We start from the raw sequence: 144,179 nt of genomic DNA, 5'->3' as shown, positions 1-144,179 counted from the left end.
AAGGTAATTGAATAGTGCTAGTATTGTTTGGATTACTGTGCTCCATAACATGAAGTTCAAGGTGCAAGTTGAGGACACAAGTCAGAATGACTAGAATAGAATTGAATAGGATTGGAAGCATTGTATGGTCTCCAGCTTGAACTATAAAATGATATAAATGAGTTTACACTCATACACTCACAAATCAAGAAAATGTAGCCCTCGGGAAGAATTTAAAAGCCAGGAAAGGTGACAATAACATTTCAGAAAGTTATTTTAATAGATTTGAGGATACACATTTCAATAATATAATCAGTGAGTCAAAAAGACTTATTTATCCATACCTAGAATTCCTTACTTAATCATACTTAACCGTAATCCTTCCACAGGTATACCCAATTTGCTAGGGGTTTTTTCCTAGATCTATTGATTTTATGTAACTATCAATGCAATACATAGGCTCCTCAATTGTATGATCAGCTTTTGTTAAAACCATGTATATAATCACATAAATAATGTAATATTCAATTTTCTAAGCTTAGATGATTTATGATCTCTATTTGGCCTTCTTATAGAGTAAATATTTGATACTTTTGAATGAATTTGCTTATTTCCTTGATGACTTCAGTTCAGCATGTAATTGTGCATACATTCTAGGTTATTATAATTAATCATTAGTAATCTTTTAGTGTTGTGATTTAAACTTGTTCATTAACAATTTTGTTGATTTAATTTTATACCTTATTTATGGCAACTTTGGCTAAAATGTTATCAATTTATGAAATCTTTTTGAACAATGAGTTTATAGCATTATTACTTCTATAACCTTTGCTTTCCAGTTTATCGGTTTATCCTTTAATTTTTCATATATCCTTTTTTTTTTTGTTTTATTTTATATTTTTTCCAGGCTTTTTTAAAATGCAAATTCATATTTAATAATACTCTTCTTTTAAAATTATAAATAAGACTCTTAGATTTTACTAGCTACACCTCAGACATTTGTATAAATAATTTCATCATTATAATTTCCTGTCAAATTCTATGATTTTTTTGGAACTATTCATTATGTATGATTTAATTGTCTTAACAACTCCATTAACCTCCATTAGGGTGTATGTCTTTTGTTTATGTTCCTTAAATGAGTAGATATGTTTACTGCATTATGCTTTATGTATAAAAAGTCCTGATATTTTACTTTTATGTGAACTATCTCTGTGCCCTAATGTTGTTAATGCTTGCAAAACTTCCATTTTGTGCTGGGAAATACATATAATCTTTTGTACTTGTTTTGTAAACTGTTTGATGATTGTTTTAAATCTCTAGTTTTTGTAGTTACTTGTTTAATTTTGTATCCCTTTTACTGTAATTTCTTTTTGACATGCCCATAAATAAACAGAGGCCATGAATAATAGACAACTTTAATACTTCATTATGTTTTCTTATCATTCAGACAATATTTTTCTTTATGGATGTTTATGCTAAGTTATTTGTAGTACATAAGGTTAAGATTGATATTTGTTGTCTATAGGTTCTTTTATCATAATGAAATTTCCTCCATTACCTTTTAAAGCAATACATTTTTCTTTTTGCTTTGTATGATAATATGATTGAGAATTTTTCTTTTTTAATTTCAAATTATGCATTGTATTTCAATGTATTTAATAGCTAATGAAGGGGGTGGGGGAAAGAGGGGGAAATTTGGAACAAAAGGTTTTGCAAGGGTCAATGTTTGAAAAATTAACTATGCATATTTTTGTAAATAAATAAAATTAATTAATTAAACAATTTAAATTATGTATATCAAATTTTATTTTGCTCACTCCTTCTTATGACTTCCTATCCATTGATATGACAAATAAAATTTTCCATGATCATGTAGTTTACTTATGATATCACACTTTCTGTCAAAATCACATACCCATTTTTCTTTATCTAGGTATAAAGTGAAATGCTGTTCTATACCTAGATTCTGGAAAATTCTTTCCAGTTTTTTAAAAGAATTTTCATCAAATAATGCATTCTTGTCCAAAAACCTTGGATTGTTAAGTATATTATATTACTATAGCTATAAAAAATCTATATTGTGTAGCTAATCTATTCCACTGATCCATAGCTTTCTTTCTTTCTTTTTTTTTTTTTTTTTTTAACCACTACCAGATTGTTTTCATGATTCCACTTTCTAAGATAGTTGGAAATCTGATACAGCTTGCCTACTTTCCTTTACATTTCTTTTCATCCATTCCCTTAACCTTTTGTTTTTCCTGATTACATTTTTATTATTTTTTCTAGCTCTATAAAATATTATTTTAATTTGGTATACACTGAATAAGTAAATTAATTTAGGTAGAATTATTATTTTGTTATATTGGCTTCACCTACCCATGAGCAAGTAGTATTTCTTCAACTTTTTATATTTGTTTTTCTATGTGTAAAAAAATATTCTGCAATTTTGTTCTTAAAAAAGTCTGGGTTTGACTTAGCATATAGACTCTCAAGTATTTTATATTGACTGTAGTTTTTTTTTTTTAAATTAAATTTCTATTTCTATCTCTTCCTCTTGGACTGTTAGCAAAATATAAAAATACAAAAGAATTTGCTTATTGTTTTATCTAGTTATCTAGTTGATTCATTAGGATTCTCTAATTATATCCTCATATCTTCTGAAAAGTTATAGTTTCATATTTAAATAGCCTATTCTTATTTCTTCTCTTAGTGCTGAAATTAGTATTTCTCATGCAAAATTGAAAAATAGAGGTAATAAGGCGCAATAAAAATGCTTCATTTCATATTGGAAAAGTGTCTTGATTTTCTTTTTAAATAAAATTTGTTGATCATTTCACTTAGATATTTGTTATTTTAAGGAAAATCCCACTTATTCCTATGCTTTCTTGTGTTTTTAATAGCAATGACTGTTGTCTTCTGTCAAAAACTTTTTCTGTCTTTATTGATATGATCTTATTTTGTTTCTTTTCTTTAATTTTTATCATTGAATTATCAATTTTGCTAATAGTTTTTCCAATATTGAATCAGCCATGCATTGGCTAGTATAACTTCAGTCTGGTTATGAGGTATGATCTATGGGATACAATCTTGTAATCTCATTACTATCATCTCGTTTAAAATGTATGCATTAGTATTGATTAGGAAAATTGGTCCGTGTTTTTGGTGTCTTTTTGTTCTAACTCTCCATGGTTTAAATATTGAAATGGTATTTGTATCATAAGCAGAATTTTTAAAAGACTCTTACTTTGTCTATTTTTAAAAGCAGTTTATATAGGTTTGGAATGAATAATTCGTTAGTTTTAGGTAGAATTCAAGTGTGAATGCATCTGATCCAGGAAATTTTTTTCTTAGGGATCTCAATTTATTGTTCTAGAAGAGGTTCATGTAAATATACTATTTTCTTGTCTCTTTATTTTTAGCAATTTATAACTTTTTTTTCTAAATATTTATCCATTGTCACTTTTACTGTCAATTTTGTTGTCATACTATTGAACAAAATAGCTCCTAAAACTGTTTTAATTTAATTTTCATTAGTAGTTAGTTCATTCCTCCCCGCCCCATTTTTGATAGTGGTAATTTGGTTTTATTCTTTCTTTTAAAAATTAAATTGGCCAATGGTTTTCCATTTTATTTTTTTAAAATAAAATCAACTGCTATTTTTTATTTAATAGTTTACTTCTTTACATACTTTCAATGTTAATCTTTCCTTTCATTTTTAGAATTTCCATTTTGGTCTTTAATTAGGGTTAATTTGTTCTTTCTTCTAGTTTTTATTTTTTTTAATTGCAAACCAAATTCATTGATCTATTATTTCTCTTTTTAAAATTTCCCATAAATACTTTTTTTTTTTTTTTTTTTTTTTTGGTTACACTCCATGAATTTTTGGCATGTTGTCTCATTTTTGTCATTCTCTCTCTCTCTCTCTCTCTCTCTCTCTCTCTCTCTCTCTCTCTCTCTCTCTCTCTGTCTCTTTGTTAATTGGAGTTAAGTACCTTGCCCAAGGTCACACAATTAGAAAGTGTTAAGCATCAGAAACCACATTTGAACTCAGGTCCTCCTGAATTCAGGGTTGATGCTCTATCTACTATACCACCTAGTTGACCCATCATTCTCTTTTAACAAAATTGTTGAATTATATCTGAAAAGGATGCATTTCATATGTTTGATTTTTTGCATTTTGTTGTGAGTTTTTTGTGTCCTAGTTCATGATCAAGTTTTGTGAAGTTTTCATGTGGTGTGACCAGCACAACACAAATGGGCTAATGGTGATTGAAAAAAAGGAGATGGGGTTGCTTATAATTCAACAAATCTGTTTATTGAAAGAAATCTTATTGTTTATATATCTTAAAACAATATGTTACTATGAAATACATTGTTCTGTAACCAACCCTGGTTTCTGTTTTCTATGATCTAATTCTCTGAAATATGTTGTTAGTTTCTAGAAACTCAATCGTATTTAAATTTCACAAAGCCCCAGGAATTATTACTGAGCTTTTTGTTTTCCCATGATTTCAAACTTCCATCCACCCTTGATTAATCTTAAGAGGATAGAAACATCTCAGTTACCAAAGTTTCTACCTTCTAGGATTTCTCTATATGTCTCCTTTTTTGGTTATTGAGGTGCTCTCAAGTATTAAAGTCTGAGATCCTACCTTCAGATGTTCTCCGCAATCCTTTTTAATTATGGTCAGAAAACAGTCTACCAAAGTAGGTCCATAGATACAGATACATATAAGTAAAATTATAGCAAATGCTATGAGTATAATTTCATGCCCAATGGCACTGAATGTTCATTGTGCTCTCAATTCAAACAGCAATTGGTTGGACATTCTAGATTTTTATGTGATTCTTTATCTAACATATCAGCAATCTTTTCAAGATCTTCAGTATCCAATGTAATATGTGAATTGCCCCATAAGCCATTAAGGTGATTTATAATTTTAATCCCATTCCCACTTTGACTCATTGTATTCCTTATTAATTATACAGAAACCAGGGTATCTAATCACACACCAATCTTTTTCAAATTCTCAATATTTCTACTTGTTTCCAGGACATTCTCCCTTAATGAATTTATAGCTTCATAAAGCTACTTATTAATTTTGTTCTATATATCAAACCCTTTAGAGCTGTCCAGAGTAAGTTGAAGGAAATAATTAACTTGAACAACTAGATTTTGAACAGTAGTTATAGACAGCAATTGAGGCATTGGAAGCTAAAATACAAATTAAGGCAGTTATATGAACAACACATGAAATACACAGTCTCTGTATTAACTGGAGCTGGACTCTGGTAGAATATGACATTGTAGAAGACAAAGGAGCTAGAGTTGCAGCCCAGAAAAACCTACACAGCAAACCTGAGTATAATCCTTTGAGAGGAAATGTTATTTAATAAAATAGAGGACACTGAAGCCTTCCTGATAAAAAAGATGAGAGAGTTGAATAGACATTTGACTTTCAAATAAAAGACCCATAAGAAGTATGAAAAGGTAAATATAAATGAGAAATCCTAAGAATTCAATAAAGATAAACTCCTTACATCTCTACACAAAAGGATAATATTTATACCATAGAAGTGTTTAACTCATTTATAATTATTAGGGTAGTTAGAATGAGTATAGAGAGACAAAGAACATGAATGTGAGTTGACTATTTTGGGATGATCACAAAAATAAAATCAAAGAATAAGAAAGAGGGATTCACTGGGAGAAGAGGGAATTAAGAGGAAAATGTGGGAACTTATTTCATATAAAAGAGATATGAAAAGAAGAGCTTTTAAAGTAGAGGGAAACTCATGGAGGTGATTAAGATCCAAATGGAAGATATGCTTTGCGATCTTCGTTTATTAATCTGAGAGCCAGGGTTTAAATACTCTTTAACCTAGAATTACATTAAGAGCAGCTACCTCCAGATGATGCTGTATACATTCTAGGATTAATGCATAGACCATACTTTGAAATTTTATATTTGACAACTAGCAATATCAAGATGTCTATCATAACAGAATTGATAAGAACAGTAACTATTAATAACAAGGTATTTGTCAAAACAGGATTGCAAATAGTAGAAACTATCAAAACAGGAACAAAGCTTTTTTTTTTTTTTTTCTTGTCACATGTGTTCTCCATCAAGATTATCCTAAATTTATATCAAGTATATCTTTCATTCATTATTAAAGGAGGTGTTGAACCAATGCTTTGAATTATTCACTGTTACAGAGAGCAAGTTTCGAGTAGTACCTGAACTGTACTCTTCCTGTACAAGGGCTTATTCAATACTGATCCTCCAATACATGCTTATCAAACTGTCAACATTGAAGCTGAAGCTAATAACTCTCGTGGGATCCTGTGTCTCCCAGATATTTGAATTATTTCTTTCTGCCTGTAATATTTTCTCCTTTAACAATAAAGTCTGAAATTTGGATACACTATTGTTATGAATTTTTATTTGGGGATATCATTTGTGAAGTGATCAGTGAATTATTTCTACATTGTTTATGGGTTTTAGGATATCATGATAGTTTTCCTTCATAATTGCTTGATTTACATGAACTGATGTTGAGTGAAATGAGCAGAACCAGGAGATTAGTATACCCAGCAAAAGCAAGATTATATGACGATCAGTTGAAATGACATGCTCTCTTCAATAGTGATATCATTCATAACAGTTCCTTTGATTTTGTGATGAAGAGAGCCACCTACACCCAGAGAGAGTACTATGGGAACTAAGTGTGGTTTATATCATAGCATTTGCACTCTTTTTTTTTTTTTTTTGTTATGTAGTTGCATTTTATTTTCTTTCTCATTTTTTTCTTTTTTGATTTGATTATATTTTTCTTGTGCAGTAAGATAATTGTATAAATATGTGTATATATATATACACACATATATTGGATTTAACATCTATTTCTATCATGTTTAACAATATTTGACTACTTGCCATCTAGAAGAGGGTATGGAGAAAGTGGGGGGAAATGGAATACAAGGTTTTGCAAGTGTTAATGTTGAAAAATTATCCATACATATGTTTTGAAAGTAAAAAAAAAAGCTTTAATAAAAATATTATATTAATGTTGGACTTTCTTCCCCTGGTGCAGAATAATTGTTAAATACTTCAGGTTCTTAGTTGCTATTTTCAGTAGGTCTGTACATTTTCAGTGCTTCCAAGTTGGTATGATCTCAATAGAGATGTTGTCATTGTTCTGGCTTGTACTCTAATCTTTACCCAAGATTGAAACTTCCTACCTATACTTATGCTCCGTTTGTCCTCAGATTTGTCACTAGGTTCCCAGCTCATTAGTAGCTGTAAGTACTTTATGCTTTAACTAAAATGAAGGTCCCAGTTTCCTTGTCATTGAACAAAATTTCTCTTCTCTAAAACTGTGACGAAGTCCCCTTCTCTCCTGCAGGAGCAACATTTACTACTCTTCTTTGTATTCTAAATGAAAGCTATTACTGTCTGTAGGCCATGTAACAAGATCCTGAACCTACTACCAGCAAAGAATCCTATGTAATTTCTTTCTGAACTATATTTCAGTCTCCTTATTGATTATTGAGTAAGACCTTCAAAGTTGCTGCTGCCTTTGCTGCTGTTGGAGGTATCTAAGCCTGATGCCAGGAAAGTCAATGCTTCTTTCAATACCTACTACCACCCTATATGAAGTCTTTTCCTGAAGACTTCTTAAATTATCTTGGATGGAAAAAGTCTGACCCTGACCTTTTCTTGCCTCTGCCACTGCAGAACGATCGGACACATTATTTTAAAATTGTTTGGAGGGGAATGTTAGCAAAATTCATGTGAGTTCCTGCCTCTACTCCATCATTTGGCTCTCTATAATTGATTCTTAAAAATATCAATTCCTGCAAAAGATAAAAATATTGTGCTAATATATTTAACATAAATTGGATTACTGGCTTAGGAGGGCATTGGGAAAAGGGAAAGGAAAAAGAAATTGGAACACAAGGTTTTGCAAGGGTGAATGTTGAAAATTATATGTGCATATGTTTTGAAAATAAAAAAGATTTAATAAGAAAACAAAAAAGTTAACATTTGTTTAAAGATGTTTATAATAATTGATAGTATCACACTATTCTTCAAATACAGTATTGCCTGCTTTCTTCCTTTTACTCAATTCTGGGCCTATTCACTTGCTTATTTCCAGAATCTGTTCAACTTCTATGCAATGATAAACTGAATCTATAGACCACCATCCAAATACATTTTATGTTCTAGACAATTGTGTTTATCATTTTTCATATGTAGATAATTAGACTTAACTTTTGAATGATGCTAACTATTATTTAGAAAGCAACATAATGTTCTGAGGATGGGTATAATCAACCTAATGTTAGCCAAAAATAATAACATCTTAAATCTCTTAAGAGTTGAACTCTAAAATTTATCCTCCACTTTGGTGGGAAACTCCTTCAGCAAGCCTAAGTTATGTTTTTCATTTAATATTGCTTTTTTTTTTAACTTTTTTTATTAATTTTATAATTATAAATTTTTTGATAGTATATATGCATGAGTAATGTTTTTATAACATTATCCCTTGTATTCATTTATCCAAAATTTCCCCTCCCTCCCTCTACTTCCTCCCTAGATGACAGGCAATCACATACATTTTACATGTGTTACAGTACAACCTAGATAAAATATATGTGTGTAAATCCAATTTTCTTGTTGCATATTAAGTATTGGATTCCGAAGGTATAAGTAACCTGGGTAAATATACAGTAGTGCTAATATTTTACATTCAATTCCCAGTGTTCCTTCTCTGGATGTAGTTGTTTCTGTCCATCATTGATCAGCTGGGAGTTGAATCTTCTTTATGTTGAAGATATCCACTTCCATCAGAATACATCCTCATACAGTATTGTTGTTGAAGTGTATAGTGATATCCTGGTTCTGCTCATTTCACTCAGCTTAGTTCATGCAAGTGTTTCCAAGATTTTCTGAATTCATCCTGCGGGTCATTTCTTACAGAGCAATAATATACCATAACCTTCATATACCATAATTTTCCCAACCATTCTCCAATTGATGGACATCCATTCATCTTCCAGTTTCTAGCCAATACAAAAAGAGCTGCTACAAACATTTTGGCACACACAGGTCCCTTTCCCCTCTTTAGTATTTCTTTGGGATATAAGCCCAGTTGTAGCACTGCTGGATCAAAGGGTATGCACAGTTTGATAACTTTTTGGGAATAGTTCCAAATTGCTCTCCAGAATGGCCGGATTCTTTCACAACTCCACCAACAATGCATTAGTGTCCCAGTTTTCCCACATCCCTTCCAACATTCATCGTTATTTGTTCCTGTCATCTTAGCCAGTCTGACAGGTGTGGAGTGATATCTGAGAGTTGTCTTAATTTGCATTTCTCTGATCAGTAGTGATTTGGAACACTCTTTCATATGAGTGGATATAGTTTCAATTTCATTATCTGAGAATTGTCTGTTCATATCCTTTGACCATTTATCTTTTGGAGAATGATTTGATTTCTTATAAATTAGGATCAATTCTCTATATATTTTGGAAATGGGACCTTTATCAGAACCTTTAACTGTAAAAATGTTTTCCCAATTTGTTACGTCTCTTCTAATCTTGTTTGCATTAGTATTGTTTCTACAGAAACTTTTTAGTTTGATGTAATTGTAATTTTCTATTTTGTGATCAATAACTTCTCTAGTCATAAATGCTTTCCTCCTCCACAAGTCTGAGAGGTAGACTATTCTCTGTTTCTCTAATCTATTTATGATCTCATTCTTTATGCCTAAATCATGGACCCATTTTGATCTTATATTGGTATATGGTGTTAAGTGTGGATCCATATTTAATTTCTGGCATACTAATTTACAGTTTTCCCAACAGCTTTTTTTCTTTTTTTTTTAAATTTTTTATTATATATATATTTTTATAATATTATCCCTTGTATTCATTTTTCCAAATTATCCCCCCCTCCCTCTATTCCCTCCCCCCGATGACAGGCAATCCCATACATTTTACATGTGTTACAATATAGTCTAGGTACAATATATGTGTGTGAATATCATTTTCTTGTTGCACAATAAACATTAGAATCAGAAGGTACATGCAACCTGGGCAGACAGATATTAGTGCTAACAATTTACATTCACTTCCAAGTGTTTCTTCTCTGGGTGTAGCTACCTCTGTCCATCATTGATCAACTGGAAGGGAGTTGGATCTTCTTTATGTTGAAGATTTCCATCTCCATCAGAATACATCCTCATACAGTATTGTTGTTGAAGTGTACAGTGATCTTCTGGTTCTGCTCATTTCACTCAGCATCAGTTGATTTAAGTCTCTCCAAGCCTCTCTGTATTCCTCCTGCTGGTCATTTCTTACAGAGCAATAACATTCCATAACCTTCATATACCACAATTTACCCAACCATTCTCCAACTGATGGACATCCATTCATCTTCCAGTTTCTAGCTACAACAAAAAGAGCTGCCACAAACATTTTGGCACATATATGTCTCTTTCCGCTCTTTAGTATTTCTTTGGGATATAATCCCAGTAGTAGCGCTGCTGGGTCAAAGGGTATGCACAGTTTGATAACTTTTTGGGCATAATTCCAGATTGCTCTCCAGAATGGCTGGATTCTTTCGCAACTCCACCAGCAATGTATTAGTGTCCCAGTTTCCCCACATCCCCTCCAACATTCATCATTATCTGTTCCTGTCATCTTAGCCAATCTGACAGGTGTGTAGTGGTATCTCAGAGTGGTCTTAATTTGCATTTCTCTGATCAGTAGTGATTTAGAACACTCTTTCATGTGAGTGGATATAGTTTCAATTTCTTCCTCTGAGAATTGTCTGTTCATATCCTTTGACCATTTATCAATTGGAGAATGGTTCAGTTTCTTATAAATTAGGGTCAGTTCTCTATATATTTTGGAAATGCGACCTTTGTCAGAACCTTTGTTTTTAAAAATATTTTCCCAATTTGTTACTTCCCTTCTAATCTTGTTTGTATTAGTATTATTTGTACAGAAACTTTTTAGTTTGATGTAATCAAAATCTTCTATTTTGTGATCAATAATGATCTCTAGTTCTTCTCTGGTCATAAATTCCTTCCTCCTCCACAAGTCTGAGAGGTAGATTATCCTCTGTTCCTCTAATCTATTTATTATCTCCCTCTTTATGCCTAAATCATGGACCCATTTTGATCTTATCTTGGTATATGGTGTTAAGTGTGGATCCATATCTAATTTCTGCCATACTAATTTCCAGTTTTCCCAACAGTTTTTTCCGAATAATGAATTTTTATCCCTAATGTTGGTATCTTTGGGTTTGTCAAAGATCAGGTTGCTATATATGTATCCTTTCTTGTCCTTTGTATCTAATCTGTTCCACTGATCTAACTATTTCTTAGCCAATACCAAATGGTTTTGGTGACTGCTGCTATATAATATAGCTTAAGATCAGGTACACTTAGACCACCTTCCTCTGACTTTTTTTTCATTAGTTCCCTTGCAATTCTCGACCTTTTATTCTTCCATATGAATTTTGTTGTTATTTTTTCTAGGTCATTGAAATAGTTTCTTGGGAGTCTGATTGGTATAGCACTAAAGAAATAGATTAGTTTGGGGAGTATTGTCATCTTTATTATATTCGCTCGGCCTATCCAAGAGCACTGAATGTCTTTCCAATTATTTAAATCTGATTTTATTTTTGTGGCAAGTGTTTTGTAATTTTTCTCATATAATTCCTGACTTTTCTTTGGTAGATGGATTCCCAAATACTTTATACTCTCAACATTTGTTTGGAATGGAATTTCTCTTTGTATCTCTTGCTGTTGCATTTTGTTAGTGATATATAAAAATGCCGAGGATTTATGTGGATTTATTTTGTATCCTGCCACTTTGCTGAAATTTTGAATTATTTCTAGTAGCTTTTTAGCAGAGTCTTTGGGGTTCTCTAAGTATACCATCATGTCATCTGCAAAAAGTGACAGTTTAATTTCCTCATTTCCTACTCTAATTCCTTGAATCTCTTTCTCGGCTCTTATTGCCCAGGCTAGCATTTCTAGTACTATATTAAATAGTAATGGTGATAGTGGGCAACCTTGTTTCACTCCTGATCTTACTGGGAAAGGTTGCAGTTTATTTCTATTGCATATTATGCTTACTGAAGGTCTTAAATATATGCTCCTGATTATTCTAAGGAATAGTCTATTTATTCCTATACTCTCAAGAGTTTTTAGTAGGAATGGATGTTGGATTTTGTCAAATGCTTTTTCTGCATCTATTGAGATAATCATATGGTTCTTATTAATTTGATTATTAATATGGTCAATTATATTAATAGTTTTCCTAATATTAAACCAGCCCTGCATTCCTGGAATAAATCCTACTTGATCATAGTGTATTATCCTGGAGATGATTTTCTGAAGTCTTTTTGCTAATATCTTGTTTAAGATTTTAGCATCAATATTCATTAAGGAGATTGGTCTATAATTTTCTTTCTCAGTTTTCGATCTACCTGGTTTAGGTATCAGTACCATGTCTGTGTCATAAAAGGAGTTTGGTAGGACTCCTTCATCCCCTATTTTTTCAAATAATTTATATAACATTGGGGCTAATTGTTCTTTAAATGTTTGGTAGAATTCACATGTAAGTTCATCTGGTCCTGGGGATTTATTCCTGGTGTGGTGATTTATAGCTTGTTCTATTTCTTTTTCTGAAATGGGACTATTTAAGCAATTTATCTCCTCCTCTGTTAATCTAGGAAGCCTATATTTTTCAGGGTAGTCATCCATTTCATTTAAGTTATCAAATTTATTGGCATAAAGTTGGGCAAAGTAACTCATTATTTCTCTAATTTCCTCTTCATTGGTAGAAAGATCCCCCTTTTCATTTGTAAGACTAATAATGTGATTTTCATCTTTCCTTTTTCTGATCAGAATTACCAATGGTTTATCTATTTTATTGGCTTTTTCATAAAACTAAATCTTAGTTTTATTTATTAATTCAATAGGTGTTTTTACTTTCAATATTATTGATTTCTCCTTTTAATTTTAGTATTTCAAGTTTAGTTTTTGGTTGGGGGTTTTTAATTTGGCCTTTTTCTAGCTTTTTAAGTTGCAGGCCCAATTCATTAAACTTCTCTTTCTCTATTTTGTTCAAATAAGCATCTAAAGATATAAAATTTCCCCTTATTACCACTTTAGCTGCATCCCACAAATTTTGGTATGATGTCTCATCATTGTCATTATCTTGGGTGAAATTATCAATTGTTACTATAATTTGCTGTTTTACCCAGTCATTCTTTAAGATGATATTGTACACTTTCCAATTACTTTTTGGTCTATTTACTCCTAACTTCTTATTGAATGTAGTTTTTATTGCATTGTGATCTGAGAAGAAGGTATTTACTATTTCTGCCTTCCTGCATTTAATTTTGAGATCTTTATGTCCTAATATATGGTAAATTTTTGTATCGGTTCCATGAACTGCTGAGAAGAAAGTATACTCCTTTCTACCACCATTCAGTTTTCTCCCAAGGTCTATCATCCCTAGTTTTTCTAATGTTCTATGTACCTTTTTAATTTCTTTCTTATTTGTTTTGTGGTTTGATTTGTCTAAATCTGAGAGTGCAAGGTTGAGATTTCCCACTATTAGAGTTTCTTCTTGCAATTCTCTTAACTTTTCTTTTAGAAAGTTAGATGCTATACCACTTGGTGCATGTATGTTTAGTAGTGTTATAGCTTCATTGTTAATGCTACCTTTAAGCAGGATATAGTTTCCTTCCTTATCTCTTAATTAGATCAATTTTTGTTTTTGCTTGATCTGAGATAAGGATGTCAATCCCTCCTTTTTTGCCTTTACCTGAAGCATAATAGATTCTGCTCCAACATTTTACCTTTACTCTGTATGTATCTCCCTGCTTTAAGTGTGTTTCCAGAAAACAACATATTGTAGGGTTCTGACTTTTGATCCAGTCTGCTATCCGCCTCCATTTCATGAAAGAGTTCATCCCATTTACATTTACAATTAAAATTACTAATTCTGTATTTCCTGCCATCATATTATCCCCAGATTGTTTTTTCCCCCTTGACCCCCCTGAAACTCTTCCCCAATATTTAATTTATAGATCCCACTTGTGATGCACAGCCCTTCCTTTTTAGTATCCCTCCCCCCTCCTTTTAAGTCCCTTCCCTTTTCTTGTACCCTTCCCTTATTCCCCTTTTCCTTTTCCCTTTTCCTCTCCCCCCTTTTAATGAGATGAGAGAGGATTCTCTGAAAAACAAATATGTCAATTATTTACTCTTTGAACCTACTATGATGAGAGTAAGATTCACATAATATTTCTCCCCCTCTCTAAATTCCCTCAGATGTGGTAGATTTTCTATGCCTCTTCCTGGGATGTAGTTTCCCTCTTTTTATCTCTCCTTCCCCTTTTTCTGATAGTATTCCCTTCCCTTTACTACTTCCCTTTTTAAAAATATTATATCAGTAAAATCAAATTATCCATGCGGACTCTCTGTATATCTATAACAGATACAGTTCTCAAAATTTCTTTTTACCTTTTTCTGCTTCTCTTCAGTCTTGTGCATGTAGATCAAATTTTTTGTTTTAGTCTGGTTTTTTACTTAGAAACAAATGGAATTCCTCTGTTTCATTAAATGACCATCTTCTTCCATGGTTTTTTAAAAATTTTTATAATTATAACATTTTCTTTGACAGTACATATGCATAGGCAAATTTATTTATTTATTTTTTTACAACATTATCCCTTGTACTCTCTTCTGTTCCAAGTGTTTCCCCTTCTTTCCTCCACCCCTTGCCCTATATGGCAGGCATTCCCATACATATTAAATATCTTATAGTATATTCTAAGTACAAAATATATGTGCAGAACCGAATTTTGTGGTTGTTGTTTTTGCAAGGGAAGGATTGTATTCAGAAGGTAAAGATAATCTGGGAAGAGAAACAAAACAAAACAAAACAAACAAACAAACAAACAAAAAAAACAATACTCACAATTTACACTCATTTCCCACCCAGTGTTACTTTTCTGGATGTAGCTGATTCTGTCCATCATTGATCAATTGGAATTGGATTAGCTTTTCTCTATGTTGAAGATATCCACTTCTATCAGAATACATCCTCATACAGTATCATTGTTGAAGTGTATAATGATCGCCTAGTTCTGCTCATTTCACTCAGCATCAGTTGATGCAAGTCTCTCCAAGCTTCTCTGTATTCCACCTGTTGGTCATTTCTTACAGAACTATAATATATAGGTAAATAGGGTATGCATATTTTGATAACTTTTTGGGCATAATGCCAGATTGCTCTCCAGAATGGTTGGATTCTTTCACAACTCCACCAACAATGCATCAGTGTCCCAGTTTTCCCACATCCCCTCCAACATTCATTGTTATTTGTTCCTGTCATCTTAGCCAATCTGACAGGTATGTAATGATATCTCAGAGTTGTCTTAATTTGCATTTCTCTGATCAATAGTGATTTGGAACACTCTTTCATATGAGTGGAAATAGTTTTAATTTCATCATCTGAAAATTGTCTGTTCATATCCTTTGACCATTTATCAATTGGAGAATGGCTTGATTTCTTATAAATTAAAGTCAATTCTCTCTATATTTTGGAGATGAGGCCTTTATCAGAACCTTTAACTGTAAAAATGTTTTTCCAATTTGTTACTTCCCTTCTAATCTTATTTGCATTAGTTTTGTTTGTGCAGAAAGTTTTTAATTTGGTGTAATCAAAATTTTCTATTTTGTGATCAATAATGTTCTCTAATTCTCCCTTGGATGCATAATCCTTCTTCCTCCATAAGTTCAAGAGGTAAACCATCCCATGTTCCTCCAATTTATTTATGATTTCATTCTTTATGCCTAAATCTTGGACCCATTTTGATCTTAGTATGTGGTGTTAAATGTGTGTCCATGCCTAGTTTCTGCCATACTAATTTCCAGTTTTCCCAGCAGTTTTTGTTGAATAATGAATTCTTATCTCAAAAGTTGGGATCTTTGGGTTTGTGAAACACTAGATTGCTGTTTTTATTCACTATCTTGGCCTGTGAACCTAACCTATGCCACTGATCAACTAGTCTGTTTCTTAGCCAATACCAAATGGCTTTGGTGACTGTTGCTTTATAATATAAGTTCTAGATCAGGTAAAGCTAGACCACCTTCATTTAATTTTTTTTTTCATTACTTCCCTTGAAATTCTTGACCTTTTGTTGTTTCATATGAATTCTGTTGTTATTTTTTCTAGGTCATTAAAATAGTTTCTTGGGAGTCTGATTGAGGTAGCACTAAATAGATTAGTTTAAGGAGTATTGTCATCTTTATTATATTCGCTTGGCCTATCCAAGAGCACTGGATATCTTTCCAATTATTTAAATCTGACTTTGTTTTTGTGGCAAGTGTTTCATAATTTTGCTCATATAATTCCTGACTTTCCTTTGGTAGATATATTCCCAAATATTTTATACTATCGACCATTATTTTGAATGGAATTTCTCTTTGTATCTCTTGCTGTTGGATTGTCTTGGTAATGTATAAAAATGCTGAGGATTTATGTGGATTTATTTTGTATCCTGCAACTTTGCTAAAATTCTGAATTATTTCTAATTGCTTTTTAGCACCATCTTCTTCCATGGAAGAAAATGCTAAACTTAGCTGGGTAGTTTATTGTTGGTTGCAATCCTTGTTCTTTTGCCTTTCGGGATATCAGGTTCCATGCCCTTTGATCTTTTAATGAGGAGGCAGCCAGATCTTGTGTGACCCTTATTGTGGCCCCTTGATATTTGAATTTTTTTTTCCTTGCTGCTTGCAATATTTTTTCCATAGTATGGTAGTTCTGCAACTTAGCCACAATGTTCTGTGGAGTTCTTTTTTTAGGGTCTTTTTCAGAAGGTGTTTGATGAATTATTTCTACGCATATTTTCCCTTCTATTTCTATTATCTCTGGACAGTTCTCTCTGATGGTTTCCTGTAAAATAGAATCTAGGCTCTTTTTTTTTAATCACAGTTTTTGGGAAGTCCAATGATCCTCAGATTATCTCTCCTAGATCTATTTTCCAGGTCTATAGATGTTCCCAGTAAGTATTTGATGTTATTCTCCAGCTTTTCATTTTTTTTTTTTAATTTTTTTTTTTGGTTTTGTTTGACTGATTCTTGGTTTCTCAATGAATCATTCATTTCTATTTGTTCAGTCCTGATTTTTAATGAGTTTTTAAATTAATTATTTTGCTCTGTTTAATTTTTTTCCATTTCACTTTTTTTTGTGAGTTATTTTCTTTTTCCCATTCAGAAATCCTACTTTCTTGAGTCTTGTTTATCTTTTCCAAATCACAAATCCTACTTTCCTGTGATTTTTTAACCTTTTTTAATTTACAAATTTTGTTTCCCTGCACCTCCTGTGAATTCTTTATTTTTTCCAACTCAAATTTTAGAACATTTTTGTTTTGTATCATAGCTTCTCTTTCCTTTCCCCATTTTTCTTCAAACTCTCTTAATTTTTTAATAGCCTCTTCTAGGAGATAGTTATGTGATGGAAGGCAGGTATCATTCGCCTTTAGACTGTTATCTGCAGACTCTCTGTTGTTAGCTTCTTAGAGGTTGGATTCTCTGTGTAGAAAGTGTCAATCATTCCCTTCAGCTTCTTACTCATTGTTAAAAATCTGTTGGGTTTGCCCTTGGGGTAAGAAGTTTATTTATTTATTTACCAGCTTCCTTCCACACTGGGGGTGAGGGGGTAGAATGCAACAACCCTTTGTCTGAGGTAAGAGAGAGCTCTGGGATAGAGTTCCCCTCCCCACTCCCAGGAAAGACCTTTGCTGTTGAAATTCCAGATTCTCTTCAGCTGATAAGTTGTGCTTCTAATCCTTGTTGTTTTTATCAGTCCAGAGTTATTTTTGAGGCTGATTTAACTAATTGGTAATGAGGGAAGAAGGGAGCTTACAAATTTGCGTGTATCTTCTCCACCATCTTGGCTCTGCCCCCTAATATTGCTAATCAAAAGTTCATTTAACAATATCTGCTGTTACATAGACCAAAGCAACTTGGTCACTTAAAGACATTAGTGGCTCCTTTTTACAGATGTCTCTTTAAGGAGGATGAAGTGCTGCTTTGATTTGAATGATATTTTAAAGAAAACAAACAATAAGTCAAGTGTCTTAAATTTTATTCTCCATGTTTAGTAAGTTGTGTGACTCATAAATTCTGCTTTAAAGTTGTGTTTTTGAAGAGTCTGGTCAGTTTTTTGGTGGTTCTTAATCAAGAATATTTTTGATAAATATATAGATTGACTACTTTCATAAAGAAATATGGGAAATTTAAAATATAATTTTGTCAAAATTTATACTTTCCAAATTACCATTCCCCCTACCTCATAGAAATATATAGTCTTTCCTTTCAAGAATATGACATCCTTTTAGCTTAAACTTATTTTGAGGGCAATTTACTCAATGCTTCTTCTTCTTCTTCTTCTTCTTCTTCTTCTTCTTCTTCTTCTTCTTCTTTTCTCTTTTTTACTAAGTTTATTTATTTTTAATACACATTGTTTTATGATTTATGTTATAAAAGAAAAATTAGAACAAAAGGGAAAAACCAAGAGAGAGATTAAAAAAAAAAAAAAGAAAACAGAAAAGAGAAGTGAATATAGCGTGTATTGATTTATATTCACTTTCCTTAATTAGTTTTCTGGATGCAGATGGTATTTTCTTTCCAAAGTCTGTCAAGATTGCTTTGGATCACTGAACCACTGAGAAGAACCAACTTTTTTCATAGTTGATTGTCATATATTCTTTCTGTTATTGTGTACAATGTATTCCTGGTTCTTCTTGTTTTACTCAGCATCAGTTTATGTAAATCTTTCCAAGTCTTTCTAAAATCTGCTTCTTCATCATTTTCATAGAATAAAACTATCCCATTATCTTTATAATACACAACTTGTTCAGCCATTCCACAGTTGATGAGTATTTATTGAATTTGCAATTCTTTGTTATAACAAAAAGAATTGCTACAAATATTTTTGCATATGTGTGACACCTTTTCCCTCTTTTATGATTTCCTTGGGATATACACCCAGTAATGGCACTGTTGTGTCAAATGATATGCAGTTTTGTTGCCTTTTGGAAATAGTTTCAAATTGCTCTCCAAAATGGTTGTATCATTTCACAATTCCACAACAACACATTAGTGTCTCACTTTTTCTACAACCCCTCCAACATTTATTATTATCTTTTACTGTCATCTTAATCCATCTGAGAGGTGTGAGGTGATATCCAAGCATTGTTTTAATTTCCATTTCTGTTATCAAAAGTAAATTAGAGGATTTTTTTGTTTTTTGATTTTTTTTTGGAGATTTGGAAATGGATGGCTTTAATTTCAATATCTGAAGCTTGTCTATTAATATGCTTTGATTATTTATTAATTGAGGAATAACTTGTGTTCTTATAAATTTGACAAAAATATTTATATATTTTATAAGTGAAATCTTTGTCAGAAAAATTGGATGTAAAGATTTTTTTCCCCCCAGATTTGAACTTCCTGTGTAATCTTGTTTCAACTGGCTGTTTTTTTTTTTTTGTTTGTTTGTTTTGTTTTGTTTTGTTTTGTTTTGTTTTGTTTTGTTTTGTTTTGTTTTCTTTTTGCAAAATAATTTTTTTTTTTATTTTCATGTAGTCATAGCTGTCCATTTTACCTTTTAGAATGTTCTCTAGTTCTTTGTTAGTCATAAATTCCTCCTTTCTGATAAGGTATACTTAGCTCTCCTAATTTGCTTATGGTATCAACCTTTATGCCCAAATCATGTACCAATTTACAACTTATTTTGGTATGGAATGTGAGATGCAAGTTTCTGTCATGCTAATTTCCAGTTTTTCCAGCAATTGTCAGATAGTGAATTCTTATTCTAGAAGAGGGCATTTGGGGGTTTATCAAATACTAGATTACTATAGGCCTCGATTATTGAATCATGTGTACTTAACCTATTCCACTGATCACTCTATTTTATAGTCAGTACCAAATGATTTTGATAACTGCTGCTTTATAATATAGTTTTAGGTTTCATAATGCAAAGTCACCCTCCTTTATATTTTATCACTAATTCCCTTGCTAGATCTTTTGTTCTTCCAAAAGAATTTTGTTATTTATTTATTTTTTTTAGTTCCATAAAATCTTTTTGGCAATTTGATTGTTATGGCACTGAACAACTAGATCTATTTTGGTAGAATTGTCATTTGTATTATTCAGCTTAGCCTGCCCATGAGCAATTGATATTTTTCCATTTGTTTAGATCTGCTCTTTAACAAGAGTACTTTCCTTCCTTATTTCTTTTGATAAGATCTATTTTTATTTTCATCTTATTTGAGATCAGAATTTGTAGTGTGCTTTCTAAAGTCCTCAGATTGGGGTGCCAAAATATACCATTTACTCTAGCTCCATTTATTTTAGCTCTCTGGAGAACCTTGGGACCAGCCTTAGTCTTAGTGGAAGAGTGAAGAAGGCAAGAGACTCATGAGGATAGTCAAAGATAGAGTGTCTTTATTTCAAGTCCTCTCAGCCCTTAAATATCTTGATATGATTGCATCATTACAGCACACTGAGCATGTGCCAACTAGAGAACCATTATATCATCAGATCATATTGAGCAAGTGCTAACTATAGTAGCATTACATCCTCATAGCACACTGTGCAAGTGCTAACTATAAGTACCCTGCTATGTAAATGCTTCTTTTTGCTGTAAGTATTCCTTGCTTCAGGTAGAACACAGGTGGTCATACCCTTCCTGACTTCTCAAAAAATCTAAGAGCACCAAAAGGAGGTGGGGAGCCAAACCAGACATTGTCAGCAGGTTCCCTCTGGGCTTATAAATCTTATAACTTATCTAGAGTTCCCCGACTCTATGTGGCCCTCTACAAGAACTGCTAACCATGCCTTTTCTTACTTCAGTTGAAGTACAATAAATTGTGCTTCCAGCCTTTCGCTTTTACTCAGTATGTTTGTTTTTTGTTTTTTTTTTTGCTTGTTTTTTAATTCTGCTATTTGCTTCTGTTTTATGGGATAATTAGTCCCCTTCACATTCATAGTTTTGATTTCCAGCTCTGCATTTCCTTCATTCCTATTTTCTTCTTATACATACTTTTGTTCTCTTTCTACCCTGTCCTTCATAAGCTTTTTTTAATCACCCCACCCACTACTTTGTCTCCTATGACCTTTCCTCCTTCTTTTATTAGTGTTTTTTACCCATCCCATGTAGTACCTTTTTTCTATTAATTCTTCCCCCCTTCTGTTACCTTTTCCCTAGTGTTTCCATGCCCCCCTTCTATCCTGGCTCTCCCTTTTCTTTCCTCTTTCTTCCTCCACACCTGTATAGGTTTTGAAAATTTTCTATATCCAAGTTAATGATTAACCTTTTTTAGCCAAAACTGATGAAATCAAACTTCAGACAATGCTCATTCCCCTCTTTTCTTTGACTGAATTGCAATAGGTCTTTTGTGCCTCTTTATGTGAACTAATTGTCCCATTATACTTCCCCTTTCCTTTTTCCCATCCTTTAAAATCTTTTTCTTTGTTGTCATCACAATCAAAGTCCATTCCCAACCACACTTTCAGTTCTCAAGAGTTACAAATGTAATTTTCCTATCTAATGATGTAAACTGTTTAACCTTCAAAAAATATTACATTTTCCCTTATTTACCTTTCTATGTTTCTCTTGCATCCTGTTATTGTAGATTAAAATTTCTGTTTAGTTCTGATTTTTTTTCAGAAATGATTGAAAGTTTCTTACTTCATTAAAACTCCATCGCTTCTCCTGAAAGATGATGCTGAGTCTTGCTGGGTAGTCAATTCTTAGTTGTAAATCTAGGTCCTTTCCTACCAGAATATGGTATTTCAGGACCTCCAATTCTTTATTGTAGAAGCTGCCAGATTCTGGAAGACCTGACTGTTGCTCCTTGATATTTAGATTGTTTTTGTTCAGCAGCTTGTAGTATTTTTTTCCTTGAAATTTCCTTGAAAACTCCTTCTGGGGTTTGACAACAATGTTTCTTAGGGTTTTCCTTGTAAAATCTTTTTCTGAAGGTGATGGATAGATTCTTTTGATGAGTATTTCCCTCTCTGTTTCTAGAATATTAAGGTAGTTTTCCTCAATGATATCTTGAAGAATGCTATCTAGGCTCTGTTTTCAAAGCCTTCAGGCAAACCAATGATTTTTAAACTGTCTCTTTTAGATCTATTTTTCATGTTGGCTTTTTTTGCAATGAGGCATTTCACACATTCTTACATTTTTTTTTCATTCTTTTTAATTTGTTTGACTAATTTTTGCTGTTTCACAGAGTAATTAGCTTTCATTTGCTCTGTTCCAGTTTTTAATGTATAATTTTCTTCAGTTAGCTTTTGTATTTCTTTTTCCATTTGGCTAAATCTATTTGTTAGAGAGTTGCTTTCTTCAGACAATTTTTTTCCCTTCCTTTCCCAAGCTATTGACTCTCCTATGTATACTTCTCATTTCCTTTCTCATTTTTTCTTCTACCTCTCTTATTAGTCTTTTAAAATCTTTTATAAAGCACTTCCAAGAAGCCTCTTTGGGTTTGAGGCAAATTCACATCACTCTTTGAGATTTCCTCTATGGACATTTTGATCTCATCTGAGTTTGTGTTTTGGTCTGCCCTGTCACCATAATAGCTTTCTATGATCAATTTTCTTTTTCTTTTTTTTTTTTTTTTTTTGCTTTTAAGATTGAACTCTGCTTCTAGAGTAAAAGGGGCTCTGTCCCAAGCCTCCTATGCAGCTCTGAGCCTTGACTTTGAGCATCAGAGACCCTTGTGTTTATAATGGCTTTGTTGGATCTTTTCAGGAAATAGCCTGGTTTCCCAGAGTTTGCCTTCTGAAGTGGGATTGGAAGATGTCCCTTGGTCTTATCCTTTACTGAGCAACTGAGGGTCTTATAATTTGCTGTGATTAAGGTCCTTTTATCAGCTTTCCCAGAGTTTCTCTGAGCTGAGCTGGACACCCTTTTCACTATTGAGACTGATATTTCTTGAAGTATTTTCAATCTATCTTGAGCTGGAGAGAGGTTTCATTCCATCAAACTCAGTTCAGAGGCTTGATTTTAAGTGGTTTTCAATGGAAACTGGGAGAGCTCAAGCATTTTCCTGACTTTACTCTGCTATCTTGACTTTACCTCCTCAATGCTTTCTAAGATACTTCTTAGTGTCATCCACAGTTCAAATATCTTGTGTATAAAACTAGACTAGCCAAACAACTCTTATCTTTGTTTTATTTAATGTCATGTCTAACTTCCTTACATAAGATATTTTCCACTGTGATGTTATATGTAGATATGGTGGCTCTATGAACATTGATGGGAAATCGATTTGCTTCAAAATACTTAGTGAGGCATGATTTTAGCTAAGTTCTTCTTTAGGCCAAGGTGTGTTATTTTTGTTACCCTGCCTTTATTTTGTGCATGAACTGTATTCCAGCATACTTTAGTATAATACTAATTAGTATTTGTGTAATGAGAAAAAATTTTACAATTATCTTATTTTCCTCACAACTACTTGGTCAGGAAAGTACTATTATTTCCATTTAACTTTCAGAAACAGAGGATAAGTGACTTGTCTGAAGATGAATTTGAACTCGAGTCCTCTTGATGCCAGATCTAGTATTAGATTCAAAATTCTATTTGCTTGTCTCTATTTACTCATACAAAAATCTAAACGGATTATTTTAGCTTGCATTACATTCACATAAGATTTTTAAAATTATGAAATTTTGACACAAGTCTTAAAACATGTAAAATGCAATCCTCCTATCATTTCATATTTATACCTTTAAAATTATTATCTATCTTTTAACTAAGCATTTCAAAAGTATATTAGACTATTTAAGGGGCCTTATGTGCTGCCCACATATTGGTACATATTTTTGCTAAGATTCTTCCTATATAATTGATTCTCAAAAAAAAAATGTTGGTTACTCATTTAACAACTTGAAGGCCCTTATATTTCTTCTTAGAAGTGATTGTCTGTGAAGATGTGCTATGTAAAAGTAGTACTAGGGCCACATTTTTCACCAGTACTCATAAGCTTATTTCATCTTGACATTAAGTTAATGGCACCATTGCAGAATCTAATAAATTCTTTGGCATTAAATCTTTTTTCATTAAAAAAAAATCCATCATTGAAATTGAATGTTACTCTTGATGTGTCACTATTATCAATCGACTTGCAAAGCAACAAATCTTTGCTAACATAATTTTTAACAAATATATTGTACTTAGGTAATCAAATATACATTCTTACAAGATCTGATGTTTTTTTCATGTTTATTGTAAATCCGAAGATTTGAACAATTCAATTAAATTGTTCATACTGGTCTTCAGAAATACGAACAATGTTCCTGCTCATCGCATTACCTGCAAACAAACCTTTCTTAGCTATTTGGCATATAATTCACCAAAAATGATTTTGAACATAGATTGCTGCAAGTAGTTCCAATGTCTGTCCTATGAAATAAAGTATTATTTGCATGAACAATTCAGCAGTTGTATGTGAAGTCATAGTGCTTTGAAATCTGAATCATGATTATGGGGGGAAATGTCGGCTTATTAAAAACATCTAATTTTCCCTGGAAAAAAAATCTTGTTTTTTGCCAATACATTCTGCCTTATCCTTTCAAGATAATTGTGGTATTAGGTTTTGTTCTGTCTTTAAATATTTTTTTAAGAAAACTAACTATTGCATATGATCCCTAGTAATAAATATAGATGATTATATTTTCTAAATTTTCTCCCTTTATTTCTTCTCCAAAAGCTATCTCTGTTCAGCTGATCCAGTGGATTTATCTACAGATCAGTCATATATTTATTCATTACAAAATCTTGTTATTTTGTATTTTAAATAGATAAAATATAGGTACATTTAAATTTGATTGTTGAAAAATTTAAATTATTGACAACTAATCTAAGTCTTTTATGATGTGGAGGTATATGACAGACATCATAGCATTTTTATTTTCCAAACCCTGCAAAAATTGTTTAGTTTCAAGAGAACATGCTTTCAGTTTATGTGCAGCAAGGAATTTGACCATATAACTCATCTATGTTGTAAATTTAGGTGATTAATACTGATGGTGGCAGATCATGCCTGCATCAGATCATGCCTGCATGACTTTTTCCAGATGGAAGCTTAATTTTAAACTCACTTATTCATATGTATTAAATAATCAGTGTTCTGTATTCATTTGAAGTTGGATCATATTTTCCATGCTAGTACCTTTGCTTCTCTTAACTTTGAGCTATTTTTTTAAAAGTAGGTATATTTCCTTATGCAGGCATTATACACAACAAATCTGATAATTATGAATTTTGATTTTTGTCTTTACCTTGCCTAAGGGTGTTCAACATAACCCCTCTTCACACTGTAACACTGTACTTGATATATTCAAAGAAACAACTAAATACTTCCTTGATACTAAAATCTGATGACCTATTTGAAGAATGTTTACTTTGGAATATATTACACTGTTTACAATTTGTTAAATTAAAAAGTGAGGGTTCTATACATATGAGGTTTAGTTTTTTTGTTTGTTTGTGGTTTTTTTTTTTTTTTCCTAGAAGAAATTAAGGTAGAGAAGACAATATAAAAGATGAAGTGACCCTGGCAATCCATCTAGCTTCATTAAACACATACATAAACACATATGTAGAAATACATACACAGTTAGTTGTTTCTTTGAATCTATCAAGTACAGTTATATTATCTATAGATTTTCATCTTTAGTGGCACACTGTAATTGTCACCACAATATGTCTTCATTCTTGGTAAAGGGCAAGAAATTGCAGGCATACAATACTATCAAGTTTTATTACTGTATAACTACTCTGGAAATCCATGTAGCATCAAATATGGATACTAAAATGGTTTGAAATATTAAGAACATTGGAGACTAGAACATTATTTCAAGTCAATCCAAAAGGTTTGAGATTTTTTGGAAGAGATTACTATCTTAAAAATTCATTGAATTATTTATGTCTAGACCAGTGATTTCGTAGATATCACAAATTCTCATATGAAGAAACACCATCCACTAATAGAGGTTCATAGTTTTTCTTAAACTTAGTGTCTTAAGAGAGTTTCCTAGAACAATGAAAAGTGAGATGACTAGCTCAGAATTAATTGCACAATGAAATCTATCAGTCAAGATGTGAAAGAAAGAATAAAAATGATTGTTTAGAAGTCAAGACAACCCTAAATAGGAAACAGTCATTATTGATCAAGGAAGTAGTAATATATCCAGAAAATTCTATATGAGAAAGTTGCTTATTATAAACATGGTAAAAGAACTAAAATTTATGATATCACTGATTTAGACTTCAAAGGGACTTCTGAGATAGTCAGGAGAAACTCAAGAGAGGAAATTGTAGACCAAAGAGGTAAATTAAAAATCCTTTAAGAAAAGCAAACAAGGTGTTGGAGCCAAGATTGCGGAGAGGACACACTATATTTTTCTGACTTTCTCTGGTTGGGCAGAACCCACAAATATTGAGAGTGCAAAAAATTGTCAACAGAAGATAATTTCAAAGATCACCAGAAAAGGTCTGTTTCAATCAGGCATGGAGAGAAGGGGGCCAAGCACAAGCAGGCTGAGCACATATGCAAAAACAGACAGGAATGAGGGCTCCCCACTGGAGAATGTTTGGGGAGGAATCTACAGCAGTGTTGGCTACTCTGCCCTGGCTGAAAGCCAGTAGATCAGCAGAGAAGTTATAAATCATCCAACAAAAACACAAAAGGTAAATAGTGAACCCCAAACTTCCAGAATACCACTTAAAATAACTGTCAATATATAAAATATTTGTGAATCTATCTGCTAAGGGAAAGTCAGGAGCAAAATTTCAAAACACTTTCCACACAAATAAAGTCAGATCTAAACACTGGAAAAATATCAAGTGCTCTTGGATAGGTTGAATGAATATAATAAAGATGACAATACTCCCTAAACTAATCTATTTATTTAGGGATATACCAATCAAACTCCCAAGAAACTATTTCACTGACCTAGAAAAAAATAACAACAAAATTATTCTGGAAGAACAAAAGGTCAAGAATTTCAAGGGAATTAATGGAAAAAAAAATCAAATGATGGTGGCCTAGCTGTATCAGATATAAAATTATATTATAAAGCAGCAGTCACCAAAACCATTTGGTACTGGCTAAGAAATAGACTAGTCGATCAATGGAATATGTTAGGTTCACAGGGCAAGATAGTGAATAATTATAGAAATCTAGTTTGACAAACCCAAAGACCCCAGCTTTTGGGATAAGAACTCACTATTTGACAAAACCTGCTAGGAAAATAGGAAACTAGTATGGCAGAAAATAGGCATTGACCCATATTTAGCACCATATACCAAGATAAGGTCTAAATGGATTCATGCTCTAGACTTAAAGAATGATATTACAAACAAATTAGAAGAACGTAGGATAGTTTACCTCACAGATCTATGGAGGAGGAAGGAATTTGTGACCAAAGAAGAACTGAAGATCGTTATTGATCACAAAATAGATAATTTTGATTATATGATGTTAATTTTTTTTGACAAACAAAACTAAACTAATGCTGAAAAGATTAGAAAAAAGAATTAACTGGGAAAACATTTTTTTATGAAAAGGTGCTCTAAATCACTATAGATCAGAGAAATTCAAATAAAGACAATTCTAAGATACCGTTACACACTCTCAGATTGGCTAAGATGACAGGAAAAGATAATGATCATATGTTGGAGGGAATGTGGGAAGACTGGGACACTGATACATTATTGGTGGAATTGTGAATGGATCCAATTATTCTGGAGAGCAATTTAGAACTATGCTCAAAAATTTTTGAACCTGTGCATACCCTTTGATCCAAGTGTTTCTATTGGGCTTATATCCCAAAGAGATCTTAAAGAAGGGAAAGGAACCCAACATATACAAAAATATCTGTGGCAGTCCTTTTTATAGTGGCAAGAAACTGGAAAATAAATGGATGGATGCCCGTCAGTTGGAGAATGGCTGAATAAATTATGGTATATGAATGTTATGGGATATTATTGTTCTGTAAGAAATGACTGACAAGATGATTTCAGAGAGGCCTGGAGAGACTTATATGAATTGATGCTAAGTGAAATGAACAGAACCAGAAGATCATTCTACACAGTAATAACAAGATTATATGATGATCAATTCTGATGGACATGGTTCTTTCCATTAATGAAATGATTCAGGACAGTCTCAATTGTTTAGTGATGAAAAGATCCATCTATAGGTACAAAGGACAAAAAAGGGTATATCTATAGCAATATAGTGTTTGATAAACCCAAAGATACTAACATTAGAGATAAAAATTCATTATTTGAAAAAAACTGTTGGTAAAACTGAAAATTAGTATGGCAGAAATTAGATATGGATCCACACTTAACACCATATACCAATTTAGGGTTAGAGTCGGGAGTCGGGAGTCGGGAGGGTTAGGGTTAGGGTTAGGGTTAGGGTTAGGGTTAGGGTTAGGGTTATGGGTCCATTATTTAGGCATAAAGAATGAGATCATAAATAGATTAGAGAAACAGAGAATAGTCTACCTCTCAGACTTGTGGAGGAGGAAGGCATTTATGACTAGAGAAGAACTAGAGATCATTATTGATCACAAAATAGAAAATTACAATTACATCAAACTAAAAAGTTTCTGTAGAAACAATACTAATGCAAACAAGATTAGAAGAGACGTAACAAATTGGGAAAATATTTTTACAGTTAAAGGTTCTGATAAAGGCCTCATCCCCAAAATATATAGAGAACTGACCCTAATTTATAAGAAATCAAACTATTCTCCAGTTGATAAATAGTCAAAGGATATGAACAGACAATTCTCAGATAATGAAATTGAAATTATATCCACTCATATGAAAGAGTGTTCCAAATCACTACTGATCAGAGAAATGCAAATTAAGACAACTCGATATCACTATACACCTGTCACATAGGCTAAGATGACAGGAACAAATAATGATGAATGTTGGAGGGGATGTGGGAAAACTGGGACACTAATACATTGTCGGTGGAGCTGTGAAAGAATCCGGCAATTCTGGAGAGCAATTTGGAACTATGCCCAAAAAGTTATCAAAATGTGCATATCCTTTGATCCAGCAGTGCTGCTATAGGGCTTATATCCAAAAGAAATACTAAAGAGGAGAAAGTGACCTGTATGTGCCAAAATGTTTTGTGGCAGCCCTTTTCATAGTGGCTGGAAACTAGAAGATGAATGGATGTCCTCAATTGGAGAATGGGTGGGCAAATTATGGTATATAAAGGTTATGGTATATTATTGCTCTGTAAGAAATGACCAGTAAGATGAATTCAGAAAGGTTTGGAGAGAATTACATGAACTTATGCTGAGTGAAATGAACAGAGCCAGAAGATCGCTATATACTTCAACAACAATGCTGTATGAAGATGTATTCTGATGGAAGTGGATATCTTCAACATAAAGAAGATCCAAGTCACTTCCAGTTGATCAATGTTGGACAGAAACAACTATACCCAGAGGAGGAACACTGGGAAGTGAATGTAAATTGTTAACACTGCTGTCTTTATACCCAGGTTACTTATACCTTCGGAATCAAATTCTTAACGTAAAACAAGAAAATTGGATTTACACACATATATTGTATCTAAGTTATACTGTAATACATGTAATATGTATGGGATTGCCTGTCATCTAGGGGAAGGAATAGAGGGAAGGAGGGGAAAATTTGGAAAAATGAATACTAGGGATAATGTTATAAAAAAATACTCATGCGTATATACTGTCAAAAAATTTAATAATTATAAAATTTAAAAAAAAGAAAAAAAAAGAAAAAAAAAAAAAAAAGAAAACATCCATCTATACCCACAGAGGATTGTGGGAACTGGTGATTCGCATATAGCATTTTCACTCTTTTTATGTTGTTTGCCTTAATTTTATTTTGCTTCACTTTTTCTCTTGTGTGGCATGATAATTGTTTAAATATATATGCATATATTGGATTTAACATATATTTCGATCATGTTTAACATATACTGGATTACTTGCCATCTGGGGAGGGAGTGGGGAGAGGGGGGGTAAAATTGGAACAGGGTTTTAAAAGGGCTAATATTGAAGAATTATCCAGACATATGTTTTGAAAAATAAAAAGCTTTAATGAAAAAAAGATAAGAATAAAGATAAAAAATTCCCTAAAAAAAGCAAACAAAAGTTATTTTATAATATGGTCAAAATTATAAAATGACTTGTTAAAGTATTTAACACCAGTATTTTGAGTTAGAATTCAAATCCAACTATTTTGCCTTCCAATGCAGTCTTCCATTGACTCTATCATACTGCAACAATAAAAATGATAAGAAATTTTGATTTTTTTCAAAAGAGAAAACAAATTATTTAATCACTTATTCATGTTAATCCTAAAAAGAAAAATAAAGAATATTCTTTTACTAAAACCTGCACTTAAAATCAAGGGTTTGCATTATCTGCAATAAAAAACAAACAAACAAAAACAAAACAAAAAACAACAACAACAACAACAACAAAAAAACAACACACACACTAGTAACTTTTTTTTTTTTTTTTTTTTTTTTTTTTTTTTTTTTTTTTTTAGTGAACATTAGTAAAATAGGGAAGTTGTAGCTCACCTTTATTATTTGACATGATTCTTGACATATTTGATAAAGCAAAAAATGGGACACAATTTAAGGTCTACATATAAGACAAAAAGGTGACAAAATTTTCTCTATTTTGTTTATAGATGTGAAAATAGCTAACGTAAAACAAAACAAAACAAAACAAAAAAAACAGAATACAAGTATACCATACAATACAACTGCTATAGTACAAACAAAAATCAATAAGGACAGTGGAAAAAGTACTATCTTTGTAGTTAAAGAGCCTTAATTCAAAAATTCTCTCTGATTCTTAGTACCTATGAGATTTTATTTATACAGATCACTAATACCCCTCCCCCATCAAAATCTTAGTTTTCTTGTCTGGAAAGAAATGGGATCATATTAGATGTTCAGCTGAAATTCCTTTCAAATCTAGATACATGTGGAGATACATTCTAGATACATTCTCTTTGTGGAGAAAGAAGAGAAATTCCATTCCAATGAGTAAGAATAAGTAAACTATCTGAATTATGTAAATTTAAATAAATTGAATTATTTAAAAACTTGTATAATTTAAGGGAGACAAAATCAGGGATATATATACTCACTACTTAAGGTTAACTTGTGCCAATATAAAAACACATGTATTACTTTGAATATTTAGTGGTATACAGTTACCAAGATAATATTTTGTAGGACCAGGTTAAGCAAAAGTAAAATTTATTTGGGAGAACATAATGTCCAAGATCTCAAAGAAAATTAAAAAAAAACAATTAAGGGGAAATTATATTAGCAAATATCAAATTATGTTTTAAGACAATAGCTTTAAAACTATTTTATATTGGTAGGAAAATAAAATTATCTATGGGAAAAAACAGATAAGGAAGAGATAATGGATAGAAAACAGGTATCCAGTTTCTTTCTGAATAGTTACTCTAGAGGATTTTGTGAAATAGGGAATCACAAGAACCTCTAGAATAACCATTCAGAAAGAATTTTAGCAAACATTAGTTTATGGTCAATATCTTATACCATATACCACAATTAAATTGAAATTTGATAGTCTAAATAAAAACAGTAACATTATACACAAAATAGAATTTTTAACAAAAAATAGTTATAGATTTCTTTTTGAAGACAAAATAGACAATTTTAACCATATAACAGTTAAACGTTTCTAATGACTACTTTGACAAACAATATAAGACACTATAAGATTAGGATAAATATTTGCATTGAATTTTATTGTTAATGTATAATAAAAAACATACAGAAAAAGGTTATAAAAAAGATTATAGATCTCTTTCTAGGGACTATATGAGCCAACTCTGAATCTTTTATATGAAAAAAAAAAAAAAAAAAAAAAAAAAAAACAAGAGCAAGAAAAGGAAAGAGGATACTTGAAAAGGTAAGGATAATCTCAGAGAACAGATAATAAAATATACCTCCTTCCATGTTGTTATTGTTGTATTATTATTATTATTCCTCCTTCATTATGAAAAAAAGGACGTATACTTTTGGGAAGTTCATGCCTTATTGTCTATGAGCTAAGGTATGAGGTAAAGCTGTGTTTTATTCTCTCCTCCAGCCAAGAATGGTGCCATACAGTAGGTGATGAATGTTTGTTTGTTTTTTTTTTTTTTAATTAAGGTTTTATTGCTGCTATTGGGCTTATATTGCTGCTATTGGGCTTATATCCCAAAGAAATACTAAAGAGTGGAAAGGGACCTGAATGTGCCAAAATGTTTGTGGCAGCTCTTTTTGTTATAGCTAGAAACTGGAAGATGAATGGATGTCCATCAATTGGAGAATGGTTGGTTAAATTATGGTATATGAAGGTTATGGAATATTATTGCTCTGTAAGAAATGACCAGCAGGAGAAATACAGAGAGGCTTGGAGAGACTTACATCAACTGATGCTGAGTGAAATGAATAGAACCAGAAGATCACTGTACACTTCAATGCTGTATGAAGATGTATTCTGATGGAAGTGGATATCTTCAACATAAAGAAGATCCAACTCACTTCCAGTTGATCCATGATGGACAGAAATAACTACACCCAGAGAAGGAACACTGGGAAGTGAATGTAAATTGTTAGCACTACTGTCTATCTACCCAGGTTACTTCTATGCGCAACAAGAAAATGGTATTTGCACACATATATTGTATCTAGGTTATATTGTAACACATGTAAAATGTATGGGATTGCCTGTCATCGGGGGGAGGGAGTGGATGGAAGGGGGATAATTTGGAAAAATGAGTACAAGAGATAATATTATGAAAAAATTCTAAATAAAAAAAATAAAAATAAAAATTAAGGTTTTATAAATTAAGGCTATTAAGTATTGAGACAAATGATGGCACAATTTACCATTACAAAAATCACAATCTAGGAGAGGAGAACCCATAGAGTTTCTGGCCATCACAGAAAATAAATGCTATTTACATATATTCTAAGCCATAATAATCTTCCTTAAAATAGAAGTGAAGAAAGACTAAGGCAAATATATATACATATTCAAAATGATTACTATATTGTGTCTACAGTCTTTCTCTTTCTTTCTCTCCTCACCATCTCTCACTTGCATATCTATGCATGTGTGTGTCTGTGTCTCCCATCCTTGTCTTTCTCCCCTTTTTCTTTCTCTATATTTGTCTCTGTCTTTCTTACTCTCTACTCCATCTCTATCTCTGTCTCTGTATCTGTCTCTCTCTCTCTCTCTCATATACACACATAGGCACACACATGCATGCACACACACACACACAAATTCATACATCTGTGCATGCACTAAAGTCAAAGATTCTAATGAACTTTAATCCTGACACTTGTTCTTATCTGAATAAACTTGGAAATGTCTGCTAAAGCTTCTGAGTTCTCACTCTTTCCCTTTATAAATGAAGTGAATAGTTGTATCTGCCAAACAGCCTCAGGCAGTTGTTTTGAAAACTATATTTAATGGAATCTCATTTGAGTAAATGGTGACCTAACTAGAGTTGTTTGCAAACCATCTGTTAAAACTATTTGGATCTTTCTATAAATTATCTATAAAGTTTCCTAGTGCCCAGAAGGCTTTCTTTTGATTCTTTTAAAATGAAGATCACAGACACACACAGAGAGACACACACCCATATCCACACTGAGAAAGAGAGAGACAAAGACAGAGACAGAGACATAGAGAAAGAGACAGAGAGAGGGAGAGAAAAGAAAATTGCAAAATATAATTCAATGTATAGTAAAGTGAGGTAGTATTGCAATTGCAGGCAAGCTGTAAAGATTTGATTTTCTGCAACACACTGTGAATAATATACTTGGATTCCTGGTTTTATTTTGCATCATTCTTTTCCATCTCTCTGAGACTTCTCTTGTTTTTCTCTGCTGGCAAACTGTCCAGAAATAAACTCTTTTCCCCAGCCTCTTTGTAGAACCTGGATTCACAAAGTTTTCTAAAACCATAAAAAAATATGCTGAACAAATATGTTTACAATACCTTTCTGGGAAAGAATTTTATAGCTATCGAAATAAATTTACCACCTTATCTTTATTTAAAGAACTGATAGGGAAGATTGAACCTAGTCTAAAAAAAGAAAAATAAGTTACAAATGCATGTTTGGGAATATTAAAATTATTAGGTTGGTATTATTTATTTTGCTTGTAATGGTTGTCTAAAAAAAGAAAGAAAGAAAAAAAAATCTCTGAGTAATATTAACTTTAACAACTTATAAATCATTTGAATACATCTTCATTAGTAACCTTTTCCCAGCTTATTCTGCTAAGCAATGCCAGTACTGAAAATTGTGCCACTCACTAATTTATATGTGCTGTTTTAAGACAAGGTCTCCTTTTTCTGCTCCATTATAAAGTCCTAGGTAGATGACTGTCATCCATTTCATTATGATTTCTATTTTCTCACTTCCCAACATGTTGAGACTCAACCCTGGAGAAGAAAAGGCTGGAAATTATTTCTCCAATTTATTCCTGCATTTGTCTGGGGGCAATTTTCTGATTGAAATGACATTAAATCCTCTGGGATGCCAAGACAATGGACTTCATGATTATGGCTATATGCATCTGATCAAGTTTTTGACTCCATTACTTTGGCTGTCATGATAAACTGATTGAAATGAGAAAAGAAAAGTTTTCATTTTTAAACTTCTTGATGTATTCCTGTTACCCTACCAAAAATGTTTCCTATTATATATGAATAATTCAGAATGCATACGCAAAAATTCTGCATCATGCATACTCCATGTTCTCCCACTATACACATGTCAAAAGTGTCTTTTCATGTACTTATTTCCTCACATTTACATTCACATAAGCAGATCTCTTTTGGGCCCTATGCATAAAGTCAAATGAAATTCATATACTCACACTTGCTAGGTGATGTCAATTTTCCCCCACAATCTTATGCAGAATGTCAAAGTTGATATTTTAGTGTTTTTTTCCAACTCTCTCTGCATTTTTTCCATTATGGCCAAAAAAGATGCCTACCTACTTGCCATTTGAGAAACAAAGGAAAGGTACATTACCTTAACTCATTCAGAGACCTATCTCATCCTCAGGAATACCATTTTAATGAATGTTGGAGTAACCTTTAGATACTTACACAATTAAAAACAGACAAACAAACAATAGCTTTAATCCCTTAGATATGAAGAATAATTTATACATGGATAATGAGATGATCAAATCAATACAATATTTGTTTCATAGCTTGAAGGGAATTTAGAAACAGAGAGGTTAATTCAATAGGATGTGTGCTACATTTGGAATCAGGGTTTGAATTTTGACTCCCCTAATTATATTTCTATAATCTTAGAGATCAAGATTCTCTCTCAGCTTGCTCATATGCAAAATGAGACAATTATTCTATAGCTTCCTTATAGATTTCTTTCATTCCAAAATGATGATACTATGTATAAGGATTTGTAATTTGTATAGTCACTTCATTGTCTGTGTGATCTTGACAAAATTGTTACTCCTTTATGAACCTTAGCATTCTAAGCTACGTAATAGAGATTCCACATACACATATATACATACACATTTGCATATATAGTATAGCATGTATGCATATATATATATACATATATATGTTTCATCATGCATTAAATAATTTGAAATCTATTTAAAGGTGCAGTGGAAATAATATAAATAATCTATCTATCTATGAGAAAAGCTCATGGAGCAGGGATGGATTTTTCCTCTCCTGAAAATCACCTTAAAGGATGTGTGTACCCATACAAAATAACTATTCTCATGAGCACATTTTTTCCCCTGACATGGCTCTACTTCAGCCCACTTCCTACAAGTGAATGGGCTAGACTGATAATGTTTACAGAAATAATTTATTCTATTGATTTTGCCCTGGTGCTTGTTGAGTTTTCCTGAAATTTTACAGTCTTCTATTTGTTTCATTCAAAATAATTCATTTAAAAAAATAACAAATAAAATCCTATTGCCTTCTGCTCATTGTGAAATCATTAATACATTATAAACTTTCTAGTTTTCATTTTTCATAAAAATCACACACCCGTATCTCATAACTCTTCAGATTAACAATAGCATATTGTCCCTTTCTTGATGGATCAGGGAAGGCACTGGAGGGCTTTATTTACACTTTAATTTTAGTTAATAAAGGCAAAGGTACACAAAAAAGTCAATTACCAATCACTACTCAATGAAAATAAAATTATTTCTCTTCCTGTAATGAGAAAATTGGACAAAGACACATTTCATCATCATGAAAATATGCCAGTAATATCTTCTATAGTGTTCCATAAGCACTCATAAAGACATACCCAAGAAAACTGAAAAGCAATACACAAATGGGCATGCATGTACATGTGCACTTGTACTCTCTTCCCTCCCCCCCCCCCACATTACAGGAAAACATATAAACATAAGCACAGACCATCATGTAGGACCAGAAATTTGCCCCAGAGCTGTACTAAGCTATTCCAAAAAGATCTCTCCCAGCTTTCTTCTTCCTGTAGTCAACAGAAATAATTTCATGGTAACAGTGAACTGACCAATTTAGAGACATCAACTTAGAGAAATTGGATCTGTCTGATTTTTTAGTTTATTATAAATAGAGTGAGATCCTTAGAGTGAGACAAAAAGTTATTGAACTTCTCAATGTCTGATTGTGCAGCACAGCTTTCTCTCTCTCTCATAATGATAAAATCAGAGGATGAATAATTCCTTTTTTACATATACCTTTGTTTCCCACAGATGCATGTTCCAGGTCATTTTAAAATGCCACTGTTGGGATGATTCTGGGAAGAAGACAATACAGGTCAGTAATTTAAAGCTCTCCAGATTTGCCCTACAAAGAAAAAAAGTTTGTACCTCAAGGTGAACATAGACTGGTGAAAAACAAAGAAGACTTGGGGTGAACAGTAATACTCTTGGAACAGCTCAAGAATAGCCAAAGAAAGGCCCCAGGATGGGGAATAACTGGTGTGAAATGCAAACACTTCCAGTCTAGCTCTGCTGAAACAGTCAGCAGGGAGCCTTGGGCTTATTTGGATTCAGTTGGAACCTCAGCCCAAACACCAGAGAACAACATGAGAGTTGGGGTCTGATTCTGCGAGGTCCGAGTTTCTGCTAATTGGTAATACCAGGCCCAACAGTGCTGCTAAGATAAGATTCTTGTTGAAAAGGAACCAGCATACTGGGAGTGCAGAAATAGTGGGGCAGGGATGCTACTGACTGCAGAAGGGTGGAGTTTTGGTTTGGGGTTCTAGGTCACAGGGGAGACCTGAAGTGAAGCTAGAGGAACTATTCCCAATATCTCAGTATTAGAAGTATTAACACTAATACTTTTCAATTAAAACATATTGCCAAAGAAGAAAGAACCCAACTACTGAAACTTACTTTGGAAATAGGGAAGACCAGAATTCATCTTCAGAGGAGGACATTGAAGTAAAAAATGCCTATTCTACTCCAAAGAGCAATATAAAATGGTTACATATCCAAAGAGAATTTGTAGAAGAACTGAACAAAAATTAAAAATCAAATTAGAAGAGATTGAGGAAAAACTTAAAAAAAAAAAAAAAAAAAAAAAACTAAAACTAAAAATCATTCCAGAAAAACCATGATTATGACAAATATTAACAAATTGGAAAAAGGAGATACAGAATTTTAAAGAGAAAACATTAAAAAAATAAAATTGGACAAGGGAAGACAGTGAAAGTATAAGAGACCAAGAAATAACATATATATATATATATATATATATATATATATATATATATATATATGTAAAATGCAAGTAATAGAACAGAATGTGAAATATATTATAAAAAAAAAAAAACAAACCAGATCTGTAGAACAGATCAATAAGAGAAAATATAAAAATAATTGGAGTCCTTAAAAAATACAACCATAAAAGGAACCTTGACACAATAATGCAAGATATAATTCAATAACATTTTCCTGGACTGGTTAGAACATGAAGGGAAGGTAAAAACAGAAAAAAATTCACCAGTCATCACTGCAAAGAGATCCTTTGTGGGAAACACATAAGAATATGATCGCCAAATTTCAAAATTCCAACTTCAAAGAGAAATTTTACAAGAAACAAGAAAAAAATTTCAAATATGCTGGAGCTAAAATTCAAATTCTACAAATTCTACACACCAGCAATCAAAAGAACAACATGTGCACATCAGTCTCAAGTCATTTCTTGTCTAAAAGTGAATCAATGTTTTTTTTTTTTTATGTTTTGTGTGTATGTATGTATGTATGTATGTGTGTTCATGCATGTGTACTTAAAGTAAAACTCATAATGAAAAAATTTACTTATATGTATGATAAGACTATTAATTAGATTTTTTAGTTTCATTTTTAATTCCCAATTATATTTTTTCAATACATATATTGAATAAATTTTCCATTATTCTCACAGAAGTCATCAAATGTTATATAATATGATAACATGTCTAGAGGATCATGTAGTTTTTTTCACATAAATGTTTAATTCTTTTATTTAACTTATTTGATTTGATTTGTTTATGATTTAAATTTTAAAAATTATATATATATATATATATATGTATATATATATATATATATATATATATATATATATATATTTCAATTAATACCATGAAATTTTTGTTTTAATTGCCTTTAAGGTAATGATAAAACCATTCTCCCTATTGTTTTATTTGTCTCTCCTAGGAGAGACTGGGCCTTCTATATTTCATGAATTGACATATTCATCAAAGTAAGTATTTATTTGAAATTTTTCATATATTGTTAGTCTGCTGGGAGAGAGAGAGAGAGAGAGAGAGAGAGAGAGAGAGAGAGAGAGAGAGAGAGAGAGAGAGAGAGAGAGAGAGAGAGAGAAGGGTGTGGTGGTGGGGCAGATAGACAAGAAAATTACAGTAGCTTTTCCTCTCCCTTCAAAAATGTGGCAAATTTATTTAATGACTTCAAAGGAACATAATAAAGGAACATAAAAACTGTAACCATTTTCATCATGTTGAAATTTAAATTCATAGAGAACTTCTAAATTTACCTCTTTATACTATTATTTATTTATTTATTTATTTATTTACTTATTTTATTTATTTTTGATGAAGATGCACTGGCTCCAGCAGACAGGTTTTATAACCCATTGGAAGGGCAGTGTCACTCAGTGCAAGCAGCTCCACTATCTTTAGATAATCACCACTTGATGTGGAGAGATCCAGAGAGTGATAAATGGAAGGGAATAGACATACTAGCCACTTGGAGCAGAGGATCTGCTTGTGTCTAAACAGATGGATAAGGAAGCCAATAGGTGCCAATTAGCCATATCCATAGAAAAAAAGAAAACCCTCATAAAGAAGGAGAAGACCCAAGAAATATCGAGTGGTTCCATCTCTGACTGCATCCACCACTGAAAATGACGGGTAGTTAACCCTATGTATATGGCATTTGACACATGAACATCACCATGAACATCAAAAATAATCGTTAATGAGATTGATGCAGGACTTAAAAACCTGCAGGAATCCTTGGATTCCCTGACACATGAAGTGATGGACAATAGATTGGCTTTGGACCATGTCTTGGCTGCTGAAGGAAGTGTATGTGTGGTTGTGAATTAAGTTATTTTCTATACCTTCCTTCTGGGACACATGGAAGTCTTTTATAGTATCTTGTTTATTCATATTGTTTGGGTGATTCCTTGTATGGTGATGGATTTAATCACTGACATATAGCTACTTCAATTAAGACAAAAGAAAGGGAGCGATATAGAGGGCCACAGATAATAGGGGAACTTTGGTGAGGTATAAGACCTTTTAGCCCACAAAGAACCTGCTGCCAATGTCTAGCTTGGCTCCCCATCCCCCCTAAGGGCTTTCAGTCTTCCTGAGAAGTCAGGGATTGGATAATCTGTGAGTGATACTAAGTGGCAAAGAGTCATCTACACACAATAGCAAGTTGTTTATGTGGTCCCACATGCGCAGTCTATAAATAGCGCATGCACAGTGTTGCTTTGGTTATGTAAGCTTATTAGTATATATAACACTGAGAGAATTTGGAATAAACAGATTCCATGTTTGACCATCCACATGAGCCCTGCCTTATCACTCCTCTTCTAAAACCAAGGATTTGGGTTGGTACTGAGGTCCTCCAGAGAGCTAGTCTGGATACAACATATAGAATTCCTTTGAAGTCATGGAATATATTTGCCACTTCCTTGGCAAGATTGGTAGATAAAGAAAGAAGAAATTGCTAAAATTGCCTACTCTCAGTATAAACCTATAGATTGCATATACATATGAGTTTATATTAGCATCTTATTCATGTGTTACCTCTTCAATCCTCCTTTCCCAAGTTATCTAATTGATATTCCAAAACTATCTCTTACTCAAGGTCTTTACTGAACCCAGTTATTAGCACTCTCCTCTTCAAAGCACTATTCATACATTTGTATACTTACATGCATACATGCATAAATTATATGTATTTGTTTACTTATTTAGTAAACTTTATTAGTTTACTTATTTACCTAGTTATTGTGAGGCTCAAATAAATTAATGTATAAAAATAATTTGAAAAGTGTGAAAAAGGACTTACGGCCAAGATGGTGGCGTGGAGGCAGACAGCTGCTTGAGCTCCTCGTTTTCTCTCAGAACTTACTTCATGACAAGCCTCTGACTTAATGCTTGACCCAGAAAGAAATCCACAAATAATCTCCAAGAGAAGACATCCTTGAAAGTCGCCAGAAAAGGTCTGTGTTTGCTCGGGGGAGGGTTGAACAGACTGGGCACAGACTGAGGGCAGGCAGCCAGAGCAAGACAGGCAGCTCACACAGCTCAGACCAGAGTGGGAGGGGTGTGATCTCTGCCATTTCTGTGAAAGGGCTTTTGCCCCAGTGTGGATGCTCCATCTTGGCAGCAAGCCAGGAGCATTGGAGAGGGTGTAAACACCGGAGGTGAAGATTAAAACCCCAGAAAGCCAGCGTCTCTCAGAGACCGGCCACCCCCAACCCCCACCTGGACTGACTCAGTGGATATTTAATGAAATAAATTAATTACATCTATTTTTGATGAAAAAACCAGACCTACATAAAAGGTTTGATCTTCAAATACAGAACTCGAGATTTCTAAAAAGGTAAAAAGAAATCTTGAGAACTATACTTCTGTCAAAAAAATATGTAAAGAACATATGTACAATTTGTCTTAGAAGCTAGAGGTGGAAAGGAGATTATATCATAAAAAAGTATAAAGTGGTGGTACTACATCTCATGAAGAGGCAAAGGTAACCTATTATATCTGAGAGAAAGAAAGAAGGGAGATGAACATAGCGTGTATCAATAGACATATTCGATTTATGGTGAAACTTCTTCCACTTCATTGAAAAGTGAAAGGGAAGGAGTAAGCTAAGGGGAAGGGAATACAGTAATTTTGAGGAAAAGGGGTAAAATAAGGGGAGGATCTTTAAGGTGGGGGAGGGATCCTAAAAAGGGAGGGCTGTGAAAAGCAAGTGGTGTTCACCAGTTTAATACTGGATAGGAGGGTAAAGGGAAGGAAAGGGGAAAAGCATAAGCAGGGGTTAATAGGATGGCAAGCAATATAGAATTAGTCCTTCTAACCATAAATGTGAATGGGGCAAACTGCCTCATAAAGAGGAAGCAGTTAGCAGACTGGATTAAAAGTCAGAATCCTACTATATGTTGTTTACAGGAAACACACCTGAAACAGGGTGAGACATTCAAACTAAAAGTAAAAGGGTGGAGCAGAATCTATTATGCTTCAGGCAAAACCAAAAAAGCAGGAGTAGCCATCCTCATCTCAGATCAAGCAAAAACAAAAATTGATCTAATTAAAAGAGAAAAATTGATCTAATTAAACATATATGCACCAAGTGGTGCAGCATCTAAATTCTTAAAAGAGAAATTAAGAGAGCTGCAAGAGGAAATAGATAGCAAAACTATAATAGCGGGAGATCTCAACCTTGCACTATGAGAATTAGATAAATCAAACCACAAAATAAATAAGAAAGAAGTCAAAGAGGTAAATAGAATACTAGAAAAGTTTGATATGATAGATCTTTGGCGAAAGCTAAATGGAGACAGAAAGGAATATACTTTCTTCTCAGCAGTTCATGGAACCTATACAAAAATTGATCATGTACTAGGGCATAAAAACCTCAAAATCAAATGCAGTAAGGCAGAAATAGTAAATGCATCCTTTTCAGACCATAATGCAATCAAAATAACATTTAATAAAAAGCCAGGGGAAAATAGACCAAAAAATAATTGGAAACTAAATAATCTTATACTAAAGAATGATTGGGTAAAACAGCAAATCATAGACATAATTAATAACTTCACCCAAGAAAATGACAATAATGAGACATCATACCAAAATGTGTGGGATACAGCCAAAGCAGTAATAAGGGGAAGTTTTATATCTCTACAGGCCTACTTGCATAAAATAGAGAAAGAGAGGGCCAACGAATTGGACTTACAACTAAAATTGCTAGAAAAGGAACAAATTAAAAACCCCCAGACAAACACAAAACTTGAAATTCAAAAAATGAAAGGTGAGATTAATAAAATTGAAAGTGAAAAATCTATTGAATTAATTAATAAAACTAAGAGTTGGTTTTATGAAAAAACCAACAAAATAGACAAACCCTTAGTAAACCTGATTAAAAAAAGGAAAGAGAAAAAGCAAATTGTTAGTCTTGAAAATGAAAAGGGTGAACTCACCACTAATGAAGAGGAAATTAGAACAATAGTTAGGAGCTACTTTGCTCAACTTTATGCCGATAAATTCGATAACTTAAATGAAATGGAAGAATACCTTCAAAAATATAGCTTGCCCAGATTAACAGAGGAAGAAGTAAGTAGTCTAAATAGTCCCATCTCAGAAAAAGAAATAGACCAAGCTATTAACCAAATCTCTAAGAAAAAATTGCCAGGACCAGATGGATTTACAGGTGAATTCTACCAAACATTTAAAGAACAACTAACTCCAATGCTATGTAAACTATTTGAAAAAATAGGGATTGAAGGAGTCCTACCAAATTCCTTCTATGACACAGAATGGTACTGATACCTAAACCAGGTAGATCAAAAACTGAGAAAGAAAACTATAGACCAATTTCCTTAATGAATATTGATGCTAAAATCTTAAATAAGATATTAGCAAATAGACTTCAGAAAATCATCCCCAGGATAATACACTATGACCAAGTGGGATTTTTACCAGGAATGCAGGGCTGGTTTAATATTAGGAAAACTATTAGTATAATTGACCATATTAATAATCAAATTAATAAAAACCATATGATCATCTCAATAGATGCAGAAAAAGCATTTGATAAAATCCAACATCCATTCCTACTAAAAACGCTTGAGAGTATAGGAATAAATGGACTATTCCTTAAAATAATAAGGAGCATATATTTAAAACCTTCAGTAAACATCATATGTAATGGTGATAAACTAGAACCTTTCCCTGTAAGATCAGGAGTGAAACAAGGTTGCCCACTATCACCATTACTATTCAATATAGTACTAGAAACTCTAGCCTCGGCAATAAGAGCCGAGAAAGAGATTCAAGGAATTAGAGTAGGAAATGAAGAAATCAAATTGTCATTTTTCGCAGATGACATGATGGTATACTTAGAGAATCCCAAAGACTCTGCTAAAAAGCTATTAGAAATAATTCAAAATTTTAGCAAAGTCGCAGGATACAAAATAAATCCACATAAATCCTCAGGATTTTTATACATTACCAACACAACCCAACAGCAAGAGATACAAGGAGAAATTCCATTCAAAATAACAGTCGATAGTATAAAATATTTGGGAATATATCTACCAAAGGAGAGTCAGGAATTATATGAGCAAAATTACAAAACACTTGCCACAAAAATAAAGTCAGATTTAAATAATCGGAAAGACATTCAGTTTTCTTGGATAGGCCGAGCGAATATAATAAAGATGACAATACTCCCCAAACGAATCTATTTATTTAGTGCTATACCAATCAGACTCCCAAGAAACTATTTCAATGACCTAGAAAAAATAACAACAAAATTCATATGGAAGAATAAAAGGTCGAGAATTGCAAGGGAACTAATGAAAAAAAAGTCAGAGGAAGGTGATCTAAGTGTACCTGATTTAAAGCTATATTATAAAGCAACAGTCACCAAAACCATTTGGTATTGGCTAAGAAATAGACTAGTTGATCAGTGGCATAGGTTAGGTTCACAGGGCAAGATAGTGAATAAAAATAGCAATCTAATCTTTGACAAAACCAAAGATCCCAAATTTTGGGATAAGAATTCATTATTTGACAAAAACTGCTGGGAAAACTGGAAATTAGTATGGCACAAACTAGGCATGGACACACATTTAACACCACATACTAAGATTAGATCAAAATGGGTCCAAGATTTAGGCATAAAGAACGAAATCATAAATAAATTGGAGGAACATGGGATGGTTTACCTCTCAGACTTGTGGAAGAGGAAGGAGTTTGTGTCCAAGGGAGAACTAGAGACCATTATTGATCACAAAATAGAACATTTTGATTACACCAAATTAAAAAGTTTCTGCACAAACAAAACTAATGCAAACAAGATTAGAAGGGAAGTAACAAATTGGGAAAAAATTTTTACAGTTAAAGGTTCTGATAAAGGCCTCATCTCCAAAATATACAGAGAATTGACTTTAATTTATAAGAAATCAAGCCATTCTCCAATTGATAAATGGTCAAACGATATGAACAGAAAAATTTTCAGATGATGAAATTAAAACTATTTCCACTCATATGAAAGAGTGTTCCAAATCACTATTGATCAGAGAAATGCAAATTAAGACAACTCTGAGGTATCATTACACACCTGTCAGATTGGCTAAGATGGCAGGAACAAATAACGATGATTGTTGGAGGGGCTGTGGGAACACTGGGACACTGATGCATTGTTGGTGGAGTTGTGAAAGAATCCAACCATTCTGGAGAGCAATCTGGAATCATGCCCAAAAAGTTATCAAAATGTGCATACCCTTTGACCCAGCCATACTACTATTGGGCTTATATCCCAAGGAAATACTAAAGAAGGGAAAGGGACCTGTATATGCCAAAATGTTTGTGGCAGCCCTTTTCATAGTGGCTAGAAGCTGGAAGATGAATGGATGTCCATCAATTGGAGAATGGTTGGGTAAACTATGGTATATGAATGTTATGGAATATTATTGTTCTGTAAGAAATGACCAACAGGAGAAATACAGAGAGGCTTGGAGAGACTTACATCAACTGATGCTGAGTGAAACGAGCCGAACCAGAAGATCATTATACACTTCAACAATGATACTGTACCAGGATGTATGCTGATGGAAATGGATTTCTTCATCATAGAGAAGAGCTATTCCAATTCCAATTGATCAATTATGGACAGAATCAGTTACACCCAGAAAAGGAACACTGGGAAATGCATGTAAACTGTTATTTTTACCTTCTGAATCCAATTCTTCCTGTGCAACAAAAAATTCGGTTCTACACACATATATTGTATCTAGAATATACTGTAATATATTTAACATATATAAGACTGCTTGCCATCTGGGGGAGGGGGTTGGGGAGGAAGGGAAAAAATCTGAATAGAAGTAAGTGCAAGGGATAATGTTGTAAAAAATTACCCATGCATATGTACTGTCAAAAAATGTTATAATTATAAAATAAAATAAAAATTAAAAAAAAGTGTGAAACAGGTGAATTTCATTTATTTCTGATGAAAAGACAAAAGCTGAAGACATTTGATCTTCAAATACAGAACTCGAGAAGAATTAAAAAGTAAAAAGGAAAAAAAAAACACTTTATTTTAAAAGTTAAAAAGTTTACATCCCTATATGGGAAGATGTTGTTTACCTTTTTACCTCTTAAGATCTATAGCACTGTTATGGGTATACTTCAAGTGTGAAAGCATAATTTTATTTTATTTTAATGATATAAAAAAGAAACCATCGGTGGAAAGGGTATTCTACTGGAAGAAGGGGGAAATGGAATTAAAATAGAGTAAATTATAGCTCATGCAGCAACATAGCATAAGAGACCAATTACAATTGAAGGAAACAAGGCAAAGGGTCATCACTGTGTGAATCTAAATTTTGGCTCAAAGACAGAATATCAGGCATATTTAGCTTTACAGAGAAGCTTATCTCAACCTATAGAGAAGTAGGAGGGGAAAGGCTAATAGATGGGAGAACAGAAGTAGAGGAGGAAAAATAAAAGAAAGGGGTAAAACGTGTAAAAAGGGAGGGCTGTTTGAAGGAGGTGGTGGTCAGTGCAAATAGTGGGGAAGAGAGAAAGGGAAAAACAAAAATGAAAAGTATAACTTGGAGAAAACAAGTTGGCAGGAAATACAGAATAAGTCATTTAAACTCTTGTAAAATGTAAATGGATAGTAGACTAAATTAAAAGCCAGAAGCTACAATAAGTGGTTTATAAGAAGCACATTTAAGCAGTGAGGCATATAGAATAAAGGTAAAATGCTGGAGCAGAGTCTATTAAGCTTCAGCTGAAGTTTAAAAAAAGTAGGGGAAAAGTCCTCATCTCAGATTAAGCAAAAGTAAAAAGAGATATAATTTAAAAAGATATGAAAGAAAATTATATTTTGCTAAAGGATTCTGTAGATAATAAAGTTAAATCAATACTAAACATACATGCACCAAGTGGTATGGCAAGGGAATGCTTAAAGGACAAGTTGAAAGAACTGCAAGCTCTGAACTAGATAAATTGAACCACATAACACATAAGAAAAAAGATAAGGAGGTAAATAGAATTTTAGAAAAGTTAGAGATGATGAACTTTTGGAGAAAATTGAATTGAGACAGAAACGAGGATATATTTTCTCAGTGGTTCCTGGAACCTACACAAAAATTGGCCATATATCAGAGCATAATATCTCAAAATGAAATGCAGAAAGGCAGAAATAGTGAGTTCATCTTTTTCTGATCATGATGGAATAAAACTTACATGTAGTAAAGAGCCATTGAAAAATAGACCTAAAAATCACTGGAAACTAAATAGTCTGATCCTAAAAAATAAATGGGTGAAAAAACAAATCATACACACATTAGATAATTTAATCCAAGAGAATGACAACAATGAGACAAGATACCAAAAATTATGGATTGCAGCCACAAACAGCTCTTAGGGGGAAGTTTCTCTAAATGCTTACTTGCATAAAATTGAGAGAAGATCAATGAATTGGGCATGAAATTAGAAAAAGTTAGAAAAAGAACAAATTTTAAAACCTCAATTAAATACCGAATTTGAAATTTTGAAAATAAAAATGGAGATTAATAAAATAAAATTGAAATTAAGAAAATTAATGAACTAATAAACAAAGGTAACAGCTATTTTTTTTAAATAAAAGCTTTTTTATTTTCAAAACATGGGTAATTTTACAATGTTGGCTTTGTCAAACCTTCTGTTCCAAATTTTCCTTTCCTTTACCCCACTTCCTCCTCTAGATTCAGGTAGTACAATACATGTTAAATATGTTAAATATATGTTAAATGCAATATATGTATATATATTTATACAGTTATCTTGCTGCACAAGAAAAATAAGACCAAGAAGGAAGAAAAAAATAGAGAAAGAAAACAAAATGCAAGCAAACAATGCAGAGAGAGTGAGAATACTATGTTGTGGTCCACATTCAGTTTCCACAGTCTTCTCCTTGGGTGTTGATCTTCATCACTGAACAAGTGCAACTAGTTTGAATCATTTCAGTGTTGAAGAGAGCCACATCCATCAGAGTTGAACATCATATAGTCTTGTTATTGAAGTGTATAATGATCTCCTGGTTCTGTTTATTATACTTAGCATCAGTTCCTGTAGGTCTCTCCAAGACTCTCTGAAATAATCCTGCTGGTCATATTATAGAACAATAGTATTCCAAAGCATTCATGTACCATAACTTATTCAGCCATTCTCCAATTGATGGTCATCAATTTCCAGTTTTCTGCCACTATAAAGAGAGCTGCCAGAAACATTTTTGCACATGTGGGTTCCTTTCCTTCTTTTAAGATCTCTTGGGATATAATCCCAGTAGAAACACTGCTGGATCAAAAGGTATGCACAGTTTGATAACATTTTGAGCATACTTCCAAACTGCTCTCTAGAATGGTTGGATCTATTCACAATTCTTTTTTATTATTAATTTTATAATTATGACATTTTTAACACCATATATATATGTATGTATATATATATATATATATATATATATATATATATATATATAATTTTTTACAACATTATCCCTTGTACTCCCTTCTGTTCTAAATTTTCACCTCCTTCCCTCCACCCCTTCCCCTAGATGGCAGGCATTCCCATACATATTAAATATTATAGTATATCCTAAGTACAATACATATGTGTAGAACCGAATTTTGTTGTTGTTGTTGCAAAGTAAGAATTGGATTAAGAAGGTAAAAATAACCTGGGGAGAAAAACAAAAAATGCTAACAGTTTGCATTCATTTCCCAGTGTTCCTTTTCTGGGTGTAACTGATTCTGTCCATCATTGATCAATTGGAATTGGATTAGCTCTTCTCTATGTTGAAGATATCCACTTCCATCAGAATACATCCTCATACACTATCATTGTTGAAGTGTATAATGATCTCCTTGTTCTGCTCATTTCACTCAGCATCAGTTGATGTAAGTCTCTCCAAGCCACTCTGTATTCATCCTATTGGTCATTTATTACAGAAAAATAATATTCCATATCATTCATATACCATAATTCTTCCAACCATTCTCCAATTGATGGATATCCGTTCATTTTCCAGTTTCTTGCCACTACAAAAAGGGATGCCACAAACATTTTGGCATATACAGGTCCCTTTCCCTTCTTTAGTATTTCCTTGGGATATAAGCCTAGTAGTAGCACTGGTGGATCAAAGGGTATGCACAGTTTGATAACTTTTTGGGCATAATGCCAGATTGCTCTCTGGAATGGTTGCATTCTTTCACAACTCCACCAACAAGGCATCAGTGTCCCAGTTTTCCCACATCCCCTCCACCATTCATCATTATTTGTTCCTGTCATCTTAGCCAATCTTACAGGTGTGTAGTGCTATCTCAGAGTTGTCTTAATTTGCATTTCTTTGACCAGTAGAGATTTGGAACACTCTTTCATATGAGTGGAAAGAGTTTTAATTTCATCATCTGAAAATTGTCTGTTCATATCTTTTTTTACCATTTATCAACTGGAGAATGGATTGATTTCTTATAAATTAGAGTCAATTCTCTATATATTTTGGAGATGAGGCCTTTATCAGAACCTTTAACTGTAAAAATGTTTTTCCAATTTGTTACTTCCCTTCTAATCTTGTTTGCATTAGTTTTGTTTGTACAAAAGCTTTTTAATTTGAAGTAATCAAAATTTTCTATTTTGTGATCAATAATGATCTCTAGTTCTCCTTTGGTCACAAATTCTTTCCACTTCCATAATTCCTAGGTTCCTCTAATTTATTTATGATCTCTTTCTTTTTGCCTAAATCATGGACCCATTTTGATCTTATCTTAGTATGTGGTGTTAAATGTGGGTCCATGCCTAGTTTCTACCACACTAATTTCTAGTTTTCCCAGCAGTTTTTTTTAAAATAATGAATTCTTATCCCCAAAGTTGGGATCTTTAGGTTTGTTAAACATTAGATTGCTACTTTTATTCACTACTTTGCCCTGTGAACCTAACCTATTCCATTGATCAACTAGTCTATTTCTTAGCCAATACTAAATGGTTTTGGTGACTGCTGCTTTATAATATAGTTCTAGATCAGGTACAGCTAGGCCACCTTCATTTGATTTTTTTTTTTTCTCATTACTTTCCTCGTAATTTTCAATCTTTTGTTCTTCCATATGAATTTTGTTGTTATTACTTTTTCTAGGTCATTGAAATAGTTTCTTGGGAGTCTGATTGGTATAGCACTAAATAAATAGATTAGTTTAGGGAGTATTGCCATCTTGATTATATTCTCTGGGCCTATCCAAGAGCACTTAATGTCTTTCCAATTATTTAAATCTGACTTTATTTTTGTGGCAAGTATTTTGTAATTTTGCTCATATAATTCCTGACTTTCCTTTGGTAGATATATTCCCAAATATTTTATGCTATCGACAATTATTTTGAATGGAATTTCTCTTTGTATCTCTTGCTGTTGGATTTTGTTAGGATTTATGTGGATTTATTTTGTATCCTGCAACTTTGCTAAAGTTCTGAATTATATCTAACAGCTTTTTTGTAGGGTCTTTGTGTTTCTCTAAGTATACCATCATGTCATCTGCAAAAAGTGATAGTTTGATTTCCCTGTTACCTACTCTAATTCCTTGAATCTCTTTCTTGGCTCTTATTACCGAGGGTATTGTTTCTAGTACAATATTGAATAGTAATGGTGATAGTGAGCAACCTTGTTTCACTCCTGATGTTACTGCTAAAGGTTGCAGTTTATTGCCATTACATATGATGTTTACTGACAGTTTTAAATATATGCTCCTTATTATTTTAAGGAATAGTCCATTTATTCCTATACTCTCAAGCGTTTTTAGTAGGAATGGATGTTGGATTTTATCAAATGCTTTTTCTGTATCTATTGAGATGATCATATGGTTTTTATTAATTTGGTTATTGATATAATCGATTATGCTAATAGTTTTCCTAATATTGAACCAGCCCTGCATTCCTGGTATAAATCCCACTTGGTTATAGTGTATTATCCTGGGGATGATTTTCTGTAGTCTTTGTGCTAATATTTTATTTAAGATTTTAGCATCAATATTCATTAGGGAGATTGGTCTATAATTTTCTTTCTCTGTTTTCAGCCTACCTGATTTAGGTATCAGTACCATGTCTGTGTCATAAAAGGAATTTGGTAGGACTCCTTCAATTCCTATTTTTTCAACTAGTTTATATAGCATTGGAGTTAGTTGTTCTTTACATGTTTGGTAGAATTCACATGTAAATCCATCTGGTCCTGGGGATTTTTTCTTAGAGATTTGGTTAATAGCTTGTTCTATTTCTGTTTCTGAAATGGGACTATTTAGACTACTTACTTCTTCCTCTGTTAATCTGGGCAAGCTATATTTTTGAAGGTATTCTTCCATTTCATTTAAGTTATCAAATTTATTGGTATATAGCTGAGCAATGTAGCTCCTAACTATTGTTCCAATTTCCTCTTCATTAGTGGTGAGTTCTCCCTTTTCATTTTTAAGACTAACAATTTGGTTTTCCTCTTTCCTTTTTTAAATCAGATTTACTAAGGTGTTAAGTTCTTACAAAGTGCTAATGAGATAATGAGATATTAGATTTTTACTAAGTGCTAAGTTGACAATTCTCTAGTTCTGGCCTTACTGGGAGTTTTTACTTGTGAATTCCTTGGGAAGAGTTTGCATGCTTAGGAGGAGCAAGTTCATTGGTTGAAGTAATTTTTCCCAGAAGCCCTTGCATTATCCCACGCCCATTCTCTGGGAGGATAAAAGAAGGCAGCTCTGGAGGAAAGAGAGAGTTTTGTCTGGACAAGACTCCAGGCTGCTCTCTGCAGGAAGGGAAGTAGGCTCTCTACAGGAAGAAGAATCTGTCTGAGAGATTTCAGTTGACACAGCTAATCTCCTCCCAGAGAGCAATCAGCAGCTTCTGGAGACAGCAGCATGCTACACTAAGGGTTTTTCTATTTTGCGTGTGTTTTTTTTTTTTTTTTTTTTTTTTTTTTCATAGAACCAACTCTTAGTTTTATTAATTAATTGAATAGTTTTTTGTTTATTTGTTTGTTTGTTTTGTTTTTTACTTTCAATTTTATTAATCTCATGTTGATTTTTAGAATTTCAAGTTTCATGTTTGTCTGGGGGGTTTTAATTTGTTCCTTTTCTAGCATTTTTTGTTGTAAGCCCAATTCGTTGACCTTCTCTTTCTCTATTTTATGCAAGTAGGCCTCTAGAGATAAACTTCCTCTCATTACTGCTTTGGCTGTATCCCACACATTTTGGTAGGATGTCTCATTATTGTCATTTTCTTGGGTGAATTTATTAATTATGTCTATGATTTCCTGTTTCACCCAATTATTCTTTAGTATAAGATTATTTAGTTTCCAATTATTTTTTGGTCTATTTTCCCCTGGCTTATTATTGAATGTAATTTTCATTGCATTGTGGTCTGAAAATGATACATTTACTATTTCTGCCTTACTGCATTTGCTTTTGAGGTTTTTATGTCCTAGTATATGATCAATTTTTATATAGGTTCCATGAACTGCTGAGAAGAAAGTGTACTCTTTTCTGCCTCCATTTAGCTTTTGCCAAAGATCTATCATATTAAACTTTTCTAGTATTCTATTTACCTCTTTGATTTCTCTTATTTATTTTGTGGTTTGATTTATCTAATCCTGAGAGTGCAAGGTTGAGATCTCCCACTATTATAGTTTTGCTGTCTATTTCTTTTTGCAGCTCTCTTAATTTCTCTTTTAAGAATTTAGATCCTGCACCACTTGGGCATATATGTTTAATATTGATACTGCTTCATTATCTATGCTACCATTTAGCAGGATATAATGCCCTTATCTCTTTTAATTAAATCAATTTTTATTTTTGCTTGATCTGAGATGAGAATGGCTACCACTGCTTTTTTGGCTTTGCCTGAAGCATAGTAGATTCTGCTCCACCCTTTCACTTTTATTCTGAATGTATCACCCTGCTTCAGGTGTGTTTCCTATAAACAATATATAGTAGGATTCTGGCTTTTAATCCAGTCTGCTAACTGCTTTCTCTTTATGGGGGAGTTTACTCCATTCACATTTATGGTTAGAATGACTAATTACCCCTTTTCCTCATTATTTCTGTATTCCCTTCCCCTTAGCTTACTCCTTTCCACCCACTTTTTAACGAAGTGGAAAAAGTTTCACCATAAATCGAATATGTCTATTGATACACACTATGTTCATCCCCCTCTTTGCCTCTTCATGAAATGTAGTACCACCACTTTACCCTTTTTTATGATATAATTTCAAAAAGAGAAAGAAAATTATAGACCAATTCCCTTAATGAATTGATGCAAAAATTCTAAATAAAATATTAGCAGGTAGATTACAGAAAGCTATCTTTGGGATAATACACCATGACCAAGTAGGATTTAAACCAGGAATGCAGGGCTGGTTCAATATTAGGAAAACTATTAGCATAATTGTCTATATCAATAACCAGTTAAACTAACAAAAACATATGATTATCTCAATAGATGCAGAAATAGCATTTGATATAATCCAACATCCATTCCTATTAAAACACTAGAGGCTATAGGAATAAATGGATTTTTCCTTAAAATGATCAATTGCATATATTTAAAACTGTCAGTAAGCATCATATGTAATAGGGATTAACTGGAATCATTATCAATAAGATCAGATGTAACAAGATTGCCCACTATCACAATTACTATTTTATATTGTATTAGAAATCCTAGCTTTGGCAATAAGAGAAGAAAAAGAGGTTAAAGGAATTAGCATAGGTAATGAGGAAATCAAATTATCACTCTTTGCAGATGATATAATGGAAAGTATATTTAAGAGAACTTTAGAGAATCAACTAAAACTATTAGAAATAATCCACAACATTAGCAAATTTGCAGGATACAAAATAAATTCACATAAATTATCAGCATTTGTATACATCATTAACAAAATCTAATAGCAAGAGATATAAAGAGAAATTCCATTTAAAATCACTGTCAATAGAATAAAATATTTGGGAATTTATCTGCCTAAGGAAAGTCAGTAACTACATGATCAAAACTAAAAAACTCTTTCCCCACAAAGTCAGATATAAACAATTGGAAAAATATTAAGTGCTCTTGGGCAGGTTGAGCAAATATAAGATAATAATAGTACTTAAACTAATCTGTACCAATCAAACTCCCAAGAAACTATTTTGTTGAACTAGAAAAATGTAATGAGCTGTCGTCTCCAGAAGCTGCCGGATCGCTCTCTGGGAAGAGATCTGCTGTGTCTACTCAAATCTTTCAGACAGATTCTTCTTCCTGTAGTGAACCTTTGTCTCCAGGCAGTTGCTGTTAACTCTTGTCCTTAGAAGTGACTTCCCTTCCTGCAGAGAGCCCCGTCAAGCCTGATGCAATTCAGAGTCTTTTTTTTAATCTCTGGGAGTCCTCTCTTTTATTCTCCCAGAGAATGGGCGTGGGATAATGCAAGGGGTTCTGGGAAGAACCACCTCAGCCAATGAGCCTGCTCCTTCCATCAAGTCAACCTGAGTTCTCACCCTGCAACTGTCCAACCTGAATTCTCACCTCGCCACTATCCAGACAACCCGAGTTCTCACTTAGTAATCCCAACAGAAAAATAACAACAAAATTAATCTGGAAGAACAAAAGGTCAAGAATTTCAAGGTCATTAATGGGGAAGAAAAAAGTAAATCAAGGTGGCCTAGCTGTACCAGATCTAAAACTATATTATAAAGCAGCAGTCATCAAAACAATTTGGTATTAGCTAAGGGAAATACTCAATAGTGGGATAGCTTAGGTTTACAGAACAAAATAGTCAATGACTATAGCGATCTATGTTTGATAAACTCAAAGACCTCAATTATTGGGATTGATAATTTGTCAATTATTGACAAAAACTGCTGGGAAAATTATAACTTTATATGATGAAAACTAGGCACTGACCAATACCTAAAAACCATATACTAATGTAAGGCTGAAATGGGTTCATGATGTAGACATAAAGAGTGATATTATATGCAAAGTAGAAGAACATAGTCTACTTCACAGATCTGTGGAAGAGGAAGGAATTTGTGAACAAAAAGAACTGAATATTGTTATTTATTAATTTAAAAAGTTATATATAAAAAAGAACTGCCTAGATATCATAGAAACAAAATGTAAAATAACTATTGAAAGAATTCACCAAATGCCTCTTGAAAAAGAGCCCAAAATTAAAACCCCAAGGAATATCATAGCTAAATTTGAGAACTATTGAACAAAGGAAAAAATATCACAAACAGCCAGAAAGAAACAATTCACATTCCAATGAGCCACAATAAGAATTACTCAGGACCTAGCAGCTTCCAATATAAAGGGTAGAAGGACCTGGTATCTGATATTTTGAAAGTTGAAGGATTTTGGAATGCACCCAATAATAAATTACTATGCTAAATTGAGCATTTTCTTTCATGGAAGAAGATGAATTTTCAATGAACCTGGTGAATCCCATGTATTTTTGATGAAAAGACCAGAGCTAAACAAAAAAATTTGACCTCCAAATATAAAACTCAAGAGAAGCACAAAAAGGTAAAAAGAAAAAAAAAAAAGAAAACAAAACAAAAAAACTCCTGAGTACTATATTTCTGTTATGCGTATATATTGAGAATACATGTATAATCTGATTTTACTGTTATAATATAAAAAAGAGACTGGAGATGGAAAGGGGATTGTTAACAGGAAGAAAAAAAAAAAAGGAAAGTGGAGCTAATATGAGGGAAATCAAATCTCAAGAAGTGGCAAAGAAAACATATAATTATTGAGAGAAAGAAAGAAGGATGATGAATATTGTGTGATTCTTAATGTCATCAGATTTGGCCCAAAGAAAGGATATAAGATATACTTGGTTTCACTGAGAAATATCTCTTATCTTGTAGAAAAATGCGAGGGGGAAGAGGAAAGGGAAGGGGTAAATAGAAGTCAACACAGAAATACTAGAGGAAAAAAAAAATTAAAAAGGGGAGGACTGCTTGAGATAAGTAGTGCTCATAAGTAAAATACTGGGGAGGAGAGAAAGGGAAAAGGAAAGCAAAAAGTATAATTTGGGGCAGGAAATACCAAATTAGTAGTTTTAACTGTGTGAATATATGTGAATGGAGTGAACTCTCTCATAAAACATAAGTAAATAGCAGACTGGATTAAAAGCCAGAATCCTAGAATATGTTGTTTACAAGAAACACCTCTAAAGCAGAGTGATACATACAGAGTAAGGGTAAAAGGTTGGAGTAGAATCTATTATGCTTCAGATGAAGTAAAAAAAAAAAAAAAAAAAAAAAAAGCAGGGGTAGCCATTTTCATCTCATATCAAGCAAAATCAAAAATTGATCTGATTAAGAGGTAAGGAAGGAAACTATATCTTGCTAAATAGTACTATAGATAATAAAACAATATCAATATTAAATATATATTCACCAGGTGGTGTAGCATCTAAATTCCTAAAGGAGAAGTTAAAAGAGTTGCAAAAAGAAATAGACAGCAAAACTATAATAGTGGGTTATCTCAACTTGTTCTCTCAGAACTAGATAAATCAAACCACAAAATAAATAAGGAAGATGTTAAAGAAGTAAATAGAATACTAGAAAAAACTAGATATGATAGATCTTTGGAGAAAATTGAATGGAGACAGAAAGAAGTACACTTCTCTGCAGTTCATGGAACCTATGCAAAATTTTACCATATATTAAAACATAAAGACCTCAAAATCAAATGTAGAAAGGCAGAAATACTAAATGCATTTTTTTTCAGATCACAATGCAATAAAAATTACATTCAATGAAGGGCCAGGGAAAAATAGGCCAAAAAGAAATTGGGATCTAAACAATCTCATCCTAAAGATGAATGGGTGAAACAGCAAATCATAGACATAAATAATAATTTCATCCAAGAGAATAACATATCTTTCAACATATCAAAGTTTGTGGGATGAAGACAAAGTGGTGATAAGGAGAAATTTTATATCTCTAAATGGTTATTTGCATTAAATAGAGAAAAAGAAGATTAAAAAAATTGGGCTTACATCTAAAAAAGCTAGAAAAAAGAACAAAAAAAAGATTTTTATTTAAAATCTCAATAAAATACCAAACTTGACATCCTAAAAATAAAAGGAGAAATCAATAAAATTGAAACTAAAACAAACAAACAAACAAAAAAACCTATTGAAATAATAAGTAAAACAGAGTTGGTTCTATTAAAAAACAAACAAACAACAAAACTGATAAAACTTTATTTAATTTGATTAGAAAAAGGAAAGCGGAAAATCAAATTGTTAGTCTCAAAAATGAAAAGGGAGAACTATCCACCAATGAAAAAGAAACTAGAGCAATTATTAGGAGTTAATTTGCCCAACTTTATGCCAATAAATTTTACAACCTAAGTGAAATGGAGGAATACCTACAAAAAACAGATTAATAGAAAATGAAATAAATTACTTAAATAGCCCCACTTCAGAAAAAAAAAAAAAAAATAGAACAAGCTGTTAATCAATTACCTAAGAAAAAATCTACAGGACCAGATGGATTTAAATATGAATTTTACCAAACATTTAAAGAGCAATTAACTCCAATGCTATATAAACTATTTGAAAAAAAATAGGGAATAAAGGACTTCTACCAAAATCTTTTTATGACACAAACATGGTGCTGATGCCTAAACAAGGTAGGACATAAGCAAAGAAATAAAATTATAGAGCAATTTTCCTAATGAATTTTGATGTAAAAATCTTAAAGAAATTATTAGCAAAGAGATTACAGAAAACCATCCCTAGAACAATAAACCATGACCAAGTAGGATTTATACCAGGAATGCAGGGCTAGTTCAATATTAGGAAAACTATTAACATAATTGACTATATTAATAACCAAATTAACAAAAGTCATATGATTATCTCAATAGGTGCAGAAAAAGCATTTTATAAAATCCAACACCATTCCTATTAAAATACTAGAGAATATAGGAATAAATGGATTTTTCCTTAAAATAGTCAGTAGCATCTATTTAAAACTATGAACAAGCATCATATGTAATAGCGATAAACTAGAAATATTCCCAGTAAGTTCAGGGGTGAAACAAAGTTGCCCACTATCATCATTGCTATTCAATATTGTATTAGAAATGCTAGTTTTTGCAATAATAGAAGGAAAAGAGATTAAAGAAATTAGAATAGGTAACGAGGAAACCAAATTATCACTCTTTGCAGATATGATGATATACTTAGAGAATCCAAGAGAACTAAAAAGCTGTTAGAAATAATGCACAACTTTAGCAAAGTTGCAGAATACAAAATAAATCCACATCAATCATCATCATTCTTATATATCACTAACAAAATCTCACAGCAAGAGATACAAAGAGACATTCCATTTAAAATAATTGTTGATTATATAAAATACTTGGGAATTTATCTACCAAGTGAAAGTCAGCTATATAATTAAAACCATAATACACTTTCCACACAAATAAAGTCAGAGCTAAGCAATTGGGAAATATCAAGTACTTGTGGATAGGTGGAGCAAATATAATAAAAATGACAATACTCTCTAAACTAATCTATTTATTTAGTGCTATTTCAATCAAACTTGCAAGAAACTATTTTACTGAACTAGAAACAATAACAAAAAAAATTCATTTGGAGGAACAAAAGGTCAAGAATTTCAAAGGAATTAATGAAGAGAAAAGCAAATGAAGGTGGCCTAACTATACCAGATCTAAAACTATATTATAAAGTAGCAGTTATCAAAACCATTTGCTACTGGCTAAGAAATAGACTTTTTGATCAGTGGAATATATTAGGCTCACAGAACAAAATAGCCAATGGGATAAGAATTCAGTATTTGACAAAAACTGCTGGGAAAACATGGCAGATACTAGGCATACATAACCACACTTAACACCATATACTAAGAAAAGGTTGAAATGGGTTCATGAGGTAGACAAAAAAAAATGATACTATAAACAAATTAGAGGTTTATCTCTCAGATTTGTGGCAGAGGAAGGGATTTGTGACCAAAGAACAGTTAGAGATCATTATTGATCATAAAATAGATATTTTTGATTATATTAAGTTAAAAAGTTTTTTTTTCCTTTTTTTTTTTTTGTTTTGTTTTTTTGTTTTTTTTACAAACAAAACTAATGCAGACAAGATTAGAAGGGAAGCAGTAAACTGGGAAAACATTTTTTTACATCTAGAGGATCTCATAAAGTCCTCGTTTCTAAAATATATAGAGAATTGACTCAAATTTATAATATTTCAAGCCATTCTCCAATTGACAAATGGTCATATGAACAGACACTTTTCAGATGAAGAAATTGAAAGTATTTGTAGGACATTTGTCAGATTGACTAGAATGACAGGGAAAGATAACTGCAGAATGTTGGAGGAGATGTGGGAAAACAGGAACACTGATATATTCTTGGTGGAATTGTGAATACATCCAGCCATTCTGGAGAACAATTTGGAACTATGCTCAAAAATATATCAAACTGCATACCCTTGGACCCAGAAGTTTTACTACTGGGTTTATATCCCAAAGAGATCTTAAAGAAGGGAAAGGGACCAGTATGTGAAAGAATGTTTTGTGGCAGCCCTCTTTGTGGTGGCCAGAAACTGGAAACTACCTGCATTCCCATCAATTGGAGATTGACTGAATAAATTGTGGTATATGAATATTATGGAATATTATTGTTATATAAGAAATGACCAATAGGATCATTTCCTAAAGGCCTGGAGATACTTACATGAACTGATGCTGAGTGAAATGAGTAGGACCAGGAGATCATTGTATGCTTCAATAATACTATATGATGATCAATTCTGATGGATGTGGCCATTTTCAACAATGAGATGAACTAAATCAGTTCCAACAGAACAGTAATAAATGGAACCAGCTACACCCAGCAAAAGAACTCTAGGAAATGACTATGAACTACTAGATATAATTCCCAATCCCTCTAATTCTGTCTGCCTGAATTTTGGATTTCCTTCACAGGCTAATTGTACACTATTTCAAAGTCTGATTCTTTTTGCACAGCAAAAACAACTGTTTGAACATGTATACATATATTGTATTTAATTTATACTTTAACATATTTAACATTATTGGTCAACCTGACATTTGAGGGGGGGAGGGGAAAAATTAGAACAAAAGGTTTGGCAATTGTCAATGTTGTAAAATTGCCCATGCATATATCTGGTAAATAAAAAACTATTAAAAGAAAAAAAAAAAGAAGAAGAAGAAAAATAATAGTCAGGAATAAAGTCCAAAGTCTTTATTAAAAAAATAAAAAGAAAGAAAGTATTTGTAGGCACATGAAAAGGTGCTCCAAATATTTATTGATCAGATAAATGCAAATTAAGACAACGCTGAGATATCACTACACACCTGTCAGATTTGCTAAGGTCCAGTTTTGGAGAAGATGTGGGAGAACAAGGACACTGATACATTGTTAGTGTAATGATGAATGGATCTAATCATTCTGGAGAGCAGTTGGAACTATGCTCAAAAATTATCAAACTGTGCATATCCTTTGATCCAGCAGTATTTCTACTGGGATTATATCCCAAGACATCTTAAAAGAAGGAAAGGAACCCACATGTGCAAAAATGTTTGTGGCAGCCTTCTTTTTGCAGTGGCAAGAAACTGGAAAATAAGTGCATACCCATCAATCGGAGAATGTCTGAATAAGTTATAGTATATAAATGCTTTGGAATACTATTGTTCTGTAAGATACGACCAGCAGGATGAATTCATAGAGGCTTAGAGAGACCTACATGAACTGATGCTAAGTGTAATGAGCAGAACCAGGAGATCATTATACACAGCAACAACAAGACTATATGATGTTCAACTCTGATGCATGTGGCTCTCTTCAACATTGAAATGTTTCAAACCAATTCCACTTGGGCAGTGATGAAAAGAGCCATTTACACCCACAGAGAGCCATGAGAACAGTGGGCAGAACACAACATAGCATTCTCACTCTCTCTGTTGTTATTGGCTTGCATTTTTTCCCTCAGTTTTTCTTTTTCTTCCTTCTTGATCTGATTTTTCTTGCACAACCAGATAATTGTATAAATATAAATAAATATATATATTGAATGTAACATGTATTTCAACATATTTAACATGTATTGCATTATCTGCCAGATGGGGAATGGGGGGGAAGGGGAAAATTTGCAACAAAAGGTTATGCAAGGCTCAATGTTGGAAAAATTACCCAGGCATATGCTTTGTTAATTTAAAAGTTTTACTAAAGAAAGAAAAAAAAAAGATAATATGATCCTAAAGAAAGGGGAAAAAAGTTATCAAATGCATAAATGCCAGTATTATTTTTGTAAAGGAAAGGAATATTACTTCTTTAAATTAGAAAATTTATATCTATTTATCTTTTATCTGTCATACTTAAGGACTTATCATTATAATAATAATAAATTATATTAATAAAGTACAAAAAAGTTTATTAAGAGTATCTATATTGTTCATACACTGTAAGAAAATGAAATCAGATTGGGAGGCTCTGTCATGATCTCTCTGTGTTTCAAGTCACTTATCTGACAAATTTTAATAATTTTTCCTGCAGTATATACCTTGGAAGAAAGCTATAAGGAAAATATTCTATACATTTTAAAAGACTTTAGAAATTAATTATTATAATCTGTGACCATTTCTTATAGGTTAAGACTAACATTAAATTTTTATTTATTCTTCATTTTATTTTCCAAGTTATCTTGTATTGTTCTTGTTTATATATCTTTTTAAAGTTTTAAACCTATTTCATATTTTGAAAGAAACCCACATTGTTTTATCTGGTAAGACCAAATTCTGATTGTCACAAAATTATGATAATAGGTTAAAATGAATCCTTTTTACTTTTCTGCTACATTCATTATAAATACGGCAAGATATCTCTTCCCAAAACTCACTTTTTTTTCTATTTTTTTCCAATCACCTACCCAAGAAGGCCACACAGGCTTGAAGCTGTCATGTTGCTGCCTAAAACTACCAAGAAATAAAGTCTCAGGAGACAATAGATCATTTTTGGATGAAAATCAAAGAGATGTGACATATGGGTGGAGATTGTCAAAAAGGGAGAAGGCAGGCAAGGATTTTCTGGGAATCCTTTCAGAGTTATTTTTGTCTCATCACAGGAAAAAAAAAAAAAAAAACATCCCAACCTCTGAAAGATTTGATTTTTAAAAAATATAGTGAGTAAGGAGTAGGAATTGTAAAATAATGAACAAAAACACTTTTTTTTTATCTATAAAATAACCTTCACATGTATAACATATAGGACATTTTGTTTTAGACAACTTTCAGATTCAAAGCCAAAATTAGATCATTCAGCAATGTTTAATATTTTTATATTTCTTGTGCGATTAATTTTACATTCTATCCCATCCATCATATGGTGTATTCTGGAAAATTACAAGATTTTTAAGATTTTGTATTCTTGTTCATAACTTCTGCCCATAACTACTCTTTTGCTGCTAAGTTATGAGTAAAATGCCATGGAGATTGAGAATTCATTAGTTTTTACAAGTAAGAAGAAAACCATTATGTTAAAATCACATTTTTCCATATTTAAAAAGGTTATGTCTTAAAAATTATTTTTGAGCTTTATGTATCTCTCCATAGAATATCTATGAATAATTTAAATGATTGGATTATTAATTGTTGTTTTGGTTTTAAGAAGTCATAAAGTTAATACATGTAGCTGAACTAGTAAGTACATATCATTATATAGTTCCTAGATATATATTTGATAATCTGGTGGTCATAGATTCTATTGTTTTGTTTTCCTAAAAGTGCTCCAATGCAAGGTAAAATGTTTACTCAGGAACAAAATTATAACCTATAATTAGTAATCAGGTGATAAAATATATTAATTTATTCGACAATTTTTCATTCAACATTATAAAGATGTGAAGACAAAAATACAAAAGCACTTCCTTTCAAGGTGTTTACATTCTACAGATAAGTATTTTAGTTTAGATCTATGATTTCAGTGGTAAAGGGGAATTCCTAATGAAAAAATTCCACTAACTAGTTTCTCTGTAACTGATGAACTTAGATAGCTGGGGCATTGAAAGGTTAAATGACTTGCTATCATTATTTGGCTGACTCAAATACTGATAATCTTGACTTAGTGACTTTTCATCAGTCACTATAGTAGGAGATAATGGAGTCATTTGGGAACCTCTTATAAAATTTTGGTCTATGTTCTACATTTACTGACATGTTTGAGAAGCCTGGTTGTGCATGCAAAATGGGAAGTAAGGTGATCAAAATGAAATAATATCAAGAATAGATGAAGAGGGGCAGCTAGGTGGCACAGTAGATAGAGCACCAGCCCTGAAGTCAGGAGGATCTGAGTTCAAATCTATTTTCAGGACCTAATACTTTCTAGCTGTGTGACCCTGAGAAAGTTGATTAAAAAAATAGAATGGATGAAGGACCTTCCAATCCCCAGGCATTTCTGTTTCTTAGGTCCCAGGTCACATGTTTCTATGATGTCAAGGCTTCTCTTTCAAAAATCTTTGTAGATGATTGGGGGAAAGGAAATGAAACTATGATTTCTACAATATTTATGACATTATTCTAAAAGTTTCTGATGGCAAAAAACTGGAAATTTCAGGAATGCCCATCAATTGGGGAATGGCTGAACAAGTTATAGTGTATGATTGTGATGGAATACTATTGTTCTGTAAGAAATAATGAATTCAGTGATCTTAGAAAAAACATGGAAACACTTGTACAAAATAAGAGCAAAGTGAGCAGAAATGGGAACATTGTTTATAGTAATGACAATATTGTTTTAAGAATGAGTAAATAAGTCATTTTGACTATTATAAATACCCAAATAAATGACCAATAAGTCATTTTGACAACTATAAATAACCACTAAGAAGAATATATGAAGGAAAATTTCATCCATATCCAGAGAAAGAAACAATAAAGCAAAGAATAAGTACATAATTTTATATAAATACCTCATTGTGCCTAATGGTAGCCATATTTGGGATATGGGGAGGGAAGAAAATGAAAAAAAGAAAGAAATGATATGTTTATATGATAAATTTAAAAGGAATAACCAGTTGTACAAAATACATTTGTAGTTTCATGTGATATTATCTTTTTATTTATAGTATATTTGAAAAAGGCCTGCTTTATTCCATAAATTTTGTTTAAAATTAATTTAATTATAAAAATCTTTATGGATATAATTTATAAGTGCTTTGAATTTATTAATGGAAAAGATAGAAAAATGTATCAGTAATTTATGCCATAGCATAAAAATAAATGTGTATTAATATATGCTTATTTAGTGCATATGTTTTACCAATCCCTGCTAATTATTTATTTTTGTGTGAATGGATGTTAAGGAGAAACATATGTAAGCTAATATATATATCATGATAATATGTACTTAGAGATGGAAGAGGAGGACTTCCGGCCAAGATGGCGGCGTGGAGGCAGACAGCTGCTTGAGCTCCTCGTTTTCTCTCAGAACTTACTTCATGACAAGCCTCTGACTTAATGCTTGACCCAGAAAGAAATCCACAAATTATCACCAAGAGAAGACATCCTTGAAAGTCGCCAGAAAAGGTCTGTGTTTGTTCGGGGGAGGGTCAATCAGACTGGGCGCAGACTGAGGGCAGACAGCCAGAGCAAGACAGGCAGCTCACACAGCTCAGACCGGAGGGGGAGGGGTGTGATCTCTGACGTTTTTGTGAAAGGGCTTTTGCCCCAGTGTGGATGCTCCGTCTTGGCAGCAAGCCAGGAGCGGTGGAGAGGGTGTAAACACTGGAGGTGAAGATTAAAACCCCAGAAAGCCAGCGTCTCTCAGAGCCCGGCCACCCCCAACCCCCACCTGGACTGACTCGGTGCGTTCTCGGAGCCTCAGAGCGCAGACTCAGTACAGTCATTGCTGTTCTGTTAGTGGCTCTCTGCTGCCCTACCCCCAGTCTGTAGAGGAAGCCCATTAATAACATCCAGCCCCATCCCCCGCAAAACAGACCAATTGTTTCTCTTGTCAGTTTGTTTTCTTTGATTCCTACTCTGACAAAATGAACAAAAAATTCAAAAGGGCTCTAACCATTGACAGCTTCTGTGTGGAGAGGGAGCAGACTTCAAATGCTGAAGAGACTAGGAACAGAATGTCCCCAGATGTATCCCCTGGGAGGGATATAAGCTGCACCTCAATACAAAAGAACCTCATAGAGGAAATCAAAAAGGCTCTCACAAGAGAGCTGGAAGGGAAATGGGAAAAGGAAAGGGAAGCTTGGCAAGAGAGCCTGGAGAAGTCATCCCATGCATTCAAAGACAGAATGGATAAAGAAATCAAATCATTGAGAAGATTAGTGAGCTGGAAAAGGTAAACAACTCCAAGGAAAACAGGATTAGAGAGCTGGAAAAAGAAATCAGCTCTCTAAAAAATACAATGGAAAAAAATTCCATAGAAGATAAAAACTCAATTGGACAATTACAAAGAGATATAAAAAAAGTGAGTGAAGAAAATACATCATTGAAAATTAGACTGGAACAAGTAGAAATGAATGACTCAAGGAGAAACCAAGAGGGAGTCAAGCAAAACCAGAGAAATGAGACAATTGAAAAGACTGTCAAGTACCTTACCAGAAAGACAACAGACCTGGAAAACAGATCCAGGAGAGACAATTTGAGAATAATTGGACTCCCTGAAAAATGGGAGGAAAAAAAGAGCTTGGACACCATTTTCGAGGAAATTATCAAAGAGAACTGCCCAGACGTTTTGGAAACAGAGGGTAAAATAGACATTGAGAAAATTCATCGATCACCTACTGAAAGGGACCCTAAAATCAAAACGCCAAGAAATATAGTGGCCAAGTTCAAGAACCATCAGACAAAGGAAAAGATATTGGAAGCTGCTAGAAAAAAACAATTCAGATATGGAGGATCCACAATAAGGATAACACAGGATCTAGCAGCGTCCACATTAAAAGAACGCAGGGCCTGGAACATGATATTCCGAAAGGCTAAGGAACTTGGTATGCAACCAAGAGTGACTTACCCAGCAAGAATGAGCATCATTTTCCAGGGAAGAAGATGGACATTTAACGAAATAAATGAATTCCATCTATTTTTGATGAAAAAACCAGACCTACATAAAAGGTTTGATCTTCAAATACAGAACTCAAGAGACTTCTAAAAAAGGTAAAAAGAAATCTTGAGAACTATACTTCTGTCAAAAAAATATGTAAAGAACATATGTACAATTTGTCTTAGAAACTAGAGGTGGAAAGGAGATTATATCATAAAAAAGTATAAAGTGGTGGTACTACATCTCATGAAGAGGCAAAGGTAACCTATTATATCTGAGAGAAAGAAAGGAGGGAGATGAACATAGCGTGTATCAATAGACATATTCGATTTATGGTGAAACTTCTTCCACTTCATTGAAAAGTGAAAGGGAAGGAGTAAGCTAAGGGGAAGGGAATACAGTAATTTCGAGGAAAAGGAATAAAATAAGGGGAGGATCTTTAAGGTGGGGGAGGGATCCTAAAAAGGGAGGGCTGTGAAAAGCAAGTGGTGTTTACCAGTTTAATACTGGATAGGAGGGTAAAAGGGAAGGAAAGGGGAAAAGCATAAGCAGGGGTTAATAGGATGGCAAGCAATATAGAATTAGTCCTTCTAACCATAAATGTGAATGGGGCAAACTGCCTCATAAAGAGGAAGCAGTTAGCAGACTGGATTAAAAGTCAGAATCCTACTATATGTTGTTTACAGGAAACACACCTGAAACAGGATGAGACATTCAAACTAAAAGTAAAAGGGTGGAGCAGAATCTATTATGCTTCAGGCAAAACCAAAAAAGCAGGAGTAGCCATCCTCATCTCAGATCAAGCAAAAACAAAAATTGATCTAATTAAAAGAGATAAGGAAGGGCATTATATCCTGCTAAAGGGAAGCATCAATAGTGAAGCCGTATCAATATTAAACATGTATGCACCAAGTGGTGCAGCATCTAAATTCTTAAAAGAGAAATTAAGAGAGCTGCAAGAGGAAATAGATAGCAAAACTATAATAGCGGGAGATCTCAACCTTGCACTATCAGAATTAGATAAATCAAATCACAAAATAAATAAGAAAGAAGTCAAAGAGGTAAATAGAATACTAGAGATGGAAGAGAATTGAGATATAATTCATTTAATTCTATTAATTTTGAGAAAAAAATGATGTCCAGAAAAGCCAAATGAATTGCCCAAAGACATACAATTTGTATATATCAGAAAGAAGATTTTAACTAAGGTATACAAAGTTCAAATGTAGTAATTATGCTGATTCACTCTGTGTGTGTTTATATCAAGATTTCTCTCTTTGAAAGAGAGAATTTACAAATTTTACTAAATATACATTCAAAATTGTTTAAAGACATAGCAAGTATTGTGCTTATTGATATGGTACTGGATAGCACAATAAAGTGGAAAGAAAATTAAGGTTACAAATACTTGAATTCAAGTTCCAGCCTTATTATTTATTAGTAATTTAGCCTCTGGCAAGTAAGTTTAATGAACCTTAGATTCAATTTCTACAATTTAAAGGGAAAAGAAAAACAAAAACAAAAACAAAAGTTTACTTTTATTGATGATCTCACAGGGTTGATATGAGGAAAGGCATTTCCAAACAGTAAAAAATATTAATTGCTCTAAATCACAATTGATTAGATAAATGCAAATTAAAACAACTGTGAGGAATCACCTTACTACTCTCAGAGTGGCTAAAATGAAAGAAAATTATAATGATAAATGTTGAAGAGGATGTAGGAAAAACTGGGACACTAATGCATTGCTGGTAGAATTATGAATTGATCCAACCATTCTGTAGAGCAATTTGGAACTATGCCCAAAGATCTATAAAATTATGCATATCCTTTGACCCAGCAGTGGCATTACTAGGTCTGTATCTCAAGGAAATCATAAAGGAGGGAGAAGGATCCACATGTGAAAAAATGTTTTTAACAGCTCCATATATGATTCAGTCAGAGTGGCCTATTTATAACAAAGTCTATGTCTTTTGCTCAGGTGATTATCCCTCATGGTTGGAGTGTATTTGAACTCTACTTAGAATCCCTGGTTTCATGCAAAGTTCAGATAACATGCTGCCTCCCACATAAGCCCTTTCCTGATCCTCTCAGCTCCTGTTGCTTCACTCACTGAAACTAATATGTACTTAATTTATATTTTGAATTCATTTAAATATTTACATGTGTCAATCTTCCTAAAGATAGGAGGTATTCATTTTCCTGTTTGTATCCCTAGTATCTAAGAAATTACTTGATATTTAATGAATATTTATTAAATTATACTCGAGAAGTAGGAAAAAGTAAAAGGACATAACTGGTCTTAACAACTTTAAGCTAAAAAGCTCACATGGACTCTTTACATGTTAATCAGTAGTTGCAGGTGTGATTGTCAAGTGATTGTCTTAGAGATGTTTAAAAATGGTGAAGAATAAAAAAGATATTACAAGATTAGAATAAAGAACATATTGAGAGATAGAGAAAGAAAGAAATGGAGGGAGGGAGGGAAGAAGAGAGAAAGTAAGGAAGGAAGGAAAGAAGGAAGGAAGGAAGGAAGGAAGGAAGGAAAGAAGGAAGGAAGGAAGGAAGGAAGGAAGGAAGGAAGGAAGGAAGGAAGGAAGGAAGGAAGGAAGGAAAAAAAGGAAAGAAGACAGATCAAGTTGTGATTGTAAACTGTAAGCCAGTATACTTGACTTTTATTCTTAACAAAATTCTACACCATATTGTTAAAGGGATACTTAGGAACAGCTAGAAAATGAAGCGATAGAAACAAAGAACTATATAGTTTCACCAAGAACAGTTCATGCTATAGTAATCTCATTCTCTTTTGACAAATTCAGTAAATCAGGGAAATGATGAAGGAATCTACACAGAGAGATGCAAATATGCCTAAGTTTGAGCAAACCATTTGTCAAATTCCCATGTACTATTATTATAGACCAGAAGGAGAGGCTACAGAGTAGCATATAATTAAGTTAATTTAGTTTGAATATTATAACTCAAATTCTAGTCATTAATTATTCAAAGTGAACCAGGAAGGAAGCTTCAAATAGAGTAATCCAGGGTTCTGTACTTTGTCCTATTTTATTTAACATAATTATTAATGACTTAAATAAGATATAGATGATATATTTATAAAACATATAGATGACATAAATCTGGGAGACATTTAACCCATTGGATGAGTACATCAGAATCTAGAAATATCCCATCAGAGTAGAATATTAGAAATAATCTAACAAATTAAAATTCAATAGGGATAAAGGTAAAATAGTTTTCCATTACATTTTAAAATATCTCACAGCAGAGCAGCTATATAGGAGAAACTGGATAGACAACAGCTCATCTGAAAACCAGCTGGCAATCTCTGTGTTCAAAAGAATAGCATGGACATATAAAAGTTCATATCAAATATCGTTAAAAAACAAAAAAACAAAACAAACAAACAAAAAAAAAAAACTATAGTGTCAAGAACAGCAGAGCTAATAGTCCTGCTATACATTTAAAAGTTCTTCAACTTGATAGGTCCTGTTAGAACTTGTATTCTAGTAGACTCAGCTTTGAGAACTCCAATATCACTACCATACCAAAATGAGTTATAATATTTGGATTTTTTTAGTGGTGATAGTATTAGGGATAAATAAAGATGTATTGAAGAAAAGAATACTTAATATTTAATACATAATTAGGAAAAGAGAGCAAATATTCAAGAAAATATAAAATAAATTAAAATAATATAATAATCATGTTATCTTTTATATCCTAAGATCCAAAAGTCTCATTTTTTAAAACATTATTTTGATTCATATTATTTCAAATCATTTAAATAAAATCATTCTTTCTCTTCACATTTTAAGTAAGTTAACATAATTTTTTAAAAGAAGTTAACATAATTTAAAAATACTTCATTTTATTGGGGGGTTTACTCACTTAATTGAAGAAAATTTTTGTTTGTTTGTTTTTTCCGTAAGGTTCATTGCTAAGTCTTTCTCCCTGATATGGGAGACTATGCTGATAGTGTTGAATGCAAGAAGCATAGTTGGTAGAAAACGAATGAGATGCAAAATTATGTAGTCTTTATATTGGAACAAATCTGAAATTTCTATTCATATGTACATAGTAGAGGAAATTTTAATGCAATAACTAATTCCAATAAAATATGTTTCATTTCAACATGTATTGTGCTATTATTTTCAAAGATGAACTCGATTAAAATTTAACAAAAATGATTTGAAACTCAAATTTCATTTTTGCTTTACTTGTATGATATTCATAATTCATAATACTATATAAATATCTATTTGTTTACTCTAAAATGATATTTTTAATCCCATGCATACCTTCTGAATATAAGATTTTACTGCATAATCTTGGGTTGCTATAACTACTCTCTATTGTGTCAAAGTTTTGAGATACCTATAAACAGAATTCTGAATTTAAAGACATATATCAGTGCCATTCTTTGGTGTCTTATGAATTACAGGACAAACTCCCCCCCCACCTCTTTTTCTTTTTGTATTTTTGAAGATTTATTTAAATTAAAAAATGAAATTGCACATAATTTTATAACACACTATGCAGGATAAATTGAAGATATTTTCAGAGGAATGACATGAAGATTTTAAGTGGAACAAAGAAAGCTTCTTTTTAATTTTATTTTAAATTTATGAAATAAAATAAGCATAGTACTTTAATTGAAATGTGAAGAAATCCAGCAGTGCTCTCTTGATTATAAACGTAGGAAATTTGGAAACTACATTCTAACAAGACATTTTTAAGTATACTCAATCTCTGATCAGGTACCTGTCACCCTTATATGTATTATGAGTTATAATCTAGGAAACCAAATTCCATTTGTAGATGCCACTTTGAGAGATATTAAATTTCCAAATTGTGTTTATTTTTCATCTTGTGTTTTCAATGAGTAACAATGAGGGAGATAATTCTCTTTTTGTTTTCTTACATCTACTTCTTCCCTTTTGCCCCCAAACAAAATAAAACAAAATACATGTAAATTTGACACTTACATTGAGACTCCCAATGGTCTTAAAACAAGTTTATGCTTCAATAACTTAAATTGCACTAATAATTTTGAGATATTTTACATTATCCTTATATAATAGAGACATCATAAGGATGACAATTTATAAATATATACACATATGCATATATATATATATGTATATATATATACATATATATATATACATATATATATATATATATCCAAACATGTTAGCACTAACTATAAGATAAATATTTGTTTGTTGAACAAATGAAGAATAGACTGAAATGATTCTTAAAGACTCTAGTTTGGATAAATGTTAAAAATGATTTTGTTTGACACTTTGAAATAAAAAAAACAACAACACATTTTTCTTCCCACTTAGTCACTTCCCCAAAATACCACACTTCTTTTGATGACAAACATAATGAAAGTAAAACTAAAGACAAACATACACTCATTTATCTTATTCTTGGAATAAAACATGCAGATACAACATGTTTTGTCTCAATTTATAATTGTAAAGAGTTTCTAAATGTAAATGTCATCAAAATATTCAGGAACTGCATATGGCCTGCCTTACTGGTCAGTTAGTCAATGTCACAAGGATACTAAAGAATAGATACTTTAAAAAACAAAACAAAACAAAACAAAAAAATCTTCTCTTTTTAACCTCTCTCTCTTAACTAATTATCTGAATCTATCCTGTTAATCACCTCTTTGTTAAAAAAAAAAAAAAAAAAAAAAAAAAAAAAGAATTCAGGAAGTCAGTTTTAATAGATAGTATGAGCCGCCTAGAGCAACCTGTACTAAAATAAGTGACTTTGCTACATCTCTGAGAACCAGGTATTCTAGACTCTATTTAAAGACCTCTAGTGATAAGGAACTCACTATCTACCAAAGCATACAATTCAACTTTTGAATGTTCCAGTTCTTAAAAGAGTATTATCTTATAAGGAACTTAAATCTGCTACTCTTTAACTTTCACACAATTGCTACTAATTCTTCTTGAAACCAAGTAGAATTAATATAATCTCTTTTCTATATAATTGGTTTTTTAAATACTTAAAAATATAATATTCATTTTAATTTCACTAGGGAAATTACCCAGGTTTTTTCAACTGAGGGTGAGTAAAATGCCTTTTATCTGTTTCTCTCATTGTATTTTGAATTGTTTTCAAATGAAGCCTGAATGCTGAGTGAAGATTCTTAAAGTACTATGAAATAAAAATGGAAAAATAAGCTAGAGATAAATTATAAAAAGCTTTCAATGCCAAATTCAGATTTATAGAGCTCCCCACAAACAGACTAGTTTTTCAACAAGCAAATGAGATTGGGTCTCTGGGGTGAGGAGGTTCAAATTACTATTTGTATTCCTAAAATTATATGTGCCATAATCCCCCAATGAAACATTTACTTTTAATAATTTAATTAGAAAACATTCTTACTCCCAAACTATAACTAACACATGCCAAGACCAATAATAAAAAAAACATACCATCATCATCTCCTCAGATATGTTTTTCATTTCCCTAGATCTATATCTTTTCAATACTCAGAAACAGGCTGCCAGGACTATCTTTCTTCCAACTGTGAAACTGAACTCAGAGCATTTTTAATTTCATTATCACCACATACTGATTTTGTGTTGTGGAGGCTTGTGGGGGATAATTGGGCAACATTTGGTCCTCTCTACTAGTCTGCAAAAGGTAACGTATAATTATTTCTCAATTGTTGTTTTTTTGTATATTTTTAGATTTCTTCTTGACTTGAAAGGAATGACTTCCCTCTCGATGGAAAGAACTCCTGCTTCCACTGATTGCTTAGAGAAAGTTGTTTCTATAGAGCTAAGTAGTTTTTTAAAGGCAACTCTTCAATGAGTCAGTGACTAAGGACCCTCTAATTCAATCAAAATGATAGAAAAAAAAACTTCCTCATATTTACTAAAGAAACAACTAAGTATGGATATTACTTTATAATTCCTTTACAAATTGTGAGTCACAAACAATTTGATAGCCTTTATTTTTTTATTTTTTTTTTATAATATTACCCCTTCTATTCATTTTTCCAAATTATCCCCCCCTCCCTCTACTCCCTCCCCTTGATGACAGGCAATCCCATACATTTTACATATGTTACAATATAAGCTAGATACAATATATGTGTGTAAATACCATTTTCATGTTGCACATTAAGTATTAGATTCCAAAGGTATAAGTAACCTGGGTAGATAGACAGTAGTGCTAACAATTTACATTCACTTCCCAGTGTTCCTGCTATGGGTGTAGTTATTTCTGTCCATCATTGATCAACTAGAAGTGAGTTGGATCTTCTTTATGTTGAAGATATCCACTTCCATCAGAATACATCTTCATACAACATTGAAGTATACAGCGATCTTCTGGTTCTATTCATTTCACTCAGCATCAGTTGATGTAAGTCTCTCTCCAAGCTTCTCTGTATTCCTCTGCTGGTCATTTCTTACAGAGCAATAATATTCCATAACCTTCATATACCATAATTTACCCAACCATTCTCCAATTGATGGACATCCATTCATCTTCCAGTTTCTAGATACAACAAAAAGAGCTGCCACAAACATTTTGGGACATACAGATCCCTTTCCACTCTTTAGTATTTCTTTGGGATATAAGCCCAATAGCAGCAATGCTGGGTCAAAGGGTATGCACAGTTTGATAACTTTTTGGGCATAGTTCCAGATTGCTCTCCAAAATGGCTGGATTCTTTCACAACTCCACCAACAATGTATTAGTGTCCCAGTTTCCCCACATCCCCTCCAACATTCATCATTATTTGTTCCTATCATCTTAGCCAATCTGACAGGTGTGTAGTGGTATCTCAGAGTTGTCTTAATTTGCATTTCTCTGATCAGTAGTGATTTGGAACACTCTTTCATGTGAGTGGATATAGTTTCAATTTCATCATCTGAGAATTATCTGTTCATATCCTATGACCATTTATCAATTGGAAAATGGTTTGATTTCTTATAAATTAGGGTCAGTTATCTATATATTTTTGAAATGAGACCTTTATCAGAACCTTTAACTGTAAAAATATATTCCCAATTTGTTACTTCCCTTCTAATCTTATTTGCATTAGTTTTGTTTGTACCAAGGCCTTTTAATTTGATGTAACCAGAATCTTCTATTTTGTGATCAATAATGATCTCTAGTTCTCCTCTGGTCATAAATTCCTTCCTCCTCTACAGGTCTGAGAGGTAGACTATTTTCTGTTTCTCTAATTTATTTATGATCTCATTCTTTATGCCTAAATCATGGACCCATTTTGATCTTATCTTGTTATATGGTGTTAAGTGTGGATCCATATCTAATTTCTGCCATACTAATTTCCAGTTTTCCCAACAGCTTTTTTCCAAATAATGAATTTTTGTCCCTAATGTTGGTATCTTTGGGTTTGTCAAAGATTAGATTGCTATAGATGTACCCTTTTTTGTCCTTTGTATCTAATCTGTTCCACTGATCTACCGTTCTATTTCTTAGCCAGTACCAAATGGTTTTGGTGACTGCTGCTATATAATATAGATTTAGATCAGGTACAATTTAAACCACCTTCCTCTGACTTTTTTTTCATTAGTTCCTTGCAATTCTCGACCTTTTATTCTTCCATTGAATTTTGTTGTTATTTTTTCTAGGTCATTAAAATAGTTTCTTGGGAGTCTTATTGGTATAGCACTAAATAAATAGATTAGTTTGGGGAGTATTTTCATCTTTATTATATTCGCTCGGCCTATCCAAGAGCACTGGATGTCTTTCCAATTATTTAAATTGACTTTATTTTTGTGGCAAGTGTTTTGGAATTTTTCTCATATAATTCCTGACTATTCTTTGGTAGATGGATTCCCAAATACTTTATACTCTCAACATTTGTTTGGAATGGAATTTCTCTTTGTATCTCTTGCTGTTGCATTTTGTTGGTGATATATAAGAATGCTGAGGATTTATGTGGATTTATTTTGTATCCTGCAACTTTGCTAAAATTCTGAATTAGTTCTAATAGCTTTTTAGCAGAGTCTTTAGGGTTCTCTAAGTATACCTTCATGTCATCTGCAAAGAGTGATAATTTGATTTCCTCATTTCCTACTCTAATTCCTTGAATCTCTTTTTCAGCTCTTATTGCCCAGGCTAGTGTTTCTAGTACTATATTGAATAGTAATGGTGATATTGGGCAACCTTGTTTCATGTAGAATGAGATATTTCAGAAAGTAGTGTTTTTCCCCTCACTAGATTTTCCAAAAGCTGAGGGTTAGTTATCACTCATGGCATAATAAGCACTCATATTTATATACAAACTTGCATAGATTGATCATCCCAGTCAATCCTATAGATTTTATGATTCAGGCATGTCTATTAAAGGAATTTGCCATTAAGTCACTTTGAGCAAACATTACCTTCCATTGCACTTTCTATGAGATTATAAATGATGACTGAAGTTTATTAAGGTAGAGGTAGGGGGCAGGAAGAACTGGTTTTCCTTGTTAGAAGTTATGTTTTTAGGATGAAAAGGTGCTGAAGTTATGGTTTGCATTAACAATGAGAGAGAGAGAGAGGGGGGGGAGAGAGAGAGAGGGTGGGTGAGAGAGAGAGAGAGTGGGGGAGAGAGAGGCAGGGAGAAAGAGAGGGGAGGAGAGAGAGGGGGAGGGAGAGAGGGGGAGGGAGAGAGGGATCAACAAACAAACAGAGATCATCCAGATTTACTAGAATTGCTTACAGCTGTATTAGGATCATAGACCTAAACTTTCCTTATAGGAATAATTTATTACAATCCCCTCTGACAGATAAGAAAATTGAAGCTCAGAGAAGAATTATGAGGAGTGCATAATTCACAATTCTGGTAAATGATAGAATTTGACAGAAAACAAAGGTCCCACGATGACCGCTTTAGTATTCTCATTGTACCAGATATACTCTTTCCTTTTAGATCTAGAACTGTAGAATGTCAGTGGTATTTCTCTAAATCCAAGAAAATGTCAAAAAAAAAAAAAAAAAAAAAACCTGATCCTAAATTAAAGCTGATAGCATTCTTTTAGGATACCTCTATCATGCCTTTAGAATTGTGCTTATGTGTAGTGATTTCTAGTAGTTCTTATGTATGAAAGCCAAAACATTCTTTAAAAGTAACACAAATTTGAAGGGTGAGGATGGGGTGGAGTACAAGGACTATACCAAGAAATAGTCTAGTCAGTCAACTAAGATATGCCTAGTCATTTTTCAAAACAATGGGCAGAGTGCCAGAAATCTGGTCATGAATTAACTAGAACTATTTAAAGCTAAATCTCATTTACACTCCAAAGCCCAGCTTTTGCAGCTGTTGGAATATATTCTGCATCATCGACTTCACCTGCTCTTCCTTTGACATTAATACAAACATCTAAGCACAGACTGCTGCTTCAAGTATAACTTTAAATTTATGGTTCTTATCATTTCTTCCATCAAAATGCTCTACTACCAAATATTTGGGTAGAAAATTATTTTTGTTTAAAAAATTTTTAAAGAAATAGGAATTAATTAGCAGTTGGATACTAAAGATTTCCTGACTACCTTGAGTGTAAATACTTTCCAAATCCTCCCGTAAATGTCATAGCCCATGTTAAATATTATGACTGAATATTGTATTTAATTAAATATAATATTCATCATTGAAAGCTAAATAATAATAAGCCTGTGACTAATATAAAGGAACTTTTTTGCTGTTGCCTGTAATTTGATATTTTACCTCATATCAATAATTCATTCTTATGGAAATGAAATATTAAACTGACAATTAAGTTCATTTGATGCATGCAAATCAAAAATTACTCTCAAGTTCTAAATTATGAATTTTACATCTGACATTTTCCAATATGCGTTGATAACAAATGGAAAACTTCTCTTTGCTACAGCCTGCTAAATAATCTCTATTAACTTGATGGTAAATGTCCTATCATGCTGTGTTTACACAAAGCACTGCATGTATTATGGATCAGGTGTAGGAAACATGCCATTTAATTGACTGTTACTTATATTAACATGGATATGAAGAACACATCATTAGCTTAGAAGATAACCTTCAAATTAGCTTGATTCTTTTTGTTATGGGGGTTTGCATGAATTAATAATGATATTTTGTTTCTCTATAGTAGCCAGGGATTTTGTCATTAAATTAAAAATAAAACAAAAACTGCTGAGTCTCCTAATCTACTGCCTTACAAATCTCAACCATATCCCAAGTTTATATGTAGTCAAGAAGTATGAAGACTTTCTATAATCAATTTTTTAAATGTCTATATTTGTTTGTTTACCACATTATTCTTTACCACTTATTGGTTGTACAAAAATAATCATGTTGTTGAATTAAGATAACATTAATTTATATAGCCCAAAGATACTAAATGAGAGGCAAAGAATTAAAGCAATTTTTTTTTACTGTAGCCTGTGAATAGAAGTATGTTCTTTCTCTTAAACAGTCAATGTTGGAGGAGTTGTGGGAAAATAAGCATACTTATTCATTGTTAATGGAGCTGTTATTAGTAAAAAAAAAATTGGAAAGCAATTTTGAATTATGCATATGAAGTGACTAAAGTATTCCTATATGCACCTCAAAATTGCACTTTTATCTATCTGCCTCAAGGAATTCCCTGATTAAAAAAAAAGTCTCCACATATATTAAAATATCAATAGCAGCACTTTCTGTCATAGAAGAGAAGTAAAAACAAAGAAGATGCTCTTCTACTGGAGAATGGTTTAGTAAATTATGACAGGTGAAAATAGTGAAATGATATTGTTTGCTAAGAAAAAATAAATATGAGAAATTAGTAAAACATTTAAATAATTTCTCTGGAATTTGTGTTCTTAATCTGAGTCTGTAAACTTTTCTTTTAATATACATATATATTTATATTGTACATATATACACATATATGTTCATGCATGTGTGAATGTTTGTGTATGTATATGTAGATGGGTAAGGAACATGAAATAATTGGTTTCCTTTGTAATCCTATTGTGTGTTATCTTCCCGTATTAAATAGTAAGCTCTTTGAGGGCAGAGAATGTCTTTCTAACTATGTATCCCCAGGATTTAGCATATTTACTGATATATAGCAGGTACTTAATATGTAATGAAATCCTGTGGGTTTTATATATTTATATATATTTTATGTATTTATTAGCATACTCAAAATATTAAGAAGGGATTCACCATCTTCAAAGTGCCCTGACACACACACACACATACAAAAAGATCAAGAATTATTGAGCTTTTAAAGTTTTGTCCTTGATAAACTGAAACATGTAAAACTGCTCCAAGGATCTTCTAGACAATACATATCGATGTGCAGCATTAACAATCAAGCACCTATATAATGCCTATGAAACTTAAAATATTATAACATAGGATGAATATTTTATTATATAAAATGTTGATTTCCCCATGGCTACATATAATAAAAGAATTGTAAAATATTAAATTCATGTCAGTCTCATAGATGTCATTTTCCCTGAAATATTCAAACAATACAAGGAAAATCATTTGTTTTAAAACTTAAATTATATGAGAAAACCATTAGGAGATTGCAACATAGATTCCTTTTCTCCATAATGAATCACCATCATGCATTTAACCTTTCTCTGTAGGTTTTTTCTTTAAAGTCATCTAATCATTACAAGATCTATACTCTTTTGTTAGAATACTAAATAATTCTATTTCAAGAACTAAAATTGAAATCTGATTATCTCCTCTGAGCAATGAATAAAGGTCAAATGCTTATATTCAATCTATCAGCTTTGTGGCTGTCTTTAAACTACTAATGCTTTTTTTTTTTAAGTTTTTATTGACTTTTATTCATTTTCTAACCTTTGGGTTAATGAAAATGCTTTGTAATAATCATGGAGGGAAACATTTTGTAAGCTTAGGTTATCTGAAATAAGAAAATAAAATGTTTCTCTATATTCTTTATTTGTCAATAATAATTCTATGTGTTCAACCAGATAGTAGATGGCTACTATAGACATTCCTAATGCAGTAGCAAATCCAATCAATTTTTCAAACCTCTTTCCCAATCTCTTTAATTTATTATATCATTTTATTATTCCAATAATTATTAAAATGAGGTAGGGAACATGTTAAATTAATTTGAATATAATAGAACTAAAATTCATGGAACTTGTTTAAAATAGCATCCCAGATGTGCTCACTCCAAGTCTAATGTCCTTGGCACTAGTCCATCCTTGATTCACATAATACATTGAACAATATATGTGTTTCTGAAGATGGAAATTATTTCAAAGGTATTGAGTGCTCTTTGAGGTGGTATATGGAGTGGTTTTAATAAATTCAAGGTAGTTTCATAGGATCAAATATGTCACTAAGTCTTTAAAATTACAAACTCCCTTAGCACCAACAAACTCACTGAGCACTCAGTGTAAATTAAAAGTGGCAAACAGAATTCTCCTCAGGGAGCAGTAAATCATGCCATTCAAGGTTCTGTGTAGTGCAGTATTTTGTGGTGGGATGTTGTGAAGCCCTTGGGATCAGGTGGTCTGTATCTTTCAGTGACTCAGACTTGCAGTGGTAAGGAGATAATAAGGTACATAGAATTTGTGCTTAAAAACAAACAAACAAACAAAAAACACTCTGGCACTAACATTTATGGACAATCATTTTTCCCTACTATTTCTTTTGGTTTCACCAGTGATACTACTGAGAAACTAGGACCATGACTAGCATTCTTACTCTCCCTTCAACACATAATGCATATTTAAAATAAAAAAAAAAAAATAACACTACTGGAACCACCAAATTTGTTTTTTATCACAGATGCTCCTTTTGTTTATACAACTCCATTTCATTTCAGTATCCATAAACTTTTCTTCAGACAGTGATTTAGAAAGGAAATTCTCAATATTTGTTTTTTTTTAATTAAAAAAATATTTATTTAATTTTTTTCCACAGCCACATTCAAAATATTGTTATAAAGATTTTTAATCTCTATCCCCACTCACAATTAAGAAACCACATGTGAAGTTAAGCAAAACATTCCATAAAAGTCAAAGGAAAAGAAAGAATTGGGCTCAGGCCATGGAAGAGTTCAAAAGGTATTTTGAAAATCAAATAAGAGAAATAGAGGTGAAAACATAGATCTTCCGTCCTAATGAAAATAAAAATCCTTAAGAAAAATTAAGTAAAAAACAGAAATAGAGTAATGGAAAATGCTTCAATCTGTATTCTGACTCAATCTTCATCATAAGTTTTTCAGAGTAGGTGTGGATGATTGTACTTTTGAGAACAATGCCATTTGTAGCTGGTCGTCCCAGAACATTGCTATTACTTTCTATTCAATTAATTTAATTTTGTTCATGGAGGACTTTCCAGGTTTTTTCCCTGACAGCATCTTGATTATCATTCTTCAGAGAAAAAGAATATTCCATAAAAGAAATTTGCTTCAAAATTTTTACAAGACTAATTGTATCCCCCCCCATTTATTCTCTCTCCTTTTACCCTGTTCCATCTCAAAAGTGTTTTGTTATTGATCACATCCTCCCCAATATACCCTCATTTTTACCATCATCTCCCCCCTTCCCAGAGCACATGTAGCCTTATTAAGTACTTGTTATTTCCTTTGAGCCCATTCTGATAAGAGTAAGGTTTATTCATTCCCCCTCTTTTCTTCACTGTAAAAAAACATTTTTCTTGCCTCTTTTTTATGCCAGATCATTTGCACCATTCCACTTCTCCCTTTCTCTTTCTCCTAGTACATCCCTCTCTCACCCTGTAATATCATCATTTTCTTAAAAAAAATAAATAAATAAAAGCTATCATCCTTTCATATTCAATTCACACCCTTGCCCTCTGTCTATATATACACTCCTAACTGCCACAATGATGATAATTTCAAATGAATTTCAAGTATCATCATTCCATGTAGTAATGTAAACAAATAAACCTTATTAAATTATTTATTATATCACTCTCCTGATTATCTCCTTTTGATTCTCCAGAGTCTTATATTTGAAAATTAGATTTTCTATTCAACTCTGATCTTTTTATCCCAAACACTTGAAAATCCTATTTCATTTAATAATAACCTTTTCCTCTGAAGGAATATACTCAGATTTGCTGGATAGGTGATTTTTAGTTGCAGTCCTAGCTCCATTGTTCTCTAGAATATTGTATTCTGTGGCTCCACTATATAAGAATTTTTTTTGAATGCTTGCAATATTTTCTCTTTGACCTGGAAATTCCAGAATTTAGCTATAATATTCCTAGGAGTTTTTATTTTGGGATCTCTTCCAGGTGGTAATTGGTGGATCTTTCAATGTCTGTTCTAATCTCTGGTTCTAGAATATCAGGACTGTTTTCCTTGATAATTTCTTGAAAGATGATGCCCAGGCTCTATTTTTTTTTTTTTTTTTTGATAATGACTTTCAAGTAGACCAGTAATTTTTAAATTATCTCTCCTGGATCTATTTTCCATGTCAATTGTTTTTCCAATGAGATGTTTCATTTTTAAAAAATATTTTCATGTTTGTGGTTTTACTTTATTGTATCTTTATTTCTCATAAAGTCATGAGCTTCCATTTGCTCAATTATATTTTTAAGGAATTATTTTCCTCAATAAGCTTTTGTACCTCCTTTTCTCATTGATCAAATTTTGGTTTTTAATGCATTTTTCTCATTATTTTTTCCCCTTTTGCTCCTCTCTCAATTATTTCCCTAATTTTTCCTCTCTCTCTCTCTCTCTCTCTCTCTCTCTCTCTCTCTCTCTCTCTCTCTCTCTCTCTCTCTTATTTTATTTTCAAAATCCCTTCAAAATCCCTTTTGAGCTCTTCCATGGCCTGAGCCCAATTCTTGTTTTTCTTGTAGACTTTGGATTTAGGATCTTTAACTTTGTTATCATTTTTTGAGTGTGCTTTTCAATCCTCCTTACCACCATATTAACTTTCAATGGTCAGAATTTTTTTTTTCTGCTCATTTTACTAGCCTATAACTGATGGGGGTTGAGGTCTCTTTAAGAACCCCCCCTCCACCATGGCTGTCCTTTGATTTATAAATCCTGGTCAGTGGGTTTTCCCCATCCCCCACTGGATCTGAACTAACTTGAGTTTTCCCAACCCCCACAGTTTAAACCCATTGAATTCTATTCAACGCTGACCCCAGCTGAGAGCCTGACAGGTGCCTGGGACTTCACCCACAAGCCCCTTTAGGTATAAAAGAGCCAAACTGGAACTCTCTCTTTGCAGGAGCCCTTCCACCCAAACATGGTATCCTTCCAGCCATGTAAGGGTTCCTGCCCGCCCAGAAACCACCTCTGGCACTGGTGTCTTTCTACCTTTAACTTTACTTCCAAATCTTTACAATAAACCTTTTTATCAATCTATGTTAAGTTTTGTTTAACATGTTTAACTTTATGACCATTAACAACTGGGCAAGGGAAAGTTAATGACTTTATGAGACATCAGGGAAAAATAAAACAGTGAATAGAAGAAAATGTGAAATATATCATTAGAATAACAACTGACCTGGAAAATCAATCCAGGAGAGAGAATTTGAAGATGATTGGAGTATTTGAAAGCCATGGAAAAGCAAACAAACCAAGTTTAGAAATAATTTTTCAAAAAGATATTAAGGAAAACTGCCCTAATATTCTAGAAGCAAAGGTAAAATAGAAATTGAAAGAATCCAGCAATCACCATCTGGAAGGGAAGTCAGCACTGAGCAGAAAATTAAAATTCATATAGGCGGCATCTTTCTGTGTCTCAAAAAATCTTTTTTTCACATCTCCATTCCTTATAGCTCCACTTGGATTTCCTATAGCTATGGAACCCATCATGTCTATGGAACTCAATCCTTCATAGTCTTTTCACACTTTATCTTCGGGAAAAGTCCATTCCTTAATTTGTGTTTTTCCTGATCTTCCTGGTGTGGGGTTTCAGCTATAGAAAAATATTAATAACTTACAAACACTTATGCAGAGGACTAAAGTGTATTTGGTATTTAAAACTCTGAACCAGATCCTCAAATGACTGTGTTTTGTATAATGATTTACTATGCATAATTTAGCTATTATCAGCAATACAATGATCTAAGACAGTTCTGTAAGATTTATAATGAAAGATATTCATCTCCAGAATCGGAGGTACGGGATAAAAAAAACTTCCCCTTAACTATTCTAGCCATAATAATGAATGTTCCTGATAGGTCATGAATGTTTGGTGTTCTTAATTAAACTATTTCTTTTGTCTTTCCTATCTTTTCACTTCCCATCTAATTCTTTGTGCTGACCTCAGGGGTCACTTCTAATATCACTGCACCCTGTTCTCATGCTTTGTTTTCAATATAGGTGCCATTGATTAAAGGTTTCATTGTTATGTATTTTCATCAGGGAATTTGGAAACATATATTGTTTCTTTTTCCTCAGAACACAAGGATGGCCAGAGAAGTTACTGATTACATATCAGTAATCATATCAAGATACAGTTAAGATTTGTAGTCGCACTCTCCTCTGAAAGAAATACAATTTCTAATTAACTAGATAGGGGATTTAAAAAGATAGAATTAAAATTTCAGGCCCACTGTGTTATATGAAGCAAAAATATACATATTCTTTATTTAGTAATCACACAGTGAAATAGAAATCATAAAGCATTTATTAAACACCTATTATTTGCTAAGTACTATGGTAGGCATTAAAGACATAAAGACATGTATGTATCACTCTTCAAGTAGTTTACATGTTATTGTAGCAGATAGAATAGGGGCTTAGATCTATAACTTAATAGTGAAGTAACTCCAGAGGTCAATTAGTCCCACATAACTATTTAACATATGAAAAATTGAGGTTCAGGTTGTTTTACCAATGGAAACATGAATTGTAAGATAAGTATAAACACTATATATAAAATGAATATGAGAGGATTTTTGGTTGGGATAATACTCAAAATGAAGGGAATCAGGTCCTCATGGACTTAGAAAAGAGGTTGAAAGTAAAAGAGAGGTTGAAAAAGGTTAATGTTAGGGAGAAGATGGCCTGCACTGGACATGGGTGACAGGTGATGGCAATGTGTACAATCAGCAAATAAATGTCATGAAGAAAACTAGTATATAAAGAATGGGAAGCTATGTTGGAGTCAGATTGTAAAGGCTAAGCCCAAACACTGGATTATGAATTTTATCCAAGAGGTAATAGTGAATAATTAGAGCTTTTTGAGTAGGCAAGTAACATGGCCAAGTTTGTAGTTCAGGAATATCATTTGACAACTATATTAAAATTGAATTTGAGGAGAAAGGAAATTGAGGCAGTTATTGCAATAATCTAATAAAAGTATGGCAGCTAAGAGGCATAGTAGATAGAGTATAGGCATGGAGTTAGGAAGATCTGGGTTCAAATCCAGTCACAGACATGGGCTTGTGATTGTGGGCAAATCACCTAATCCTGTTTACCTCAGTTTACTCATTTGTAAAATGATTTGGAGAAAGAAATGACAAACTATTCAAATTTCTCTTCCAAGAAAATCTCAAATGGGGTCTCGAAAAGTCACATTCCACTGACAATATTGAAAAACATTAACAACAAGAAATGTAAGAGCTGATAAGGTCTTGAACTATTATGATGGCAATGACAGGGGGGAAAAAAAGTCATACGTGAGAAATCTGTGGACATAAAGCCATCAGGATAAGCCAAGACTTGACAAGTGATTGGCGGGGATGAGAGAGTCAAAGGTTGGCTGTAGGAGAGGCTAAATGATTTTCCTATTAATGTGTGGAAAGCCAGGAATATAGCTTAGTAAGGTACTTTTCTTTCATAACTTGGAGGTTTACATTATTGCATGATAATGAACCTGAACTCAATAAATAATTGATTCATTAAATAATCTTACACAAAAAGTGATAATTAATGTTTGCTGCTTAATCATCAATGGCTTAGACGTTTACTCTTCCATTACATTTTGTGCATGTTCACAAGGTATTCAATAGTTACTTTAATATATGGCAATTTAATTTTTACCCAAGGTCTGAAGTTGTTTTGCTTTTGTCCTTGAAACTTCAGAGGCATGCAAGTGTCATCACCATCAATAAACATTTATTGAGCACCAACTCTGAGATGTTACTTTTGATTAAAGAGACAACATTCCCACCCACTGGAACCTAACAATTTATAATTATAACCATCTCAGATGGCACAGAGAGTTTCATTTAGTAGTAAAATTTATAGCCACTCACCAAGGAAATTGTCTTAGAAGCTTTAGATCACAGTTGAGCTAGTGGAACTGTAGTGGATTTGAATAGGACATGGTGCCTGAGGCCATTTCCAAGCACTGGCCCCTCAGTGATCTATTCTATTGATGTCTTTAATTTTGCTTCTCTGAAATAAGGCATGTAAATTGACTAGCCTTCTTTAAGCAGAAAATCTAATCCTTCAGACAGATAGTACAAAATCTCTCTGCAGTTTTTTTTTTTAAATTAATTTAGAGCCCATGATCTATGTTTCCATAGTGATTGAAAAGATAATTTTTGAGAGTTGGAAAAATGGATAATACTTAGCAACATAAATTTAGGCCTATTTTAGGCATAGCAAATCCCTTCAATGTGCAAAGGTTCTTTATGAATAATTAAAGCAAATAGTGTTTTACTATCTATTGTTGTCATATCTCTTCCCTTCCCTTCCCTTTCTATTCTTCTCTTTTTTTTTTTTTTTTTCAAGTTGGGGAGGAATATCATTTTGTGGTTATGCTCATATCTTTGCCAATGATTTCAGAAGTCTAGGAAACTTTAGTTTAAAAAACTCCTAATGTATATCTGTATTTAATCTGTGATTTAGAGTCTTAGAGAGGTACCTGAATTACTAGGAAAATCATAACTACCTGTTCATGGATATAGAAACAATGTATGTCAGTATCACAATGTTCCTTTTTTCTTCCTAGGATACTCTATATTTTTTTGAATCTGTTTCTTTTAACAAAATGCAAAAGGCTAACATACTACAAAATTGTATTTTTTCTCCCCAAGACATAATTTACTGGGAATAGGAATACTCATTCAGAATATATGGCTTAGGTTTTTTCCAAGTTAAACATTATCTAAATTATTTTCAGATACCTATTACAGGCATAGATAAGTTAGGAAATGAACTGTATATTTTCCAATTAGTAGGATTTAATTTTTCTAATAAGATTTTGATTTCCATTTTTCTTCCTTTCTTCCTTCCCTCCCTCTTCATACAATGACAAGCAATCTGATATAGATAATATATGTGCAATTGTATTAAACATATTTCCACATTAATCATGTTGTGAAAGAAGAATCAGAACGAAAAGGAAAACAATGAGAAAAAAAGTGGAAATATGCTTTGATCAGCATTCTGACTACATAATTCTTTCTTTGGATATATATAACATTTTCCATCATGAGTCTTTTGGAATTTTCTTAGATAATTGAATTTATAAAAACTAATTCTATCAAAACTGATCATCACACAATGTTGTTACTGTATACGGTGTTCTGCCTGATTTTGTTCACTTCACTCAGGATGAATTCTTGTGAAACTTTTCAGAGTTTCTGAAATCCACATGCTCATTATTTCTTATGAAACAATAGAATTCCATTATAATCATACACCACAAGTTGTTAATCCATTCCCCAATTGTTGGCCATCCATTCAGTTTTCAATTCCTTGCTGCCACAAAAGAAAACTATTAAAGATTTTTCTTTTGTACATCTGGGGTTTTCCCCTTTTTATTATCTTATTAGAATATATATACCTAGCAATAATATTGCTGGATCAAAGGGTATGCATTTTTATGGTCCTTTACGCAATTCCAAATTGCTCTCCAAAATAGTTGAATCATTTCACAACTCTGCCAACAATACATATACATTAACACTCCAATTTTTACATATCCTTTCCAATATTTATCATTTTACATTTCAGTCATATTAGTCAATATGATAGTTGTGAGGTGGTACATTGTTCCAATCAAAAGTGATTAAGCACATTTTATATGACTATAGATAGCTTTAATTTCTTCATCTGAAAACTGCCTGTTTATATCATTTAACCACTTATCAATTGGGGAATGACTTATGTAGTTAACAAAGGAACTGTGATTATAATCAAGAATTAATTTCCCAGTGAAAATGAGCATCATCTTTTAGAGGAGAATATTTATTTTTGACTAAGTAAGACACTTTCAATCATTTCTATTGAACAAAAAAGAACTAAAAATTTTAATCTTCAAACACAGGATTCAAGAAAAGCATAGAAAGGTAAACTGGGAGAAATATGAGTGTGTGTATGTATGTGTATACACAAACACATATTATTTTAAGGTTAAATTGTTTACATTCCTAGATGGAAAATTATTTCTTGTAGCTCTTGAGAACTGTGTCTATCAATTAGGGCAGTTAAAGGGGGCATAGTGTGTGGATATGAAAAGGCACCAATGTAATGATTCAAAGAAAAAGCTATTATGGGGTGGGAAAAAGAATTTTAATGAAAGAAGAGGAAAGAGGAGGTAAAATGAGACTAAATAGATCACATAAAGAGGAAGAAAAGATCTATTATGACAAAGTGAAACAAGACAGGGAGATGGGCAATGTCTGAAGCTTGATTTTATCAGTTTTGGCTCAAAAAGATAATAACATAATCACTCAGTTGGGTATAGAAATTTGTCTTAGCCATGAATGGATGCCCATCAATTAGAGAATGGTTGGGTAAATTGTGGTACATAAATGTTATGGAATATTATTGTTCTGTAAGAAACGACCAGCAGCATGAATACAGAGAGGCTTGGAGAGACTTACATGAACTGATGCTGAGTGAAATGAGCAGAACCAGCAGATCATTACAACTTCAACAACAATATTGTATGAGGATGCATTCTGATGGAAGTGGATATCTTCAACAAAGAAAAGATCTAATTCAGTTCCAATTGAGTAATTATAGACAGAATCAGCTATGCCCAGAGAAGGAACATTGGGAAATGAGTGTGAACTCTTTATAATCAAGAATTAATTTCCCAGTGAAAATGAGCATCATCTTTTAGAGGAGAATATGTATTTTTGATTAAGTAAGACACTTTCAATCATTTCTATTGAACAAAATAGAACTAAAAATTTTTACCTTCTGAATCCAATTCTTTCTGTGCAACAAGAGAACTGTTAGATTCTGCACACATATATTGTATCTAGGATATATTATAACATATTTAATATGTATAAGACTGCCTGCCATTTAGGGAAGGGGATGGAGAAAGGGAAAGGAAAAGTCGGAACAGAAGTGAGTGCAAGAGATAATGTTGTAAAAATTTACCCATGCATATGTACTGTCAATAAAAAGTTATAATAGTAATAAAAAGTTTATCTTAGTCTATGAGAAAAGAGAAGGGGAAAGGAAAGGGAAGATCTGGATAGAAGGGAGGACAGAAATAATAGGAAAAAGGAAAAAGACAAGAAAAAAAGGGAATAGAAGTGAGGGTGGGAGAGGGTGGGGTGTGTTAGAAAAAAAAAAACATAATAAAGAGGGACAGTGTTGAAATAGAAAACAAAAATATGCACAGGAGAGAAAATAGGGTAGAGAAGAAAACAGTTGGGAATCAAAACTGTAAATGTGAATAGGATAAGGTATCCCCCAAAATGGAAGAGGATAGTAAACTGGATTAAAAATTAGAAGCCTACAATATGTTGTTTACAAGAAACACATTTGAAACACAGAAATACATAAAGGCTATAGCGGAATTTGGTATATTTCAGCTGAAGCCCCCCCCCCCCCAAAAAAAAGGAGCAGAGATAGCAATTCTTATCTCAGAAAAAGCAAAAGTAAAAATAGATCTAGTTAAAAGAGATAAGGAAGGAAACTACCTTTTGTTAAAGGGTGTCATAGACAATGAGGTAGCAGCAATACTAAATGTATATGCACTAAATGGTATATCACCCAAATTCTTAGAGAGGAGGTAAGTGCATTGAAGCACATGAAGAAATAGACAACAAAATTATCTTAGTAGGAAATTGTAATATTCTCTAGTTTGGTTTTCTTGGAGGCTTCTGGAAGCAGCCTTCTTTTCAGTTCAGTAATCACCAGAAGAGTACCCAGGGGTTAAAGTCCTAATCCTTTATTGTTTCCTTTAAAGTCTGGTCTCCTTTTCTGGGGCCTATTTAGCTTTCTTAGAGGCCTATATCTCTCCTTTGTTCTGACAGCTTGAGCTCCTGCCTGTCTTCTCTGTCCTCTAATCCCTTCGAATGAATCCTGGCTAAGGCTCCTAGCTTATATTTCCTACACAGAGTATAAATCAATCATTATATCACTGGGAAACCATTATTTGTTATAAGATTAAATCAATCATACGGAACCATGATAAAATGGATAACCATTGTCTCTATCAATTCCACTGACTCAGCACTTGTAAGAATCCTTCCTTTCAAGTTCAGAGTTCTGGCCCATAACATCTCCCACTTTCTTTTGCTTTAGAACATAGATGGTTATGACCTTCCTGGCTTCTCAAGAAGGTGAGAAACCCCAAAAAGAGGTGATCATGCCTTTCCTGACTCCTCAAAAAAGGGGTGAAAACACCAAAAAAGAAAGTGATCACGCCTTCCTGACATCTCACAAAGGGAAATGAAAACACCAACGAAAACGGGGAATCAAATCAGATTAGCAGGTTTCCCTTCTTCCTTCTCCATGCACCCATGAAAGGCTAATTGAGAGAGGTAGGTCAGTGGATGGGGAATGCTCTAATGGCTCCTGCTGGGAAGCACCACTTTTTGCTAATATTTTATTTAAGATTTTAGCATCAATATTCATTAGGGAGATTGGTCTATAATTTTCTTTCTCTGTTTTCAACCTACCTGGTTTAGGTATCAATACCATGTTTGTGCCATAAAAGGAATTTGGTAGGAGTCCTTCATTCCCTATTTTTTCAAATAGTTTATATAATATTGGAGTTAATTGTTTTTTAAATGTTTGATAGAATTCACATGTAAATCCATCTGGTCCTAGGGATTTTTTCTTAGGGAATTGATTAATAGCTAGTTCTACTTATTTATTTATTTATTTTTTTTTAATAGGACTATTTGGGGACAGCTAGGTGGCACAGTGAATAGAGCATCAGCCTGAATTCAGGAGGACCTGAGTTCAAATCGGGTCTCAGACACTTAACACTTCCTAACTGTGTGAGCCTGGGCAAGTCACTTAACACCAGCCTCAGAAAAAAAAAATAATAATAATAAATAAATAAAATGGGACTATTTAAGCAATTTACTTCCTCCTCTGTTAATCTGGGAAGCCTATATTTTTGAAGGTAGTCATCCATTTCACTTAGGTTATCAAATTTATTGGCATAAAGTTGAGCAACGCAACTTCTAATTATTGCTCTAATTTCCTCTTCATTGGTGGAAAGTGCTCCCTTTTCATTTTTAAGACTAACAATGTGTTTTTCCTCTTTCCTTTTTCTAATCAACTTTACCAAAAATTTGTCTATTTTGTTTTTTTTTTCATAAAACCAACTCTTAGTTTTATTTATTAATTCAATAGTTTTTTTTTTTTTTATTTTCAATTTTATCAATTTCTCCTTTTAATTTTAGAATTTCAAGTTTAATATTGATTGCAGGTTTTTAATTTTGTCTTTTTTCTAGCTTTTTATGTTGGAAGCCCAATTCATTGATCTTCTCTTTCTCTATTTTCTTCAAGTAAACCTCTAGAGATATAAAATGTTCTATTATGACTGCTTTGGCTGCATCCCAAAAATTTTGGTTATGTTGTCTCATTGTTGTCATTCTCTTGGGTGAAATTATTAATTGTGTCTATGATTTGCTGTTTTACCCATTCAATCTTTAGGATAAGATTATTGAGTTTCCTTTTCCTCTCCTATTTTTAATGAGATGAGAGAAGTTTCTCTGTAAACCAAATATGCCAGTTATTTTATCTTTGATCCAAATCTGATAAAAGTAAGATTCACACAATGTTCCTTCCCTTCCCTAAATTCCCTCAGGTATGATATGTTTCCTTTGACTCTTCGTGCGATGTATTTTCCCTCTTTTATCTTCCCTTTTCCTTTTTTCTGATATTATTATTCCTTTTCCATTTCTACTTACCTTTTTTTGATATCAGTAAAATTAAATTATATATGTACTCTTTATCTATGTCCATAACAGAAATAAAGTTCTCAAGAGTTCTTTTTACCTTTTTTTTTTCTGTTTCTCTTGAGTCCTATAGTTGGAGGTCAAATTTTTTGGTTAGCTCTGTTTTTTTTTGTTTTGTTTTGTTTTTATTTTTTTTTTCCTTCGAAACAAATGGAATTCATCTGTTTCATTAAATGTCCATCTTCTTCCTTTGAAGAGAATGCTCAGCTTACCTAGGTATTTTATTCTTGGCTGTATTCCAAGTTCCTTTGCCTTTTGGAATATCAGATTCCAGGGCCTTCAATCCTTTAATGTGGAGGCAGCCAAATCTTGAGTGATCCTTATTGTGGCACCTCAGTATTTGATTTTTTTTCTTTTTTCTTTTCCTGGCTTCTTCTAATATTTTTTCCTTAGTCTAATAGTTCTGAAATTTGGCCACAATATTCCTTGGAGATTTTATTTTAGGATCTCTTTCAAAAGGTGTTTGATTAATTCTTTCAATATCTATTTTACCTTCTGATTCTACTACCTCCGGGCAGTTCTCTTTGATGATTTCCTGTAAAATAGTGTCTAGGCTCTTTTTTTCATCATAATTTTCAGGCAGTCCAATAATCCTCAGCTTATCTCTCCCAGATCTATTTTCAAGTTCTGTTGTTTTTCCAAGTAGATATTTAACATTTTTTCTATTATTTTTCATTTTTGGTTTTGCTTGACTGATTCTTGATGTCTCAGTGAATCAGTCATTTCTATTTGTTCAGTTCTAATTTTAATGAGTTCTTTTCTTCATTAGTTTTTTTTTTTTTTTTTTTTTTTTTTTACTTCTTTTTGTATATGTCCAATTGAGTTTTTAAGTGAGTTGCTTTGCTCTATGGATTTTTTTTTTCCATTTAACTAATTTTTTAATGAATTACTTTCTTTTTCAATTTCATAAATTCTACTTTCCTGGGAATTATTTATCTTTTCCAATTCACATTTCAGGAAGTTGTTTTCTTTTCCACTTTATCAAATTTTTATTTAAGTGAATTATGTACCTTTTATGTATTCTCTTTCAGAACTTCTCTTTCCTTTCCCCATTTTTCTTCCAGTTCTCTTTTAAGACTGTTTATAGTTTCTTTTAGGATAGCCTTGTGTGATGGGGACCAGATTGTATCTCCCTTTGGGGTTTTGTCTGGAGACTGTCTGCTATTAGTTTCGTCAGGGTTGAAAATCTGCCTGCCCTCTTTCTGTATAAAATCTATTTGTGGTTAGCCTATGCTTGCCTGTTTTACTCATTTTTTAAAAAGCTCTTGTGGTCTGCTTTCAGGGCAAGGAGGTTACCAGCTTCCTTTGAAGAGCAAGGATAGATATATGGACAGTAGCTGTCCTACAAATGGGCTGCTAAGAGTGGCTGAACTGTGGAAATGCTCTGAGAAGAGCCCTGCTGTATGGATCCAGGAAGTTCTATTGTCCTGGACAGAGCACCTCTGATGTGCAGAAATATGACTGTCCTAGGCAAAAGCTCAGTGCAGCAGAATAGGGTTAACAGCTGTGCTGTGGTCTGTACTGAGTCACTTCTGGAGCTGGCTGGGTGTAGCCAGATCCTGTTAGATTCTGGCACGTTTTGGAGTACACTCTACCTTTGGCTTTAACTTCTCTGCTGATCTACTGCTTTGCAACCAAAGCAGAGCAGCCAACCTGTGGTATAATCTTCCCTGAAAATTTTCCACCCATAGAGACCACCCTGCCCCAGTCCACTTAGTGTGGTAGCTCCATGTTCTGTCTCCCTGCCTGTGCTGGCATGCTCCTGCTGAGCAGTACCAACCTTTTCTAGCTACTTCCAGATTATCTTTGGCTGGTAATCTGTTGTACTCCCAATATGCATGGATTTTACAAGTCAAACACTATTTCTGAGGATGAATTTGGTAATATAGTAGTGAGGGTAGAAGGGAAGCTTAGAATGTCAATGTGTTTCTTCTCTGCCATCTTGGCTCCACCCCTGTCTTCCTCTTTCATACAAACACACACACACACACACATACAAACACACACACATACAAACACACATAAGCTAGTACATCACTCATATTCTGATCCCCGATTATTTACAAAATAAAAAGAAGATACAAAACAATGATGTTTCCAAAATAACAATAGACATTGCCTGCATCATAGTGATGTCTGGTGCTATATTTAATTGAATGAGTAGTGGACTGTGGAAGGAGATAGTCAATGTGACCCCTATCACTAAAAGTCTGATTATGCTAATTAGCAGTGACTTAAAAGTCAGTCAAAACTGTTTCTTTTTAGATTGATGTTGCTTGATAACTCAATTGACCAATAACATTTTTGCAAAGAGTTAGAAGGTGTAGTCTTTTCTTATATTTTTATGTGGCCTACTACCCTTTCTGAGACCACAAGGATATAAAAAATGCACCTGCTATTATTTCATTTTTTTTTATCTCCCACTACTTTAACATTACAACTAGAAACATATATTGTGATGTGGAGAAGAAAATGGAAGGAATTATACACCTCCTAGAGGCAATTGGGCAAGGAAAAAGACTTGTGGGAGGAGGAGAATAGAAAGGTTTGGGTATAAGAAGATCATCCAGCAATAGAAGTCAAGGGAAAAATCCCCATTTTCCTTTGAAGGAAGTTTGGATATGAATAAACACACATATATTCATACTAGGTTACATACATAACTAAAGCCTACTTGAGATGTTGGCAAATAGAGATAAATAGAGTATTGCTAATAACATGCTATACAATTATAAGACTATGATGTCAACATTTACAGATTTTGAATTATCATAGAAATAAGGGCCTCTAATCACCATGTCTAGGTGTCTACTTGTTTAGCACTGGTCAAATAGTTTGTTTATTACAATGGACTGATTACTAAATGAATGTATGATGGAAATATATTTTAATAAAAGTCCTATGACTACACTCAATTTGTGTATATTCAAACATCAAAAACACAAAGTGAAAGAAGTTAAAATGACAACAAATTACTTAGATACTGGAAAACACCACATATTGTTATCATTTTTTTAAACCATTCAATGAATTTAATTATATTGTGAATTAAATCACCATCACTACATAGATAATTTTTCATAGGGACTCTAAAAGCAACTTGGAAAATTGACATAGATGTGAAATATGTTTCTTGGCATCATTATAATGGCAAAATGTCATAATAGAATGTTAATCTGGAAATTTGATATTTGGTAGACATCTCAGTGTCCTCTGGACATATTCACATCACATCATTTGTATCCAGAAGCTTTTGAAGAAAATGAGAGAGAAGTAAATATAAAATGTTGAATTCAAAATACAGAATTAGATCTCTGATTTTATCAAATATATGCTCCCTCCACTGACTGCAGATTGTAACTTATCCAAACATATTCATCCTGGGGAACTCTTGTCCATAGCTTTTGAACATATCACTGCAGTAGGTCTACCCAGCATATTGAAAACCTTTCTTACTTTCCCTTGATATTATTCATATGAAAGTGGAACACTTGGGAAATTCATCTCTCTCTTTCTTGCCATGCAACTGAATTATCTTCTCTTTCTATTATTCATTTCTTTGACATATCTCCTTTAATGTTTTTCACTGACCATATATTGCATTAAACTAACAGACTTACCGTTTGACTCTTCATTATCTCAAAATATACATATATATATGTATACATATATAATTGTCTTTTGCTTTAAAATGTTGCATTTCTTATTTCAACATAACAAATTCAACTGGAAATATTAATGGAGGAAAATCCCTTTCTTTTCTTTCCTAAACTCTTCATTTTGTAACAGAAGCCATTTTGTAAGAATGTCATAAAAGAGGGATGCAAAGAGACTAACTCAGTTATAGCTGATGTCAGTGTAAACTTGGAATGAAACCCATTTTAGTTCCTTTCATCAAATATTCATTAAGCACCTGTTATATGCTAGACACTAGGATATAAAAACTCTAAATCAATAACTAGAAATGGTCCTTACCTGCAAGGACATGATGTTCTACTTTTTGTATATGGATGGGAAGAAGGAAGTCAGAGAATATATATGTTGTTGAATAAATACAATTATACAAAGTAAATTTAAAGCAATTAGGGAGAAGAGAGCAAGCAAAGAATCACAGCTCCATTGTCCTCATGGCAATTCCATGGATTTTTTTTTTTTATTAATTCATATTGCTTTTGGAAGTGCTTGGGTTCACAGTGGTGTATTTGTGGGAGACAGTAATTATTTTAGGCTTATCTCCACACTTAGATTTAGATCTAAAATAATAAGGTAGCAAGCATAAAAGAAATAGAACAATAATGATTTTAAGGGAAGAGAAAAATGTCTTTGAACACAAATGTGAGTTATGAGAAAATAGAAAGAGGAAAGGGAAATAAGAAAAAGAGAGGTGAAATTCATATATTGTTTTCTTATTTTGTATCACATAAAATGGAATCTAAAATATTTTAATTTTTGTTCTATTTATTTTTTATTTATTTTTCTTTAAATGAAAGAAAAATCTGATAAAACCCACACCTATGTCAGGAATTGCTGCTCTGAGAAAAAAAATGAATAAAAATAACTTTTTTCATCAAAAATATCACTTTTAAAAATATGATTGATGAGAGGCTATGTATGGCTGACAATACTGAAGATGATGTTCAAGAAAGTATAAACTCTTGAAAAATGTTTATACTTTTTTTTTTCAATAGGATCTTTGAAAGATGAGACTATAGCCAATGACATAAAAATATTTCTTTTCACTTTTATAATTGCTAACACAAGCAAATCTTCATTTTCTGAACTCAGAATAATAATAATAATAATAATAAATTCACAAACCGCTAAAGGAAACCTCCATAACATGCTATCAAACACAGCATTTCTCCTTCACTTACTTTAAAGAGTAAATCACCCTAAATAGTTAAGTAATTGTGACAGTAATATAAGTTTGACCATGGATAGTGATAAAACTGTTGCCTTACTATTATGCAAGGGGTCTTTCTGTGCATGGTAAGTTGTATTTACATGATGCTAAAATATCTTATAAATGGGGAAATTTTCTGAAAAAATCCAAATATTTAATGTACTCAAGGCAAGACACTTATGAATTTAGAGATATCAGTGTGTTAACTCTGGATAAGACTTGGACTCAAACATGACTCTTACTTATAATACCTGAATGAACTTAGACAATTTACACAAGTTCTCGAGGTTTCAATTTCTTATTTAATGAAATTTAAAACTTAAGTCAATACTACACCTTGTTTGTACTTGTATTAACAAACATACTTTGACTGACAATGTAATTTATCTACAGAATACACCTAGACAAAATTTGACTTGACTACTTTTTCCCACAATTCACCTCTACATTCTTGTACACCAAAGACACTGCTAATACTCAGTGAGAAATCAAAAAAACTAGATATGTATGTGTTTACTATCATCTGTGTAGTTTGAGAAAGTCACTGTACTAGTTTGTTTCTCATATCCTTCATCTGTAAAATGGATGCAAAAGATCACTAAAGCCCAAAGGGAAAGATCTCAGGCATTTTTTTTTTTATTTCAGAAGGAATTCAGGTCAATTTATTAAATGGAAGAGATTATTTGTATTTTAAGAGAGGTCTATTGTGGGATATAAGACACTTTCATATATCTGAATTTTAGGCATCTGATAGCAGTTGCAGAAGACTATTTGTAGTCATAGAAGAATTCCTATTACCTCTGAAATCAAATCTTTATAAACATCTTCCTGCTCTATCTACATGTAAAGTTAGCCCTTGTCTCTCCACTTGTATAATTACTATGGAACATTAATCTTAGTGAACAATTTCTTCAGAGCCCCTTTGGGATGACTGAAGGGATCATAAGGAGGTAAAACAACGGAACTAATATTGAAGTAAGGCTTATAAAAATATACAATTTAGACAAAGGGTGTACTGAAGTATATACATCACTATCACAGATGATCCTTGCATGGGAAGGAAAAGTAGCACAATCCAAAATAGTGAAACTAAAATCCTAAATTATACCATGAAGAAAAATTGGACACACCTGAAATGCCTCAACAATGACAACAACAATAAGGACATGAAATGCTTTAAGTGCATAAAGAAATGCAGTTTCAAAAGAATTGTAAACAGTTGGAGGGTTTGGAGGATCTAAAAAATAAATCAGATGAGGACTATGAGCCTACACAGACCCCTGTATCAATATATTATCATAGAAAAGTTCACTTTTCCACTGAATATTCCTGTAAACAGTTTTGCTGACTTTTCCTTCTCTCTTATTGGAGAGCATCTATTAGTCTAAGAACCAGCTAAAAATAACTTTGAGTTCTGTAAATAGTGACTACACCACTAACCAAAACTCTCAATCTGTGGAAACAATCCTGCTATCATGCCAAAAAAAAAATAAAAAAATAAAAAAAAATAAAATCTTTGTTTTACTTTCCCACTCTAGAAATGAGGTCAGTGTCTGTATAATATTGTGTTAGTTCTATGAACAGCTACTAAATAAAATAGTACAATTAATTATGCCTAAAGAGAACAATTAATTACATTACTACATTCCTATCTATGAGAATATATTATTTTTATATATAGTACTAAATAATTGCATTTTCTACTGTGATCTTTAGATTTAATCAATGTAACAGGTTCATTCTCATATTGGACATTTATGTGATGAAATTTAACTTTTAATATGGGATTTGTAATGAGGCACCTTGTTGTGACCTGTTGTTCACCTTTGAGAACTCTCTATTTCCATGAATTTCTTTTTGCTGTAGATACAATAGAAACTTAATATAGAATCAGAAACAATGAAAAAATACTGTAATCTTAAGAATTGTCTGACTAAAATAATCCAATTATAACTAGAAGGTTGCTATACATAATAAGTCACATAGTTAAGATTTTTTTTAATACCAAAAGGCATGATTTTGATTTGTCTAATGAATAGAAACAATGTCACAATAACCATTGGTTTCCACAGGCAAGACAGTTTTCAAGGAGAATAAATTGTGAATGCCAATCATGGGAAATAGAACCTAAAGAACACAAGAAAGGATAGAACATGAAACATGATGAAGTGTTCAGAAAAACAGGGAGAGTGCTGAAGGATAGAAAGAATATAATGAAGCATTTGAGCTGGAAAAGACAAAGATAGAGAAGCTGCTAAAAGTTCAAGGCAAGCCATGAAATCTCAAATAAAAGATATTTGTTAATACTGGTAACAATAATGTATAATCTTGAATTTTCTTTAAGTTTTAACATTCTATTAAATAATTAGTAGTTTGAATGCTTTATTAAAATATAATATTTAATCCTGAAGTTGGATAAAAGGGAATAAAAACACACATATGTGTGTGCATGCATGTTTGTGTGTATTACTGAATAACAGTACTTCTAAACAAATCAATTAATCTTTCTATTTCTCAGATATATAATATGAAACTTGGAATAAATATTTATAACACCTATTTTTAAGCTCTTTAGGCCCCAATTAGTTTAATTTAAATATTAAATTAAATATTTTACAAATTTCCTTCAGATATATAATAAAATACTAGAGGATATAATTCTAACAGAACACATTTTTAACAAATTATTAACAAATATGTAAATTTAGCATTAGATGATTAATTGATGAACCATGAAAATTGGGGTTTTTTTTGGATCTTTCTGAGTAATATTATATATGCTGTTGTTATAGTTGTTGTTGCTTGTCCTTCATTTTCGAAGGGGATCATGAAATTAGGGATGTGGTGCCATGACAGGTAAGTGAATTGTATTTAAGAGAGACAAGACCATGCAAGGTCACCTGCCTCACTTTCCTCTCAAGAGACATCTGAGTTCAGTGGCCATATATAAATCAAGAGGACAGGAGATGACACTGGCTGCAATGGGAGACTTTGGCTTTTTAAATTAAAGATCTTTAACAGACCATCTGATTTAAATTGTGTGTGTGTGTGTGTGTGTGTGTGTGTGTGTGTGTGTGTGTGTGTGTGTGTGTGTTGTGTGTGTGTATCCTTCATATGGTTAAAAGGCTTAAAATGGATTTAGATTAAAAAAAATTGGTGAGCTTTGAATTGTAATGAACAGTAGAGGTCATCTTGGTTCATTCTTCTGTCCTCCCATCTTAAGGAGCAAAAGGGAAAGAAGATAAGAATTAAATTATTTACCCTATATTCAAGTCCAAGTCCTATTTACTAATTTCATAGACTTAGGGAAATCATTTTATCTTGCTGGGCTCCCTGGTTTGTAAAACTGTAAGAGATACATTAGAGGATCTCTATATTTTTTTCTAGGTCCTACTCATATGATCCTATGCAAGCATCCCCTCTATAACATCCTTGAAAAATCTTCATCTGGTTTGTGCTTTGTAAGGTAGTTCATTCCAATGGAGGACAATTCTAATTAATAAAGTTTTATTATGCTGAAAGAAAATCTTATCCTTTTATTAACTTCAGTCCACTAGTTTTGGTTCTTCACCTTAGAGTATTATAAAATAAGCTACATACATGACAGTCTTTTATATATTTGAAAATAGCTATCCTATTTTTTTAACTAAGCTTCATCTTTTACAAGCTAAACATATTTAGTTCATTCAGCTATCCTTCATAAGACATGGCTTTCTGATCACTCATCATTCTGGCTGTCATTTTCTGAATGTTCCCTTGTTAATCATTGCCTCTTTTATCATGAGATGCCTGAAACTGATGTGCAATGACCAAGGTGGAATTTTTATTATCCATACAGAAAACTGACTTGGGGATAGGAAGGAAAAAAAAAAAAAACATTCCAGCAATTCTCTCCCTATAATCTTTTTGTTTAATTGTTTTAGTGAGTTGTATTATGTCAGTATTGCTTAGAAAAGCTACATCATATTTATTTCAGGCATTTAAAATTATTTATGTGTAGGATAATGATAAAGAACTATGGTCTTTTAAAATCTACTTTCCCTAAATAGAGTTTGGCTTTAGTTCTCAGTGTGATATTTTTAACAGGCAAGAGTTTGAGTATTCAAGCCAGGAACCCCTGTGTTGCTGTTGAACCATTGTCACAAGACATACAATAATATTTGTTCAAGGAAAGGATATTTTATCAAATATTAAATCCAAGAACTCTTTCTGTTTTTTTTTTCCTGAGTAGTTCCTAGGTATTTTATTATTACCATTATTTTTAAACACAGAAATCAAAGTGACTAATGATGTCAAACATTTGATGTCTCTCTGTAGGGAAATAAATTTGGCTAAGTTTGCTGAAATTGAAATATAATGATGACTCAATGTGACTTTGTTTTCCTTTTGGAGAAGAATTGAAATACCTATTGGAATTAGTACTTTCAGTTTAAAGAGGTGATCAAAAATACTAACTGAAGCTACCTAAGTTTTTTACAAAATTTATTGACATTGTAAACTTATTCCTACTGTCAAAAGAAAGATGACCTGAGGTGTCAGAAGCACAGACCCAAAGCAGAGTTAAATCAATTCCTCAAGATACTGTGGCTACATTTACCAATAAGCTATAGTCAACTGAGCCAAATTAGCACAGCTTGAAGAGCCTAGGGAAGCAAAGGCTTATCAAATAGAATTTGGGCCTTACCAAACAATGAATTTTGATCAGGTCTTTTTCTTTTAGCCTTCATATCTCTTCTCATTTAGCATGAAAAATTAATTGGAGAGTCAGAATTTTGCAATTCCATAGCTAGGAGAATCATATAATTTTTTATTCTAAAGAAATCCTCTTTTGAAGTGCCAGGATTTTCCCCCCCTCAACTGGCCTTAAAGTGAATTTATTCATCTTTCTCTGGATCTGAGCCTTGGGAAATTGGACAAAGAAGACGTACTCTTTCTTATGTTTTTAGGAAAATACATCTAAAAGGAAAAAGAAAACTATCAATTTTGGGGTATATGTGGACAATTGGAAGGAGTCACAGGGCTAATCTAAATTAAACATAGTGACTACTGATGAGAAAGCACTAGACTAGAATAAATAAAGGCTTGACTGAACACTTTGTCTCTCCTACCGCATTAGTGATTTACTGACTTAAGAGCAATATTACTGAGTCTGATACTGATGCTCTCTATACTATTATTTATTCTTCAGATCTCAGTCCCCATGTCAACTTGACCTTGAAACAAATCTACTTCCAGAAACACACCCATAGATATATAAGGCAAAACAACAATATATGGTTATGCTAATGTTTCACTCCATTACAGATAATTCTTGCTGATGGTATTATTGAGATTTACTTACTATTTTAAGGAAAGATCGTTATTCAAATGCTTTCTAATTTTAAAAATATGTATAATTTTTGTCAAAATATTTTTTGCATCTATTGAGACAATCGTATAATATTTATTGCTTTTGTTATTGATATGGCCAATTATATTGAGAGTTTTCCTAATGATGAACATCCCCTGCATTCTGGACATAAATCACACCTGGTTAAAATAATGATTGTTGTAATTTCTTTGTAATATTTTTATTAAAATTTTTGCATCAGCATGATGAATATGGACATATGTGTAGAAGAACTGCATAAGTTTAGCTTATATCAGATAGCATGCTGTCTTGGCAAGGGAAGAGGGTGGAGGAGAGGGAGAAATAAGTATAACACAAGGTGAAATTTTAAAACTATCTTTGCATGTATTTGAAAAAATAAAATACAATTAAAATTTTAAAAAAGGACTAGTTAAGAAGAGTCCAGCGTATTAGGAATAATATCACTATTCAACCAAAGTTTAGTTTAGATAAGCTAGACTGAGAAATGGCATGTAGAATGAAGAAATATATAAATTATAGAGTAATAATGATTATTAAAGGATGTAGCAAAGAATTAATTTTTCACAAACTATTATTATTAATACAGAAGTTAGGGAATTTCAAAGAATCGAATTAACAGTGCCATCAGTGAATATTCTTTTTCAGCCATGACTAAGAATAGTAAATTTTATTTTGATAATTTTTGAATGACCTACAATGTTAAGTCGACACTAATATTGAATATAAACTGTTAGATTACAATCCTGTTTCAGGCCAAAGTCACAATATCTGAGTCACCTGTCTTTAAAATGATCTTCCCTTAGAACTTCATATTTTACTTCTTTCCTGTTTTCCTTTCTAAACTATGGGATTATCACTTAATTCACCTACAAACATGTTTCCAGTTAGCTCTTAGTTTAAGAAGCTCAGGTGCTAATTGCCTGATGATCAAAATGGAGTCAACCATATGCTTTGTATTTATTCCTGCACCATCTCATCAAGACAAGTCAGGATGAACTTATTTCAACTTTCCCTCTTCAAGGAACAGATCCACAGATAGATAAAGAAAGGCAACAATGACAAAAAAAAAAAAGACATGCTGGTCTGCTACAATAAGACCTACCTATTTCTCCCCTTTCTTCTCTCCTATGTATCATCAAAGAAATACACACAATTTTATAAATGATTTTGAATTTTAGTATTCTAACTAAGCAAATCACTCATGCTAACTCTGTCCTATTAGGAAAGGAAAAAAAAATTCAACATTGATATAGAATGATTTTGTTCTAAAGATGCATCCAGAGGTTTTTCTTAATCTAGGTAAAATTCCCAGCTTCCTTAAAAGAAGACATAAAAAGATCATATTTCTAATACAATGAATAGGGAAAGTAGTCTAGAGTTGTTGTGGTTTTTACTTTCCCTAATCCACAAATGTGTTCCTCTAATTAGAGCATATATATATATTTTTTTTTTTTTTCTTTAAGGGTTACAGAATTTCAAGTTCTTTCTCCAGAGCATAGTCCAAAATTTCTACATTTCTCATAGAGTAAGTAAATTACTTATTAACTTAATAATATAGTATATATATACATATATATATATACATATATTATAAATAATAATATAAAATTATATGATATTCCATGTACCCCTTCCTCCCAGCATTTGAGTTTAAGTGATTTGCTCAGGATCACACAATTAATAAATGTTAATTGTCTGAGGCCATATTAGGAATTGAGTCCTCCTGACTCCAAGGGCAGTGCTCTATGTACTGCTGTCATCTAACTGTTCCTACATGGAGTTTTAAAGCAATATGCTAACCTCACGTATAATGAGCCTGAATTGTAATATCTAAAGTAAACATGATATGCTTGCTATGTTTTAAATTGTAATACATTTTTCCAAAATTATATGCATACTCATTGAAATTTGAGTATGACCTTTCAAAATCAGATTTGGAAAATAGGTAGATGCAGATTAACTACATTTACATGGAAAAATAATATAAAGTAAATTATAATGCTATCCATTTTTCAACTCTAATACATGATGCTTTCATATCAATCTTTCAGCATAATTTTCTTAGTGGACTTCCATTTCAGTCATCCATCTTAAGCTAGTATAAAATGTTACATTGTATTATTTCTATAGCACAATAAAGCCAAAAACTACTTTATGACTTCCAATTGAAAATAAATGTTTTATAGGGAACATTTATTCTCTTCATTGAAATAGCAGAAGTTCTGGCCTGTGATTACTTCTCTTTCTGTCTTCAAAGTGACTCATGAGAAAAACATCAAAGACACCTTTGTGAGTAGTAAAATAAAACGCAATCCTTCACAAAAACCCCATTTCCAAAAGAGTTAAACTCCCAAAGAGAGTAGCTGAGAATTTGCCTAGTGCTATGGGAGGAGAGCCAATGGTTTTTGAGGTTTTTGAGGTACATGTGATAAGTGAGGAGCTACCTTAGATATATAATCCTAGAAACTATCTCTAGGGAGCTTAGGAAATTTGCTGAGGGTCTAGTGAAATTAGTTCAATATAATTTCTAGTTTGGGGTAACATTCTTTTCACTAAAATAATACTTCCTTTAATTTTCTTTTTAGTTTCTAAATCTAGAGATTTTAATTAAAAATGCTGGTATATTTTTTTCAAAGAATCAATATTACAATACTTAGCTACTATATAAATTCATTTGATTATCATTTTTACTTTTTCTACATTCTTTCTCATATACCATAATTTGAGCCTAATAGATTTGTATACAATAGAATTTCAGTTGTCCATATAGCTATAACTTTTAAACATCAGACAAAACCAAAATTTCACCAGATACCATACCTTGAGTTGGTGTTTTTAATGAATTTAATACTTTTAAATGTTCAATTTCCCCATTTCTTAAAATTACTTACTTGGATGGTCCTTGTCTTCCTCCAAATAGGATACAAGGTCACCAACAAGGGCTAAATTTTGTTTTAGTTTCTTGAGAAACTCACAAAAAACAAGGAAGATATTATATAAAGACTCAACCACAGTATAGATAGCTTTATATCAAGCCACTTTTCAAATGGATTTCTCTTAGATTTTCATACTTAATTTACATTATTTCCTTTCATGCTTTCCATGTTCTCATTAAACTAGACAATTAGCATTAGTATTATACTATTTTACATTGAACTATTAATTATCTATTATTATCATTTATCATTATAAATATAATTGTTCATAATCTATGATCTATTATTTCAATGTATTTTCAAATGAAGTGTTACCTGATTGGAATGTACTTGCTTCTAATCTTTACTTGTCTGATTGCTTTTCTTCCTTCAGAGAATCATGAATTTAGAAATGCAAGTATTTTGGGGGTCATCTAGTCAAATATCCTCATTGTAGAGCCATATAAGATCACAATTAGTTAATGGTAGAGCACAGTGGTTCTCTACTCAATCAATGATATATGAATATGCTCATGTAACAGCAATTTATAATTTTCTGCAACTTTGTCTAGCTTTAAAGAAAAAAAATATTGTTTATAAACATATGCATGATCAGAGTCAAGAAGACTAGTTCAAATCTCACTTCTGGTATATATTGGCTGTGGTCCCTTATGGAGATCACAACCCTTAATTGTCCCAATCAGTTTTCTAAGACTATTGCAGAGAAGGTGTCGATTTATATCCATAGAAGAAATTCTTATATCCAGCATATCATACTTTCCGTTTGTCTTGCCATGCTTTGTACCTTGGTTAAAGGGAAACTGACAGTTATTTGCTAATGTTAAAGATCATTGATTTCCAATAGTTTTTATTTCTCCTTTCAAAAATGCTTTTATGAATGTTCCTTGTTTTATCTTTATGGTCATTTCCCTTTTTTTCTATGTTAAATTGCAGCCAAATGACTTTCAGTCTCCCCATACTTATGGAGCTCAGCACTGAACCCAGACTCAGGAACACTTATCTTCTTCAACAGCTTGATCCTGATGCTTATACCTTGAGTTGTGATGTTTGCTGCTCAATTGTTTGCTACTTTACCCTTTGACTGGTGCCTTGAGATTATTCTAAATCCCCTCAAAACTCTTTCAGCCTCTTCTTGCTCTTGAAGCAGGTATTCAAAGATATCTGTCCTTGGGTTGCTCAGTCAGTTCCATCTTCATCTGTTCAATTTGATATTTTAAGCCCACCACTCTCCTTTCCTCTCCTTCCTCCATAGGCTAGGATGACTCACTACAGTATCTTTATTCTTGTTTGTCCTTTTTTTTTTCCCTTATGTCACCTTGAAATAGTCTATTTAGCCTTAGAGTGAAAATAGAGAGATGAAGTCTAAAAGGATTGTTAACAGATTGAATTACAAAATCTGGCTCCAAAAAGATTTTTGACAGATTGTAACAGTATGTTAAATATAACACAGCAAAATTAATAGGGATAAATTTGATGTCCTGAGCTTGGATTTGAAACAAATGCCTAAAATAGTAAAGGATGGGGAAAATAGCTAGAAAATATTGTATGTGAAAAGAACCTAGATGGTTTAATTAAATGAAAGCTCATGGCACTAAAATATGACAATTAAGAATTATTTTAACAAAAAATATAATGTCAGGAACACAGAAGGTGATAGTTTTACCCTGGTCAAAATACATTATTATTGCTGTGTTCAGTACTAGGTGTTACTTAACATTGCAGAAGAGACATTACACAAAGGATGACAAGGGTGATACTTGAAATTATCAAAACAAAAAGGATGATATAATTGAGATGGTTACCCCTTGAATGGAGAAGTTGGAAGTAGTGTGGGAGTATGTGTGATAAAAGCATTTAAATATTTTGATGAATTTTCATACATATAAGAAACTATTAGATTTATTGTAAAAAGCTCAAGAAGAATGAAAAACTCTGTTGAAGTTACAGAGAGGCTGTTTTGTTTTCATATAAGGAAAGTAAACAGAACAACTAGATGTCCTGCCAGATATGGAGTGGCCCAGGTGAAGGGAAAAGGAGAGAGAGATTAAGAAAGAGATTGAGAGAGAGAGAGAGAGAGAGAGAGAGAGAGAGAGAGAGAGTTGTTTTGGGATCTGTAACAGCAATATGATGATCTTTCTTTTTTTTTATTAAATCTTTTTATTTACAAAACATACGCATGGGTAATTTTTCGATATTGACTTTTGCAAAATCTTTTGTTCCAAATTTTTCCCTCCTTCCCCTGACACTCTTTTCTAGCTGGCAGGTAGTCCAATACATGTGAAAAATGCTAAAATATACATTGCATATGTAACATATATATGTGTATATATATATATATATGTATATATACATATGTGTATACATATGTATATATACATATTTATACATATTTCTATATTTATATGTATATATATGTATGCATATATATATACATATATATATATATATATATATATATATATATATATATCTTTATACAGTTATCTTGTGGCACAAGAAAAATCAGATCAAGAAGGAAGAAAAAAAAAGCTGAGAAAGAAAACAAAATGAAAGCACATAACAACAGAAAGTGTGAGAATGCTATGTTGTGGTCCGCACTCTGTTCCCATGATTCATTTCAATGGTGATCTCTTATAACTTTAAAATCTCCATGTAAAATGTGAGAAGTAAATATAAAAAATATATTTACTTTATATAAATGTAAAGATAAGTAGTATCAAGTTTAATTGGTTTTATGTCTTTGTCCTAACCTTGTTTCTTTTACTATATATATATATATATATATATATATATATATATATATATATATATATATATATATTTTTTTTTTTTAGGCTGGGGTTAAGTGACTTGCCCAGGGTCACATAGCTAGGAAGTGTTAAGTGTCAGAGACCAGCTTTGAAGTCAGGTCCTCCTGACTCCAAGGCTGGTGCTCTGTCCATTGTGCCACCTAGCTGCCCCTTCTTTTACTATAATTACCTATAATTATCTTCTTTTAGAATTCTGTTAGAAACTGCTAATATGTTATTTTATTTATATTATTTATTTCAAGGCCAACTATAATTCAGGGGCCAAAAAGTTGCAAGACAATGTTGTCAGAATCCAATGGGGATTTGTCATTAGGCCAATGCAAGTTCTACCTACCTACCAGTACTCACCACCTCAACAGCTCTAAATTTGCTTTCAATTCCTACAACATATAGCTCTATTTTCTTTTGTTTTAATTGATTCTGATCCATGTTTTGGTGCTTCAGAATTTTTTTTTCTATAAACTTGTCAAAAATGTAACACTATAAGACGAGTATTAGCTAAAAGAGAAAGGATAATGACATTCTATATCTGGTGATTTTGAGAAGTTGTTTTGTTTTGTTTTGGTTTTTTGTTTGTTTGGTTTTTATGTCTCAATTTATTTTGGAAAGAAAGTTATAGTAGCAGCAGCAACTGCTATTTAAGATTTTTATTTGTTCCTTCAAAAGATATATTTTCTATTTGTTCCATTCACATTTTTATCATTTTTAACTGCATCCTGTGCATATTGTTCATATGCTAGCTATTTTTATCAGCCCCCTCCAGCTCTTTGTGACCTGATGTAAGATACCATATCAGACACTTTTATTGTCCACTCTCTTTCAAAATCTGTTCAAGTACACACACTAGCTGTTTTACATTATTATTTTTTTTAATCAGTCTTACATTGTATCTTGCTCCTACCATTGTTTCATACTCCCTGATCTCTACTTAATTTTGTCCTTTAATTTTTTTGGCCCATTGATTTCTGTGGTTTCTCCTTGATTTTAAAATTTATTTTTTCCTCTGGATATTAGGCAAAGTCATTGCTTTTGAAATGTTATCTGTGTCTTTTCCCCTGCAAAATTTATTCTCTTCTCAGTGTTTTTCTACTCATGACTTATTCATCTCTAGCTTTCCTTTGTGATTTTGTTCTCAATTTTTCTCAGTGTCATCTGAAATTCTTGCTTTTATAATCCCCAATATCTTCCAGAGACCCTCTCTGGCAGCCTTCTCTTACAATCCCCAGAGATCTACCTACATTTATTTGTTTAAAATTTACAATCTCAAGTTTGTTTTCCCTTTTCCTTCTACATCTTTAAAGTTGCCTTAAATATTTCTACCCCTCTTTTATCCTCAAGAGCCCTAGGACACTTGGAATAGTTGTTCCGTTCTCTTCATAAATGTTTAGAATGAACTAGGGTATGTGCCAAAATGTTTGTGGCAGCCCTTTTCATAGTGGCTAGAAACTGGAAAATGAATGGATGTCCATCAATTGGAGAATGGTTGGGTAAATTATGGTATATGAATGCTATAGAATATTATTGTTCTATAAGAAATGACCAACAGGAGGAATACAGAGAGGCTTGGAGAGACTTACATCAACTGATGCTGAGTGAAATGAGCAGAACTAAGGGATCATTATACACTTCAACAATGATACTGTATGAGGATGTATTCTGATGGAAGTGGATATCTTCAACATAGAGAAGAGCTAATCCAATTCCAATTGATCAATGATGGACAGAATCAGCTACATCCAGAAAAGAAACACTGGGAAATGAATGTAAACTGTGAGCATTGTTTTATTTTATTTTTTTGTTTTGTTTTGTTTTTCTTCCCAGATTATTTTTACCTTCCAAATACAATCCTTCCTTTGCAAAAACAACAATTCGGTTCTGCACATATATATTGTACCTAGGATATACTATAAGATATTTAATATGTATGGGAATGCTTGCCATCTAGGGGAGGGGGTGAGGGAAGGAGGGGAAAAATTCAGAACAGAAGGGAGTACAAGGGATAATGTTGTTAAAAAAATACCTATGCATATGTACTGTCAAAGAAAATGTTATAATTATAAAAAAATAATAAAAAATAGAATGAACTAGGGATTTTTTATGAGCCAAGACAAATATCAGAAATAGTGATTATAGCAAGCAGTGTTGGAAGATGTAGAAGGTTGGACAGTTGAAAAAAAGGAGGAAACTACAGCTCAATGAATAAGAAAGGTGGGATGACTTTAAATAGTTATTCTTGATTCAGAAGTTGTTTTTCACCATCTGAAATATTTTTAGAGTTGACAGTGAGCTCTAAATTAAAATATTCAGAGATTGGTTGCCTAGGTTCAAGGTATGATTATCAAACCCTAATTATAAGTCTTCAATTGTCATAGCTGACTCTTTGTTCTTTACATCTATAACAAAAGTTCATCACTAAATATTACACACAACTATTTATTGAGTCATAATTCTAAAATACTTTGGAGAACTATGGCCTATATTATGTATTTTTCTATCACCAAAATAGTCAGGAACTGTAGCTAAATCTGTCTATAGTACCCTTTAGCAAGATGCACTTTCTGTCCTTATCTCTTAATTAGATATATTTCACTTTTACTTGATCTGAGATTAGGATCAACATCCCAGTTTTTTGTTTGCTTGTTTTTGTTTTGTTTTGTTTTTTGTTTTGTTTTGTTTTGTTTTTTGTTTTGTTTTGTTTTATTTATTTATTTATTTCAGCTGTAGCATAATAGATTCTTCTTCAGTCTTTTAACTTTACACTGAATACATCTCCTTGATTCAGATATGTTTCTTGTAAACAATATATTATAACATTCTGGCTTTTAATCCAGTCTGCTATTCATTTCTATTTTATGAGATAGTTCATCCCACTCAAAGTCACAGTTAAAATTACTAACTCTGTATTTTCCACTATACTATTTTTCCAATTTATATTTTTCACTTTCCTTTCCCCTTTTCCCTCCTCATCAGTGTTTTGCTTCTGCCCACCACATCCCTCCCTTTTTTTAATCTCTCTCCCCTTTCTTATCCCTTTCTCATTCTACTTTCTTCTCCTTTCTATTGGCTTTCCTTTTCCTTTCCTCTTTCACCTCCTACCTACAGGGTGAGACAAGTTTCTATATAAAACTAAATGTAAAGATAGTTCTTTGAGCCAAATCTGATAAAATTAATCTTCAACCAATGCTCATTCTCCTCCTTCTTTCCCTCAACTCTGATAGGTCTTTTTTGCCTTTTCATGTGATATAATTTACTCCATTTTGCCTCCTTTTTTTTCTTCTTCCAGTACAATCCTTTTTAAATCCCTAGTTTCTTTTTTTTTTTCTTTTTTCCCCTAAGGCAATTGGAGTTAATTCATTTGTCCAGGGTCATACAGCTAATAAGTATTAAATGTTTGAGCTGGATTTGCTCAGGTTCTCCTAACTTCAGGCCTGTTGCTCCACTGTGCCACCTAGCTACCTCTCTAGTTTCCTTTTTATATCATCATAATAAACTCAACTTATGCCTATGCCCTCTAAGTATATCGCTAGCAAAGATATAGTTCTCAAGAGTTAAACATACTATCTTCCATTACAGGGATCTAAACAGTTTAACCTTTAAAAAAGCATAGTTGTTTTTACCATTTCCTTTTATCTTTTTATGCTTCATTTGAGTTTTGTATTTGAAGATTAAATTTTCTGTTTAAGTCTGGTATTTTCATAAAAGAAAATTGAAAATCCCCTATTTTATTGAATGTATATCTTTTCCCCTGAAGATAATGATTAATTTTGCTGGGTAGTGGATTCTTGATTGCAGTCCAACCTCCTTTGCCCTAAAGAATACTATATTCTAGGGCTATTCAGTCCTTTAAAGTCTAAATTGCTAAGTCCTAGGTAATCCTAATTGTAGATTCTTGATATTTGAATTATATTGGGCTATTTGAAGTATTTTCTCTTTGATATGATAATTCTGGCATTGAGCTACAATATTCTTTGGAGTTTTCATTTTGGGTTTCTTTCAGAAGGTAATCAGCCCTCTTTTATAGGGTTTTTTAGATAGTCTAATAATTTATAGATTGTTGTTGTTCCAATGAGATATTTTACATTTTCTTTTCTTTTTTTTTCTTTTTTGTTTTTTTGACTGATTCTTGATGTCTCATTGAATCATTCGCTTCCATTTGTTCAATTCTAATTGTTAGTGAATTATTTTCTTCAGGTAGCTTTTTAAACTTTTTTTGAATTTGACCAACAAATTGTTTTGTTCATTATTCATTAGTTCTTACTTTAAAAATTATTGTCTTTTTGTACTTTACCAATTCTGTTTTTCAGGGAATTGTTTTCTTTTTCCATTTTGTCAAATCTTTTTTTTTTTTTTTTTTAAGAAGTGATTTTGTTCAGTATATTTTCCCCCATTTCAAAAACTGTATTTTTCTAAGGTGTTGTTTCATTCAGATAATTTGTTTCCTTTTTCAAACTCTCCTACAAAGCTCTCATTTCCTTTCCCTATTTTTCTTTTCTCTTTTTGATTCTTTTAAAAAAAAAAAAAGGATTAAAAACGATCCTTTTTAATTTTTTTTTTTCCCCAAGAAAGCCTTTTAAAGACCAACTCATATGGCCCTTTTGAGACTGAATCTGGAAATATTTTCTCTGGAAATCTTTCAAAATAGCTATCCAAAATGAGAGCTCTTTTTTTTTTTTTTTTTTTTTTTTTTTTTTTTTTTTTAATTATTTTTAAGTTTGAGATCTGAATATAGGGCAAAGGGAAGATTGTTCCAAGCTTCACCCACAACTTTTTTTTTTAATTAATAATTTTTTATTATATATATATTTTTATAATATTATCCCTTGTATTCATTTTTCCAAATTATCCCCCCTCCCTCTATTCCCTCCCCCCGATGACAGGCAATCCCATACATTTTACATGTGTTACAATATAGTCTAGATACAATACATGTGTGTGAATATCATTTTCTTGTTGCACAATAAACTTTAGAATCCGAAGGTACATGTAACCTGGGCAAACAGATATTAGTGCTAACAATTTACATTCACTTCCCAGTGTTTCTTCTCTGGGTGTAGCTACCTCTGTTCATCATTGATCAACTGGAAGTGAGTTGGTTTTTCTTTATGTTGAAGATTTCCACTTCCATCAGAATACATCCTGATACAGTATTGTTGTTGAAGTGTACAGTGATCTTCTGGTTCTGCTCATTTCACTCTGCATCAGTTGATTTAAGTCTCTCCAGGCCTCTCTGTATTCCTCCTGCTGGTCATTTCTTACAGAGCAATAATATTCCATAACCTTCATATACCATAATTTACCCAACCATTCTCCAACTGATGGACATCCATTCATCTTCCAGTTTCTAGCTACAACAAAAAGAGCTGCCACAAACATTTTGGCACATATAGGTCTCTTTCCGCTCTTTAGTCCCAGTAGTAGCGCTGCTGGGTCAAAGGGTATGCACAGTTTGATAACTTTTTGGGCATAATTCCAGATTGCTCTCCAGAATGGCTGGATTCTTTCGCAACTCCACCAGCAATGTATTAGTGTCCCAGTTTCCCCACATCCCCTCCAACATTCATCATTATTTGTTCGTGTCATCTTAGCCAATCTGACAGGTGTGTAGTGGTATCTCAGAGTTGTCTTAATTTGCTTTTCTCTGATCAATAGTGATTTGGAACACTCTTTCATGTGAGTGCATATAGTTTCAATTTCTTCCTCTGAGAATTGTCTGTTCATATCCTTTGACCATTTATCAATTGGAGAATGGTTCGGTTTCTTATAAATTAGGGTCAGTTCTCTATATATTTTGGAAATGAGACCTTTGTCAGAACCTTTGTTTTTAAAAATCTTTTCCCAATTTGTTACTTCCCTTCTAATCTTGTTTGCATTAGTATTATTTGTACAGAAACTTTTTAGTTTGATGTAATCAAAATCTTCTATTTTGTGATCAATAATGATCTCTAGTTCTCCTCTGGTCATAAATTCCTTCCTCCTCCACAAGTCTGAGAGGTAGATTATCTTCTGTTCCTCTAATCTATTTATTATCTCATTCTTTATGCCTAAATCATGGACCCATTTTGATCTTATCTTGGTATATGGTGTTAAGTGTGGATCCATATCTAATTTCTGCCATACTAATTTCCAGTTTTCCCAACAGTTTTTCCGAATAATGAATTTTTATCCCTAATGTTGGTAGCTTTGGGTTTGTCAAAGATTAGGTTGCTATATATGTACCCTTTTTTGTCCTTTGTATCTAATCTGTTCCACTGATCTACCGGTCTATTTCTTAGCCAATACCAAATGGTTTTGGTGACTGCTGCTATATAATATAGCTTTAGATCAGGTACACTTAGACCACCTTCCTCTGACTTTTTTTTCATTAGTTCCCTTGCAATTCTTGACCTTTTATTCTTCCATATGAATTTTGTTGTTATTTTTTCTAGGTCATTGAAATAGTTTCTTGGGAGTCTGATTGGTATAGCACTAAATAAATAGATTAGTTTGGGGAGTATTGTCATCTTTATTATATTCGCTCGGCCTATCCAAGAGCACTGAATGTCTTTCCAATTATTTAAATCTGATTTTATTTTTGTGGCAAGTGTTTTGTAATTTTTCTCATATAATTCCTGACTTTTCTTTGGTAGATGGATTCCCAAATACTTTATACTCTCAACATTTGTTTGGAATGGAATTTCTCTTTGTATCTCTTGCTGTTGCATTTTGTTAGTGATATATAAAAATGCCGAGGATTTATGTGGATTTATTTTGTATCCTGCCACTTTGCTGAAATTTTGAATTATTTCTAGTAGCTTTTTAGCAGAGTCTTTGGGGTTCTCTAAGTATACCATCATGTCATCTGCAAAAAGTGATAGTTTAATTTCCTCATTTCCTACTCTAATTCCTTGAATCTCTTTCTCGGCTCTTATTGCCGAGGCTAGCGTTTCTAGTACTATATTGAATAGTAATGGTGATAGTGGGCAAACTTGTTTCACTCCTGATCTTACTGGGAAAGGTTGCAGTTTATTTCTATTGCATATTATGCTTACTGAAGGTCTTAAATATATGCTCCTGATCATTCTAAGGAATAGTCCATTTATTCCTATACTCTCAAGAGTTTTTAGTAGGAATGGATGTTGGATTTTCTCAAATGCTTTTTCTGCATCTATTGAGATGATCAAATGGTTCTTATTAATTTGATTATTAATATGGTCAATTATATTAATAGTTTTCCTAATATTAAACCAGCCCTGCATTCCTGGAATAAATCCTACTTGATCATAGTGTATTATCCTGGAGATGATTTTCTGAAGTCTTTTTGCTAATATCTTATTTAAGATTTTAGCATCAATATTCATTAAGGAGATTGGTCTATAATTTTCTTTCTCAGTTTTCGATCTGCCTGGTTTAGGTATCAGTACCATGTCTGTGTCATAAAAGGAGTTTGGTAGGACTCCTTCATCCCCTATTTTTTCAAATAATTTATATAGCATTGGGGCTAATTGTTCTTTAAATGTTTGGTAGAATTCACATGTGAATCCATCTGGCCCTGGGGATTTTTTCCTGGGGAGTTGATTAATAGCTTGTTCTATTTCTTTTTCTGAAATGGGACTATTTAAGCAATTTATCTCCTCCTCTGTTAATCTAGGGAGCCTATATTTTTGGAGGAAGTCATGCATTTCACTTAAGTTATCAAATTTATTGGCATAAAGTTGGGCAAAGTAACTCCTTTTTATTTCTCTAATTTCCTCTTCATTGGTGGAAAGATCCCCCTTTTCATTTGTAAGACTATCAATTTGATTTTCCTCTTTCTTTTTTTTTTTGATCAAATTTACCAAAGGTTTATCTATTTTATTGGCTTTTTCATAAAACCAACTCTTGGTTTTATTTATTAATTCAATAGTTTTTTTTACTTTCAATATTATTGATTTCTCCTTTTAATTTTTGTATTTCAAGTTTAATTTTTGGTTGGGGGTTTATAATTTGGTCTTTTTCTAGCCTTTTAAGTTGTAAGCCCAATTTGTTAATCTTCTCTTTCTCTATTTTCTTCAAATAAGCCTCTAAAGATATAAAATTTCCCCTTATTACTGCTTTAGCTGCATCCCAAAGATTTTGGTATGATGTCTCATCATTGTCATTATCTTAGGTGAAATTGTTAATTGTTTCTATAATTTGCTCTTTCACCTAGTCATTCTTTAAGATGAGGTTATTCAGTTTCCAATTACTTTTTGGTCTATTTACCCCTAACTTTTTACTGAATGTAGCTTTTATTGCATTGTGATCTGAGAAGAAGGCATTTATTATTTCTGCCTTCCTACATTTAATTTTGAGATCTTTATGTCCTAATATATGGTCTATTTTTGTATAGGATCCATGAACTGCTGAGAAGAAAGTATATTCCTTTCTATTGCCATTCAGTTTTCTCCAAAGGTCTATCATACCTAGTTTTTCTAATATTCTATTTACTTTTTAAATTTCTTTCTTGTTTGTTTTGTGGTTTGATTTGTCTAAATCTGAGAGTGCAAGGTTGAGATCTCCCACTATTATAGTTTTACAGTCTATTTCTTCTTGCAATTCTCTTAACTTTTCCTTTAGAAAGTTAGATGCTATACCACTTGGTGCATATATGTTTAGTATTGATATGGCTTCATTATTTATGCTACCTTTCAGCAGGATATAGTTTCCTTCCTTATCTTTTTTAACGAGATCTACTTCTGCTTTTGCTTGATCTGAGATAAGGATAGCTACCCCTGCTTTTTTGGCTTTACCTGAAGCATAATAGGCTCTGTTCCAACCTTTTACCTTTACTCTGTATGTATCTCCCTGCTTTAAGTGTGTTTCCTGTAGACAACATATTGTAGGGTTTTGCTTTTTGATCCAATCTGCTATCTGTCTCCGTTTGATGGGATCGTTCATCCCATTTACATTTACAGTTAAAATTACTATTTCTGTATTTCCTGCCATCATATTATCCCCAGAATATGCTTTTTCCCTTGACCCCCCTTACTCCCCTCCCCGATATTTAATTTACAGAACCCCTTGTGACGTGCAACCCTCCCTTTTTTTTTTTTTAGTATCCCTCCCCCCTCCCTCCAAGTCCCTTCACTTATTCTCCTTTTCCTTTTCCCTTTTTCTCTTCCCCCTTTTAATGAGGTGAGAGAAAATTCTCTGAAAAACAGATATGTTAATTATTTACTCTTTGAGCCTCTCCTGATGAGAGTAAGTTTCACACAATGATTCTCCCCTCACTAAGTTCCCTCAGATATGGTGTATTTTCTATGCCTCTTCCTGGGATGTAGTTTCCCTCTTTTTATCATTCCTTCGCCTTTTTCTAAAACGACCTCCTTCCCTTTACTACACCCCCCTTTTTTTCTTTTATATCAGTAAAATCAAATTATCCTTGAGTACTTTTTATATACCCACAACAGAGTTACAGTTCTCAAGGGTTCTGTGTACCTTTTTCTGTTTCTCTTCAGTCTTGTGGATGTAGATCAAATTTTTTGGTTAAGTCTGGTTTTTTTCTCAGAAACATATAGAATTCCTCTGTTTCATTGAATGACCATCTTCTTCCATGGAAAAAGATGCTAAACTTAGCTGGGTAGTTCATTCTTGTTTGCAGTCCTTGATCTTTTGCCTTACGGAATAACAGGTTCCAGGCCCTTCTATCTTTTAATGTGGAGGCAGCCAGATCTTGGGTGACCCTTATTGTGGCACCTTGGTATTTAAATTGTTTTTTTCTAGCTGCTTGCAGGATTTTCTCCTTTGTGTGGTAATTCTGCAGCTTAGCCACTATATTCCGTGGTGTTCTTTTTTTAGGGTCTATTTCAGACGGAGTTCGATGAATTCTTTCCACATCTATTTTCCCTTCTGTTTCTATTATCTCTGGACAGTTCTCTTTGATAATTTCCTGTAAAATAGAATCTAGGCTCTTTTTTTGTTCATAGTTTTCTGGAAGTCCAATGATCCGCAGATTATCTCTCCTAGATCTATTTTCCAGGTCTATAGATTTTCCCAGTAAGTATTTGACGTTGTTCTCCAGCTTCTCATTTTTTTTGTTTTGTTTGACTGATTCTTGTGTTCTCTGTGAATCATTCATTTCTATTTGTTCCATTCCTGACTTTTAAGGAGTTATTTTCTTCTTTCACAGTTTTTCGTTCTTTTTGTAAATGCCCAATTTCGTTTTTAAATGAATTATTTTGCTCTATTGAATTTTTTTCCATTTCCCTAATTTTTTTTTGAGAATTATTTTCTTTTTCCAATTCAGAAATTCTATTTTCTTGAGACTTTTTTATCTTTTCCAATTCAGAAATCCTACTTTCCTGTGTTTTTTTAACCTTTTCTAATTCATAAATTTTGTTTCCCTGCATCTCCTGTGAATTCTTTATTTTTTCCAACTCCAATTTCAGGACGTTGTTATTCTCTATCATAGCTTCCCTTTCCTTTCCCCATTTTTCTTCAAACTCCCTTAATTTTTTAATTGTGTCTTCTAGGAGAGAGTTATGTGATGGGGGGCAGGAATTGTTCCCCTTTAGGTTATTATCTGCTGTCTCTCTGCTGTTAACTTCCTCGGGGTTGGATACCCGCTCTTTCTCTGTGTAGAAGGAATCTATGGTTTTTTTGGGCTTTTTTGCTCATATTTTAAAAATCTTTTGGGGTCTGTCCCTGGGGTAGGAAATAATTTATTTACTTCTTTACCAGCTTCCTACCAGACCAGATGGATGCAGCGGCTCCTGTGTCTGAGCTAAGATAGAGCTCTGGGAGAGAGTTCCCCACCCCCTCCCTGGAGGTGCCTCAGAGGTGATTAGCACTGCTGTGCCCCAAGGGCGCTGAACAGTAAAGACAGCACAAAGCCCAGCCTATGTGTCCGGGTGGGGCGTGGATGTCTGCAGCAGGTGATGTGAAAAGCCCTTGTGTTCAAACTGGAAGTGTCTGCCAGAAACCGTGGTCCCTAGTTCAAAGGTTCCGCTTCTCTGGGACTTCCTGGAGCTGAGTTCCACTCCCTCCAGCTAAGGTAGGCAGTGTGTGTTGCCTTGGGCCGTATCCACCCACTTGTCAATCTCTTAACTATTCTCAGGTGGTAGCTGAGGCCACACCCCCTGGTGCTGAGATCTGCTGAGTCACCCCCAGGATCCGGGGAAAATCTAATCTATCTGAATTTTTAAAGTGTTTAGATTTCCCTTCTGAACTGCTAAATAATTAGCAGAGAAGAGCTAATAGTCTGTGCCAGATTCATTTATCTCAGTGGCTTCTCTGATCCCAGAGCCCTTCCCAACGCGATCGGCAGAGTATGCTAGCACCCAGCCTTCTGTGCTGGCCTCTCTTCTTCCTCCCCTGGGAACTGACCTTTTCTGTTGAAACTCCAGATTCTCTTCAGCTGGTAAGTCTTACTTCCAGTCCTTTTGGTATCTATCAGTACTGGGCTTATTCTAAGGCTTAATTTACCTAATTGGTTGTGAGGGAGTGAGGACGTTCACAGAGCCGTGTGTTTCTTCTCCGCCATCTTGGCTCCGCCTCACCCACAACTTCAAACTGCACTGGGGCCAGTCTGCTGGCTTCCTTCCTCTTCTGGGTAGATATGTACAAGTCTCATTTATTATGCTCAGATTCAAGGGCTCACTATGTGCCATCTGCATTTGCACTGAAATTCTCATAGCTAGTCTGCTGATCCACTGGTTTCTGAACTGGGACAGACTAGGCAATGCTGCATTTTGGCTAAAAGCCTTTCTATATTCCCTACATAGGTCCTCTTGGTCCTAGGCCTTCAAAAATCTATTTAGAGGCTTGATCTAGTATTTATTCTGAGTGAAGCCAGAAAGAACTCAAATAAATTCCTGTCTACTCTCCAAGATCTTGGCTCTGTCCCTACAAATATTATTATACATGTGGGTCTTTTCCCCTCTTTTTTAATATCTTTAAGACACAGGCCCAATAGTGACAATGTTGCATTAAAGAGGATGTAAAGTTTGGTAGATATGTCCTACTATCTTAAATCTATCACTATGGAATGAAGATTCCTATTAACTTTGGCTTAACTGGTGAAATAAACTCCAAATTCTTGCCACAGTTTAGATCCTTTTTATATATACACACTTGCCAAAAAAAAAAAAAAAATCAGTGTCTTAAACTCTTTTGAAATTTTCATCATTTCTCTTATCTCTATAATTTAAATAACTTTTGTGTTCAGACTTATTCGAATAATTTCTTTCTGGGTAAATGTTCTTATGCCAAATAAAATGGACATTTGGAGGAATGAAAGTGGCTACTTAATAAGAATCTTCTAATTTTCCTCCTCGTCTTGTAGAAGTTAATCAGATTTCTCACCTTCTATTTTTTTTTTCTTTCTTTACTCTCCTTTCTTCTTTGTCTTCATGAAAAAATAACTAGAAACATGACCAGTGATAGCTATATCCTTTTCCCTATTCCATCTTAGCATTCAACTTTTTTTTTCCATTTTAGTCTTGCTTTAATTCTTTACTTTTCCTTCTTTTGGCTCATCTTCAGAATTCTCATTTTCCTGCTATTATTATACATTTGTGTCCTGACAAAAGTTGCTTGGAAAACATCTGGGCTTCCTATATTCAAATCTCTCATAATTATATTTCTTGTGTTAAGCACGTTATCATTATTCATTTCTATCCAGAGTTAGATGACTTTTAAATACACCTTACCTTCCCTACACCCCACCACTTCCATTTCTTTATCTAAATTGAATTATAGAATTATAGAAATTATACATGTGGTTCTTTTCCCCTCTTTTTTGATCTCTTTAAGACACAGGCCCAATAGTGACACTGCTGCATCAAAGAGTATGTACAGTTTGGTAGATATGTCCTACTATCTTAAATCTATAACTATGGAATGAGGATTCCTATTAACTTTGGCTTAACTGGTGAAATAAACTCCAAATTCTTACTACAGTTTAGATCCTTTTTATATCAACACACTTGCTAAAATTATAGAATTGGCTTGAATTATAGAAAATCTGCACTAATCCACACTTGTTTTCATCATAAGCATAGCCCATATTTGTACCATTCTAGAATTCAGCATTCACTTCTAGGTAAACCTTTATTTTTCCTCACCACCAACCTAAGCTTTTTGCCATTTTAATAATTAAAAAGAAGTGGCTTATTCAAAGTCATATAACTAATTAGAAATGTAACAATTACCTAGATCTGTGAATATTTCATTATTATTAATGCCCAAATGATTGTATGTATGTGTGTGTGTATATATATATATATATATATACATAAAATGCTATTTACATTTTATATATTTATGTATACATAATATATTATTATGATATGTGTATGTACATTTTCCATAAGACTGGATAGTTTGAGATCTATTTATATGTGGCATAGAAAGCAATAAAATTCAAATCAGTAGTTGTATTACCTTTGGGAAAAGTTACTTCCCCCCATACTAGGGAGAGAAAATAGTTTCCTTCATTACATTAATATATATATATATATATATATATATATATATAATGTTTAAAGATTCTGTTTTAAATATTGTCACATGAATAATTTTGGTAAAATAATTTAGAAAATAAACTTAATTTACAAATTTTTGAAAATAGTTTTAAATTAGTTCTAGAAAATTGACAATGAGAAAATATGAGCTATAATTAAACTTAGATTCTGGTATTTCAGTGATTTAAATAATCTATGACCATCCCTTCCATTCACAAGCCTACCTTAGAGGGTCCTCCTACCATTTGGGATCCTTCCTCCAGATCTCTTTATGATAAATGGATAGCTATGAAAAAAATAAGCTGTCCATTATACCAATGAACACTCCTCCCTCCTCACTTTTATTATATAACTCACTTCCTTCCTTCCTTCCTTCCTTCCCTCCTTCCTTCCTTCCTTCCTTCCTTCCTTCCTTCCTTCCTTCCTTCTTTCCTTCCTTCCTTCCTTCCTTCCTTCCTTCCTTCCTTCCTTCCTTCCTTCCTTCCTTCCTTCCTTCCTTCCTTCCTTCCTTCCTTCCTTCCTTCCCTCCTTCCCTCCTCCCTTCCTTCTACTTTTTTTCCTTTCCTTTCTTCTCTCCCTCTCAGACTGAAAGTGTAGTAACCTGATCTAAAAATATCTTCGTGGACCTCTACCCTCAGAGATTTACTATATAACTGCCAGGTAGTACAGGCACCTTATTGGTTGTAGCCCTATTGCAGCACATAAACCCCAAGTTTAAGTAATGCACCAGCTTTAGCTTCCCCCTAAAGCAGGGATAATCAGCATGCAATACTATATGTGGTCTCACTTTTTCCAGCTATATTTCCAGCATCATTAAAGAAATATCTATGTCAGATAGATGGATCTTGGTTTCTTGGAAAAGCTTGAGGTCATTAATAGCCTAACGTTTCTCAAAAACAATCCAACATCTTCTCCTTCTATACTTCAATTCTAGCTTCAATTCATTTTCAGTAAATAAGTTAATAATCATTAAATTTATTATTCTTTATTAATGAGCACTATTGTAAATAGTGTGTGATAATAAGCATTTTCTGTTTATGTTTGTCCAATATAGTTATTAAAGCATCAGGTCTAAGTATTATATATTTAATGGAATTCCATGTTTTTTTTTTCCATTGGTATTTTAGACACTTTTTTCATGTATTCTCACCTATGGTTCAGTGAACATTTGAATGACAATGTATTTCAGGAGACTCTGCTATGTTCCTAGGTTTGGTATAATCAGTACAGTGTTATGTATAAACAGAAGCATCTGGAGGACATGAAAGTCTATAGGGAATTAAAGAATCTCTCTTACATTTGAACTCTGTGCTGAAATTCCTACATAAGTATGGCAGATATGTTTCACAATTATATGTCTCTCTGTTATATGCTTTACTTAGTATTAATAATAAGAATTGTCAAAATTGCCATACCTTTCAAGGAATGGTATATGATTTTTACATAGACTTGAGAGATATCTTTTTTTAGCAAGTAATCTGCAAGAAATAATTTTATCCCAAATCAATTTTTAATTGTTCAGAAAGAATCATAGTAGTTTCTTTTATTTTTTTATACCTTTCTATCAATTTTTTAATTGCAAAGGTACACTTTTCTGTAGAAAAGAATTTGTGGAGGATTTCTGGGAGTTGAGCCAAGATTGCAAAGTAAAGCCAGGAGCTGCTTGAGCTCTCTTAATTTCCCTTGAAAACTATGTGAAATCAAGCCTTTCAACAGAATCTGACAGAATGAAATCATTCTCCAGATCAAGGTAGAGTGGAAGTGCTCATAAAAGACATTAAAAGTCAAATAAGGAAGATAATGGAAAAAATGAGAAAAGAAATGAGAGGTATGCAAAAGATAGCTGACAACAGAAAAGGAAGGAAATATTGACTGAAGAAAACAATCAAATATAATTGATTGTTCAATTAAAATATAATTGACCAAATGCAAAAAAAAAAAAAAAAAAAATCCACTGTAGAGAATACCTGCCAAAGTAGAAATAATGAAATGGAAAAAGAGCTACAAAAAAAAAAAAAAAAAAAAAAAAAAAAAAAAAAAAAAAAAAAAAAAAATCCTAGAAAATCTTCCAAAACCTTACTAGAAATAATAGCTTTAGCAAAGTTGCAGGATATAAAATAAACCCACAAAAAAGCATCAGTACTTCTGTACATTACTAACAAGAGAGAGAAAGAGAAATTCCATTTAAAATAACAGTAGATAAAAATAAAATACTATCTGTCAAAACAAACCTAAGAAATATATGAGCATAATTAAAGTCATGTATAAACAATTGGAAAAAATCAGTTGCTCATGGGTAGGCCAAGCTAATATAACAAAAATGACACTGTCTACATTTGTCTCCTTGCTCAATGCCACACCAATCAACCTGCCAAAAAATATTTTAAAGTACTAGAAAAAAATAATAACAAAATTCATTTGGAAGAACAAAAGATCAAGAAAATCAAGGGAATTAATGAAAAAAAAATAGAAAGATTGGTGGCTTAGTAGTATCAAATTTAAAGCAGTAGTTATCAAAACCATTTATTTGGTATTGGCTAAAAAATAGAGTGGTGGATCAATGGAATAGGTTAAATATACATGAAACAATAATCTAGTATTTGATAAACTTACAAATTCCCGCTTCAAGAATAATAAATTACTATCGGAAAAAAAAAATTACTGGCAAAAGAGAAAAATAACATGTCAGAAAGTCAGCATAGATCTACATAGACACCCCATACCAAAATAAGGTGAAAATTATTTGATTTGATCATGATTTGAACACAAAGGATGATACAATAAACAAATTAGGAAAGAAAGGGATAATTTACCTATGAGATCTTTGGGAAAAGGAGAAATTTATGACCAAAGAACTAGAGAACATTAGGAAAGGCAAAATGGGCAACTTTGATTAAATTAAATTACAAAGATTTTACACAAACAAAACCAATAAAAACAAGATTAAAAGAGTAGTACAATACTGGAAAAATATTTACAGTCAGAAAAACTGGCTATTTAAAAAAAAATAAAAGAATATTTGACAACATCTCTGTTATCTTCTCAAACTTTCCTTAAGTGTGTTCTTGATTTATATGCAGATTATTCTCACAAATATCTTTTAGAGAAGGGGAAATACATAAATATGTATTTATTGATGCTTTCTTGGTTTTCTGATTTTGTTTACACTGGCTATGATTTTTCTATGCCCTCTCTCTTAGATATCTCAGCAATCAATCAGAGACAGTTAGGGGCACAACTGATAAAGCACTGGCCCTGAATTCAAATCTGGTCTTTAACACTTGATATGTACTAGACATGTGACCTTGGGCAAGTCACTACTCCAATTGCCTTAAAGAACAAAAAATCTCGATAGTCTCAAAATGATCACAGCCAGGATTCCTTAATTAGGGAGATTTCCTCCCTAATTAAATATGAATATGAACTACTCTATTTGACATAAATTGCCCTTCACAGATATCAATCTATCTTTCCAATTTTATTAAAAATCAATTATTTTTCTACATTTAAAATTCTAATCATACTTTTCTATTTTGTCTTCCTAAATCATTATCTCCACTTTATTCCCCATGATTTAAATAAGCATCCTTCTTTATCTCTGCCTCTTGGAACCTTTATCTTTTTCCCAAACTTGAAATCAAAAGACATAATCGTCATTCATTTTGAATCCCCCCTTTTCTTTCTCTTTATTTGGTATTTATTGTGTTTGTGTTGCATATTTATTTATGTCTATACATGTTGTATCCTTAACAGAATTTAAATAGCCTTTATATCTCCATTCCTAGCAAAGTGCCTAGCATAAAGTAGTTAATAAATGCTTATTGATTAATTGACTACAGATTTAGCTTAGACCACAATACTATGTTTCTAAAATTTTTATTTTTTTATTTTTTTGCTTTTTCAATTGTTTCAGTTGTGTTCATCTTTTTATGGCCCCATTTGCAAGTTTTTTGGCAAGGAAAAAAAAAGTGTTTGTCTATTTCCTTCTCCATCTAATTTTACAACTGAGAAAACCAAGGCATCCCCCTCCAAATATTTTGACACCTAGTGATACATTTCTGTTTTCTTAACATAATATGGCATATCCCAAATTAGAGCACTTTTCACTGACTGTCTCTCATTTCTGGGATTCTCTCCCTCATTGTAAGCTCCTGGTTTCTTTGGCTTCCTTCAAAGAAATTACAAGTAAAGGTCCTCCTTCTATTTAAAAACAACAATAACAACAACAACAACCTTTATTAGGCTTTCTTAATCTTAGGGCCTTTTCTTTGAGATTATTTCCAGTTTATTGGATATATACATGTCTCATTTGTGCATAGTTTTTGTATATTTTCTACCTCCTTGGATTATCAGATCCTTGGAACCAGAGATTTTTTGCCTTTTGTCATGTCCCCAGATGTAAGCATGGTGCCTGGCACATGGAAAATGCTTAAGAAATGATTCTTGGCTCTCTTCATTGATAAATGTGATCTCAGAGTTCAAATATAGTTGCTCCACTTAAGGTCTACAGAGCTATTTTTCTGACCTCATTGTTGTATGCTTATGATACCATATCAGGAAATTCAGCTGCTTCCCGTTGAATTCTCTTAGGAAGATTCTAAAGATTATCTGGCAGGATAATATACCAGAAACTGAGGTTCTTTCTCAAACTTAATTGTCAAACATTCCAATTCTACTGCAGAGAGCACAACTCCTTTGGGGTAGCCATACTGGGGAATGCCAAATGTATACTTACACACACAGGGCAACTTCTCACAAAGTGGTTAGAAAAAGTAATGAAAAGATACTTTTAAGGTCTCTCTTAAGGAAAACTATTAGCATAATGAATATATCAGTAACCAAACTAACAAAAACCATGATATTATCTCAATAGATACCATTAATAAAACCCAACACCCATTCCTATTAAAAACACCAGAAAGTATAGGCATAAATGGAATTCCCCATAAAACAATCATTAGTATCTATTTAAAAATATCAGTAAGCATCATATATAATGGGGGCAAACTAGAACACTTCCCAATAAAATCAGGGGTGAAAAAAGGTTGCCCACTATCAACATTACTATTCAAAATTTTATTAGAAATATTAGCTTTGGCTATAAGAGATTAAAAGAATTTGAGTAGGTAATGAGGAATCCAAGTTATAACTCTTTGCAGACTATATAGTGGTATACTTAAAGAATCCTAGAGAATCAAAAAGTTATCAAACTGTGCATACCCTTTGATCCAGTAGTGCTACTACTTGGCTTATATCCCAAAGAGATCTTAAAGAAGGAAAAGGGACCTGTATGTGCAAGAATGTTTGTGGCAGCCCTCTTTGTAGTGGCCAGAAACTGGAAACTGAGTGGATGCCCATCAATTGGAGAATGGCTGAATAAATTGTGGTATATGAATATTATGGAATATTATTGTTCTGTAAGAAAAGACCAACAGGATGATTTCAGAAAGGCCTGAAGAGATTTACATGAACTGACCCTGAGTGAAATGAGCAGGACCAGGAGATCATTATATACTTCAACAACAATACTATATGATGATCAATTCTGATGGACATGGCCATCTTCAATAATTAGATGAACTGATTTGGTTCAAATCAGTTCCAATAAAGCAGTAAAGAACTGAATCAGTTAAACCTAGTGAAAGAACTCTGGGAAGTGACTATGAACCATTACATAGAATTCCCAATATCCCTATTTTTGTTTGCCTGCATTTTTGATTTCTTCACAGGCTAATTGTACACTATTTCAAAATGCAATCCTTTTTTTGTACAGCAAAATAACTGTTTGGACATGGATACATATATTGTATTTAATTCATACTTTAACATATTTAAAATGTATTTATTGGTCAACCTGCCATCTGGGGGAAGTGAGGAGGGGAAGGAAGGGGTAAATTGGAACAAAAGGCTTGGCAAAAGTCAATGCTGTAAAATTACCCATGCATATATCTTGTAAATGAAAAGCTGTAATAAAAACATTTTTTAAAGAAGAATCAACTAAAATATTAGTAGAAACAATCCACAACTTTAATAAAGTTGCAGTATACAAAATAAATCCACAGAAATCATCAGCATTTTATATATTATCAACAAAATGCAGCAGCAAGAGATACAAAGAGAAATTGCATTTAAAATAATTGTCCATAGGATAAAATGTTTGAGAATCTACCTGTCAAGGCAAAGTCAGGAATTATATAAACACAATTTTAGAACACTTTCTACACAAATAAAGACATATCTAAAAAAATATTAAGTGCTCTTGGGTAGGGTGAGTGAATATAATAAAAACGACAATATACTACCTAAATTAGTCTACTTATTTAGTGTTATACTAACCAAACTCCCAAGAAATTATTTTACAGATCTCAAAAATATATATATATATATATGCATATATATATACATATATATATATAAAACAAAGTTCATCTGGAAGAACCAAAGGTCAAGAATTTCAAAGGAATTAATGAAAAAAAAAAAAAAGAAATGAAGGTGGCCTAGCTGTGCCAGATCTAAAACTATATTATAAAGCAGCAGTCATCAAAACCATTTGGTACTGGCTAATAAATAGAATCAGTGGGATATGTGAGATTCACAGGACAAAATAGTCAATGACTATAGTAATCTAGTGTTTGACAAACCCAAAGATCCCAACTATTAGTATAAGAACTCATTATTTAATAAAAAGTGCTAGGAAAATTTAAAACTTTTTCTTGAAGAAACTACGCATTGATCCACACCTAACACCATTTACCAAAATAAGGTTGAAATGGATTCATGATCTAAACGTAGTGATATTAAGCAAATTAGAAGAACTCAGAGAATGAATTCCTGATCAAAGAAGAACTAGAGTTCATTATTGATCACAAACTAGATAATTTTGATTATATTATGTTAAAATGTTATTGTATAAACAAAACTAATACAAACAAGATTAGAAGAGAAGCAATAAACTGGGAAAACATTTTACATTCAAGGGATTTGAGAAAGGCCTCATTTCTTAAATATATAGAGAAATGACTCAAATTTGTAAGAATTTAAGCTATTCACCAATTGATAAATGATCAAAGGATATGAACAATTTTCAGATGAAAAAATTGAAACCATTTCTGGACATATGAAAAAGTGTCCTAAATTATTATATATCAGAGAAATGCAAATTAAGAGATCTCTGAGATACCACTACATACCTCTAAGATTAGCTAAGATGACAGAAAAAGATAATGCTGATTTTTGGAGAGGATGTGGGAAAGTTGGGATACTGATACCTTGTTGGTGGAATTGTGAACAGATCCAACCATTCTAGAGAGCAGTTTGGAACTATGCTCAAAAAGTGATCAAACTGTACATACCCTTTAACCCAGCAGGAGTTATATCCCAAAGAGATCTAAAAGGAGGGAAAGGGACCCACATGTGCAAAATTGTTTGTGGCAGCTCTTTTTGTGTGGTAAGAAACTGGAAACTGAATGGATGCCCATCAATTAGAGAATGGCTGAATAAGTTATGGTAGATGAATGTTTTGGAATATTATTGTTCTGTAAGAAATGACCAGCAGAATGATTTCAGAGAGGTCTGGAGAGGCTATGTGAAATGAACAGAACATCAGGAGATCATTATATTTGACAACAAGATTTTATGATGATCAATTCTGATGAACATGGCTCTTCTCAACAGTGAGATGATTCAGGCCAGTTCCAATGATCTTGTGATGAAAAGAGCCATCTATATCCAAAGAGAGGCCTGTGGGAACTGTGGTTCACAACATAGCATTTTCATTCTGTTTTTTTTTGGTTTGTTTGTTTTTTGTTTTTTTGCATTTTATTTTCTTTATCATTTTTTTCTGCTTTGATTTGATTTTTCTTGTGCAGCAAGATAATTGTATAAATATTCATGCATATATTGGGTTTAACATATATTTCTACCATGTTTAACATCTATTGGACTACTTGCCATCTGGGGAGGGGATAAGGAAAGGGAGGGAATTGGAAAATAAGGTTTTGCAAGAGTTAATGTTGAAGAATTATCCATGCATATGTTTTGAAAATAAAAAGCTTTAATAAAAATTTAATTAAAAAAAACAAAAACAAAAACAAAAAAACCCTTAAAAGTGATTGTATCACAAGTGAAAAGTTAAAGAAATTACCCCAAATGTTCATAGAGACTATTTGTGTGCAACCTGGGGCAGAGCATTCTGAGCTCATATTAGTCTAATCAGCTACATTTGGACACATTTTTATTCTACTCTAACATAGGGATATGATTTTGGTGCTCTTTCAAAGGATGAAGGACAACTGACCAACTTACCAACTGTACTGCAATTAACAGAAAATAATTTGTAAGAGCAATCTTTATAAATTCTTCTTTCTTTCTCTGCCTCTATCTCTATATTTCTCTTACACATACAAACACACAATACACATAGTTTGCTTTAATTTTCTTTTTATATTTCTTCATCCTTAAATGTTTTGAAAATAAAAATTTAATTGGATCTCTTACAAAGCTTTCTATAAACCAGTTTTTCTCTCCATCAAATTTTGCTCTTTATGTAGATTACTTTCATACTTTCTAAGTGCTTATTGAACTAAATCCTTCATAAAATTTTAAGTTTTATTACTGCCTTTTCCTTTTCTTACAACATTAATCTTAGGGCCTTTTCTTTGAGATTATTTCCAGTTTATTGGATATATACATGTCTCATTTGTGCATAGTTTTTGTATATTTTCTACCTCCTTGGATTATCAGATCCTTGGAACCAGAGACTTTTTGCCTTTTGTCATGTCCCCAGATGTAAGCATGGTGCCTGGCACATGGAAAATGCTTAAGAAATGATTCTTGGCTCTCTTCATTGATAAATGTGATCTCAGAGTTCAAATATAGTTGCTCCACTTAAGGTCTACAGAGCTATTTTTCTGACCTCATTGTTGTATGCTTATGATACCATATCAGGAAATTCAGCTGCTTCCCGTTGAATTCTCTTAGGAAGATTCTAAAGATTATCTGGCAGGATAATATACCAGACACTGAGGTTCTTTCTCAAACTTAACTGTCAAACATTCCAATTCTACTGCAGAGAGCACAACTCCTTTGGGGTAGCCATACTGGGGAATGCCAAATGTATACTTACACACACAGGGCAACTTCTCACAAAGTGGTTAGAAAAAGTAATGAAAAGACACTTTTAAGGTCTCTCTTAAGGAAAACTATTAGCATAATGAATATATCAGTAACCAAACTAACAGATTCATTTCTGAACCCTTCTTCCTCTTCTTTATCACCCAAACCTTCACTTTTAACATTCATAAAAAGAAAAGATGACAACATGTACATAACTCATCTTATCAAGAAAAAAAATAATTTATCCAATTTTTTATCTCTTCTATAGGGTCAGATTTCATTGGGTCTCAAACCACGAAGATTCTTCCCTGGAGGGAGTGTACAAGCGTGGAAAGGAAAACAAGCTGTACAGCTTTTTACTATGCTCCTAGCTTCTTCTCTTGTTATTCCAAATTGTAAACATAAAGCTCAAGCAGCCTGATGATATTTAGAATGAGATTCTTGTGCTTCCTGAAATAACATGGCTAGAAGGCTATCTGCCTTTGAATTTCCATCAAAAATAGGACCTGGAAGTCCACTATGTGAGTGGACATGCAAGATATAAATCTTACCTGGATGTTTTCTCACTTGCTCTTGAAGTTCCTTAAAGAGCTGATAAATATTAGAGGTTACAAATTTTATTTGGGCTGTGGCAATTCTTTGTACTACACCTACTGAATAGGATGAATCAGTAATTATATTTACATCTCCTGGGTAATAAGTAAGAGCTAACATGATAGCAAATAATTCATTCTGTTGAGTGGACTGAAAAGGAGTCCTGACTACTCTCTTTATGGTTAAATCATGAGAGTATACAGCACAAATATTTTATTTGGAGGCGTCTGTAAAGATTATTGGTCCTATAAGAGGAACCTTAGAAACTTTTTCTTCAAAAATTCATTGCCAATTATGTAGTAGCTGGGTTATCTTAAATGGAGATCCATGTGCAAAATTTGGAGCTGTGGCCAATAAAATTTGCTATTCTGGGATGGTCTCACAGCATACATTAATTTGTGCATTAGTATAGAATGTGTATATTTTTTCAGGACTTATTCCAGGTAATCGTATAGCCTTTAATAAAATTCTAGCCACCAATTCTGGATTCTAAGATGTATATAAGCCATTCTTCTATAATTTTTAAGACAATGACCCAATTGGTATTTTTTCTTAAATACTTTCATTTTTATAAAGAAATCTGCATAATTCAATCATTTGTTGAAAACTTCCATATCATTTATGGAATATCTTTTGATTCTGCCCTTGGATATGAATCATTATATGGACTCCATTTAAAGTTAGCTTATTTACAGTTCTACTTTAAAAATCCATTGACAAGAACCTAATGCTATTCTCAGGTTTTACTTACTCATATGGTCTGCTTGTTCCAAAAGTATTTCTCTAAGTATTTAGCCTCTTAATCTTTTACGAGGAAATATATTAAAGCTTCACATTTTGGATGAAATATTTGTTGTTATAAAGCTGCCTTAGGTTGATGGTCTCTATATTTTGTTATATTGTTCTGATTATTGTTAATATAATTTCCAAATCTATTATGGTTCATGTTATAGTTTCAAAATCATATGCTAATATTATAATCTTATAAAATTCATTTCAACACATTTTTCTCCTTTGAGTTTTGATTTCAGAATCTTTCTTTCCACACATGTCATTGCTTCTTCATTGATTGTTTAATGATCAATGTATCTTGCTTGAAAGAAACTAAGATCTTTATCAACTTTGTCTATTAACTTATTTTTTTCAGTTAATTTCCCTAGAAATTATTTCTAGAGAATGGGATTTCCCTAGAAACATATTAAGAATTTTATACTTATAAAGTTCAAGAGATATTTTGATATAATTGAGAAAAGTACATAAGGTGAAATAACTGATTAATGGTGTTTTATTTTGTTATGTATATATTTCTATGTTTATTTATGTTTCTATAATTCCAAAAGCAGTTGGGTGGTATAGTAGATAGAGTGCTGGGTCTGGTGTCAAAAAGACTCATCTTCCTGAGATCAAATCTGGCCTTGGACAATTTTTAATTAAAATGCATGTATTTATTTAAAACTTAAAAACAAAATAGAAAAAAATATTTTAAAAATAGAAAAAAAGAAAATAAATCATGTCATGTGCACAGCAGAACATGAGAAGATTCAAAATATGAAATAATAAATTTCAATTTCAAGAAAGTGTATATAAATACTACATATTGCATTCAGAACAGTCTATCTTTGCTTTTTTGTTATCTTTTGTCCTCTGCTGTGAACTTTTTACTTTATTCTTCCTCTCCCCCTTTCCTCTATATCCTCCATACTCTTGATCATTATTATTGTTTATATTTACCTCATGTTTCCTAAACCTGATGACTACTTTTCTTCTACCTGCTACCTTGTCTTGCTATTTATTACTTAATCTCCTCCACTCCCCCTGGATCCTTCTCTTATTCTCTTACTCTACCCTTTACTCCCACCATTTCTCTTGTTCTTTATTACATTACAATTTATCTATATACTTTATCCCATTGTCATTAATTTACACCTCCTTCTATACCCCCACCTTATCTTATTCTCTCTCCCCCTATTTCTTAACAAAACTAGAAAGCTCTTATACCTTTTAAAATATATATGTATTGTTTCCTCTTTAACCTATTCCCAATTGTTAGTGGGAGTCTAGAACTACTAGTCCTTTTCCTCCATCCAATTGTCTGTCAGTTCTTGCTTTGACACCTCATCTGTATAATGTTATATTTTTCTTCCTTTTTACTTTTTAGAATCACATCATACTAAGATCTGCCCCAATATTTCTTTTGATCTACCAACTTACTAAAAACAATCTTAGACATATGGTTTACATTTTCACATAGAAAGCATAAATAGTTTGTCCTTATTGAGTCGTTTGAAATTAAACTTTGACATTTATTTGATATTTCTCTTGGATCTTATATGTCTAATTTTCTATTAAGTTTAGGTCTTTTTGCAACAAAATTCTGAAAGTCTGACAATTCACTGAATGTCCTCTTTTTCCTTTATTTTAAAAATATTATATTTAATTTTGCTGGGAATGATTTTTCAGTTGCAACCCTAGGTCTTTGGCTCTTTTATATAAGTGTTCCAAGAACTGAAGTCTTTGTTGTTATCTGTGAGATTCTAATTATTGCTCTAATTATTTTTTTTCTTTTGCTGAGGCAATTGAGATTAAGTGACCTGTGCACAAAGTCACACAGCTAGGAAATGTTAAGTGTCTGAGACCAGATTTGTCCTCCTAACTTCAGGGCTAGTGCTCTATCCACTGTGCCACCTAGCTGCCCCTAATCATTTTGTTGTTATTTGTTGTTGTTGCTCATAATATTTTTCATTGATCTTGGGGTAACAGAATATAACTATGATGTTCTTATATAATTTTTTTCTTTCAGGTGTTGATGGGCAGATTCTTATTTTCTACTTCCCCCTTCTTTTTATAATATTTCAGGACTATTTAATTATTTCTTATATTATTATATATTTTGGGGGATAGGTAGTAGCTTTGAGGTAATCCAATTATCTTTATATTTTCTTTTCTTGATCTGTTCTCCATAGTTATTCTTTTTCTTTTTATTTCTCATATTCTCTCCTAAGTTTTTTTTTTTTATTATTATTCTTTATATTTTATTTCTTAATCTCATAACTTTGCTGGCTTCCCATTGCGCAATTCTAGTTTTCAATGAGCCATGTTTTCCTTAAAATTCTGGATCCTTTTTTGTCATTGGTTAATTTTCTTTACATAATCTTTTTTTTTATTGTTCTTTGTTTTTAAGAAATAATGTTTAACAAGCAATGTTCTCAGTCTCTCTCAATTGATTTTAAAGTCTTTTGTGACATTACTTTTTAGAGTAAAACAAGATTTTATTTCAGTAGTCTCAAGATGAAAGCTAATGTTTCTATGGTTGGGTCCTTTCTCATTTGTCTACCCATTTAAAAAAAAATAAACTTTTTAATATAATTCCATTTCCTTGGATGAGATGATGTTATCAGGTCCTCCTTCTACTCTTCTGATCTGGAATCAAAAATTAAGAACTTTACCTTCTTGTAAGTACCCTCAGCCAGCAGTGTCCCTGACCCATTGCTTTTGAAATCACAGGGCATGTACTGGATCATTCTCATTTAGGGCTGTGTCTTCACAGTGCAGCTGAGCCTAGCATTCCTTGCCAGCAGATTTCCCTTAATCTCTCCTGATTAAGACACTGACTCTCCACAATGTCCAGAATTCCTGTGATTACACTTGAGGCTCCATCTACCTTAAGAGTTTACTGCTTGCTTTTTCAGAGGAATTAACCTGAAGATATTTACACTTCTTTGGACCCAAACCTCCATCCTGGTATCTTCTGATCTTTTCTGATTGTTCCAGGAATACCAATGTTCTGTAAAAATGCTTATTTGTTTTTAACCTTTATAAGTTCAACAGAAGGCAGAATTTTGTCTTGTTTATGAGAGAAATCTGGAGAGCTTAGAATTTTCTGACATACTCCAACATCTTTTTAGAAGACTTTTATGGTATTAGACACTCCCTATGTGAACTAAGAGAAGTCACTTAACCCTGTTTGCTTAAATTCCCTTATGTGGTAAATGAACTGGAGAAGAATATGGCAAACTATTCCACTACTTTTGTCAAGAAGACCCCCAAACAAGGTTACTGAGATTTGGACATGATTGAACAACAATACTTAACAATATGATTCACATGCATTTGCTACTATTTTTATTACAAGCATAAATTTTTATAAATATCTCATTTTTTCCCAATGGGGTTCAAAGAGAAATGGTTCAGGGGCAAATTACTATTTTGCTATTATACTTTTTTATTTAATATTCTTTGAAGCTATATAGAGATGGTTAAAATAATTACATTTGTAGTTGAATGAAGGCATTAGGCTATAAGCTTGTTCTCTGCACCTTTATATTTACTATCTCATTTAATCCTTACAATGACACTGCAATAGAGATATTATCCTCATATTTAATGTGAGGGAACTGAAAATGTGAGTGGTTAAATGACTCTTCCAGCTATCATACAGTTAGTAAATTTCTGAGGAAATCTTCAGTTTAGGTTTTTGTAAATTCAATCCAACACTATCTGATTGTTGTCTGTATCACCTAGGTTAGACATCTAAATCACTGTATTTTAAATCTTAGAAATAATAAAACTTGATTTATAGGAATATTTTAAAATTATTTTTTCTTCAGTGCAGAAGTACTAGAAGTGATAGTAATAATTTGCAAAGAGGTAGATTTCAGTTCAATACAAGAATCTGCTGAAATGTTTACAGCATGTTGGCCATGTGATGCTTTGGCTGTATGACCATGGACAATTAACTTAAACTCTCAGTACTTTGGGTCAATAGTCTCCAAACTATTTCAATAAGGTTAGTATATATCAGTTAAAAAAAAAGTTTATTCATAAATTAACACATGCACTCATATGTGTGTATAGCTAAATAATATAGATATATACTATGTAGCTACTGTATATGTATATATGTATATACTAGCATATTTAAATATACTAATACTTAACAATAAGAACTATGTAATAATAGACAAAAAGAGATAAAAATACTTTTAAAGTATTTAATTTTGTTATAAATAGTAAAAAATCTATTTTTCTTCATAAAACATTTATTTGTATATTTTTAAATATGGATTTTGGTAGTACACTTTAGAATCTTAGTGGTTAACTGCTTTTGATGTCCCTTATTTGCTTCTTTCAATTGCTATTCTTCAAATAGCTATTATTACTATCCCTATACAGATAACTTTTTAAAAACTTAGTACTTTCTCTAGATTCTAAACAATTAAAAAATAAGCCACTATTTTTAATTTAAAAAAGTAGTTTAATAATTGTCATGACTAAATTTTAAAATTCTTTTGTTTAAATAAAGGGCAAATTGATGGTTATCATCAAAGTGTGTGTAATCATTATATTGCAAACAAAGGTTTATTCTATTGTGTCATGTTATGTTGGTATAGAGATTAGCATATTTTGATTTTTGATTTGTTAATGTGTGTAAAAATATGGTATGTTATCTTAATATAATTTTGCATCAGCTATTGAAACATTGTCTACTTAGGTTCATATCTTAAATTTAATTTTAGTGTATTTTATATTTAATGCAAGTTATTTTATTTTTGAGGAAGATAAAGAGCTATGTATAATAAAGATACCATCAATAATCGACTCCATGTTTTTTGTATAATAAACACAAAAAATTGTATTCTAAAATAATTCAAACTTTAGTATAAGGAACAACAAAATTATCTTTACAATACAGATTTCATTAAAATTAATGCCATTTTTAGAACAATTTACCAAGGACATTTTTCATTTGAAATGTGCTGAAACAGTCTTTTGATTCATGATAAAGATTTTATTTACTATTTTATTCCTTGACAGATGCTGTTGGAAAAGAGGCTACATTATCAGTTTTTCTTGAACTGGGGGAAAATTATTTTGGGGGAAAAATAGCAGCCTATTTGATACATGCTAACTTCTATCATTTATATCATTATATATTATATTTATATCATAGTATCATTATCATTTGACAGTTTAATATTTTAACTTCCAGATTAAATTAACAATTGTCAAATGATAATGATACTATGATATAAATATAATATATAATGATATAAATGATAATGAAAATACTTTCTGAAAATCAGGCAATGAGTATTTATGGTGTATTGAAGGTCTGTGGGTAGCATAGGAGTAAGATGAGTAATGATAGTATAAACTGTTTTCCTTCAATATATGAGAAATACTGTTGCAAATAACCAGTGGAATTGTTGAGGGTGCTTTAGTTCTTTTATTGTCAATGTTCATGTGTGGACTACAGAAGTAATGCTGATTTAGAAAGTCATTATGGCATAGTACAATTTGGTATTTTTTTTCCATTGTTTAGCTTATTCCTTTCTGAAGCATGTTGGGAGAGAAAATCAGAACAAAAGGTGAAAACCACAAGAGGAAAAAATAGCAGAAACAAAAAGAAGTGAGCCTAGCTCATGTTGATTTACATCCATGCCCCATAGTTCTTTTTTCTGGATGCAGATGGTGTATTCCATCCAAAGTATATTGGGATTTCCTTGGATCACTGCACCACTGAAAAGAACCAAGTCTGTCATAGTTGGCCATCATAAAATCTTGCTGTTACTGTGCACAATGTATTCCTGATTATGCTTGTTTTACTCAGCATCAGTTAATGTCAACCATTAGAGGCCTTACTTATTTTTTTTAATTGTTTAAATTTTTTTCTGGTTATAAATGTAAATTAACTTTTTAAAATCACACATTTCTTTTTGAATCATGCTGGGAAAGTAAAGTCAGAAAAAAGGGGAAAACCAATAGAGAGGGAAAAAATAGAATAGTGATATGAATATAGTATGTGTTAATTTACATTCAATCACAAAAGATTTTTGTTTGTTTGTTTGTTTGTTTGTTTGTTTGTTTTCCTGGATACAGATGGAATTTTTTATCCAAATTGTATTAGGTGACTGTGGTAATCTGGTGGTTGATAAACCCAAAGACTGCAATTTCTGGGACAAGAACTCAGTAATTAACAAAAATTTCTGAGAAAGTTAGAAGATGGTGTGGCAGAGATTGGGATTAAACTTCTACGACTTAACCTATACTCTATCTCAAACAAAGTCAAAATAGGCTCATGATTTAGGGGGGGAAAAAAGAGTGCTACTATAAGCAAATTAGACGTAAAATGATAGTCTATATCTCAGATCTGTGGAGAAGGAAGGAATTTGTGCAAAAAAAGAACTGGAGTTCATCATTAAATGAAAAATGAATAATTTTGATTATGTTAAATTTTAAAAGTTTTGAACAAACAAAATAAATGCAGACAAGACTTGAAAGGAATCAGAAAACTGAGAAAAATCTTTAGGTCCAAGCTTCTGATAAAGGCCTAATTCCTAACATATCTAGAGAATTGACTCAAATTTGTAAGAATGCAAGCCTTTGTCCAATTGATAAGTGATCAAAGGATATGAACAGAAAATTTCCAGGCAATGAAATTAAAACCATTTGTAGTCATGTGAAAAAATTATTCTAAATCACTATTGATCAGAGAAATGCAAATAAAGACAACTCTGATGTTCCATTATACATCTGTCAAATTGACTAATATTACAGGAAATGCTAATGATAAATATTGGAAGGGATGTGGGAAAATTGGAACACTAATACATTGTTGGTAGAGTTGTGAATTGATCCAACCATTCTGGAAAGCAATCTGGAATTATACTGAAAGAGCTATCAAACTGCATACCTTTTGACCAATTATACCACCGTATTTGTATCACAGGAGGGAAAAATAACCACATATACAAAAATGTTTGTAGCAGTCTTTTTTTGTAGTGGCAAGGAACTGGAAACTGAGTGGATGCCCATCAGTTGGAGAATAGTTGAATAAATTATGGTATATGAATGTTATGGAATATTATTCTTCTGTAAGAAACTATAAGCAGGATGATTTTAGAGAGACCTGGAGAGACTTACATGAACTGATGCTAAGTGAAGTGAGTGGATCTAAGAGAATATTATACATGGCAACAACAAGAATATGTAATGATCAACACTAATGAACATGGTTCTTTTCAACAATGAGGTGATTCAGGCCAATTATAACAGACTTGTGATGGAGAGAGCCATCTGCACCCAGAGAGAGGACTATGGGGACTAAATGTGGATCACTACATAGTATTTTCATTTTGTTGTTATTCTTGTCTGCTTGCTTTTTGTTTTCTTTCTCATTTTTTCCCTGTTTGATCTGATTTTTCTTATGCAGCATGATAATTGTGGAGGTATGTATGTAGGAATTGCACATGTTTAACTTATATTCGATTTCTTGCTGTCTGTGGAAGGAAGAGGAATGAAAGGAATGAGAAAATTTATGACACCATTGTAAAATTTACAATGGTGAATGTTAACTATATTTGCATTTACTTTGAAAAAAAACTATTATTAAGAAAACAAATTTTATTGAGATCATTTTGGATCATTGAAACAATGAGAAGGAACTAGTCTCAGCATCAGTTCATTTTTATATTTCCAGACTTTTCCAAAATTAGCTTCTTCATCATTTTTAATAAAACACTACCTTCAAATACCACAACTTATTCAGTCATTCCCCAATTGATGGCATCTACTCATTTTCCACAAAAATAACTGTTACAAACTTTTTTGCACATGTGGGTCTTTTTTCTTGCTTTATGATTTCCTTGGGATGCAGACCAAGTAGTGGCACTACTAGGTTAAAAAAAAGGTAATACACAGTTTGATAGCATATTAGGCATATTTATAAATTGCTTTCTAGAATGATTGGATCATTTCACATTTCCACCAACAATGCATTACTGTCTCAGTTTTCCCACATCTCCTCCTATATTTATCATTATATTTTCCTGTCATCTTAGCCAATTTGATAGGTATGAAGTGGTACCTCAGAGTTGTATTCATATGCTTTTCTCTGATCAATACTGATTTAGAGCACCTTTACATATGACAAGAAATAGTTTCAATTTCTTCTTTGAAATGTGTTTTTTCATATTATTTGATCATTTATCAAGTGGATCATGCCTTGAATTCTTATAAATTTGAGTTAATTCTCTCTATATTTTAGAAATTAGGCTTTTATCAGAAGTCTTTAGTGGAAAATGTTTTCCCCACTTTATTGCTTACTTTCTAATCTTGTCTTCATTGTTTGTTTTTTGGTTGTTTGTTTTTTTTGTATGAGAAACTTTTAACTTATTATAATCAAAATTATCCATTTCATATTCAATAATGCATTCCAATTCTTCTTTGTTCATATATTGCTTCCTTCTCCAAAGATCTGATAGATAATTTAACCCTTGATCTCCTAATTTGCTTATGGAATCACCTTTTATTCCCATTAAAGTAACCATTTTGATTTTATTTTGGCGTAGGATGTGAGATGCTTTTTTATGCTGAGTTTCTGATAAGATATTTTCCAGTTTTCCCAGCAATTTTTGTGAAATTGTAAGTTCTTATTCCAGGAGCTGGTATTAGGGAGTTTATAAAATACTAGATTACTATAGTCATTGATTATTGTGTTGGGCATATCTAACCTATTCCACTGATCTACAACTCTATTTCTTAGTACCAAATGATTTTGATGACTGCTGCTTTATAACCTACTACTAGGCTGCCATGCTTTGCATTGCTTTCATTAATTTCCTTGACATTTTAAAAATTTTGTTCTTCTAGATGAATTTTCTTATTTTTTTCTAGCACTATAAAATACTTTTTTGGCAGTTTGATAAGTATGGCACTGAACAAGTAGACCAATTTAGGTAAAATTGCCATTTTTATTATATTAGTTCAGTGTACCCATGAACAATTCATATTTTTCCAATTGTTTAGACCTTACTTTATTTGTGTGAGAAGTGTTTTGTATTTTTTTTCATATTTTCCTGGGTCATTCCAGGACTTTCTAAAATCATTTCATTTATCATTTTTATAGGACAATAATATTCTATTACTTTCATATGCAATAATTTATCCATCCATTCCCCTATTGATGGGCTTCCATTAAATTTCCTATTCCTTGTCACTATAAAAAGAACTGCTACAAACATTTTTGCACACGTGGATGATTTCCCCCTCTTTTATGATTTTTTTGGAATACAGATTCAGTAGTGTCAATGCTGGTTCAAAGGCTCCTTTGGAATTCATTCCAAATTGCTTTCCAGATTGGCTGTAGCTTCACAACTCTACCAATAGTACTATGTAATTATATTTTTATTTTCCTTTTGTCAATCTATGAAGTATGAGATGATACTCAGATATTTTGATTTTAATTTCTTTAATATATTGCATTTTCATATGATCATAGATGGTTCTAATTTCTTCACCTGAAAATTATCTATTCATATCCTTTGATCATTTATCAAATTGGGGATAATGTGTTTTTTAGGAAGGAGTCATGTATTGCATGTTTTGGGAATCCAGTGTCAACCAGGTATATCAAGTGTTTTAATGATAAAACAATTTGATCATATCCCTTTTTAATTTATTCTGTTATATTAGTTATATTTAGGAGAATTGTGAATAGATTTAAGTGTAGACAGAATAAGCATGAATTTAAACTGTCTTCTTAAAACATTTTATACTTGAATTATTTTAATTATTTTTGACAGCATTGGTTTAGTAGAATATTTTAATTAGAGAACTCAACTACAAGAGGCCAATGAAGAAAGCTATGATATATCTCCAGAGAAAGAACTGATACATAGAATAATTCTTAGTATGTTTTTACATATTTTTATAAATCTGTTCAAATGATGGCCTAATATAAGATAGGTATGGAGGGAGACAGTTTAGAACACTTTAAAATTCAACAAAAATAAATTTTATTAATTTTTAAAATAGAGAACTTTTTTTCTCATTTGGATATCACAATCTCTAACTTTCTAATTCTATTTGAACCTGTATTATGAATTCAGAGTACATGAATCAGTCATGAATCAGAACTGAGTCCAAATATTTACAATAATGATTTTAAAGTGTATAATATTGATATATTATAGAGCTTTGGAGAAAGCTCTTCAGTAAGTACTGATTGTATAATGAGTTGTTTTTTTTCTTTCCTATGACTCTAAGAAATAAATAATTTAGTATTTTATTTCTCACAAGTTACATGTAAAAACAATTTTTAATACTGGTATATAAAACTTTGAGATCCAAATTCTCTCATTTCCTCCCTCCTCAAATCCATCATTGAGAGGTATAGCAACTCTACATACTTTACATATGTAGTCATACAAAATATACATATGTTAACTTGTAAAAGAAAATATAGACAACAAGTCTTAATAAAAATAAAGTATAAAAAAGACAGAAAGAAAAAAGTATGCTTTGATTTGTATTCAAACAACATCAGTTTGTTCTCTGGGTTTTGATAGCAATTTTTCATCATAAGTCCTTTAAAGTTGTCTTGGATCATTGCATTGTTGAGAATGGCAAAGCAATTCTTAGCTGACCATCTTACATTATTGCTATTGATTTGTACATGGTACTTTTCTTTTTTCTTCAGCCCATGGAAGTCTTTGTAGATTTTTCTGAGAGCATCCTGCTCATTATATCTTATAGCATAATACTATTCCATCATAATCACATGCCACAATTTATTCTTCCATACATCATTTGATGGACATCTCCTGAATTTGCAAATCCTTGCTCTCAGAAAAGAGCAACTATAAATATTTTTGCCCATATAGTCCTTTCCCCCCCACATTTGTGGATACATATTTAGTAGAGCATTATTAAGTCAAAGGTTATACATGGTTTTAAATTGCTTTTGGCATAATTCCAAATTGTTCTACAGAATGGATCACAATTCCTCCATTAACACATTTATGTCTCATTTTTTTTTCCCCATACCTAATCATTATTTGTTACTTTCTTTTTCTGTCCCATTAGCTAATGTAATAAGTATGAGATAGTATCTCAAAATTGTTTTAATTTGCATTTCTCTAATCAGTAATGAATTAGAGCATCTTTATATGGCTTTAGATAGCTTTCATTATTTCTAAAAGAAGCTATCCATATCTTTTGCTAATTTATCAGTTGTGGAATGGCTTTCATTTTTACAAATTTGACTCAATTCTCTGTGATTGAGAGATGAGGCTTCTACCATAAAAAACTTGCTTTAAAAGTTTTTTCACATCTCTATGACTTTGTGGCACATTTATTTTGTTCCCTGATCAATATATTGCTTTATTGCAAAAAAAAATGTATTTCTAGTGACACAAGTTGGTTATGCTTTGGATAAATCTGCAAATAAAAAATTTCAATATATTCAGAGAAGTCATTGGTGTGATTATTATTTGTTGTTTGTATGACATCATCTTTAAGAAGATTAGAATTAAAGTTGTACTTGAAATGAAGATAATAAAAATGCTTTGCTAGTAATTCATGTACACTGAAAAATGATTGAGTCAATATGCATCATTATTAATCATGTCACTTTTCAATTTTGCTGTAAAACTTGTTTCATTACTATTTTGACTAGTTTCCCAATAGATTTCTTTCAATCAATTTTTTATTGTTGTTGCCTTTATTTGGGTGAGATGAGTTTTTTTTTTTTCTATTTTATGTAGAAGCAAAATATTGATACAATTTTTCATAACTTTCCACAGTTTTTCAAGTCAAGAAGATGTGTACCATATTCACTTAAATTATACTCTTTCTTTCCTCCTTAGGCTTCTTTCAGGTACAATGGTTGCCATATAGTTTAGGTCCAGAAACTTTTATGTTAATCATGTTAAAAAATGGAAATTGAATATTTTCATTAAAGATAGTACTCAGCGGTTTCATTTCTTTAAAATTACTTCATTTTATTCTTATTGACCTGCCAATTGCATCTCTATTACTGAAATTCAAAAGAAAACCCCGCAAGACATCATTGCTGTATTGTAATCTATTTTATTATTACATCATATTTCTGCATATAGGAGGAGATGGTGACTGGATTTGTAATTTTACTTATGTGAGGAAATCCTTCTATCAGTAGAGGTCAGCACTTTCTCAGAAACTTAAAATATTAGAGAGTTGCCTAAGTCAACCTGACAGTACATATTAGAACAAAGACTGGAAGTCAAATCTTCTTGGCTGTAAGGTCAACTCACCATCTGCTTTGTTAACATTGCCTTTCAATATTTCTGGAGTTTGTATTAAATGAAGGCATTAGATTGCCCAAATTTGATTTTTCAACATTTGTCACAACAAAGAACATTGTACCTCCCTCTAAATTTAGGAATCAGATTCATAGAGGTATCAGTCAAGAACAAACTAGATAAAAACAAATATGGATTTGGGGAAAATGATATTAGAGTTCTTCCTGATATAATGGTTAGGGGCAGGTGTGTTAACTTTTTATTTTTTGGAAGTCATAATTTCCTCTTTCATGGAAATTATTTTCACTATTTGCCTTGCTATCAAAACTATTTTTATTCCCCATTGTTTATTTTGTACAGGAATATCTTGCTCTTTGGCTTTTGTAGTAAAGACAGAAATGGCAAGGATAGAGTGAGAAAAGATTAAAGATTTGAGTCACAGGACATGGAAAAAAATGACTTATTTGAATAATATGGAAGCTAGTTACTAAAATAAGCTTCTTGTGCAAAGAAGAAAGTTAGACATAGGTTCTTTTCACTCTGCTCTGACTCCCCCTTTTGAACTTTAGAGTTATTACCATGTCCTTTATATAACTTTTTTGGCATATAAAGAGTAGCTAGGAGGTTGTCAAAATATCCTTCAATGATTATGCAAAATGGTACAGAGTTTAATCAATGGAAATTTTGGTAGAGGAGGAAAGAGTGTAGTACCAATTCCATTGAAATTTTGCATTTACACAAAGGAAAAGGAGTCCTCT

Source organism: Sminthopsis crassicaudata, chromosome 3 (assembly GCF_048593235.1).
Source record: "Sminthopsis crassicaudata isolate SCR6 chromosome 3, ASM4859323v1, whole genome shotgun sequence".
Lineage (NCBI taxonomy): Eukaryota > Metazoa > Chordata > Mammalia > Dasyuromorphia > Dasyuridae > Sminthopsis > Sminthopsis crassicaudata.
The sequence above is the reverse complement of the archived record's forward strand: the minus strand, read 5'-3'. Positions refer to the sequence as shown.